Genomic DNA, 120,255 nt, shown 5'->3' on the forward strand with positions numbered 1-120,255 from the left:
AACATGTTCTCTTCTCTTTTTTCCTTCCTCTACGGAGATCAAATTAGTTCCCCCATCTTATGCTTTTCTTAAAGGATAAAGTCATTTATCAAACTCGTACCCTTAATTGAACAATGTTTATCATTGAGGCTTGAAATATAATAATGTGCACCATGGCTATTATAAGGTTTTACGGAATATATGGTTCTTCGTGCTTATACATGTTTTTTCACCCTGCAGGTATTTTCAAGTTATGCGGGATAAAGATCTTAATCAACCTGTGAAGGAAGGTGTTGATACACTCTTAATGTATCTATACAGAATCCTGAATTGCACCGAAGAGATGGAGAAGCTGGCATCATCTGAAAATAGCTGTGTTGTAGTAAGTGTTCTTTTCATTTGAAACCCATTGCATATTACTTCTTGGTGATTATCATAGGAAGTTAGGATATGAAGGAGAAACCAAGGGCTTGATTTTTAGAGTGGAAATTCAAATAGAATACTGTACAGGGTTTTTTGAGGAATAAAGGGATAATAAAACACTTCCCTTGATATCAAATCAATTGGTGAAATGTATGCAATTTTTTAACGACTTGATTGGGGTTATCTTCCTCTTTTAAGTAGGTATTTGTTCTTGTTTTTTCGAAGTTTTTATATAAGCAGTTGTTCTTTCATGCAATTTTTTTATCTGATGTTTAGTTAAATTCTTTTTAATTTTTATTTTTGATTTAAAATTTTTTTAATCTGTCTGTCATGTATACATGTGTGTGAACGGGTGTCGATGAGCAAAGGCAGCTTGCAAAACTACTTAACATTAGTCATAGCTCAACATGTACCCATCACAAACCAAGCCCAACAGTGGTGGGTTCAGCTTTTGAGCCTATGAACTATCTTACTGATCACCATCATGTTAATATTTTTTATTAGCCTTCAAGACATACTGAAAATGTTCAGCAAGTCTAATTATGAAACCAAATTCAAATAGTCAATTCCTAGCTAAACGACTAACCAAACAACTCCCAGCTTGAGAATAAATCTTTTGTCTAATAAAAATCTAATTTAACTCTCATCTTTTCATAGGACGTTGGCAACCACAAAAAAAGAAAGGAAACCACCATCCACATCTCATCCTCCCTTGTCGGTGCTCAACAATATTTGCTGCTGAAAACTTTTAAGAACTTATTTCAGGACGATACGTATGCTCTTTTGTTCATTGCATCCAACATCATGGTTAATTTTTAAGAGGGAGCTAGGACAGAACTTACCAGTCAAATCAATGACAACTGTGGACACTTTTGTGTTTTGCCCTATCAGTGTTCTTTTCACTTGGGGCAGAACACCAATCTGCCATATTGATTTCAGTTTAATTTAATTTCTTGGAATTTTAACACTTATTTATAAACCTTCATCTTAATATATGCTTTCTTTTGGGCTGAAACTTGAAACTTTTAACAAGATATGCATGTTTGTGGTTGTGTAGTCACACATTTGTGCAATCATGTATTCATGTAGATGTCATGTAGATGCATTTTCAGACATGTATTTTGGTAAACCAATGATATTTACATCTTGTTTGCTTAAACAAATTTATATGTTTTGAGTTGAATGATTTTGAATGTTTTTCTTTTCATGTAGATAAAGCACAACCAGTTTTTGCTTGTATCTCTCTTTTAACTATAATATATTGAGAAGGTTGTAATATTTACTTAATTGTGCTGCCCATGGAATAAAAATGAGACCGTTCCATCAAATAATGGATTTTGAGCGTACTGTTCTGCAAAACCCTGTTTGTGATTTGAAATGATTGAGCTACAATCATTATAAGTTGTTATTCCAACATATTAGCCATTATAAACTTTTTAAATATCTATTAGGTTTTAAAGGTCTATTATAAGCTTTAATTTGATTATATATTCTAGAAAACTTGAATTTACACTGCAGTGTCCATGAAACGAGTCATAATACCTCCCCGCGTCCGCGACATCGTGATCATTACTGCAATCGCATCGATATCCGCAATTGTTTTGTATTGTATTGGTGCTGGCATGGCACTATAGACAATTGTCCTTTGGTGTAAACTTTATGAAGATTGTGTTGAGTATTTGGAGATCGTTTTATTTTTCTCTTATTTTCTTTTAATTTTTTTGCTGGTTTTGAAACTCATTTATGCCAAGAAAGTTCACTTGGTGCGTTATTGGTTCTTCTCAGTTAACAATGCCGCTTTAAGAATGACTGTAAATGTTGCTTGTTCAGTGCAGGAGGAGTTGGAAACATTGCTAGAAGAATCTGGGCATTTAAGGACCCTTGCTTTTCTTTATGCGAATAAAGGGATAAATTCAAAGGCCTTAGCTATTTGGCGTGTTTTAGCTAGAAATTGTTTATCTGATGCACACGAAGACCCTGCCGAAACTGGTGACTTGACTGATTCAAATACAGCACTAGTTTCCGGCAGGGAAACGGCAGCCATTGAAGCTTCTAAAATCCTGGAGGAGTCCGCTGATGTGGATTCAATTCTGCAGCATCTTGGATGGGTATGCTATTGCTTGTTAAATTTGATTTGCTGTTGAAAATTCAGCATTGAACAATTTATTTTATTCCTGTTTAGATTTCAGAAGTTGATGAGGAACTTGCTATTCGAGTATTAACATCCCAAAAACGTATCAGTCCACTTCCTCCTGGTAAGTTTGATGTTTGATTGAGCTACTTGTATGAATATTTAGCCATGCTCATCTATAACTGTGTCCCCCCCATCCCCTACTATTCTGGTAATTGCATCTATCTATTGAAAAGTACTTCAAACTGATATGGAGTTATCTTTACGTAACAGTACATTTTGTGGATGCATGAATGATTAAAGTTACACTCCCAGTTCTCTGTAGTTTATTGCATCTTGTTATTAAATCATAAATCTTGTCCATGACTTTAGTGTGTATACCCTCTGGGGATCATCTTTGACATTTTGGAACTGGCTTAATAACTACCTTATGAAGGCCCAAAGTATGCCATATACTACGTAACTATATCCTGCATGCTTTAGTGAAACCCATCATCTGACTTCATATTAAACTACCTTTATTGGCTTGCTATTATGGGATGGCACTATTGTTAGCTAGCAATGCTTATTCACAACAAAAAACATGATAGTCACCTGTTCGCGAGTCCGTACCTGGCTTGCCAAATAAAATATTAAAGTTGTGAAGAGATATTGGCTTTAAGAAGCCTCTTATTGTTTAATTGGGGCTCATGTGGTTACCTTACTCATTTTTGTGGTCTGTTCATGTACATTTTTTCCATATTTTTTTTACTGTGTGTGACTTTTCGTATTGAATCAATATGGAGTTAACATATAAAGAATTTGCATCAAAGAGTGGTCTAAAAGTGACCGCATAAAAAACTAATCTTTTTTGTGACTTGAGATTTTTTGTTTTGGACACATTTGTCAACTAGAGTTTTTAAATTTTGATGCCTTCCACTATGAATTATGATCTTGATCCATCAAACTTAATCGCTTGATGATATTGATTTATCATAAAAAAATTCAAAAATTATACTACCAATGGCATATTGTGACTTTAGGTACCTAAATTTATCAAATTATTAATTTGTGTCAAAGTGGTTAATCTGCTCTATAATTTGAGAAACAGGGGCTAAAATTAAAGAGCATACTATATGTAATGGCATGGTGGGTTAAATGATTTAAGTTATCTCTTTGTAAGACTTCATAAAATATTAACTATGAATCTTCTTTGTTTGATTATAATTTGTCGACCATTTAATTAGGCTGTGAAATTTGGTTACTAATGTTTTTTGCATGTCTTTCTTACTGCAGATGATGTAGTAGGTGCTATCGATCCAAGAAAAATAGTGATCCTACAAAGGTAAGAGTACCTTGTTTTTTTTTTAACATATATCAACTATTCAACTCTTCTTTGTGCGTAAATTTTGGTGCTTCAAAATCTTTTTTTATATGGTAAAATAATTAATCAATTTTCTCCATTGCTTATTTTAGCTGTTAGACGACCCATTCTTTTGGGATTGTTTATATATAATTATAATATTATTGGAAGTTTTTTGTTAAACAATCTATATAGAATAAAACCGTTGGTTCATTTAACCGACCATGTCTTCTTGAATTAAGGATTTGGCATTGTTTTTATGGGATTTTTTATATATATTTATATTCATATTACCTCTGGATGATACAGATATTTACAGTGGTTGATTGAGGATCAAGACTCTACTGACACTCAGTTTCATACATTGTATGCTCTTTCTCTTGCCAAAACAGCTCTTGAAAGCCTGGAGACAGATGTTTCTCTGCATGCTGTCAACAAGAGCATTAAGGGGCAAAATAACTTTATTATTGGAAGGGATTCGTTATCTGAAAATCCTGTTCGAGAAAGATTACAGTTCTTTTTACATTCTTCTGATCTGTATGATGCTGAAGAGGTTCTTGAGCTGATTGAAGGGTCAGAATTATGGCTTGAAAAGGTGATGTGTTACTCGTACAATTCTACTTTTTTGCAAAGTACTTACTGGTGCCTAAGCTGTGGAATTATTTTGATTGAAATGAGTTCATATTTTGCTTTGTTTGGATAGGCTAGAGAGAGAGGGAGAGGGAGAGGAGGTGGTGTCATTTGACTTCAGACTAAATATTTCCTCCTTTTAAATTCATGTATGTGCTTTCTTGTTCATTTAGTTGGCTGAGTTCGATATCTATTTTATCCTTCTGGCAGGCTATTTTATACCGGAAGTTAGGTCAGGAAACGTTGGTGCTTCAGATATTGGCATTGTAAGTATCAGTATTTTTATATGCAATTATTTATCTTTTTCTTCTTAACGTCTTAAGTACTGATTTTTTGAACTATCGAGGCCTGTGAAATCCTCAGTCCTTGTTCTGTTTTTGGTTGGCAAGGTGTCTGATACCTTTTTGCACTTATATTATGATACCTTTTTTCTTATTAATTCTCAACTTGTAGGGATTTAGAATTTGCATTGCTGTCTCAACTTATATCATAGTTCTTCTGGTTTCTTTCTACTCCATTAACCTAACAGAATTATCTGTAACTTCCTTATTTGTACCTTGCAAGCAGCTTTGCTGAGTCGGCTTTTTCCTTTGCAATTCACTTTATAATTCACAATTTGAGGGAAAACTAACAGAATTATCTGTAACTTCATAATTCATAATTCATAACAGAAATTCGGTTATGCACATTATAAAGGTATTATGTGAATTATCTGTAAGTTGATAAATGTTGGCACGCTTTGCTTTTTCTGGTTTCTTTCTGTCAAACATGGTTCATTAGAAAAGTTGGCACGCTTATGTGCCCTCATATTTCTGTTAGTTTCTTCACAAGTGTATTACCAAATTTCTAATGAACCATGTTTGACACAAGCGTGCGAACTTTTCTTAGTTCTTTTCCAAGCCGTTGGAACATCTCACCTTTATATTTTTTAAACTGTAACAGCATCTGTCTTTGTTTGCCAAGCTATAAGGGAATCTTTTGTGGACCTTGGTTGAACCCGGTTGATCGCACACAATTTTGAATTTATTTATTTATTTTTTATTATAAGATTTGTCTCAGTGTATGGAGCTGTGCTATTGTGATTAAATTCTCTAATATATTTTAATTTTAGACATCAAGCCTATAGATCATTGTATTCACAAGCTTTTTTGATGACTTAGAAGGTGAGAAACATTGTACTTCTTTTTTTAATTTTTAAATAGAAGACTCTTTGTGTAACTTGGATAGTCAAGATGCAGAAGACGCAGGTCTTATTTAGTTAGATGATGTCGTGTGGGATTTTAAGCTGCTGAGTTATTATGATTATGTGCAGTTTTTTTGTTTTATTTACCCATTTTACCTTTTAAGTTAACTTCTCTAATTTTTATTTTGGTTGGATTCCATGTCTGGTCACTGATTAATTTTGTTAATAATTGCCAGGAAGCTAGAAGACAGTGAAGCTGCTGAACAGTATTGCGTTGAACTTGGTAGACCAGATGCCTATATGCAGTAAGCTCTCCATATTGAGTCTCCCATTCCTATTTTTCTTTAGATTGTTCCATATTCCGCCGCTAATTTTTACACTGTCATAACGTCAGGTTGCTTGATATGTATTTGGATCCTCAGAATGGCAAAGAGCCAATGTTTAATGCTGCTGTTCGCCTTCTTCACAATCATGGAGAATCACTTGATCCCCTGCAAGTCTTAAAGGTATTCAATCAGTACTGTCACTGCACCAACGAAAAAGCAAATGCTGAAAATATGAACTTGCATACAGCAAATTTATTTTAATATAAAAACTGTTATACTATAAAAATTAATAAAGCAAGAATTCTGTTGTTTGTTTTACCTTCTTTACTTTGGGGCTGGACCATAGTGCGAACACAAGGTTGTATTGTATCATATGTAAAGTTTTTCACATTTACCGAACCGATATTACTATTATCCTAAAGGTGTAAAAAAAACCGCGTTTTAGGCCGTTTTAAGCAATATTTCATGGTTTAGGCTTCAATGCTGTATTAACGTGTCCATAAGTCCATTATTGCAACCGCGACCGTTACCGTGTTTTTGCACCATGGGATGGACTACCAGTCTACCACTGGAGGGTAATATTTGCCCATTTCAGAACTTGTATCGTCCATGTATAAGTGGATAAAATTTACAGAAGTGTACATAAAGAATAGGGTGCATCCCAATTTTGAAGTTTGTTCAGCTTTGAATATATTGTTGCCTACACAGAGATTGTCACCTGATATGCCCCTCCAACTTGCATCAGAAACTATATTAAGAATGTTGAGAGCTCGACTTCATCATTATCATCAAGGAAAGGTATGTTTGTTTATGTTAATATGTTGTGAATTTTCACTTTCACAAAATGTCTTTGACAAAATGTTTAAATTATATTAATTTTCTCATTCACAAATTGTTTCTAACATTTTAGTATGTCACTTTTAATTCAATTGGAACTTTTTTCAGTGTTGTAATTGGACGGCATGACTATGAAAGTTTATTGTTTTGGGGAAGCGTATCATACCTCTTCAAAAAGTATATGTGATCCTTGATTATCTCACAGTTGTGTGAAATAATCAATTTGGTATTTGAGAATTATTTGGTCTGTACAAATACATATGCTTGGTACAAAAGGTGTCTAGCTGACTAGCTTAATTTTGTCTATTCATTTTGGTTTATTGAAAGCTGCATTGATAAATTGTAAGTTTTGAAGCGAGATTTCTTTTGGTTTTGGACTACACCAATTGATTTTAATAGTCGACATGGTTACAACCTCCATGTAATTATCGTGATAACCCTTAAACTTCACAATCATATAGCATTGTGCATTCAAGCAAATATTCTTGCACCGAAAATAGCCTGCTTATATTTTACGTAATTCTGGTTTCATATATCTTTCAGTTGCATAGAACTCATTTAAAAATATTCTGCAAGTATGAAATTCTTCGAGTTTGTTTCCAGATAGTGCATAGTCTTTCCCGAGCTGTAGACGCCGATGCTAGGCTTGCAAGACTTGAGGAGAGAGCACGGTATGTGCAAATCAATGATGAGAGCTTATGTGATTCGTGCCATGCTCGTCTTGGAACGAAGCTCTTTGCAATGTATCCAGATGATTCCATTGTCTGTTACAAGGTTGGTTTTTAGTAATTAGTATATATGATGAGAACTGCAGTAGCCAAATACTATTGATGTGTTATATTTCAACAATACCTGAAACCTTAATTCCAAGAGATTGGGATTGACTAAAGTTGTGTAATATTAGAATATGGTTTTTCTTTAGTGTCTACTCCTTATTGCTGTGATGGGTAATTCTTAAAGACTTTTCTGTTCTTCCATTCTGGTAGAAATAGAAATTTAATGACGTTGGGTAACGGGATATTGTTGTATGCTGAAATAAGGTTCCAACTCTGTTGAATATGTAGTGCAGTTGTAAGAGAAGAGGGGACAATTCAGTTCTAAACTTTTGCATGAAGAACTTTAATGAAGTTTCCTTTTTTATTCTACCTTATACTACTTTGGTATTCAATTGAATAATGGTTCTGGGAAATTGTCGGAATAGACTTGCTTACTGTAATGGGTTTTCTACTGTATTTGATAACGTGTGCCTTGTACAGTTGATAGCTTCTCGTGTTTGTTTGCTGTCTTGCTTTGCACATGTTCTTTGATTACGAAAACAGTTTCTTAGTCTGTTGCTCTTTCTTTCACAATCTCGCTTATTTCTCTTTATCTGTCATGCAGTGCTCTCGTCGCTTAGGGGAATCTACTTCAGTAACACGGCGTAATTTCAAGAAGGATATATTGATTAAACCTGGTTGGCTCGTCTCCAGATAGCATAACGAGAGATGCATTCTGCTTAGGTTGCTGTAATTTCGTTTGGGTCACTGCATTCGTCGTTAGTTGCCTTTCGATTTTGTATTATGGAGATATGATTTGCCTGTGTATTTTTAGAATGTAAAATAGTGTATAAGTTGAGCTTTTAGTTGAATAAATTCATCTCCCGATCTGGATTTATCGTCCCGTTACCTTGTAAACATTGACACCCCGTTGTTCAATTTATTAGTAACGGTAATAAAATTTTAGTGTAGTTTTGTTTCGAAAATTACATGCAAGGATTTATGCTCATATTCGTGGTACTTTAAAGATTTTTTTTTTTTACAAAATTTAATATTATCCATTATTGGTTTAAGGAGTGATATTTGGTGATAATGCAAATTTGTGATTATATGTTCGACCATGAATAGATGATGGAATTCATTCTGGGAATATCTTTTTATCAAAACTTTAAATATAAAACCAAAAAGCTACAATAATTATCTTTTTATAGCTTTTGAGGTTTTAACCCATTTTTTTACGTAATAAATAAACAATAATTGATTATCAAATATCTCTACAACAATTGATTTAAACAAATTAATTAATATTTTCACTATTTGATCAAATCGGATAACCTATATCAATCAAAAGTCTATAATAACCCAAGAATTAAGTCTTATTTTAATTATTGTATGCATTCCTTTCTTCATATAATATCTCGTGAGTTCGATTCTTGTCTACTACTCCCTCTGTCCATTAGGTTTGCCCCACTTACTTTTTTAGCTATCTTACTAAATTTATTTTGTCTCATTTATATTTTTAATTATGGATTTACAACTCACATTCTTTCTTTAATTCTCATTCGTATATTAGACTTATATTTTTTTCATCTTATTCATATATTTTGACTGTTCTCGACTTTTTCTTGCTTTTTTATAAGGCAAATTTGATGAAAAAGATGTTCTATATTTAAAAAAAGAAAAAATAAATCATAAATAACATCAATTTAGGGGTAATTTCCTAGAATAATACCAACTTTAGTTTATAAATTAATTTATCAATTTTTTGTCATATAATATCTTATAATTTAATTTATAATATATTAGGGATTTTATAGAAAAGCGCCCCTCTAAGCTGAAATTATTCACAGTTAAAATTTGAAATTTCCTAGAGAAATAAATAATAGATTATATTATTTCTGCTAATTTAAAAAAAAAAAACAGTCTATAGTAACCCAAAATTTAAACATGGAAATTGGAAAGGAGTGGGAGACAATTAATGAACAGTAATAAAAGGAGAAAGCAATCAAACATTTAAAAATAGAGTTCTTCCAAAAAAAAATATTTTTAATGGTGTTCAAAAATGTTGGTGTGGTAGGTAGATGAACAGGATTTATGAGTGGGAATGATGACAGACAGCACAACAATTAGCGCGAGATCACCTACTCTGCGATTTGAACAGTATATTGACTTTCTAATCATCTGCGATTTTCAACTATTTCATCTTCAATTGTTATGGATTCATCATCTCATACTCAGTCTCAGATTATTACCTGCAAAGGTAGGTACATTTGTGATGTGTATGTATTATTCCTCAATTTGGTTGATTTTGTATGATTTTTTCTAATTCAATTGAAATTTCGCTAAGAATTAAGTGAATTAGCTGCGTTTCTCTTTGTTCTTTGTTGAGCAGCTGCTGTGGCATGGGGACCTGGTCAAGATTTGGTAATGGAAGATGTTGAACTTAGTCCACCACAATCCATGGAAATTCGGATCAAAGTTGTTTGTACTTCTCTTTGTCGTAGTGATCTTTCCGCTTGGCAATCACAATCTCAGGTCTTTCCTTATTCTTCTTTTTTCTTCTTTTCACAAATCACACTATTCCGTCCTGCTTCTAAAAATGTGCTAGATGCTCGATCATATAGAATAGACCTCTATTATTTAGGGGTTATAAATAATGGAGTATTAACTGACATTGGTTTAAAATGCTTTGCTTTTAGTTTAGTTACTTATTTTTAGTCTCATAATATTAAAAAATTTAAAAATAACCGGGTGTTCAAATTTTTGAGTATTTTTGCTCACCCCTTGTCTTTCTCATTACCACACTGCAATTATTGACTCCCATGGCGGGTTTAATGTAGCAGCTTTAGTTGGTGAAGCTACACTATTAAGTATTAATGGATGTTTTACTTTTTATTTTATGTGTAAGAAAAAAAATACTCAAATAACGTCTTGTTTAATCTGTTTTAAATTTAGAAATATAAACTAAAAATCCCAATTTAGGGTAGGTGTTTCAAATTTATAAATCCCAATTTTGAAATATTATTTAAAAATTCTCACTTTTGGGACATCTTATAAGAGATATAAAAGAATATGTGACATCATTTATTGGTTCATCTATTTTTTTTTCTAAGTTTTTCTAAAAGGTTAGGAATTTTAACAATTTTTTAAAGTTGAAATTTTTAGAATAAAATGACCAAAAGTTGAATTTTAAATGATTTCTCAAAGTTGGGATTTTTAGATTTGACAACCTGATTTTTAATTTCAAATTTTCATAATGCATGTTTTCATAATATAACTTTTTATAAATTTTAATCATGCATAACAAGAAATGTAACAAGTAATTCCTACAAAATGAGTAATAGATGATAAAAGATTTTTTCCGACTGACCTTTATTAGAAAACACTTCAAATATATAAGAAGTGCACTCAAAAGAAAATTCATGATTTTTGGTCTTGTGGATTTCCATTTTAAACTACTACTTCTATATTGCATTGGAAAGGTTTGAAGTTGATGATACAAGCTGGTTGTGCAGGAACTCTTCCCTCGGATTTTTGGCCATGAAGCATCTGGGTATGTAATTCCATTTCCATTAACTTCAACTAATAGTCTAATACTACAATTCACAAACCACTAACCATGTACATAAACTGGTAAAATTGTTTCTGTATGCCTGAAAATGCAGAATATGGTAGTAAAGTGTGAAGCATATCTATTATAATTATAAAGACTGATTACTCTCTGATTCTAAGTGTTTTCTTTGAACTTTTTAGTACATATTGTACATTCATCCTCCAATCATGTGTCTGTTTACATTTCCACTACACCTGATTCCTTGAGTTTTCTGCATCTTTATGTAAAACTAAGCATGCTAACATTATAGATCAAATTACATTCCAAAAGACAAAAAACATGGTCTCACGACTCACTAAAGATCTTTTCTTCCCTAGTACTTGGAACTGAACTTACTAGAACTGAAGTGAACTTGAGAAAATTGAACTGAAAAATAATAGAGAGAACAAGTACACTAATTACACTCTTCATATTCCTAATTCTCTACTCCATCCTCTTCTGTACTCTATAAATTCTTGTAAAAGTTTTTTCCTTGTGTACTTCAAGCAGTATTTTCCTTGGGAATATCTGAATAGAGGAATTGGGGACTAACTTGAAATAGTATCTAATGGCAAATGTGTTAGTGTGGACTCCAAGTTTTGTTCACTTCTTTGAAACTTGTTCAAACCATGAACGACAATATTGAGTTGTTTCAAACTATTTATTCAGCCACATATAGCTTTTACTTCAAGTGGTAATTTTGACAAATTCAAGTATTAGCTAATGTTATCTTGTTAGTGATAATTAGTAAATTGGAAGGGTTTGGAATGGCCTGGACTCTGGAATCATTTTTAGATTGATCTGTACTTTCTATTAGATGATCTAACTGCATAAATGTTGGATATAGAACACTGCAAGAAGGATGTTTTCTAATTCATGTGCTTCATGTAATTCAGACGTTACCACCACTGCATATTATCTTTTATACTTCATTAACTAATGATATAACAATTAAAACTGGTAGAAAGATGTGCAAGTTCCTTGCTTCGTCCAGCTTAACTTGCATGATTGCACTTCTGAGTTCTGAGTCATGACTTGGAAGGTTATCAAACTTGCTAATCTACTTTTGAAATTATTATGCTTATTCTATCCAGATGCAGTGATGTTTGTAAAAATTGGTTGACTATCTAATTTAGAAACAGTTCATGATTGAACTTCCTGATGTTTTCACAATTGAATTAAAAGGCGGAGAAAAGATAGGAAAGAAATGTTTATTACTTGGGGTATTTTGGTGAAAATTATTGTAAAATCATCCATATTGGAGGAAGAGATTTTCAATTTTTCATTAGTGATATTTATCTTCTGAAGAATATTGTGTATGTTAATGTGTAAAATTTTATCATGGAAACTATTGTTTTGGTTTCTGGAAACTTAGGTGGACTTCAATTTAATTGTGAGACTAATTTCCCTCGTTTATAATATCAAGAACCAGTTCTGTAACTGCATGTATATTTCTGCAGAATTGTTGAGAGTGTGGGGGAAGGAGTGACAGAATTCCAAGAGGGTGATCATGTGCTGACATTATTTACGGGAGAGTGTATGACATGCAAACATTGCAAGTCTAGTGAAAGCAATATGTGTCAGGTTCTTGGTTTGGAAAGAAGAGGTGTAATGCACAGTGACCAGAAGACACGGTTTACAATCAAGGGAAAACCTGTTTATCATTATTGTGCCGTATCCAGTTTCAGTGAGTATACTGTCGTTCACTCTGGTTGCGCTGTGAAAGTGAGACCTGATGCTCCTTTGGAAAAATTGTGTCTTTTCAGTTGTGGAGTAGCTGCTGGTAAGTGTGCATAGTGGAAAAATTGTGTCGTTCACCTGCTCTTTTATTGCAATTTACTGCCTTGTTGATGGTTTCTGAAATCTGTATGTCATAGCTGTTAATTGGGATGCCAAATCTCATAGCTACTTATTTGACCCTTCCTGAATTTCACCCTGATGCTCTTAAATTAAAAGGAAGAAAACATACAAACATGGTCAGGTGTTTGGATCGATCTATTATTAACTAATAAAATAATTAATTCTCCACTAAAAGTACATATATAGTGCAATTATAATAGCTATGGACATATTTTTGCATATTGATAGTAGTTCAACAAAAATTCAATAATAAGCTCAAAAGTCCCCTAATGTGATTTTTAATTAAAAATTCACACCGTGTTCCGCTATAGCCGTTTTCCACGATACTGCGACTGTTTCCCCAAATGCATCTGCGACCATGCTTTCTTTTTTTCATGCTTTGTACTGTTTGGGGAGGACATAAGGGGGACCTTTATCCATCACATTCTTTTTATTGTTTGGTTGGGCTGACCTAGTTTATGTGCTAGTGTCTGCGGATCTGCGTGAAGTATAAGTAAGAAAATCAGGTGGAAGAACCAATCTCTACGGACTTTCATGATGAGGCAAACTAAAATGCTTTTGATTCCCAATGTACTGTTTATGTCGACTATGTCATAGTTGTGCAAAAATTTTCTTGAAGTTACTCTGACTAGAGTTCTCAAATGAACATGTGTCTAAGGTCTAGGTGCTGCTTGGAAAGTTGCAAATATATCAAAAGAGTCAACCGTAGTGATTTTTGGCCTTGGAACTGTCGGACTTTCTGTAAGTAATGCAATGTTTTTTTTTCCTGTTTTATGTTTCGCAAAGGACTGTTTTTAAGGGTCTTGAAACTCCTGATTCATCAGGTAGCTCTGGGTGCCAAAATAAGAGGAGCTTCTCAAATTATAGGCGTTGACACAAACTCCGACAAGTTTGAGAGAGGTATCAAAAAGTGCTAGTGTGTTGATTCATCCATTTTGCTTCTTTGTTTAGAATTATGATTGTTAAACTTCTATTGTGGTTTCTTGCAGCAAGATTATTTGGAATAACAGACTGTCTTAATCCAACAGACCATGATGAACCTATACATCAGGTATTTCACAATTTTATTCCACGTTAATTGGTTATCCGTTTGAGAGATCATACAAACATGAATAACATAAGACAGCTATAATTTCTCCTTTAATGTTGATCTGTAGGATGACATTAATCCCAACATATGGGTGTTTCATCTGTTACCACAAGTGTCGCAAGAATATAGTTTAATTCGTTTTTGAAACATAAAAATGAAATATAGCCTGGGATGTCAATGTGTTCCATGATATTTCTGCTAATTTCAAAATATGAAGTGAAAACCAACTTAAATTTTTACTCTTTTGCAAAACTAGCCTTCATCACAGAAAAGCTTATTGACTTGTCGCATTTTGATTTAAATCTAATAACAATCCTGACACCAAACCTAATCTTGAATATCCAAAAATGAAAACTGTCAGTTACATATTCATTGATCATACTTGCAAGTGGAAATCAAGCACATTGATTGCATGCTTAACAAATAGCAAAGTGCGGTAATGAAACTTCTTCGATTTACTATATCTTCATGGGGACACAAGTGTGATTACTTGAACTTAGAAAATTAAGAGCTGTTTCACTTTAATTGAAAACAATACCCTCAATGCCACTAAGCTATCGTTAAGGAAAACTTAAAATTCAAGTTTGAATGTATCCTCAAAAAAAATGTGTTTACTAAGCTTAAAATTTGATGCCATGCATGGACGATCACAAAGATGCATCACTTGCATACACATCATATAAAAACTGATTGACATTGTCTATAGCAACGACTTACTCACTTCATAAAGCACTTAAAAAGCCATTGAAAAGTTTTTCTATGGCCAAATTCATCTCCTTCTCATAATTAGTGCTGGTCTTTTGTGGGTTGTGGATGGGGGTGGTTACCCTCTTACAATTGTGTTGTGAAAAAGCACAAACAAAAACTAGTCATTTCTATTTTGCAGTTGAAAACTGCACTATTACTTCGTGTATGTGGTGTGGACTCTATTTAAACTGGACTTAGTTGCCATGTTGAATTCCTAATGCGATAGTTTTTTTTTTTGTATGAGCTCACAAATTCACTACCAGTATTTTGCTTCTTGTGCAGGTCATTAAACGCATGACTAACGGAGGAGCAGATTATGCATTTGAGTGTGTGGGTGACACCAGAACTGTAACAACAGCTTTGCTGTCATGTTGTGATGTAATTCTTTGATATCTTTTTTTTTTGTCTTTTGCAGACATATTGTGTGTATTGCACATCTAAAACTGTCTTTTTTGTGCTTCTTCAGGGATGGGGTTTGACTGTTACTCTTGGTGTGCCAAAGATGGATCCTGAAGTGAGAGCTCATTATGGATTGCTTCTTTCAGGGAGAACATTGAAGGGAACTCTTTTTGGAGGGTGGAAACCTAAGTCAGAACTTCCTAAATTGATGGACATGTACATAAGGAAGGTCAGAACAAAGTTACAGATTTTTGAGACTTATTTTTTCCCACAAAGTTACATATTTTTTCTCATTGATATTCCCTTTGTATTTTAAGGCTCATTCACAACCATTTACAAACTTTTTTGTGACAAAATATAATGCATAATAATGCAGTTACAATTTTATTCCTTTGAACATTTCTGCTGACACAATTGAACAGTATGATAGCATATTCTTGCAGCATCTATGCCAGGTGTAGGCATATTTTCGATTATTAGCATTTGCATTACGTCCATTGCTTGCTTGTTTTTTCATACGCATCCGGGTATATTTACATATCTTTCTGAAATTCCGACAGGAAATCCCATTAGATGAATTCATCACACATAATCTTCAATTTGTGGACATAAACAAAGCATTTGATCTTATGAACGGAGGGAAGTGCCTACGCTGTGTCATTCACATGCCTAATTAGTTGATTTGTTTCTCTGGATTCCACGGGCAATAATTCTTTTCCGGCAAGTTTAGTGACGCAGTTGTTACCAACTGTTATCATGTTCAGACGGGGTAGTAAGAACGACAGTTCGTAGCAGTAGTAGTACGACTGTACGAGGTTTCTAAGGTAATTAAGTAAAGCTTTGATGTGAGTAAATTGAAATCCTTGGTCACTACCAAAAGGCTAAATGTTGAGTACAACTGAAAATTTTTACTCAATTACATTCTGACATATTGAAGTGCAGCAATGTTTTGTAATTTTAATTTTATGATTCTTTACACTTTGTCCTCCTCTCTTACCCTATCACATTATCATCACCATCTCCAATGGACAATGAAAGATTCTCCATCAATGACCGAAAGGTAGGGAGGTTCTGAGCCAGTTTAAAGTGCCAAACCGCACTAGACCCCCTAAACAAAGGGGCCTCGTATTCTAAATTTCACAATTATATATAAGTATTACTCCCTTTGTTTTCACTTGTATTTTATTTCACTTTTTACTCAAATTTCAATGTAAATTTAAAAGTCAAATAATTTTAATTGAGAGTTTTTTAAAAATTCTAAAAAGTTAATATATAGAAAATATATATTAAAACGAATCTATTAAGATTTCACATAAATTATGTTTTTTTTTATATAGATCTATGAGAAATCATATTCAAAATTTGACACTAAAATTTATAAATTTTTATTTAAGAAGAAAATATGAAAATTAAGAAATTAAATTGTAAAGCATTTGGTAAATGTTTTGTATTTTAATTTAGAAGTTATGACACTTGTCTGCCTCTTTCCAAGATGATAAAGACTTGATGGTTTTAACTTTTAAGGCCTATCTGTAGAGACAGAACAATGGTGAATACCATTGCTAATAAACAGAATCGATTATGTTGAATTAGCAGAACAAATTAAAAAAGATAAAACTGAAGAATACCAAATTCCATAACACAGGACATAATCTTGAAAACAAAATCGATTAGATCTTCTAGATTAACACGTATTCCCTAAAATGACGATCCTAAATGTTATCACTCTTACTTCTCTCTGATAATGGGATGGCAGGAGAAAAGGAATATGTATAACCTAAGGACTATAACTGTTATATATATAAAACTTCTGACTGGTATTCGGCCCATTATAAAAACCAGTCATAAAACGAGTCTCTACACATTTAAGGCCCACAACCTATTGATACATAAACCCAAACCCTTTAACTTTAATTAGATCACTTTAAGTAGAGCATAAAGACAGTTTTAATTAATTATAATAATATATAAATATTTACATATAAGCACAACGTTGGAGTTTGGTCCAACAATCTCCCACTTAGGCTATATGTAAAAATTGTATAAACATGTATCATTATAAAACCAAATTTGAGTTCAACTATACTGTCAAAAATTGTAATGTATCAGAAACCAATCTCGTCCATCAATCATATTAGCATAGACCAAAGTGGCTTTTGTTACATTTGTCATAACTAGACCTCAATGATCATAATACCAAACAAATGAATGACATAGATCATGTAGTGGATGTGTAGCATGAAAACAACATGCAATGTGATCTTAACATGTTCGTATCCAACTGGTCTTCTTTCATAGTGAGATCAAATTATTACCAAAAACATAATCAGGATATAAAACCAAACTTTAGCATAATTTAATTTCTGCAGACAATTTTATAACTAAAATGTCAATATATGTTCAATAAATTAAACTTACAAACTCCTACTAGAAACTGAACATCTTTCGTAGCAGAAAGCCTGAAAATTGAACATGTAAATATTGAACTTTTAAGGCCCATAAGCCTGAAAGCTATAAGAAACCCTTGATTAATGAAAATGCTCTTGGAGATATGGTTGCATATTTTTTTGATGCTTTTCATATCTATACTAGATTGTGAGTTTGGGGTTGTTACAACGGTTGGTTGTTGGCTAATAATTTTTTTAATTGGTTTATTTGACCAACTGAAAATGTTGAATATTTTTGTTAATTTTTTAGCTAATTGGATAAATCAATTATTTAGAGAGATATTTAGTAAAAATAGCTATTAAATGTTAGTTGTTTATTAAATGAAAAGTTAATTAATAAGACGAAAGCTATATAAAAAGTTAATTTTTCCATTCTAGAAAGTACTCTTCGTCAAGATAGTCAACTCTAGTCTCTAAGCCACCAAAACTTGAAAGTATTAAGTGACCTCATTGTAGATTTGTCATAAACCAACCTAGCTTGATTGCCCTACATCAATCCCTACTTTGCTAGTGTGCTACAATTAATATTTAATATTGTACAACACTTATAAATAAATAAATATTATACAATAATTAATAAATATTCTAAATTAACCGTAAGATCAAGGGAACAAACATTAACCCCAATAGATATTATCATCATCATACTTAGTGTATTTCGCGCTTATAGAAAATTATGATCAGGGTCTGGTGAGGGAAGATGGCGGTAACTCATATCTATAAAGGAGAGCGCGGCCAAAGAGTCCCCAAACTCGAGAAAGAATAAGATTAAATTCTGCAGCTGATGGGACCGAGTGCGGCTAAAGCGAATACCACAACTCATTAATACCAATAGATATATTTTACTTACATAAAATTTATAAAATATTCTAAATTAATAATTTCTTAAATAAAAAATGAGTCTAAAAACACATTAGTTGTATGACTAAACAATAATAATATTGTATAACAATTGAGAATTAAATTTTATCTCAGTTAGACTAAATATTATTGTTCTCTCTTGTAATCAAAAATCAAACTCTCAACATTAAAAATTATGATTGAATTGTTACTAATAGCTATCCAAAAATAAAATAATATCAGTATAAATTCTGTCAAAGTCACAAATTTTAGCAGAATATGTGTACGAAAAGCTGGTCAATAAATAAAAAAATAGGGGCTAATGAATAATATGTTTTAATTAATGACAATTAAGGGATAAAAAATGGATTTTAAACTCGTGATTTCACGTTTGTTATAGAAAATAAATAAAAACTTTACCAACTATTCTATGATACTATTATATCAATGCATCACTTAAAATAATTAAAATAACATCAATCAATAAAATTTGATATTACAAAAATAAAATTAATTTTTTTCTTAAATGAGTGCCTACAAGGCTACAATTACAAAGAATATTAGATAGGAAGAATATTAATAATACTATTCTTATTTTTCTTTAAATAAATTCTTGGCTTAGTTGAAAAGGAAGAATATTGGGTGACCAACAACTTCAAAAATGAGTTCAACAATACAAAACCACCCACTCTCCACGCCACTTTTCACACCGTCACACGATTTATTGCAGTTAATTAATTAATCAGTTAATTGTTAATTATTAATATACTAATTATATTATATTTTTCAAAAGTTGATTATCGTTTTCTTTTTCTTGTCATTATTCCAAAATTAATATATAATTATAAAACAATTATCCTAAATTCCTAATTAATATTAATATTATTTATAATGCAAAAAGATACCCCACTTTGAACTCAAACCATTGTATAAACACAGTTGAGAATTCAAATCTACCCCCCAAAACCATGCAATTTTATTCATATTTTTTGTTCTGAATTTGGGTTTTTTTTTAAAAAAAAATTCATTGATGTTTGATACCAATTAACATTAACAATAATAATAATGGTGATGATCTCAATTTGGGTGTTTCTGGGTTTCATTCTTGGTTTACTAACAGTTATTCTTATTGAAGCTCTTGTAATTTTGTATGTGATTCGTCGATTAATTCAGCCTACTAAACCACCCGAATCTGTTCTTATCACCCCTTCTTCAAATCCTCTTGATCATCTTCAATCTGTTCCTTCTGTTTGCCAAAAGCAGGTATTTCTTTCTTGCTTTTTACCCTTTTCCTTTCGTTGATTTTTAGTTAGTTTTGTTGGTTGTGTATTAATGATGGATGTAAATTACAGTTGGATCTGCAATTTGTTATCAGAATGATGTGATTACTTCATTTTCTGTTGGAGTTTTTCTGGGTATGATTTTGTGGGTAGTTACATGCTTATATTCATTATTTGCTTCTGTATTTTAGATTTAGGTTATGGGTTTTTGTTTGGTTTTGAAGTGTGTTTGGGAACTAGTATTTTGATCAGAAAAACCCAGTAAATGGTGATGAAAAATAGGAATTTGAGAGTTAAACTGATTTTGATTGAACAAGAAAGGAAAACAAAGTTAAACATGAAAAGAACACATTTCTTATGTTTTAATGTTTGCTGGCCAATAAATGTATAAAATCATGTAAATCAGTTACTTTTCATGGTATTCTGAATTAGAAAGTTAGTAAATTCCCACTGATTAGTGAAGTATTTTGGTTTGTATTTGGGTACATTATTGTCATTCTTAAATAATGGAGTATTGCAATAGTATACGAAGTGTATTCCGTTTTGTTATTGAATAGTTTGGTCATGTGCAAAGAAGATTGGAAAATGCACTAGTTAAAGGAGAAAGGGGTGATAAACAACATAGAGAGTTGGGATTTTAATGACCATACAGCAAATGATAGAAATGAATGGTTAAGGAAAGTATATGTTGATGTTCAATGGAATCAAATTTTTAGTTTGCAAATTAGAATAAGATAATGAATGAATTATAATCAATGTCACTGAAGATCTCCCATGTTGATTTTTTAGGCAACTCCAAGTTTATGAAATACTATGGAAGCTTCTTCTTGAGTTGAAAGGTTTTCTTGTACTTTGTGGTTTGGATCTTTGTTGTTGAAAACGACTACAACAAAATGCAAAAGCCTTATTTCTAACAATATTGGGAAACAATTTAAAAGGACTAATTTGTTTATAATTAACAAATTGAGACTTTTTGATAGAAGATTTATACGGACTCTATAGTTTTGTTTTGGTTGAGCAACTATATTGTTTAAATTTTCTCAAGCAAACTTCAATCATGTCCTTTGGTGGGATGCAAAATGTCGGGTTTTTCTTTCACATAATAGCTTGCTTTGAGAATTTAGGTGGAGAAAATTTATTAACTCTGTTTGTTGTTCATCTTGATTTGAGAAAATTTCTTGGTTGATTGACAAAAGGGTCAATATCATGTCAGTTTTCTCATGGAAGGGAGTTGTGATTTTTGCTTCTTATGAGTGCTCTTGGCGTGTTATAAACTACTAGGTCAAGTATTAATTGTATCTATTGAAGAGTGATGTACAAGGTAAATTGATTTACAAATCATGACTATTTGATGAACTTAGCTGGGAATGAAGAAAGTGAGCCTTATATTAGTACGTGATTGGGATGTGTGAAGTGGCCATTGGCGGATTGCTATTGGGATTTGGAACCCTCCAACAGCTGAAAATTTTTGTATGGTAATCATCCTTTGGAAATCTACACGACTCAATTTCTAAAGTTTACGTAATAGGATGACCATAAGTGATGGTGTTTTTAGTTAGACGTCTATTTAAAATGATATCTATTGTAACACTTTAGGTTAGTATTAGTGTAACACGATTCACCATTTACTTTTCTTTTTGAATTCACAATTCGCTTAAAGTGGCCCCTAAATATTCCAAAACCGACTATATTTTGCTTTGTTCGGTTTGCGATTGAGAAGATTAGCGAATCATGTGACACTAGTTATATACTTATTTGTTATGTGTTTCTAATTTCCCTCAAATGTAAACAATAAACCATTTTTTTTGCTTTTAGTTCAATGGTTAGAATAAATAGTCATATATGACTGCGTCACTTACCTTGTTCTAAACTTAACTTTTAATAATATGGCCACTCCACAATGTTTTTTGTTTCAGGGAGTTATCTGGGTTTTGGATCCACAAAAACAACCTAAGATTCCTGGTCTTGCCGGCCAAAATAAAAAGAGGGAAATTGTGGAGGTTTCTCCTGTCCGCAAACTTGCTAAAGTCAAAGACCGTACACTTATTCTGACTGAAGCAGATGGTTCACTCTCAAAAATACTCTTGAAGGGCTGTAAAGTAGTTGCAGTATCTGCAACAAGCTTACCTGGAAGAAAATGGTAACAATACTATTCAAGTTCCATCAATGGATTAATAGGAAATGCATTGTGGGTCTGTTAGATTGATTTTCATTAGTATTTTATCTCTCCATTGTCATGTGTCGTCTTGAAGGGCAAATAAAAATGGCAACAAAATTAATATATGTAGAATAGAGACAGCATCACATTTTCCTAATGACACTTGGACCTTCTTCCACGCAGGTGGGACTTGGGGGTCAAAGAGAGAATAGAATCTAATAAAGCCTCATAATAGAAATGTGCTTATCTCTAAGGAGTCAAGTCATTCCATAAATGAAAAGAGAAAAGGTAAATAATAGATATACTGATATAAAGTGAAATCTAAAATCAAAAGAATGTTAAAAAAAAGGCTATACTGATATAAAGTGAAATCTAACATCACTCATTATAAGTTATAAAATAGAAAAAATTTAGAAAGGAATTTACTGAATCCATGGTAATGGTTCATTTTTTATGTGGTCTTTGATGTTTTCTTAGAGCGGGAAAGGGACACAAGAAAAAAGTTGAGGGAATGAGAGGGAGAGGGCGTGACTAGAGGTGTTTATTCAGGTCATTGGCTCGGAATCATTATACAAGGTCGGGTAAATGTTGGGCGATTCTGTTTTGAACACCTCTAGGCATGGCAAAAAGGGAGGAGGGATAGTGAGGAAAGAGTGGGGGTGGGGCAAGAGCGAGAAAGAGGGGGGAAATGATATATGCTTGATCAATTACAAGTACTGCATAAAATAAATAAGAAGGATGAAGAATGGGAATATACTGGATTCCTATGAAACCTGCGCTCGTGTCGCTGTAAAAATTTTGAAACCGACTAAACAAATGAGTTAAAAACAGCAGTTTGATCAATTTGAATGCTTAATGAAAGTGATCCTTAGTTTGTTTATCATGCACGTAAACTTGGTTGTGTGAATTCATAATGTTACTTCACGTTTTTCAAAGCAACAACTAGGAACAGGGTGTATTTGCAAGTCGCAAGCATACTATTTGTCGCCCCTGAAATAACTTACAAACATAAGTTGATAAGTTGGATTTTTTTATGAGATAAGCATTAAATACCAACCCTTTATTCTACAATATTAGTCTAGTTAACATGATTAAGTGGCTATATCTTAACTCTTCCTTTTAAAGAAGAAACTAGTGGTAAGAATTAGTATTTTATGCTTTCAAATTTACCTGTTTCAGGGCAAAACGATATCCAATCAAAGTAGAAAGCAAAAATGCAGTTTTGTACCAAGGGAGTAAGGTTTTTTATATTTATGCAGAAACCTCATGGGAGAAAGAATCTTGGTGCAAAGCTCTTCGTCTAGCTTCGTCAGATGATAAAGAAAGGCTACTCTGGTTTTCTAAATTGAATGAAGAATTTCGAGACTATTTGAAATCATTATGTGAAGGATATCCTTCTCTTATAAAGCCTTCTGGTGGCTGTTACTTGGGGACCCCGGATAAGGCTAACCAGCTTGATGAACCCCTGTCAAAAGTACGTCAATTTTGGAGAAAGCTTTCGAGGAAAACTTCTTTGCCAAGTCTTGATGAGAAAAGGATCTCTAATAAGTCTCACATTTTTCAAGATCATGTTTCTATACCAAGTACTTCAAAAACTTCTATCATGGGAAAGTTGCGAAATGAATGCGATGAAGACAGCTCTTCTGTTTCTTTCAAGGGATCGACTCGCTCAGGGAGTTCAACTCATGGATCTGAGATATCTGAGGCAGAGACTGCTGAGAAATCCGTTATCGATGAGGGCACACTCTGCTGGAATTTACTGCTTTCTAGGTTATTTTTTGATGCCAAAAGCAATGTGGATATTAAAGCTGCTTTGAAGGCTCGGATTCAGGTTCTTCTTCTTGCTTTTTATTTTGCATTATTGATTTATCCTCTTGAAATTAAGACTTTGGCATTGTTGTTTCGTCGTGCATTTGCGTGTTCTGATATCATATAGTAATACTCCCTCTTATTCACCCTAATAGTCCCATTTGACTTTTGACATTGTTCACCAATCACTCTTATATTGTATTTTATTCTTAATCTATAAGTTATAACATGGTCAAGTGGAATCTTTTTTTTTTTTTGATTCGTTTCAATGCAAATATCATTAATATCAACTTTTTACAATTTTTATAATGCACAATGAGAGATATTCATGATAGAATTATTGCATTGACAAATGTGCCCAGTCAAATGGGACTATTAGGATGAATAAAGGTGTGAAAGGAATTTGGAGTTTGGACACTTGTTTGGAGATTTTTTAGTTAGGGAATAGGGATTGTTACTGTTGTGTGGTATCGATGTAGCTGATTCATCTCTGTATATTGCATCAACAATAAACGTATTTTGTGTAGTTACATTCTATTAGCTTGATTTTTCTTTCGCTTTCCGAATACGTAGGATTGATTTTCCTTCTGGGTGAATTCTTTTCTGATCCTATTACCTTCGTGAATGATGTGCCAGAGATCGCTCTCAACTATCAGAATTCCCTCATATATTGGTGAAATAACCTGCACGGACGCATATCCTGGTAATCTTCCCCCTTATATCCATGGGATGAGGGCTGTTCCTATGGACATGAATGATGTTTGGGCCATCGAAATGGACATAGAATATTCTGGTGGAGTGGTTTTAAATATAGAAACCAGACTTGAAGTACGTGAACTAGATTCCCAAAATGACTTGCTGGACCACAATATTGAAACAAGTTCTCTTGGAGAGGAAACAGCTGATCTTCTGGAGGATTTTAAGCACTTGCAGGAGGATTTGAAGCTTTCTGTTGGTAATAATGATGCTTCGGAGCAAAAGGATTCAGAAGATTCTAAATTTGGTGATTTTTGATTTCTCACTTTATTACAACTTTCGAGCAAAGGATTATCTGTAAGGAGCTGCCTTTCATGTGCCATGTTTTGCTAACTAGCCTTGTCAATTTCATGTCTTCTTCAAATGAACTTTTTAAGTGTAACAAAGTTTTACACTTGTTTTCTTTGATAACCCACCCCCGTTACCGGGATTGGGACCCGCATGTGACAATTATTTGAAAAATCCTTAAGGCAAAGCATGGACAATGTGTTGAAGTTTACTCTTGTATGTTCAATGCTACATGATTCACTAATTCCCTTGCGAATCGCGAATTCAAAAGGCGAATAACCGGCGAATTATGTTACACTGGATGTGGTTCACTGAGAGATCATTCCTCTTCTTTTATCTGGGTTTGGGATCAACAATGAATAAATACTATATAATATAATGTTATTATTAACCGTGTTTGATTAACAATAAATACAGCCTTTAGGTTTTTGTGAACTTCAAATGTCAAGTATAGCCTTTAAAACAGTTGATCCAACCTCTTCTATGTATTTAACTTATCTCCGCTTCATGTTCATAATGATCAGATATGCTGAGGAGTTCCAGGACAGGTTCTTCGACTGCAAACCCTGGTTCTAGGTGGAAGTCTCTTTTGAATTCTGTTGCCAAGCATGTATCTCAGGTATTCAGATGATCAAAAATTTTTGTTGTATAATTTAGGTGGTTTTGTAGGTTGCGCCTTTGATCTGTTTTTAATTTTTATACTTACCTCAGTTTTTCTATTGCAATATTGTCTTACTTAAAAGCTCTCAAATAAAAAGACGACATGTTGCAATTAAAAGGAAAAAAAAGGGGGAGTATGTTGTAGAGTAATAAAGAAGATCAACCACTGAGATTGTATGTCTCGATCCAATGGGTGATGTCTAAAGAAAAAAGAAAATGAATACCATGGAGTATCTTCCAAAAAACAAGGTGTATTTTTTGTATGGAGGAGGGAGAGGATATTGATCGCCTTTTCTTTCACTACAATTTTGTGCGAGACTTGTGGCTAAATTTGGAGGTGAATTATGGATTGCTCCGGAAAAAATAGATGACTTTCTTAATACCTTCTATTGTGGTCTAGGGTATAATGGAGACCTTAAGTCTTAATGGAGGTGCGGAAACTTTTGCAATTTTATGGTCGATTTGGCTAGAACTTTTTGTGATTGATTTCCGCAGTTGGATGATAATTTGGAACAAGGCAAAATTCCAAGCCATATCATGGGTTAAGGCTAATGGCCTTTTTGAACATTATTCTTTTAATGATTTATGCATAAGTGGTTGGAGTGTCTTGTTGTAGTAATAGTACAAGGTTCTCTTTTCTTGATGCATGTGTCATAACCCGTTTGTCTTTTAAGCAACCTTAATAGAATGCTAAAATATTTCATATTGATAAAAGAATTTCTTTTGACTGCCATTTAATCGGCTTTTCCGAATTATGAAGGTACCTCTTACATTGGCTATACGGGTTGCAACATTGAGAGGAACAATCCAGTTGCATATGAAACCACCACCTTCTGATCAGATTTGGTTCGGCTTCACTTGCATGCCCGATATACAATTCGAATTGGAATCCTCTGTTAGAGATCACAAAGTCACCAATGGACGTGTAGCTTCGTTTTTGATAAATCGGTTTAAGGTGAGATACGAATTGCTAATCTTCCTTTTTTGAATCTTGTAATCATTCAGTCATGCAAGAAAGAGTGTGAATGGATGATAGTTTCCGTTCTCTATAAATTTAATTGATTTTGCAATTTCCTCTACTTTGTATCTTGATTGCGTAGGTCGGGTGTTGATATAAATAAGTATAAAAAAAGTTTTAACTTTGGGTTTGTTTCTGATCACTGGGTCAAATAGTGATCATTCGAGTCATGCTTGTATTTTTCTGATCCTATGTTTTGATGCAGGCATCGATTCGAGATACATTGGTACTTCCAAATTGTGAAAGTCTATGTGTTTCATGGATGCTAGCCGAGAAAGATGATTGGGTCCCGCGTAATGCTGCGCCACTGTTGTGGCTGAATCGAGAAGCGCCATCCGATACTCTTTCAAACGACGGGTCTAAAGGCAAAAGAACGGATGATAGGGATCTAGAGAGCAAGGAAGGGAAGCTAAAGAGAGTTGATTCCGGAAAACAATCTATAAACGAAGAAAGCGGAGTAATTATCCCTTCGGCCACAACTATCCAGAGAAGTTCTTCGGAAGGCAGTGTTCCGTCTCAAGACTTGAAAGTCCCATTGTTACAAAACGGAGAAGCACAAGATTTGACTGTGCCGAGAAAACTGGAGAATCCCGAATCTCATTTGCCTACAAGATATGTTAGCTTGAAAGAAGAACAAACCAATTGTGAAGACGATGATTCTAAACCTAAGAAGGTGGGAAGAAGAGCTCGGATGCTTGATTTGGGTAAGAAAATGGGAGAGAAACTCGAAGAGAAGAGGCGTCATATAGAAGAAAAAGGTAGGCATATTGTCGAAAAGATGCGAGGGCCATGAGGATTATTGTCTAGTAACGTATTCTTTCGATTATTCTTGCGGCTTGATCTCGAGTTCCAACTGTGTAGTCCATTATGTTGTGTAAATCTGTGAGCAAGGTTTGAAAGGGTAAAAGTTCAAGTGTATAGGAACTTATGTAGTATACACATTAATGCTAGGTTGGAGCCCCAGATATACTTGTGCTGTGAGGCAATATTGTTGTAGCCTGGCTTGCTATGAATCACTTTCCTTTTAAAAAGTGTTATATTGGGGTAACGTCGGAGAATTTCTTACAGATGATGAGAATTAAACTTCTGTTAGAATTTTTTTAAATACTTCTGCTTGGTAATAAACCATTACAGTTACTTCGCCGTTGGCATAAATCTTTTAGTTTATTGACTATGCATGAACCAAAAGATGTTAATGTTGAAATTCCATATGGTAACATTGAATTCGGCTTTTTTACGTGAGACAAAGATTTGTTTGTCAGACAAAGATTCGTTTTAATCCATGTGGTGACTTTGACCTTTTAACTTTTTCACGTGGTAGGCAAAAACGTTTTTTGTTAACTTTACGGTATTTTTACCCAGCGATGACATTTTTTTTAAAAAACAAACGGCGTGATCACCCTAATTGAACTCATATCTTAAAACTCAGTCGAAATAAATAATTAATTTAACCAAAACCTTAACATTTTAGTTACCACACAAAAAAGTTGAAAGCTTAAGGTCATCCCGCAGATTTAAAAACATTTTACTAATTCTTAAATGAGACGGTCTCACGGTGAGACCATCTCTATTGGGCTGGCCCAATATACATTTTTTTGTCTTAAAATGATCACTTATAACGTTAAAGTGATCACTTATAATTTTAGTGTAACTACTTTGTATAGTCTTAGAAAGATTATTTATAACCTTAAAACAATTACTTGTGGTCTTAAAATAATCAATTAAAGAAATGAGCTGTAATGCCCCGAATTTTTCTCTGTGGCATAATTTCCATTTTATTCATCTTTCTAGTTACTTTTCTTTAAGTCTAGTTTTTAATTTAAAATAATTTATTATGATATTATTTGTGGATTATTATAACTATCTCTTTTATGCTTTATAATGTGATTTAAAAGGAGCGTAAGTTATTATTATTATTATTATTATTATTATTATTATTATTATTATTATTATTATTATTATTGTTGTTGTTGTTGTTGTCGTCGTGTTAATATATTATTTTCATTAAATTTATGTACTACTATTATATGTCCTAGGTTATTTATTTTTGGACCAACTTGTGGTAACAAGTTTTAAATTAGGATGACTAAATATATTTTTTTTTAGTACACTATTATCATGATAAGCTTTTAAAATTAGTGTTTAATTAGGTTAATTGATTCTAATTTATGCTTAATTAATTGGTACATTCTAGAATGGAATGAATGCATGAACATCCTTCAAATCTTTTCATTTTCTTTTCTTCAAGTTGATTGAACTTCCTAATGCTCATAAATTCTCAACCATTATGAAGAGTCTTTTGGGATGGTTTTTCCCCTCCTATAAATACTAGCCTATTGTTATGGAAATTTTCATTCATTCATAAACTAGCTCATAAACTTTCTTTCTCTCATTCTTTTCTCTCAAAATAAAAAAAAAAGAATACTTGCTTTATTTTTCTTCAAGTGTCAAAATATTATCATATTTTTGGGTAACTTTTGAAGACTTATTTTGAATTATTCAAGCTTACTTCAAGGAATTTATTTTGCAAATTATTTGGGAGATTTTCTTGGAGTTTTCTTTAATCTTCTAAAGATTATTACTTTCCTCCATTATCCAGGTAACTAGATTTTTCTTCACTTAGTTTCTTAATTAAACATAGAAGTCTTGTTTAGAATTAATTAAAATTTAAATTGATTAATTCGGTTTTATATAGTAAATTTTGCTTTAATTATTTTCGTGCATATATTATTATTATTTTAATCTTCTATGATGTGTTATAACATAGATTAAATTAGGATTGGTTAAAATTTATTTTCGTGATTTGAATAATTTTATTTTAAATTATTATGAAAATCTGGAAAATCTACACTTTTTATTAATAGTAATTTGGATGTAATTTATTGATTTTAATTTATTTTCACATTATTTTAACACTAAAATATGTTACAATCAGTAGGTAATAGTGTAAATTGATTTTGATGAATTTGGATTTAATTTTACAAAATTATTATTTAATGATGGCTTAAACTACTTAATTTGAATTTTGTGAATTAATTAAGGTTAAGAGGAATTAAAACCTGATTTAATTTATTAATTTATTATTTTTGGTCATGTACCTAATTGCTTGGTTATGTGTTGATTTCATGTACTACTTATTTATTTAATTAGATAGTTTATGACCATTTGTTGTTAAAGTCATGTAAATAGAGAACTTGACTTTGGCATTGACTTTGACCATGACCATTGACTTTTATTGACTATTATAATGGTTATGTGATTTTATTTTGATGGTTTATAAAACTGTTTTGTTGCTTGTCGACAAGTTTATACTTAAGAATAAAATAACATTGTCTGTAGTATATTCTTGCCAAGAGTTGTAGTAAGGTGTATTCTTGATTAAGTTCGAATTATCCTTATTCCAAACTCAGACATTACAACTTAAACTGTATGATTTTGATCTTGATTGGTTTTGAACTACTCCTTTGGAGTTTTGGTATTTTGGAAACGGTCATTGTGGCCTTTGGGTTCTTAAGGGTAAATCCATAGTGGTTCCTTATGAACATTTGATTTAGTTTTGGAATTTGACTTTTGGGTTCTTAAGGGTAAATCCATAGTGGTTCCTTATGAACATTGGTTTTGTTGTTATTTGGAAATCGTTGGGTAAGTCCATAGTGGTTCCTTCGATTGGACAGCACATCTATAGTAGATTGGTTTTAGATTTAGTTGTCGTTCTCGTTATGCTGGATCTTCGGAAAACGAGAGAGATTGGCCATTCTTAGACAGGGTTATATCATTGTGGTTGACCCGAGGTTCGCCCTGACTTTATCTAGGCTTAGTGGGCCGCGAATTTGTTCACTGCGTCTGTTCCAAGTACGACTTGAAAATATTGTTAACTTGATTTTTTGTTAAATTGTTTTGGAAAAGTTATCCTTGGTTTTTAATTGATTTGGTTACCCTACTTTGGTATTAATTGAATTGATCAACATTATTTGACTCTATTGGTTTGTATGGTTGGATCGTTGTTAATTGGTTTGAATTTTAATTAAGTCTCGCATTAGTTCTTTGTTTAAATTTGAACCTTTGTGTTAAGGACAGTCTAGTTACTGGCCACTAAGTGGTAATTTGCGGTTTAGTTGTTGCAGGTGATGATTGAATTCACTCGGAGCGACTGAGGAATAAGACTGAGAGATGTAGGGTTACCTAGAACATTAAGTTGAAGTTTAGATGTTTTATTTATTTTTGTTTATGGGAGTGTTTTACTCCCTGGATTATTATGTAATGACTTTTTGATTTACTTTATTCGAAGTTATAAATTTATTTTGAAAATTTTAGTGACCCAACTTAGTGTATTGTTTCCGCCAATACACCCTATATTAAGACGGGTCATTACAGTTGGTATCAGAGCTGAACGATTCCGAGGCTTGCTTGAGTAAGTTACTTGGAATCGAAGCAATTGACTTGACCATAGAGAGAGGATTACTTGGGTAGTAAGAAATGGGAATTGCTTTTAGAAAAGCAAGGAAGTATGTAAGACTACATATAAATTTCTGTTTTTGTAGGATTCCTCCTAGAAGATGAACCTCTGCTTAATGATACTGGTGCTACTACTTCTTTCATCTCTTCTTTCTTTATTGAAAAAGCCAAGTTGAACTCTTCTATGTCTGTTAAATCTGTGATCTCCCTTCCTAATGGGGAGAAAATTTCTTGTCATCGCGCTTTTCGAAGCGTTCCTGTTATCATTAACGAGGTAGAATTGACTGCAAATCTTAAAGAGTTCCCCATGGACGAATTCGATGTGATATTCGGCATGGATTGGTTGAAGGAATACCGAGCTGTATTCCATTGTAGGGATGAGAAGGTGGTATTGAGAAACCATAAAGGGGAGAGAGTTTCTTATTCTAACACCAAAGCAAAGCCTGGTGTGAAGATCATCTCTGCTATAAAGATGATGAAAATACAAAGGAAAGGGAATGAAGTTTTCTTGTGCAAAGTGACTGAAGTCTCCGAAGGCGTTAAGCTTGAAGACATTCCCATTGTCAGAAACTATCCAGATGTATTTCCCGAAGAATTACCTGGAATCCCTCCCGAAAGAGATGTAGAATTTGGGATTGATTTGATTCCAGGTACCGCTCCTATTTCTAAACCCCCCTATAGAATGGCACCCTCAGAAATGCAAGAGTTAAAGACTCAGTTGCAAGAGCTTATCGATAAGGGTTTTATAAGGCCCAGTGCTTCTCCTTGGGGTGCTCCAGTTCTATTTGTGAAGAAGAAAGATGGTAGTATGCGGCTGTGTATTGACTACCGTGAACTGAACAAGGTAACTATCAAAAATAGATATCCCTTGCCAAGAATTGACGATCTTTTTGATCAATTAAAGGGCGCGGGTGTCTTTTCTAAAATTGACCTTAGGTCTGGTTACCATCAGATCCCTGTGAGGGAAGATGATATTCAAAAGACGGCTTTCCGGACTAGATATGGGCATTATGAATTTGTCGTCATGCCCTTCGGTCTTACGAATGCCCCTGCTGTGTTTATGGACCAGATGAATAGGTCCTTTCACGAGTTGTTGGATGAATGTGTAGTTGTCTTCATTGACGACATCTTGGTATTCTCGAAGGATGAAGAAGAGCATGTTAAACATCTAGAAATGGTGTTAAACATTCTCAGGAAGCAGAAATGGTTTGCCAAGTTCTCAAAATGTGAATTCTGGCTTAAGAAAGTGGCATTTCTAGGCCATGTTATTAGCAAGGAAGGTGTGAAGGTTGATCCAACGAAGATTAAAGCTATTATAGAATGGGCAAGTCCCTCTAGTGTAACTGAAGTTCGGAGTTTTCTAGGACTTGCAGGCTATTATCGAAGGTTTGTGCATAACTTCTCTATTATTGCTCAACCTTTGACAAAATTGATGAAGAAAGACTGCAAGTTTAGATGGTCCGAAGAGTGCGAAAAGGCTTTTCAGTTATTGAAAGAAAAGCTCACATCTGCTCCTGTCTTAGTCTTGCCGATAGAAGGAGAGGAGTATGAGGTGTTCAGTGATGCCTCGAAGAGTGGACTAGGGTGTGTGTTGATGCAACGGGGTAAGGTTATTGCCTATGCTTCAAGGCAATTAAAAGTTCATGAGAAGAATTACCCTACGCATGATCTTGAATTGGCTGCAGTGGTGTTTGCATTAAAGATTTGGCGACACTATTTATATGGTGTTTCGTGCAAGATTTACACTGATCATAAAAGCCTCAAGTATATTTTCACTCAGAAAGAATTGAATATGCGTCAGAGGCGCTGGCTCGAGCTTGTCAAGGATTATGATTTGACCTTGGAGTATAAGGAAGGAAAGCCTAATAGGGTTGCTGATGCCCTGAGTCGAAAGCCTGGACCCTTGCTGAATTTTATGAAGGTTCTCTCTAAGGACTTATGTGAGGAATTCCGCAAGATGGAAATTGAAGTGGTATCATTGGGTGGGGTTAAAGCTCGCTTAAGCGCTATGAGTTCTGAGCCTGCTCTTTATGCTGAGTTAAGAGAGAAGCAACAGAATGATCCTAAGCTTCGGAAGATTCGGGCTGCAAAGGCTCAAGGACGAGCTGGGAGTTTTGATATTGCAGAGGATGGGAGTATGAAGTTCAAAGGGCGATGGTGTGTGCCTAATGATCCGATTTTGAAGAACGAAATCATGAGTGAAGCTCATAACACTCCTTATTCAGTACATCCTGGAGGTTCGAAGATGTATAAGGACCTCAAGCTAAGCTTTTGGTGGCCTTGTATGAAAAAAGAGGTTGCTGAATTTGTTGCCAAGTGTTTGGTGTGTCAGAAGGTGAAGATTGAGCATCAAAGGCCAGGTGGTTTGTTACAACCCCTTCCTATTCCAGCATGGAAGTTTGACTCCGTTTCCATGGATTTTGTGATGGGGCTTCCTAATGCCGCTGGTGGCTTGAATGCAGTGTGGGTAATAGTTGATCGCTTGACCAAGGTTGCCAGATTTATTCCTATGAAGAAGACTTGGTCAATGGAACAAATGGCGGAGGCTTATTCAAATGAAATCATAAGGTTGCATGGTGTACCTAGGGAAATTGTGTCCGATCGTGATCCCAGGTTCTTATCTCATTTCTGGTCCTCGTTACAAAAGGCTTTTGGTACTAAGTTGAAGTTGAGTACCGCTTTCCATGCTGCAACTGATGGGCAAACGGAGAGAACAATCCAGACTTTGGAAGACATGCTCCGTGCTTGTGCCCTGGAATTCCAAGGCTCGTGGGTGAAGTCTTTAAGCTTGGTAGAGTTCTCTTACAACAACAGCTATCATGCGAGCATCCAAATGGCTCCCTACGAGGCTCTTTATGGTAGGAAATGTCGTAGTCCTACTTTCTGGAGCGACATAAGTGATTCGTTGGTGTTGGGACCCGATCTTATCCAATCTACTATAGATAAGGTCAAAGTTATTCAAGCAAAGATGAAGGCTGCCCAGGATCGACAAAAGTCTTATGCCGATTTGAGTAGGAGACCTATTACTTATGATGTTGGGGATAAGGTGCTTTTGAAGGTGTCCCCAATGAAGGGAGTAATGAGATTTGGTGTGAAGGGCAAGCTCAGCCCTAAGTATGTGGGTCCTTATGAGGTACTTGAGAGGATTGGTGAAGTGGCTTATAAGTTGGCTTTGCCAGTCGAGCTATCTAAGGTTCACAATGTGTTCCATGTCTCTCAGTTACGGCGTTATCGAAGTGACCCTTCGCATGTTATAGCCGTAGAGTCGGTAGAGGTCAACCCTAATTTGACTTTCGAGGAGAAGCCAGTCAAAATCCTTGATCGTCAGGTACGTTCTCTGAGGAGAAAGGAAGTGCCATTAGTGAAAGTTTTGTGGCGTAGTCAAAAGTATGAACAAGCCACCTGGGAAACTGAGGAGTCAATGCGACTTAAGTATCCCGAGTTGTTTGTAGCCGAACAAAGGTAATTATTTCGTCCTTGTTTCGTTATCTTTCTTTTTGTAAGTTTCGAGGACGAAACTTTTTATAAGTGGGTAGGATTGTAATGCCCCGAATTTTTCTCTGTGGCATAATTTCCATTTTATTCATCTTTCTAGTTACTTTTCTTTAAGTCTAGTTTTTAATTTAAAATAATTTATTATGATATTATTTGTGGATTATTATAACTATCTCTTTTATGCTTTATAATGTGATTTAAAAGGAGCGTAAGTTATTATTATTATTATTATTATTATTATTATTATTATTATTATTATTATTATTATTATTATTATTATTATTATTATTATTGTTGTTGTTGTTGTTGTCGTCGTGTTAATATATTATTTTCATTAAATTTATGTACTACTATTATATGTCCTAGGTTATTTATTTTTGGACCAACTTGTGGTAACAAGTTTTAAATTAGGATGACTAAATATATTTTTTTTTAGTACACTATTATCATGATAAGCTTTTAAAATTAGTGTTTAATTAGGTTAATTGATTCTAATTTATGCTTAATTAATTGGTACATTCTAGAATGGAATGAATGCATGAACATCCTTCAAATCTTTTCATTTTCTTTTCTTCAAGTTGATTGAACTTCCTAATGCTCATAAATTCTCAACCATTATGAAGAGTCTTTTGGGATGGTTTTTCCCCTCCTATAAATACTAGCCTATTGTTATGGAAATTTTCATTCATTCATAAACTAGCTCATAAACTTTCTTTCTCTCATTCTTTTCTCTCAAAATAAAAAAAAAAGAATACTTGCTTTATTTTTCTTCAAGTGTCAAAATATTATCATATTTTTGGGTAACTTTTGAAGACTTATTTTGAATTATTCAAGCTTACTTCAAGGAATTTATTTTGCAAATTATTTGGGAGATTTTCTTGGAGTTTTCTTTAATCTTCTAAAGATTATTACTTTCCTCCATTATCCAGGTAACTAGATTTTTCTTCACTTAGTTTCTTAATTAAACATAGAAGTCTTGTTTAGAATTAATTAAAATTTAAATTGATTAATTCGGTTTTATATAGTAAATTTTGCTTTAATTATTTTCGTGCATATATTATTATTATTTTAATCTTCTATGATGTGTTATAACATAGATTAAATTAGGATTGGTTAAAATTTATTTTCGTGATTTGAATAATTTTATTTTAAATTATTATGAAAATCTGGAAAATCTACACTTTTTATTAATAGTAATTTGGATGTAATTTATTGATTTTAATTTATTTTCACATTATTTTAACACTAAAATATGTTACAATCAGTAGGTAATAGTGTAAATTGATTTTGATGAATTTGGATTTAATTTTACAAAATTATTATTTAATGATGGCTTAAACTACTTAATTTGAATTTTGTGAATTAATTAAGGTTAAGAGGAATTAAAACCTGATTTAATTTATTAATTTATTATTTTTGGTCATGTACCTAATTGCTTGGTTATGTGTTGATTTCATGTACTACTTATTTATTTAATTAGATAGTTTATGACCATTTGTTGTTAAAGTCATGTAAATAGAGAACTTGACTTTGGCATTGACTTTGACCATGACCATTGACTTTTATTGACTATTATAATGGTTATGTGATTTTATTTTGATGGTTTATAAAACTGTTTTGTTGCTTGTCGACAAGTTTATACTTAAGAATAAAATAACATTGTCTGTAGTATATTCTTGCCAAGAGTTGTAGTAAGGTGTATTCTTGATTAAGTTCGAATTATCCTTATTCCAAACTCAGACATTACAACTTAAACTGTATGATTTTGATCTTGATTGGTTTTGAACTACTCCTTTGGAGTTTTGGTATTTTGGAAACGGTCATTGTGGCCTTTGGGTTCTTAAGGGTAAATCCATAGTGGTTCCTTATGAACATTTGATTTAGTTTTGGAATTTGACTTTTGGGTTCTTAAGGGTAAATCCATAGTGGTTCCTTATGAACATTGGTTTTGTTGTTATTTGGAAATCGTTGGGTAAGTCCATAGTGGTTCCTTCGATTGGACAGCACATCTATAGTAGATTGGTTTTAGATTTAGTTGTCGTTCTCGTTATGCTGGATCTTCGGAAAACGAGAGAGATTGGCCATTCTTAGACAGGGTTATATCATTGTGGTTGACCCGAGGTTCGCCCTGACTTTATCTAGGCTTAGTGGGCCGCGAATTTGTTCACTGCGTCTGTTCCAAGTACGACTTGAAAATATTGTTAACTTGATTTTTTGTTAAATTGTTTTGGAAAAGTTATCCTTGGTTTTTAATTGATTTGGTTACCCTACTTTGGTATTAATTGAATTGATCAACATTATTTGACTCTATTGGTTTGTATGGTTGGATCGTTGTTAATTGGTTTGAATTTTAATTAAGTCTCGCATTAGTTCTTTGTTTAAATTTGAACCTTTGTGTTAAGGACAGTCTAGTTACTGGCCACTAAGTGGTAATTTGCGGTTTAGTTGTTGCAGGTGATGATTGAATTCACTCGGAGCGACTGAGGAATAAGACTGAGAGATGTAGGGTTACCTAGAACATTAAGTTGAAGTTTAGATGTTTTATTTATTTTTGTTTATGGGAGTGTTTTACTCCCTGGATTATTATGTAATGACTTTTTGATTTACTTTATTCGAAGTTATAAATTTATTTTGAAAATTTTAGTGACCCAACTTAGTGTATTGTTTCCGCCAATACACCCTATATTAAGACGGGTCATTACATGAGCTATTATATAAACCCTTCTCATAATGAGACGATCTCATGCAAGACGAGCTAAAAACATTTGTCTACCAGATAAAAAAGCAAAAGCTTAAAATTATCACATAAAATTTCCCTAATGCTTTTGTATTCAAAGCTAAATTTGCTTTCACTCAGTTTTTCATGTTTTCTAAATTAAACCTAAATCAAATCTCATCAAGAGTTATGCAAGAAGATTTCTTGCTTCTCTTAAAAAAAATATATTAGTATAAGAATGTCTTATATATTTAAAATAACGCGTTAAATATTGAAAAATAAAATGAGTATTTAAAGGATAAGCAGGTGTTTTCATTAATTCATATGGGCTATTAATCCCAATTTAAGACTGTTTAAATGCCAAATCTCATCAAATAAGTTGTGAAAAAAAAAACTTTTTTTTTTAGAGTTATTATTGAAAGTATGTTTTTCGGTGAAACAATTATAAAACAAGAAATTTATATGCTAATAATTTGTATTATTAGGCTATTTAACTCATATATAAAGTGTGTCTTATTATAAAACCGTATTTAATACAAGAATTTGTGTTTTTTTCTCTACAGTATCATAGAGAGTTTTATTTGTGCTCCAAAACTTGGATATCAAATCATGAACGAAGACAAATGGGATGGATTATTGATTGAAACCTTGAAATTTTACAAAAAATTTAAATTAAACTCGTGTTTTTAGTTTTATTAATAACTTAAATAATTTAATCATGCTTTTTATCTGATATAAATTATACTCAACTCACCTGTAATCTGTTTACAATTCCATCTACTTCTAGTTATTATTCACTAATTATTTTTAATTTGTTTTAATCTTAATCTATAAGTTAAAATATAGTCAAAGGAAATCTTGTTTGATTCGTCTTAATACAATAATTATTAATATCAATTTTTTATAAATTTTAATTACGCACCATTAAAAATATTAAGGGTTATTATATTAGTGCAACAAAAAAAAATTAAAATATTAACTCGATAAATATGAAAAAAGTAAAAAAGACCAGTAAATTGAATAAGAGAAAATATATGAATTGTATAATTTGAAAGACAAATTGACACCATTAATCTCGCTTATTTTAATTGTATTGATTAATATATAAGTAGAAATGTTTTAGTTTTTAATAAAAAAAACTAAATTAAAAAAATTACAATTGGTATATAAAAATCACCAGTTTTACACTCTAATTTTCTTTTTTCCGTCATTGTTTATAGAATTATACAGTTTTTTTTTTGTTTTTTTTATTTTTCTTTCAGGAATTGCAATTACAAACAACCAAATCCTAAATCTAGAATTTTCTTAACTTGATAAATTTTTATTTAAAAAATTAAATCTATTTTTTGGAATTTGTTTTATCGAAAACCAACCTTTTAATTTATCTCAAATTGATATAATTGTTTATGGATCGGATGAAATTGATCTAATCAAATAAAATCCTTTTTTTATATTTTTTTCATAAATTTAGGGTGATTAAACAAAATCCACCCGTAAATTAGAAGTATTTTGTGAAACCCTTTCAAATTTCTATAATTTAAAAAATCCCTGATTAGGTAAGTGTTTTGAAAATTATCAATTTAGTAAAACTTGACCTATCAAATAAAATTATAAGTTCGTAGGTGGTGGGTTGAGGTCATACCCAACCCATACCCTCCTGCCCCATCCTCATACCCACCCCGCCCCGTCCAAATCTATTATAACAATTTTTTTCATTTAAATAAATATCACAATCACTCTTATGGGGAACGCTTTTTGAATATTTGTTCGGAATAAATGCTTAATTTAACAAACAATTTAACTTTTTGTCTACCAGTCATCATATAAATTAACAAAGATATTTGTTTACTACCAAGAAACTTTGAAAACTAAAGATTTGCATGTAAAATTTAATTATAATTTTTGAAAGGAAAAATTTGTTTATAATTGATGGAGAATCGTGTGGAGAAATATCGTTATATTGATTCTAAAAAATGTTACATAAGAAACTAATAAATGAGTTTTTATGGAAAAGAGAAGTAATTGTTAATGTTATTGAGATATGTGTAAGATAAAGGATAAAAGCATTTTACATCTTTAATTAATTATGTTTAATTTATTGTTTATTGACTATTGGATTTAAGCCAAATTTTATTGTTTTGGTTTGGTGTTGAGTAGCTTTAAATTGAGAGGTAGGGTAGGCTTACATTGTATTAATTTCAAATATGTTGAGATATTTGATTTAATGAATTTTGGCTAGGCTTAAATAAGTTTAGCTTCATCTTGTACTATATTGTTTTATTATTGGATAAATTTATATAATTAGCTTATTTTTTTAATTGATCACTTTAAGGTTAGAAATGATTACTTTATCAATATAGAAATTGACCATTTTAAAGTTATAATTAATCACTTTAGAATTATAAATGATTTTTATGATTATAAATGATCAATTTAAAATTAAAAAGATATATTAAGACAATTCAATAAATTGATCTCATCTTAACACCGTCTCATTTTAAAATTTCTAAAATTCATTAATCTTAGGATATTTTTTATATTAATTTTTGGCTCATAATATTAGGAAATTTTAGAAAGATACAAAATAGTCAAATTTCGGTGAAAAAATCGGTTTAGGGTAGTAAAATGGGACCCACAACCCGAAAATCAAACCGTAAGCAATGGGAAAGAAAAGAAAATACAAGTCCACTAGGCGGATCTTCGTTGTCGTCGGCCGTAGCCTTGGGCGGTGTTTACTATTTTACATATAATTTTAATTTTATTTATTTCAATTTATAGAGCAAAAACAATACCGCATCACATTGAGCTGAACGTGTTGTAATTAATTGTAATTAAAAATAAAGGGAGAGAAACAAAAATTGAATGTATATTTGTAAATGTTGTTTTTTTAAAATCATGTTTAGAGTCGATAAAATAGATATCTCATACTTTGATACATGACATTACGATAATCACATTATACCTGTTATTGCATTACTTGTAATGATATCGTGATTACAACTGTTACTTCATTTTTATACAATAGTACAACCATATAAATAATTTGTTGAAGTTAAAGTATAAATGTTGAAAGTAAGTATTAGTTAATAATTACATCGTTATTCATGTAATCTGCATTAAAAACATAATATAATTAGATTAAAACTAATTATAAATCGCATTATTATTTGTAAGATTTACATTGAATTCATAAGATAATTTTGTTTAAAGAATAAATTTAATACTTGTTTACAACCTAGTAACCGTACATATCATTTTTCATTTTATATTAAACTAATTTCAAATTTCTTATTCAAACAACAATAATTTGTATTTCTAACCTTAATTGGCGCTATTTATTTATAACAATTGAAGAATTGAATATAAATCCACAAATTAAATATTTTACATTACTTAATTTATTTCCACGTATTAAGAGTTGCCAGGCAAAGCCATTGAAAGTAGGTTACAATGTATTTGTAGTAGTAGTTATTAATTAATAAATATAGTCTAAATTTTTATTTTTATTTAAAATTTTTAAAGGGTTGGCATTTGGCAATGAATGAATATTGAGTATTCATTAAATTCATTATTTGCATTATTCCCTTTCCCTCCCATTTATTGCACTTCCACCTCTCTTAAGTCTTAAGTTCTCCCATCCCAACTACCACCTATTCTCATTTATTGTTTTCCCTTTTTTTAAACTACTTTTCCTTTTTTTTCTTTTTTAACTAATTGCCCTTTTTTTTACACTTAGAGTATTCACTTACTACACTCTACTTCAATTAATATAATAATAATATTAATAATTAATAATCTTTCCGTCAAAAAATTGAGTAATATGGTGTAAATTCAAAAGAACATTTAAAGTATTAATTAATTCTTTCAAAGTCGATATTTATTGTCTTCTTATGTATTGTCTATATATATATCCTAAAACAATTTTTTGGATATAAGAAAGACTGAGGAAAGAAACGATAATTAATTAGAGATATAACAGCGAGATCAAAACAAATAATAGATAATTCAACTTTAAAATAAGATTTAATTAATTTAAATGACTTATCAAAAATCTTATAAATATTAAATTAAGATTTGACGTTATTTGTTTTAAAAAATTTATAATTAAGTTAGAGTTGATATAGAAATGAATTAATAGATTCACCATTTAAAGACAAAAAGGTTAATGGTCCCAACAAAATTAGCCTTTTAAAAAAAGGTTAAATTATGATATGTTAGTTGCCACCTCTACTAGCCAAACAAGGGGACATTTCGCCATATACTACACTTGAATCCGATAGATAACAATTAACAACCTTTCTGCTAAACATTAAAACCACGCCATCATTACTCTTCATTTCCTTTCATTTTCGAGCTCTGTTTGGTAAATGACTTTTTTTAGCTCTTAAATTTTTTATTAATCATACTAAAAAAATAGAGCCTTTTGTATGAGATTTTTTTACTGTGAGATGAGTCTATTTAAAATGTCCATTATATTAAAAGTTTCTAGTATTAGACTATTTAACTCATTTATGGGACACGTCTCACGGTGAAACCGTCTCATATAAGAATTTACGAAAAAAATATTGGAAATTGACTTTAAAATTAAAACAAAAAACTATTCATAATCATTTTTTCTTAATGTTTGACTTTTATCTCACTTTTTTCTTTAATAAACAACTAATATTAAAATTTTTTTACCTAACAACTAGCTTTACCAATTAGAAAATAATTTTCATTCGATCAACAGCTCAAGCCAACAACTATTTAACACACAAGTCTTTTTATTTTTTATTCTCATTCTTGCATGCAAATACAATGCATACGTTGATATTTCATCTTGATGCTACTCATCACTCATTTTGTACGGTTGTCTCTACCTGATAGTTTTAGTTGATTGCACGCATTTTTCTGCCCTCTCTCTTAAGGGGGTACGAATATTATATGCCTGCTTATTCTCATCCGGACCTTGACTTTACTAAACTGATGACCATGACCATGACCATGATCATATTAGCCTTTTACATTCAAAAGGGGGTAAGGTTTTAGCTTATTGGTCGACTTTCTACCAACTTATTGCAAAAACTTTTTCATATATATATATATATATATATATATATATATATATATATATATATATATATATATATATATATATATATTATATTCTATAGTTTTATTATTAAAAAATTAATAATAGGTTAAAAACTAATAAGTTCCCAACTAAAAGTTCCTAGTCAAATTCATGAATATCTTCCCTCAACCCATACAATCTTCATTTCTTCATCCCATATTCATTTTCTCACTATCTCTCTCCCATTTCTCTTCCTATAAATTAAACACTACTAAAACTTATCTCTCCATGATATTTATACAAAAAACATAATTTTTTTATTTTTATTTTTATTTTTTGTTTTCATTTTAAAAAATGAAAACGAAATCTTCCCCTTCATCAACAAACAACCATGTAAGTAGAATGGAAATCGAAGAAAATAATAACAATAACAATAACGGAAGATTAACGGTGGGATTAAGTCCGTTAAGTGAAACACTATGGAAAGATCATACGATGGGAGATGTATCTGCAAGACTTACATGGAAAGATCTAACGGTTATGGTTACACTAAGTCATGGACAAACCCAAACGGTGTTAGAATCGTTAACCGGATATGCTGAACCCGGTTCATTTACTGCTTTAATGGGCCCATCCGGGTCGGGTAAATCTACCCTTCTTGATGCTCTTTCAAGTAGACTTGCTGCTAATGCTTTTCTTTCTGGTACTATTTTGCTTAATGGTCGCAAAACTAAGCTCTCCTTTGGTACTGCGGTTAGTTTTTTATTTTTTTATTTTCTTTGTTCTTTAATGTTTTTTTTTGAAATATTTAATTTAAAATTTTTTTTATACGAGATAGTGTCGCTGTGAGATATATTTTATATTTGAGTAAAATAGCCTAATAATAGACTATTTCTGGGTGAAAAGGTCTCATACAAAAAGGAAAAATAGAGAAATTTGAATTAGATTATGAGAGAAATATAGAACTTGAAATATATTTATATTATGTTTTAAGTTTTTTATAACGTGTATTTTGGACAATTTTTATTTAAGACGGTCTTACTCTGTAAAAATTTCCAATGACATGGTCTAATGGTTAGATTATTTTTATTAGTTTGATTTAGTGTATACTTATTATTTTAAATTAATTATTTAGTTTTAAAGTGTTCAGTTTATATAGTATTGGAGTATGTGATTAATTACGATTTTACTATGATTAGTCACTTTCTATAGTCCAACTAAATTATTAATATAAAGTATAATTTATTAATATCTAATTTCATACTCAAAATATTAATTTTCTGAATTTAGGGTCTTTATATAAATGGACCTGCTTTACCAAAAAGGATTTATTTGTAGAAATTTACTGTCGTTATTAGATTTGTTTTAAATGGTCGTTGTTAGATTTTTAGGGATTTACTAAGAAGATAATTTGATAGTACTATATATTTAACACCTCATTTTATATCTAACCGTTTCACGGTGAGACGGCCTCAGAATAATAAGCCCATAAGTTAAAAGTTTCGGATATTTAACCCAAATATTAAACATGTCTCATAGTGAGAGCGTCTCATACAAGAATTTGTGTATATTTAATTTTAATAATTATTCAGGGTAAATACGGTTATTAATTTTATGTGGAGTACAAGAAGTTATACATTTTATAAATTTAGATTTTGTTATGGTTTTAGATTATCTAGTTAAACATATAATACACCCTTCTATTTTTTCTATTAGTTTCATTTACTTTTGGGTCATTATTCACTTATCATTCTTAATATGTATTTTATTCTTAATCTATAGGTTAAAATATAGTTATGTGTGATTTTGTTTGATTCGTCTCAATATAAGAATTATTAATATCAAATTTTCATAATTATTAACTAAATATAATTATAGATATTAAGGATTAAAATATCGCCTCAACAAATATGAAAAAGTAAATAGAACTAATAGATTAAATAGGAGAAAGTATTAAGATTATTGATTTTCTAAAAATTTATAAGGTTGCACATCTAACTATATTAAAAGTAGTACTTAATTTCATGTTCAATATATTAGCTTATAGCAACTAATTAGAATCTGAATATGGATGAAACGATAAATTGAAGTACTTATAAAGGAGAATCTGGTGAAAGGTATTTCCACAAGTAACATAATAATATTTATTTTACAAATTAAGTAAAAAAAATTAGGGTGAAAAAATACATGTATGATGGAACTTCGAAGTACTCAAAATAGCTAGTGAGTTGGCATGATTTGATAGAAATATTAAAAAATAAAATACCAATAGTTATAAATAAATAAAATATGATTATTTTTTGTGAAAAATAATTGTGAAGTTATACTTCCTCCAATTCATTACTAATGTCCTATTAGCTTTATGCACTCTATGCCTATTTAATTTTAAATATTTTAAATTGTGCTTAATTAAAAATTATGAAAAATTATTATGAATAATCCTTGCATTGAGACGAATCAAATAAGATCTCACTTGACTATATTTTAACTTATACATTAATAATAAACTACAATTAACAGAAGAAAAGAATAGTATTCGAAAAGCAAAAAGCAAATGAGATGTTAATATTGAATTCGAGAGTATATATTCATAGAATTACATGATACATGAATGTTGAGTTTGGGAGATATTGAATGAAAATCGTTGGAGAGAAAGTGACTAAAAACAATGAAAATAACTCAAAAGTCATATTAATTTACTTACATATCATTGCTAAATTGTATTTGATCTTTTAGATTGATGATAACATAAATTAATGTACAAACATAAATTAACTCACTTTATAAAATATCGAGTATAGAATGAATCCGAACAATCATGTTAACGTATGGGTTAAACTAACCCAATGGTCATTTTTATAAATTAATATTAAAATGTTATTTTGAGTCAAATAACACAGACCATAATCTAATCAGGCTCGAACCCACCGTATTGCGACTATATCTAATTTGCTTGTATGATTGCTAAATTGTACTTGACCTCTTAGACCGGTAATAGCATAAATTGATGCACAAACATAAATCAACTCCCTTTATCGAGTATCGGCTATAGAATGAGCCGAACAATCATTTTAACATATAAATTAAACTAACCCAACTTTCATTTCTATAAATTAATATTATAAAGGGTTTTGAATTAAATAACACAAATCACACGTAGTTAGATTCAAACCTAGCGTATCACAACTAAAGATATTCATTCGGGTCATCATGTCAATTTTGAGTTAGATGTTTAGGTTCAGTGCAACATCATGTCTTGTCTTTATGTTTGTTTTTACATAATTATTAGTCCTTGTTGCTGTCGGGTCAATCCAATATCAGTTACAAAGTCATGTAATGTTGGATCATCGGGTTTGTTTCAAACACCTTTAGTCTCGACTATAGTTTGATATCGCAACTATAAATGTTCATTCAGGTCATCGTGTCGATTTTGGGTCGGATGCTTCAAGTCAGTTCAAAATCGGATTTTATCTCCATGTTTGTTTTTACATAACTATTAGTCAATTTTGATGTCGGGTCAAATTGATTCCGATTACAGACTCATGTAAATGTCAAGTCATCGAGTTTGTTTCAAACACCTCTAATCTCGACTATACTTTGATGTTGAAAATGTGACCACATCAGGCATATGTGACACAAGACGATAACTTGATCGGAACATTGACAGTAAGAGAAACAATATCATACTCAGCAAGACTACGTTTGCCGGACAAAATGGCATGGTCAGAGAAGCAAGCATTGATAGAAAGTACGATAATTGAAATGGGTCTTCAAGATTGTGCGGATACTGTCATTGGAAACTGGCATTTGAGAGGGATTAGTGGCGGTGAGAAGCGTAGAGTTAGTATTGCTCTCGAGATACTTATGAGACCTCGTTTGCTTTTCCTTGATGAACCTACTAGTGGTCTTGACAGGTACGTTTCTTATCGCTAAGGGTCTGTTTGGCGTAAAGTAAATGTTAGTTGTCTAGACTTGGTCTTAGCTGTGTTTAGCGGTAACTATACAATTGTTAGATATAAGACTTTTTTTTTACTCTTGATTATGCTACATGTACTATTTTAGTTTGTCTCACTTTGTTATACTGTTCTTGACTGGTACATTTCTTATTGTTATGGATTTGTTCGGCGCAAAGTAGATGTTTGTTGTCTAGGCTGGTCTTAGCTGTATGTAGCGGTAACTATATAATTGTTAGATAAAAGTACTTTTTCCGTACTCTTATTCTACTGCATGTACTATTTTAGTTTGTCTAACTTTGTTTGTTATATTGCTCTTGACTAGTACATTTCTTATTGTTATTAGTCTGTTTAGCGCAAAGTAGATGTTAAATGTTTAGGCAACTCTTAGCTTTAGATAGCGTTATACAATTGTTAGATAGGAGTATTTCTTCCGTCCCCTTGATTTTGCTGCATGTACTGTTTTAGTTTGTCACACTTTGTTTGTTATATTGCTCTTGACATGTACATTCTTATTGCTCTGGTACATTTCTTATTGCTATGGGTCTGTTCGGCGTAAAGGAGATGTTAGTTGTCTAGGCTTGGTCTTAGCTGTGGTTAGCGGTAACTATATAATTGTCAAATAAAAGTACTTTTTCTGTCTTGTTGATTTTGCCACATATACTATTTTAGATGGTCTCATTTTGTTTGTTATATTGCTCTTGACCGGTACAATTCTTATTGTTATGGGTCTGTTTGGCGCAAAGTGGATGTTAGTTGTCTAGGCTGGTCTTAGCTTTGGGTAGCGGTAACTATACGATTGTTAGATTGAAGTGCTCTTGATTTTGCTACATGTATTATTTTAGTTTGTCTCACGTTTGTTATATTGCTCTTGACTGGTACGTTTCTTATTGTTATGGATATGTTCGGCGCAAAGAAGATGCTAGTTTCTAAGCTGGTCTTAGCTTTGGGAAGCGGTAACTATACAGTTGTTAGATAGAAGTACTTTGTCCATACTTTTGATTTTGCTGTATGTACTATTTTAGTTTGTCTCACTAACATTGTTATATTGCTTTTGACATGTACGTTTCTTATTGCTAAGGGTGTGTTTTGTGCAAAGTAGATGTTAGTTGTTTAGGCAGCTATTAGCTTTATATAGCGTAACTATACGATTGTTGGATAGAAGTACTTCTTTCGCCCTCTTGATTTTGCTGCATATACTATTTGCGTTTGTTATATTGCTATGTGGTCAAGAACATGAGGTGTTTTTTCAAAAAATCAAATATATTATTAAAATATTGAAAAACACCAAAACTAATATTGCTCGAAAAATGAAACAAAACGAAGATCTCAAAAACGCTAATTTTGAGTTTGGAGTATCTTAAGTTGCACCGTTTTGAATACAGCTGCATGCACTACCAAAATTAAATCTACGTGAGCTTCTACCGCCATACCGAACAATGAAATTTTCTCTAAAATAGTATTTTAATCTGATTAAAACACTGACAACTATTTAAATTGTTACGCCCTATTGTTTAAACTTATATTGATTGTGAATTAAACAATATATACAGTGCATCAGCATTCTTCGTAATACAAACACTACGTGGATTATCAAGAGATGGAAGAACTGTGATAGCATCCATTCATCAACCAAGCAGTGAAGTTTTTGAGTTATTTGATCGTTTGTACTTGCTTTCTGGTGGTAAAACTGTCTATTTTGGCCTTGCTTCTGAAGCCTATGAGGTAGAAATTTAGTCCATTTTCTACATAAAATATTTTATATACAATATAAAAATAAAAATAAAAATTGTTGAAAACAATTTAACATTTCACTCATCTGTTCTAAAAGGTTGAAGGGTGTAACGGGCCGGGCTGGACTTAAACAAATATGGTCAGACTGGATAAGGGTCATTAAGATATTCTCCTATGAGACATGCAACTTGCCCAGGCCCAATAATTTTGTAAAAATATTTAGAGATACTAATTTAAGATTTAAAAGGATAATTTCAAGACTTAAAAATCCAATTTTAAGACTCGAAAGGTCAATTTTAAAGTTTTTAATTTCAACTTTAATGTTTGAGTCATCCTACTAACATTAAAGTTGAAATGAGAATTTTAAGTTTTGCAATTGGTCTTTTAAGTCTTAAAATTGGTTTTTTAAGTATTGAAATTGACCTTTTAAGTCTTAAAACTGTCAAATTTCATAATTTAAAATGTCAATTTCAAATCTTTAAAATTGGTCTTTTAAGTTTTCAAATTAGTCTTTTAACTTTTGAAATTGACATTTTAATTAGGTAAATAGGTAAAAAAGCATATACAATGGGCCGGCCCAATAAGATGTGTCTCACCCAAGTTTTTGTGAAATTGGTAAAAAAGTATATACCCTTTTCGATTCTTATTAAGCCCTTTTACAGTTATTTTATTTTAATTGTAAATTTGTAATGGAGCCTGTTTTTGATTCGGCCTGTTTTTGATTCGGCCTGTTAAACACCCCTAGCTGTGAATAACCTCATATTTAGATTATTATCTAATAATCCAACATTTTCCTGTGTTTTTACTCCCAGCAGTGAGCTGAACCACCACAATGCCACCCCTCTCCTAGTACATCGAATATGCTGGGAGTAAATACATAGCTAAGATTGGATTATTAGATAATAATTCAAAGATTAAATTTTTTTTTGAGAATTTTTCCAAATAAAAGTGTAAAAAAATGTTAATTAAGGATTCATTTTACAGTTCTTTGCACAAGCTGGATTTCCTTGTCCTGCTTTAAGGAATCCATCAGATCATTTCTTAAGGTGTATTAACTCTGATTTTGATAAAGTTAAGGCTACTCTTAAAGGATCCATGAAATTAAGGGTATGTTTCCAATCCCTTCTTCTATAAACTACTATCTCCGGTTGGATTTTATTTGATTCGTCTGAAACAACTTGCACGTGTGCTTGTCTATTTCTCGAACCCAGTTTGAGGCAAGTGATGATCCATTAGAAAAGATTACAACAGCAGAAGCAACCCGAACTCTGATTAGTCATTACGCGACATCTCAACAGTCTTACTCAACCCGACAAAGAGTGGAAGAAATCTCTAAAGTGGTATGAACCAACAAGGTTTATTGTCATTCTTGCTGATATAGTATATAACATATACTGGTGCCTATGGGTCCACGATATGTTGTACATGATACATGAATGTTATGTTATAGAGCAACTTCTAATGCCGGTTTTGTGACATTGTACAGAAAGGAACGGTTTTAGACTCTGGAGGAAGTCAGGCAAGCTTTCCGATGCAAACATTCACCTTAACAAAACGATCTTTCGTTAACATGTCGAGAGACTTCGGTTATTACTGGCTTAGGCTCGTGATATATGTCGTTGTGACTATATGCATAGGAACCATTTTCCTAAATGTTGGAACAAGTTTCAACTCCATTTTGGTATAACTCAATTCCCTTGTTAGATCACATTGTGTTCCCTTCTTTTTAAGTCCTTTCCCTTAAAACTTAAAGATCGTTTTTCTTGCTTGGTGTAGGCTAGAGGCTCTTGTGCATCCTTTGTTTTTGGGTTTGTCACATTCATGTCTATTGGTGGATTTCCTTCATTTGTCGAAGATATGAAGGTAAAAACGCTCAGCAAAAATTTTACGTTGTGTTTAATTTACAACGAATATGCATATTTTACTAATAGGATAAATTATCGTGAAATGTGAATAATACAAACCTTTTTTCAATTTCCCTACAATAATACCAACTTAAGGGGTTTTTTCCTACAATAATACCAAATTTAGTTTATTAACTAATTTACCAAATTTTTTTGTTATATAATCTCTTATAGTATTGATTTTTAACATGTTAGGTATATTCCAGGGAAATACCCTCAAAATTGGTATTATTCAACGTTAATTAAAAGTTAAGCAAAATGTTGTATTATTCCTGGTATTTTTCCTTACTAATAAGATATTGATAAACTTACTCGCCTTTTTTATCATCTAATCATAAATTGAGTTATATGTAGAGATGACAATGGATCCTGGACCAAGCCCAAATCCACGGATTCGAATTCGTTTTGATGGATGTGGGTCATCTATTTTTGGACCCGTTGGATCTGGATCCTAAGTGATTGTTCATTGTGCTCTCCTATTGAAACTCCGCAATTCGGTTTAATAATTTGATGATTACTTTTAGGTGTTTCAAAGGGAAAGGTTAAATGGGCACTATGGTGTATCAGCATTTGTGATAAGCAATACAATATCAGCAATGCCATTCCTGATGTTGATCACCTTTCTTTCTGGGACTGTATGCTATTTCATGGTGGGCTTGCATCCCGGGTTTGAACACTACGTCTTCTTCGTTCTGTGTCTTTACGCGAGTGTGACTGTCGTCGAGAGCTTAATGATGGCCATTGCAAGCATTGTTCCCAATTTCCTCATGGGCATCATCACTGGTGCTGGCATTCAGGTTCACCTACCTAAAATTTATGTCACACACTCTTTTCAATTTGTATTTGATTGTTGTCATAGAATGTGTAACATATTCTGAAGAAAGTCATGGATGAACTTAGTCCACATAAAAAAAATCCGCATCAAATTAAATTTAGGAAAAACTGATGTTAATAATCTAATCAAAACTCATTTGCTGTGAATAATCCCAACCTTTGTCCTTAGTTTGTTATTAGCATAACCTTTTACTTTATAATAATTCAACGTTTGCCCTTAGTTTGCTATCAGCATACCCTATTAGTATGTTGACAGCAAACTAAAGGCAAAGGTTGGTTTATTTAAAAACAATTGAAAGTTGGAATTATTCACAGCGGATTGGCGAAAAGTTGAATTACTAATGTTAATTTTTCCTTAAATTTAAGGAGTGAGTTGGGGAGTGACTAAATCGAATAGAGAATGAGGAGTTTGAGCTTGTGAATGGAAGATTAAAAAAGATGCACAATAAAATTAGTATATTAGACTTTTACCATATTCTAAGGCTTCACTATTAGTTTAAGCACTCAGTTGAATTGGTCCTTTTTTTTATAGTATCAGAAGTCTATATGATAAAACGGTCACATATTCAAATCTCATGTGTCCGCGCTCATTGCAAGTAGAATATTAAGCACCAGTATGAGTATGAGTACGTGGGGCATGTGTTGAATGTATATAGGACTAGCTCTTAGGTAAGTGGTATCATCTGCTTAAACTTTTACTGGTAGTTTAATTGATGCTTGATGTGATATTTGAAGTCAATAAACTTTAATTATCTGTTTAAACTTTTAGCTGAATTTAATTATCCGTTTAAACTTTTAGCTGAATTTCGTCATTTTGTTTTTCATGATCTAATGATTTGCTATGTTTTCAGGGTATTTTCATGTTAGTTTCAGGTTTCTTCAGACTCCCTAAGGACATACCAAAGCCAGTATGGCGTTATCCCATGTCTTATATCAGCTTCCATTTTTGGGCTCTTCAGGTACATGCTGCCCCACTTCTAAATTTTTCATTAAGCGGTCTGAAAGAGTTGTATTCACACAATCTTACCCTTGTTATTAGCAATAATAGACGGGTTATTTTCGATTGACTATTGATAGTAAACAACATAAAGGGTCATAGGTATCCTAATATGTTGGTTATGAATATGAACAGGGGCAATACCAAAATGATCTAAAGGGACTAGTGTTCGACAATCGAACACCAGATCTTCCGAAGATTCCAGGAGAATATGTACTCGAGAATGTGTTTCAAATTGATGTAAATCGTTCAAAATGGGTGGATTTGAGCGTAATCTTTAGTATGATTATCGTTTATCGCATCATTTTCTTCGTTATGATCAAGATTAATGAGGATGTTACTCCCTGGGTTGGAGGTTACATTGCAAGGAGAAGAATTCAATACAAGAATCGTAACCAAAATTACACCACGGTTGCACCTGATCGCCTATCTCAATCACCTTCCCTTCGAGCTTATGTTGCTCGTCGATCTGCTTATGCTGCTAATCGCTAATGATTCCAATAAAACACGAGGGCTTTGCTTAATTAACCATAAATTTTATGTCTATAATGTTTATCATGAATATTACTATAAATACTTATTTATATATCGGTTTAGATTCAGGTTGTGATTGTATGAAATTTCTATTAGTAGTTTTTTTATTTGTTTGTAATATGTAGCTTGGAGTTTAATCTACAACACAAATACAATTATTGCAATTTTTCATTCTCTATTGGTTCCTTTTTAATACTTGAATGATCACAAGAATTCATGAAAACTTAAGTAGTGAATTACGAGTTAGATGTTTTAAGTCTGTTTAAAATCGAATCTTATGTTCATTTTAGTTTATACATAATTATAAACCCATTTTAAAGTCGAGTCAAAACGAGTTTGATTATAAGATCGAGTAAATATCGAATCATCGATTTTGAACACGTCTACTTCTAGTAAATTGCTTCATGTTTTTACTTTTCAAAATTTTTTTAATTAAAATTACCTCACTTTTTTCAAAAGTAAAGCTCTCTATTTGAAGGGTGGCATTATCATCAATTAGATGTAAGATTGATGTCAACAACCTTTCCAATTTCCATCACAATCTTAACTCCCCACTAAAATAAATTGGAGATAACAAGTGGATAATTATTCTCTGTTATCCAAATTCATGTCCTAGGAATCCAAGTGGTTTATGCAATGAGAAACATAAAAATTAACCCAAAAATGTTATAATACCAATTTTAGTAGATTAAAACCAACTCCAAATAGGTTATAATACCAACTCCAAATACCAATTTTAATGGGTTATAACATCAATTTTAAATACCAACTTTAATAGAATATAATACCAACTCTAATAAGTTATAATACCAACTTCAATAAGTTTTAAGACCAACTCCAAATAGGGTTGCACATCACGCGATTTTTCGGTAGTTATTTTTTTAGTAATAATAGTCCGACCCATTTAAGACGCGTCTTTTATAAAGACGGTCTCAAGTAAAAATTTGTGTTAATTTAATAATAAGTTGTCTCATTTTATTTTGTACACACTTTAATACACTTATTAAATCTTATTATCTCTAATTTAACATAATTAAAATTGATAAAAAAAATTCAATATTAATAATATTTGCATTGTGAGAAATCAAACATATCTCATTTAACTGTTTGAACTTATAAATTAAAAAAAAGAGTGATTGATGATGATCATCATCATTATAACCAGTGTGTCCCGCTCATAGAAAACTATTGTCAAGGTCTGGAGAGGAAAGAAAGACGACAGCTTATACCCAAAGAGAAGAGTGCGGTCAAAAAGTCCCTTGGCTCGAGAAAGGTCTTCAAAGATAGAGAAACCTGCAACTTACAAATACAATAAATAGAATACGTATAAATAACTAAAAATAAAGATAAAAGTAAAGGAGGTAAAGAGCGATAATTAAAGGCAACGAATAACAACAAACGATGGGTAAAAGGGACGGGTGTAGTAATCTAAGACGTGGATAAGGCGCCGCTAACTGCCCCTATCCCTAGTCAGATCCTTGGAGAGGTGAAGTTCATGCAGGTCACTTTTAATCTGTTCCTCCCATGTTCTCCTAGGTCTTCCTCGACTTCTCTTATCCTCCACTATGATGCATTCGATCCTTCTTACTGGGGCGTTATGGGTCTTTCTCTGCACATGCCCAAACCATCTCAACCTATTCTCCCGCATCTTTGCAGAGAGAGGTGCAACCCCTAACTTTTCCCTGAACTCCTAATTTCTTATCTTATTTATCATAGTATTACCACACATCCACCTCATCATAAGCATTTCTGCTACTTCCATCCTCTGTTCGAAAACCTTCTTAACAGGTCGACATTGTGTCCCATACAACGACGTCGGCCTAATTGCAACGTGGTAAAATTCACCTTTTAATCTCCTCGGGAACTTTTTATCACAAAGCACCCCGATTGCTGCTCGCCACTTAAGCCAAACCTGCTTGTATACGATTAGTAACATCTCCATCAATCTCCCCATTACTCTGAATCACTGATCCCAAATATTTGAACTTGGACGTACATGCAACAACTTCTCCCCCTATGGTTACCCCTGACTCCCCTATCGATTCTGTCCCACTGAAATTGCATCGTAAGTATTTTATCTTCGTATGGCTTATACGCAACCCCTTATCCTCCAAGGCTTCCCTCCACTCTTCCAAATTACTATTGGCCTTCTCCTTGGTTTCTGCAACCAAAAATATATCATCAGCGAAAAGCATGCACCATGGTACGGTCTCTCAGATGGATTTAGAGATTTTCTCCGTAATGACCGTTGAAATGAAAGGATATAGTGTTGATCCCTGATGTAGTCCCACTTTAATTGGGAAAGACTCTGTCATACCCATCGGAGTATATATGTTATTCGACACTCTGTCATACATGTTCCGTATTATCTCAATGTACCTTCATGAAAAACCTTTATTATTGAGGCTATCCCAAACGATGCTTCGTGGTATGCTATCATACGCTTTCTCCAGGTCAATGAACACCAGATGCAAATCCTTCTTCCGCTCCCTATACTTTTCCAACAATCTCCTCAAAAGATGAATTGCCTCGGTGGTTGATCTTCCCGGCATGAATCCGAATTGGTTCTCTCTAATTACCGCCTCTCGTCTAATTTTTTTCTCAATAACTCTTTCCCACAGTTTCATAGTGTGGCTTAGAAGTTTGAGCCCTCTATAATTCCCACATACTTGTGCATCACCCTTGTTTTTAAACAGTGGGATAAGTGTGCTAACCCTCCATTCTTCTGGGATCTTACTAGACCTCAGGATGACATTATAGAGGTTAGTAAGCCAATGAATTCCCTCCTCTCCTAAACCCTTCCACACCTCAATCGGAATGTTATCAGGTCCAACTGCCTTTAATCCCCCCAATTTTTTGTGAGCTTCTCCTATTTCCAACGTGGTAATATTAATAATCGACCCATGATCCTGTGTTCTTTGGATGTCTAAAGTTTGTCGAATTTCCTCCTTTACACCCTTAGTCTCATTGAGCAGTTGGGAAAAACAACTGACTCCTTTACTAACGCAAACGCAAGCAAGATCTCTCCACTCTCGTTCCTTACACCATAACCAAAACTGCCAACGATGGTATCTATAAGGTCACCCAGGTTCTCCCAAAACACACATTTGACTTCCTTATCTAGCTTAACTTGCGGCCCATACGCACTAATGAATGATATGACCTCTTCTCCTACTACTATTCTAACTAGCATAATCATATCATTGCACCTCCTAACTTCCACCACTTGCTTTAGGATATCATTAGCTACAAGAATACCAACTCCACTTCGCTTCCCATCCAAACCTATATACCATAGCTTATAACCCTTTAAAACACTTTGCTTTTTGCCCCTTCCACCTAGTTTTATGAACGCAAGTCACTTGAATCTTGTATTTAGAAAGTTCAGTTGCGAACTCCAACGACTTGGCTTGTAGCGTGCCTATGTTCCAAGTCCCCACTCTTAGTTCAAATCCTGCTTATGATGCCCCCTTTACCCCCCCTTCTCTTCTTGGACCTAACCTTAGGTTATCATTAGTTTGTCTTAACTCTATACTCGACTACCCGTGGACGAGAGCAGATGTTAAAGGACGGTGACGCCGTTAACTCAAACACAATCAAGCCAAGATCCCACAAAGATTAGAATTGAGACACACACTAAAAAGATAAACTAACAATAAAGGGATGGATAGAAATACACAACAAACAAAAATCAAACAAAACCACAAAAATAAAACAATAAACAAAAATCACCCAAAACGACTTCAAACAAAGAGTGAAAAACTAAGTTCAAGGAAGAAGCCAGGGAAACTAGTAAAACAACCAGGGAAACAAGACAAGAACAATTATAAAAAGGGAACAACAAAGACAACTTGATCAAAACCGCAAAATGAAGTTGATACACCTGCTATGGTTACCCTCCGACGACTTGTTGCTGATCGTCTTTTAGTTGCTGGCTACCCTCAATCGTCAGCACTTCCACGATTAGACGGAGATCCACCGCCGAAAACATTGTATGCAGGAAGAGGGGGAAACAGATAGGCAAAATGGAGGGGGGTTAATGGCCCTTAGCTGTTTTTTTTACCTGGGTTTCGACGACCGATTAAAACCTCCTGTGGTGCTGCGGCGAGGTATCGGCGTCGTCGGTGACGTGGCGGGAGAGATGAGCCGTTAGAGGAGAAGATACAGTATCGTTGTTGCTTCCAAAAAGTAGCCGTTATTTTTTTAAAAGTAGCCCTTATGCTGAACCGAATCTGTGGTGAAGAAATGGGTTGATCTACTGCGATTTTTCCCCCAAAAAAACACCAAACTTGGCTGAAAATGAGGCTGCCGCCGGCTGTTGTTCTGGAGTAACCACCAAGAACAGGTGGTGGCCTTCAGGTGCACGAAAAATCAAAACAGAGGGAGGAAGAAAAGTGCTATTTGTTGAAGAATTTCAGCACAAATGACCGTTTTCAGAGAAGAGTACTTAGTATAAGTATTACAATATAGTCAACAATTTCAACCTGTGTAACATAACTCACATGCTTATTCGCTGTTCGAATTTGTTATTCGCCTCAAAATGACCCAAAAATAGCTCTAAAACTTTATAATTTGCTTTTTACTATTCACAATTTACGAGGATATTAGAAAATCATGCAAACGCTGTCAAAACGACAATATTTGATTCAAATTTTCATGTCCAATTCATGAAATTTGATATGCAAATCAAGCAAATATCTGAAGTACTTACTGAATAGAGTTGTGCAATTTTAAATATGATAACAATTTTGAAAAGGGCTTGGAGAGTTCAGCTTTCGACTTTCGACTTACAACTTTCAGGTGTCCCTCAATAATACAAAAAAAATCGATCTACCGGCGTACCGGCCTCACCTAATAGGCATTCTCCACCTAATCTACTTCTAAGTCCTTGACAGTTGAGTTCTTGAAATACGAACATTAAGTAGCTTTGCTCCAGGACAGAAACTTACAGTATTCTTCAACGGCAGAATGGTAGCCATATTCCACCAACCTGAATGAGATTCGGGTTGAAATGCTTGTTGGTTATTATAGGGACACTAGCTGAGATTTGTGATCGATGCCGTTGAAAATGAACGTTCCGTTCATGGGGACGAATTGTTTCGTAATAAGCTAAACACACAAAAACAAAGGTAAATGAATTAGACGTTAGCATACTCCAAAGGCATATTGAACCAAGAAACTAGTGAGTTTTCTTTATCTTATTTTAACTTCGTAGTAAACTGGAACTTGTTCCAACTAGTTTTTCATAGAATTGTGATAATACGGTGAAGCAAACACACCCTACATCAATCTTTTGTAATCTAAGTAATGACCAAAGAAACTATGATAGATTTCTCTATGTTATTTGGTTGGTGCGAGAGAATTAAGATGAGAAACAAATTTGAGACACCAGTGGCCAGATACCAAACTAGAGAAAAACACAGAACAGGTTCTACGATTGTCTGACTCTTAATGTCATGGAACTTGAAAAACGGAAAATAATTAACAAAACAAAAAAAATTGTAAATTCACAAATGTATATACCTTTATTACTTCCTGTGAAGCGATACCACCTATGAAAGCAGCAACCACATGGAGCTCTGCGGCCCCAAACCGACATATTTCATAAATAAGATCCTCGGCCAAGATTGAGCCATTGCAGCCCAGATCACTAAGCAAGCTTACTGCTGCAGTTTTCAATCGAGATACATCTTCATCTATCTCTCTGCGCAACAATATATTTTCAACAGTTAGATCCAATACCATACGATGGTATAAGCAAACAAGAAGTAAGTCCAGAAAGATTTAGGCCCTACCCATCAAATTGGCCTGGAAAACTGTTGTAGTTAGCAGCAAAGCGGTCAACAGCTCGCAACAAGATGTAAAACCCCACAGCTGTACTGAAACATGAAAAAAGGGTAAACCCAAAGACAGAAAAATTTTAGGACAATGACAAGCTTGAGGATGAACAATAGCTGTCTAAACTCCCAAAAATATTTTATGTTGCACCAGCAGCACACTATACAACAAAAAAAATATACATCGTAAAGCCCAGACCAATAATATTGCTATTTACAAAAAGTGCAGTAGTTTGACCAGAGAATATACCTAGTAGAAGTGAAACTAACAGAAAGCTTACTGCTTTCTCCCAAACTTAGATAATCAAACAAAAGATAACACAGCAATGCTGAGGTATGATAATAAATGTCATCTACCTGTACTCCTCGTCTGTCAAATACTTTTGCAACTCAGCAAGATTAGGAGAATTCAACTCTTCCTCAATCATTCGGTATCTACATACCTAGGAAATATACATGAATTATTAGAAAAAATTAGGAATACAAAAGAAGATAAAAGGATGAGCTAAAGCTGCAAGGGCACATCTCTCCAATTAGGAAAAATCACAAACATCATAAAAAAAATACCATAGCAACTTTTTTATAAAAATAAAGAGTTACATTAGTTAAATAAAGCTCTGATTTCTTAAAAGTGGAGTGAGAAGTAAAGTTTTTTCATGGAAAGTTGGAATGATCAGACAATGAGCCAGTGAGGAGTTAGGTTACATATTTTTACACAAGTAAAGACTCTAAATATATGAGACCACAATTATAAAGTTTCATTGGAAAAACATAAAAATGCATACACACCAAACCAAGCTTCCCATAAGAAATCACCATGCATTTGAGTGAAAAAACAAGAACTAAAAACTGGAGTCATGTTTTTACCCAAAAGACACTCAAACCAAAAAGTAATTTGCCCTCAAATTTTCTTCCCCAGAAAAGCCACTCAGTGCCTACAGTAATTTGCCCTCAAATCTATAACTTCGCAAGATTAAGAAAAAAAAAAGGCCTACAAGCTACATCATCAACAATATTCTATGCATATTCCAAAACGCTTTAACTTTAATGATCATTGGAAATCTACCAGACTGCCAATTTGTAACAAGGTAGCTATAAAGTGAAATGCAACGGTTGAGAGATGCCACTTACCCGATAATTGATACGCATTGACCCCAAATATCTTCAAATGAACAGTTTACATCTGATATCCTTAAATTTGTGGCATGTCCTCTCATAGTGATGGGCATTATGAATTTCTGATCATTGGATTGGGTTTTGGGCGAGGTCATTTTTAGGCTTTATGTGTGTCTCCATCAACATGTTTCAACATCAATTTTATCCACTGTTCGTATAAACTTGACTTATTTCCCCAGCTCTAAACCTACCTACTAGTTACAAAACACGATGAAGTGCCTAAACTGGAGACTTCCACCCATGATATCTTTCATTAGATCTCTCATTAGATGCAAGAAGTAGCAAAATATTACTTCTATATCACGGCACAATGAGTAGCCATCTAACCTTGCGGCTTTTTGCAGAAACAATCATGAATTGGTGTAGGAAACTAAGTAGGACCCAATGCCTTAGCAGAGGTGCTGGAGTAGGAATCTTTGACTGAATAATTTCTAACTTGAAAAGTGTGCTTATATCCTTTATACTCTCAAGATTTTTCTAAAATTTAAAGTTAATTGTAGGTAAAATCTATGAAATCCCCCCACCTACAGGGTTGTCATCTACCCTCTTGACATGGGATCTCCTAAACTCCATCATCCATCATTTTGCACTCCTCAATCCTATCACTATCTCCCCCCTGCCCAACCCTATTTTCATGCCATAGCCATAGAACATTGGCTTGATGTATATCTTCAATAGACGGATAATAAAGCGTAATTCGCAACAGACAACTTCACGGTTTCAAGGAAATACAGATTGTAAATGGAGATAATAGAGATAATTGAGATAAAAATTTGTTCACTCCATTAGAGAAAAAGGTAAGAAACATGCACAAAATCAAACAAAAGCATAATGCACCAAAACGTTCATAGAACGATAGTATGCAAACTAAAAAGTTAGATGATATCTGTGCCTTGATTAAATGGTTGCTTCTTACAGCTATGTTTTGCATAAGTGAAGTGAGTCACACTACTTTAAAAGCAAAACCTTAGTATACTTACAGTGAGCTTTCTTGCATTCTTGCAGAAACCTTTTATAGTCATTTTGGAAATACTCATTGGATTTCTTCCAATTTTCTTCAAAAGATTTTGCACATGCTGCTCCATAGCAAGGATGTCTGCTTCAGCCTTAGCTTGGTATACCTTTTGGAGATTCACGTAATGCCTAATAAAAAAAGTTAGCAACACAAATTTGTCATAGAAATTGAGAAAACATCTAATTCCAATAAATCTGGTACTAACTCTGTTGAAGATGTCATATCCGGAATTGATCCTTCAAGTGGAACTTCACCAGCTCCTTCATGGGCAACAAATTCCTGCAGCACTCAAGCAGACAAAGAGATCAAAAGACCATCTCACAACCACAAAAATAGGAGCAAGAGAAGAGAGTACAAAAATATAAGGAAGAACGTATAATATATACTCAAATCTCAAGAGAGCTCAAGAAGTTTGTAACATTAACACACTCAGCAGAGTTTTCCCAGGATCATCCTTTTTGTGGGCATGGATAGATAAATGAATCGTCCATAACATCAAATTTTAATAACTTCTTTCTGAAATTTATGACCCTCATTCGACAAGATAAGCATGACCTTTATTCTCTCTCACTCAGCATTACATTAATCTTAAACCACAAGAACGATAACAATAGAATAAAAACAATTGCAAACAGCGGATCCTACCCATACAACAATCTGAAACTCCACATACAAACTAACACACCTATCAGGTTACAGCAAACAAATTATATGTTAATAGATTTCAGGTAGTTTAGATTTGTTTTTACAAAAAATTGAAGTCACTAGACTCAAGAGAAATGGCAGTGGAAAGAGACTTTAGCAAGGTAACCTGCGAAAATATTGTAATATGTCAAATATACATGATAATAAAGTTGTCTGGGGCCAAAAGGCACTAAGAAATAAGACTGTTGATAAAAACAAAAACAACGAAGACAACAACATTACATTGACATCAAGTAAAAGATGACATGCAAAAGTATGACTGAAAGCTTCCCAAGCATTACACGCGAGATCAGGAATTATCATCAAGCTATAACAATTAAATTTCACTAACAAATATAAGCAGAACCTTAATCATAGCCATATCAAAGTTGCACATTAAATAATATCCCAGCTCAGACAAGAATAATCAAAAGCAATGAGATATTTATCTTAGAAGAAATTCTAAAAATGACAAACCTTCAAAGCTGCCACCATCACCCAAAAATCAGATGAATTGGAATCAATTTCAGCAGAACTGTCTTTCAATATTCGCAGAAGATTTGGACCTAGAAATCAAGATGGGAATTCATGGAAATTAGAAAAAAATTGAACCAGCAAAAGATACCAACTAAATCTCAAATTTTGGAACAAGAGATTTCTAACATGTGACTAGATTTCACCGGACTAAGGTGTATTCATCAGTCAAAACCATAAATAAAAATAACAGCAGAGTACTTTGCACTCATGTATATGATTTAAAATACTTTCAACATTTTCCATAACCAATAAACACAATAAGCATGAGATATACATTTCATGCACATTTTGGCCTTTTACTTAATGGAATCCATGACAATCCATTCCTTTTATCGACTTCTCTTTTCCCTTATACATATCTCATAACCAAGATATGGTAGAGTATCTTTGTCCATATCCAAACAAGATTAACTTTTTTGCTCAACTTTGTCTACATTATAGATCAAAAATATAAAAATTGTATCAAATATTGCAAAAGGACCCCAATCTTTTGGGATTAAGGCTCTGACATTTGTTGTTATTGTTGTTGATCAAATATTGCCTTGTAGCAGAAGGAGATAATAAAGGCAAAGCTCTTCATTACTCATTAGCAAATAAGTTAATACTTAATAAATGGATTTATCAACTGCTTTGTCTTGAACCAACTTACTCCCTCCTTTTTCTTGTCTTGCATGAGGAAGCACAAAATATAAGGAGATAAGGATAGAAAAAGGAGGGGGATCTACATTAGAAGAGAGATAGAAAGAATCTGCACGGAAAAAAACAGAGGATATCTCAGAGAGCATGGTCCCATTAGGCAGTAATACTTTTGTTCCCATTTGAAAAGAGCATACTTAGATCCTAGCAATTTGCACCAGAAATATACCAGCTAACAAGATCAGATGTGTGCTTTGTTGCTTAAGGAACATGGCATAGGTAGAATTTCGTAGTTTTCTATTGCTTGCTCAAGGAAGTCATCCAAGTACAAATGTCGAAGTTCAGCCTATTGTGACTTTCATTGAAGTTTGAATAAAAATTTAAACTTGCTGAATTAACTCAAGGAGAGTTGCTGGTTGACTACCCCTGAAATCTTCCTATCTTTCATCTCCTAGGGTAAGGTGTACTTACCTTTGTGTTGTATCTGGAAGTCATGATTTCGGAGGTGTGTCCTTAAATCATGCCTATTTGTTAGCTTTGCCTTGTAGTGTGGTGTGTGTTCTGTGTTTTACACCTTAAGCCTTAGATAGTTGTTAATGCCAATAAAATGTGACCTTCTTGTCCCTTGTTTTCTCTTACTACTTTACCCTCATCAGTTTTCCTCACCCTAGCCTCTACCGCAGTTCAATTTTTGTGTAGTCTTCTGTCCAAGACCAAATCTCAATGGACAAATGTTTTGCATTAATCTTGCACCTTGAACCATCCTCACCAATAAATTGAGCTTCCCTACAATTTAGAGATGTCAAAATATTCCTGTCGATTTTGGGTCGGGTAATTTTTGAATTGTATTATGTTTCAATTTGACCCGTTTTGGATTGAACGAGCACTCAAAAAAATTGTTTCTCATCGTCAAAATTTCCCAATAAAAGTACATATTAATTATCTTTATTTTACAAAATTAATTCTAATAAAAAAAGGACAATCTACAATTTCTAAGAATTCAACAAACAAAATATTGACTCAAAACCCAAATAAAAATATAGAGGGTCACGACTAAAAAATGATGATATGAAACTAAAAAAACAATTTGAAAAACAAGTCAATACGATTGCATTCATTTTACGACTGATTTTTGATTCACTTTTTGGTTTTTCCAAGTCGAGATTTTGCGACTAAATTATTAGGGTTGTGCCCAGTTAACTTTTTGTCGGTTTTCGAGTTTATTTCAGGTTGCATTATGGAAAACCTGATAGGTCTACCCTGCATGCATAACACCCTTTTAACTTGGCAATTTCTTTTCCCTCGGCCACATCAAATAGAGAGAAAATACATGTGCGATGTGCGAAAATAGTATTTGAGCAAGCGAAACTCTAGCCCCAAAGAGAGAAAAACCCTGTTCCACCAAGTCACTTGTCACAAGAGTCGTCACAAAATTCCAAATGGTAGCACAATGATAATTTTCTATAAAAGACACTTATTGCCAAATACCAATTCGGGATCTAATACAAAGCTAGAGTAGCAAACACTTCAAGGAATCAATTCAATACCAATGCTAGTTACTAAAAGATTCATCTACTCACCTACGACCCAGGCTCATCTAGATCGACAAAAAGATAATCGATTTTGTGATACATTGGATATAAGGGCATTATGTATATTTTAGTATTAGTTTTTTTTTTAATCTAGTATTAGTTAGTTATAGAGTATATTTGTAAAAATAAGGATGAGGGGAATGGAACGGAGATCAGATAAGATTTAGTGAATTTTTTAAACATGTCTTAGGAGAGTGCAAGCCTCTTGAAAGCTTGTGTATCTTTTTTACATAAATTACATCAATAAACTCTACAATTCTATTTTATCTCATTTATAATTTAGTATTCTTCCAATATTCACAACAATGGTTAAATCAGTCTATAACAATTGGTATCAAAGTCGTTCTTTCCAACGACCTCACGGAAACTCAAGAATGGATTTGGTAAAAAAAACAAGATACACAAACTTTTGAGAGGCTTGCACTCTCCCAAGACATGAGTATAAAACTCACAAATTTGTATACAAAATATCTGATCCCTTTTCCATTCCCTTCATCCTTATTTACACAAATATACTCTATAACTAACTAATATCATATTACCCTCATATCTAATGTATCACAAATCTCTTTATAAAAAAGGAAAAAAAAAAATCTCTTACTACCAATATTGCAAGGCAGAAGATTATAAGGGTGGTATAGGAGTAAGCACTTACTGATTCCGTGAGGAGCAAAAAGCTTAAAGGAGGCATCAATAGCTTCTTTATAGTTATCTTCATCAAGACCAATCATCCTCGATTTAAGAAGATTCTAAAACATATACAAATACTAACTCCATTAAAAAAAATCCATTATTAATATTACACTTAATAGCATTCACCAAAATAGGAATAAACTTGTCAAGAGTAAAGCCAAGAAAAAAGGTTGGCAAATATCAAACCTTAAACTCTAACTTCTCTTCTCTAGTTGATGGAAGGGCACCACCATGATTTTGAGCCCATTCATCAGCCATCTTTATAAGAATCACAACATAAGGTATGTGCTTGTGAGCAACAGGATCTGGTACATTGATATCAATGGATTCTACAAACCTATATCCACAATAACGATACACAAGTAATGTGTGAATTCATGAATTCATGATCATAACTTGACAAACAATTGATTCTTTCAAGGCCAAGAATAGAAATCAAATAATATTAATTCTCTCTTTTTATTGTCTGTGCCAAAGCCTGGTTCATTTAAGGTTAAGTAACAAGGGAATACATTTCCAAGATACCAAGGTAAAATCACAAAGGTGTAAAAAGAACGAGCAAAGTGCTAATACCAATAGTATCATGCCTTCAAGGACTAATGAAAAGTTATTTGTTCTAATCAAGAAAAGTAAACATGTCTCCTATAGAATAAAAAATCGATGTCTATAGAATAAAAAATCGATATGTCTTAGTTGAAGGCATACAACAACATTTTATTACCCCAATGCCATTATTGGCTCCCACTTAGGTGAGGCTTGGTGGTTAAATCTATGCAACGTTACCCTTGTTAGTGATAACAAAGAGGTTGAAGTCATAACATAAATAAAAGATCTAAGCACGTATTATAAAGAACTTAAAAATATCTAGCTCAGAAACCCACCTCTTGAGTTCTGGCCATGGATTATTTAACCGAAGATCATCCAAGAAATGGTCAGGCTTGGTATCAATCACAGTGTGCTCCTAATTAAAAAACATGCAATAAAATTGTAAGGTCAAAGTCACTGCAATAGAATAGAGAAGAGAAAATGTAGTTGTGTAAGGCAGTTTAGGTGATTGAATTTTGCATTCATATAATAAGGAGTTTCAAAAGTTCAAAACATGCCAAAGATAAATGTATAGGTCTTGAATAGAACAAGCTGCTACACTTTTGGCTTTTCTTTTTGTGTTCTCCCTTTTTAACAATGACTTTATTCCCATTGACACATGTTACATGAAGCTTTTACATAAGAACCATGCACATGATATTGGTACTTAACTATCAAAAAGAAATAAAAGTACTAAACAAATTCCCTTTATCCAAACCCATTTTTCAAGCCCTTTGATGTATGTGTACAATGGAAAAAAAAAATGCAACCACACTTAACAGTTGACATGTTCAAAAACAATGCATGTCTGAGATTTTGCTATTCAATCGAGCAACTTAGTAGAGAATTCCACGAGTAAGAATAAAATTGACAACCATTATAAAAGTTTAGTACGATATAGATGTATGAAATATCTATTGCCAAGATTATTATCAAAATTTCTAAGCCCTACCTTTACACTAACACGAACAATGCCAGTTAAGCCATATGACCGAGCAACTACTAACATCACATTCGCCTCCCTACAGATTTTATCAAGCTTTGCCATCTTTTCTTCCACCAACTGCATAGCAATATAACCTTTTTAGAGATATGTCTTAAATCAAAAATAAATAAGTAGAGATAAAAATCAATAATATCCGTGAAAGAGCATAAACATGTATGCATTAATGAAATCTTGAGCAAAGTTATAAAATCTAATGAATAAAGTGCTTTTGTTAAGGAGTTTAGACCTAGCCTGACTACTGGTTATAAAATCTTGAGCAAAATTTGGAAAGTTAAGGCTCCTCAACCTTTTCATAGTCCACCTCACTTTCCTCTAGCCAATAAAATTTGGAAAGTTAAGGCTCCCTTAAAGTTAGAGTTTTTTCTTGGCTCGTGGTCGTGGGGAAGCTCAACACTTTGGAGAACCTTCAAAAAGACACCTACAATCATCTCTTAACACTCAATGGTGCATAATGTATTATAATTGCATCGAAGATAATGAACATATCTTTCTTCACTGCATGACATGTGGATGAGATTATTTAGCATTAGGGAGAGTTTTGGATAAAGCCTCTAAAAATTAGAAATTTACTTTAAAAGAGATATTTTGGTTTTGAAACTAAGGGTCGCCTAAAATTTCATAGAATATTTGTTTCTTCACTATTCTTGGTCAATTTGGATGGAAATAAATAGTAGAATTTTAGGGATAGAGCTTTTCCCTCTAGATATTGTTTAGTAGAAAGCTAAGTTCCTCGTCATATTGTGGGCTAGATTCCAATGGCTCGTTCCTAGATTTTCCTCTTGATGATCTTTGTATAAATGAATGGAGAATTTTTACGTAATTTTCTTGTTCCCTATCCTTGTATGTTGCTCTTCATTTACTAATAAATTTATCCTTATCAAAAAATACATAAATAAAATGAAAAAAGCCTTGTGCATCGTGTTAAGTGAACATTTTCAAGATAGACGTGTGTAATTTCATACTTAAATCCAAGAAGGGAGCTTAGTTTAAAAAGTGTGCCTCACTTTGCGCCTTGTACGCCTCGAGCTCAGACTCGGCTGAAAACGCCTCGACTAGGTGAGGCAAAGCCCACTATAAGAGGCGTATGCCTTGGGCGCCTCGATGCGCTTCACAGTTCACGCTTAGTTTTAAAAAGTGCGAGGCATACCGAGGTGCTAAAGGCCTTTAGAGCCAAGGCGCAAAGCACAGGGTGAAGGCGAGAGCTTTTCGTATGCGAGACGCACTTTTTCGCTAAAGCTTAAAAATCAATTTTAAAACATATATAATACTTCAAACAACATGATATTCATATTTTAGTATCAATAAGCTTTAAAACATTTCTTATTCCTTGGTAAATACCACTTTAGCACAAAACTATTAAAATGAAAATACAAAGAATTGCCAGAGTTATTTTCTTCTTTGCATTCCTTTTGTAACGGTTTTTCAAACTTCATATTCAAGTATATTTGAGTTTCGAGTTTTACTTCTTTTTGGAACAAACAAAAATTAATTACCCAACCCCATAATAAGGCCCACAAGGCGTAAAGCGCGTCGAGGCGCCCAAGGCACACACCTCTTATAGTGGGTTTTGCCTCACCTAGCCGAGGCGTTTTCAGCCGAGCTTGAGCTCGAGGCGCACAAGGCGTAAAGCAAGACGCGCTTTTTTAAAACTAAGGCTTCACGCGAGGTGCACCTCCTTGTTGGACTAGGTAATTAACTTATACTTGTTTGTAAGAAAAAGAAATCAAACTCAAAATCCAAATTTACTTGAATATGAAGTTCGAAAAATTGTTGCTTCTTTAAGAAAAACAAAAGGCATACGAAGAAGAAAATAATTGTGAAAAAAATTCTACATATTCTCAATATAATAGTTTTGTGCTAAAGTGGTGTTTACCGCAAGGATAACGAATGTTTTCAAACTTATGGATACTGAAATATGAATATCATGTTATTTGAAGTATTACACATGTTTTAAAATTGAATTTTAAGCTTTAGCAAAAAAGCGCATCTCGCCTACAAAAAGCTCACGCCTTCACCTTGCGCTTTGCGCCTAGGCTCTAAGGACCATTTGCGCCTTGCGCTTTTTAAAACTAAGGAAGGGAGCGGTTGAAGTAATGGATTTATATGTGGGTAATCTTGCTTCAGTACTTGGCCAAATCTCCACTATGTTATCAACCAAAAATCTAGTCTTAGCTAATGGATGACAAACTGAAATCATTTTTTCAAAAATAATTGACTATGTGATACACCATGGCCCATGTACTTAAACCAATCAAAAGAATGTCTTGTAGCTTATTTGGCAATTGTATTAAGTATATATAAATAACAAAAATAGATACAACATAAGTAATATTTCCAAAGGGGTTGGGACTTGAGAACATCAAAAAGTACATCCAGCTCACCAGGGTTCTTATCACATGAATCATGCTCATAATAAATCAAATTAAAACTTCACAAACCCTCTAAACAAAGCATTTAACAACCGGGCCTCAAAAAACTTTTAGATAGCTCTGAGAAAAATAATAAACCTATAAAATCATGACGAGCATCCATACCTGAGTAGCTATCACTAAAGTAAATTGGGAAAAGAATAATGCATTTGACTCTATTAGCTTTTCCGGAAATTCTTCAATAAACTTTGCGTTCACAGCATCATTGAGCTCTTGCAAAAATGCACATACGCATTTTGCCTTTGATTCACCGAGACTTGTTTCATCCACTACATGACCCATACAATAGTTTAGAAAACCGAAGTAATGAGGTTAAAAAACAAAGTGGAAACATTTGGAAAATAGAACCAAACAATAAAATGATACAAGTGATAGAATATCGATGAACAGATGCAAATAGTATGAAGCAAATTTTACATTCATGGGCATTAGTTGCTCAAACATCCAACAAAATGTATGAAATGCAATGCACATAAAGCAAAAGGGGAACTAACATATACTCCACCTCTTGCAGAGTCACCCACGTGCCTATGTTGCATAGGTTGCAAAGCACACAAAGGAGATAAGGGTCCCATAGCCTAAGTTGTGCACGCCACAACGCATAAAATCTAAATAACGAATTCTAAAAGAAAACTGAAGTTTCAGAAAGCAATAGTCATGCCATTCTTGGTAGGCCATGTGCCACCCAAGAAGCACGCGTTTTTAAACATCCATACGATCTTCAAAATAAAACCTAAGTATTATTGTATGAAAATCTTCTCCATAATGTGTAGACAGCTAAGTATTAATAAAGGAAGCAGCAAATTAATTAAAGGTAAGGAAAAGTCTCAGATTGTGATCAATTAACAGTTTGGAGAAGTATGAGCTCAAATAAGTTCATATAAGTTTCCATGTTCAATGCAGAACTAAAATAAGCTCCAATAACTTCTAAAAAGTAGATAATTTCAAATTATTTCCAATAATATCTAGTAAGTTGTGTTACCTTAATTTTATGTCCAGAGTATGCATACGATGAATAAATAAGTTGACAATAAAGTAGCTCAAACTATAGGAGAAAAGCTCACATGATGGAGCTAAAAGACACTAGTTTAGATTGTTGGTTGATTTCACAGCTTCCACATTTTCAATTTCCATAGAGCAGCGAATACATAGTATAGCTATCAAAATTAGTATCGTTGTTTAAGAAGGTACATCTAATTCTAGGTGTTCAAGTTCAAGGCACGTCAGCCCCTTTATGTGCCTATGAAACACATTTTTGATGAGGTGCACAAAAGGCATAATTAGTGCTTATTTTTTACTTCTGCATATTTCTCTAAAAATTCTTATATTCAATGTCTCAATTTAATGAGGTGTACACCTCACACGTGACAAGACCCCCGATTGCATTAGATTGCCTTGCTTCTTTATACATCGTGTATCAAATAGTTGTGTTGAATCAGCATAAATGTCACAACTTACAATACCTGAATTGAAAAGCGGGTGGCTAAGAAAAACAATTAAAAAGGAAAAGAACAATACCCATAAAGTTATTTCCAAGATCACCAACTTCGACCTTCGATCCATCAACAATAGTGATGCTTCCAATCCCACCAAGAACCAAATTTTTCAAACTTTCCGAGCCAGTAGGTCCACAATTCAGCAAGCAAACACTTGCCTTCTCTAATGCTGCTTGCCCTTGCTCACCCCAAATCCTATTGCCAACAATTTCAGCTAACTCTTACAGAAAACTCATAAGAATACACAATGCATATCATTTTCAACAAATTAATTGTAAAAATGCACTATACAGAAGAACCTTTACATGAAAGGTAAATTTTGTAAAGTTAATCTAACCAACACCTTTATCTCAACAAAAGCACACTGCAAAAGGGAGCTAATAAAATATATAACATAATTCTATATACTCCAGTCTCTAACAGGAGCAATTAATGAGAGCCAGCTCTCACACTTTATGACAAGTATCTTTCATGACAGTACCACGAAAACAATGCAAAAGACAAGCAAAAATGCTAATATATCAAAGAAATGTACCCCAAACATCACTGAAATTAGCAGGCTTTTAACTCAATCTACTTCAAAATTCAAGAAACATATAAACAAATAGAAATAAGTAACAATCAAAGAAATAAACAGCATTTCAATCTAAATTTATCATTAGCAAGTAGAAAAAATAGTGAATCAACTCAATCAAAAGCTTTAATTGACTGTATACGATGCAACACAGGATCTCCAAAAGAAATAGTGATAAGGAAAGGAAGAAATAAGAGAATTAAGAAGAAACAGTACCTAAGCTGTCGATCGTATTTGATTTTAGGTTCCGCCATTTTTGCTTGCTTGCTACGCAACCACTGGCGAATTTTTGAACTCGGCAGGACGCTTTTATGCGTCGGAAATGGAATGCCGAAGTAGAAACACTGCGGGCAGAAGACGGAAAGCAGACCAGCGAGTAGGCAACCCAATACACCGTATCATTTTCTTTTATTTTATTTATTATTTATTTTATTTTTTTGCTATTTTTTTTAAAAAAAAAAGGAAAAAGCTGGAGAAATTGTAAAAAAATTAACTAATTTTTGTTTGATCTGTTGAAAATAAATTCAACTATTATTTATTTTGATTAGACTTACATATTCAGTATAATTGTAGAAAATAAACTTAAGTATTATTTGTTCATAATTTTTGACTTGCAAAAAAGTTTTGAAGATATTATAAACATGTAGGTTTATTTTTAGCAAATATATATCTTACACAATTTTCGTAAAAGACAGTTTCTTTGAGAGATCATCTTTAATTGAGTCGACCTATTATATATATTTTTTAAATATTATAAGTGGAGATTAAGAATGATGTAAGTTTACATTTCATAAAAACATTCTAGGCTTGTAGGTGGTAGAATCAAACTTTTGTCATGAAAATATTCTTGTTAGTATTTTTACAAATAAGAAGGGTAAATTAATTTTTCATAGTGTGAGAATTAAAATCATGTTATAATAATAATAAATAAATAAAGTGTTTTCAATTACTGGATCCACTCAAGATTCTCAAGAAGCTCGTATGCTTCAATTGGAATTGATTATATGGAGATGATGTCTTAATTATAACTTGTTTAACAAACCATATTATGAGTTTATGACCACACATGTATAACAATCCTAAATTCAAGTGCTAATTGATAATTTTATGATTATATATTAATTAATTAATGATAAAATATGATACCAATTGATCAACTAGTGCTTTTTTCTTAAACCTTTCGAAATTAGAGTGTAAAAATACGATTTTAGTTACGGTATTTCTTCGTAAATGCGGATGCTTTTAATTAAATAAGTCATTATAGTAATTTTAAAAAGTCAAATGTAATTTGTATGATAGATTTCAAGCCATTAGGCTGTTTTATTGTAAATATGAGTAAAATGTTAAATCTTTATAGAATCGGCTTCTCTTTTGAGAGACCGTCTTTTCTAAAGACGGTTTTCAAAATCCCAACCCATTATGTTAATTTAAAAAAAAACTGACGCGCACGTGTAATTATAATGTGAAAAGTCACATAATATATTTGGAGTTATAACAACATTTATTTGGGGTTATAACATAATATATTTGGTGTTATACCAGCATATATTTGAGGATTATAACATATTTTATTTGGGGTTATAACATAATATATTTGAAGTTATAACAATATATATATATATATATATATATATATATATATATATATATATATATATATATATATATTTGAGGTTATAACATAATATATATGAGGTTATAATAACATATATTTGTAGTTATAACATATTATATTTGAGGTTATAACATAATATATAGTTCGGTATATAATGGTTTGTATTTGAGGGTATACTATTTTTATAACACCAAATATATTATGTTATAACCCCAAATGTATGTTGTTATAACTTCATATATATTATATTATTACTTCAAATATATATTGTTACAACTCTAAATATATTGTGTTATAACTCCAAATATATTATGTTATAACCACAAATATATGTTGTTATAACCGCATATATATTATGTTATAACCTCAAATATATATATATATTGTTATAATTTCAAATATATTATGTTATAATCCAAAATAAAGTATGTTATAAATCTCAAATATATGCTGGTATAACACAAAATATATTATGTGACTTTTCACATTACACTTATACGCGCGCGTCAATTTTTTTTTCAAATTAACATAATGGGCTGAGCTTTTGAGAACCGTAAGATAAGAATTGTTGTTATAGAATATAGAATAAACATGTTAATTTTTATGTGTAGGCTCAACATTCGCGAACTAAATAATTTTTCCTTTTAATTGCACCATATTTGAAACTCAAATCATTCAAAAGAATAAAGATTAGGGTCTTGACTTTGATTGTCATTCAAGAAAGATATCTCACTTCCATTTGTGATCGTCTACTGGTCTTCACCTTTTTCTGTTGCTACGAAAACATCTTTCTGCCATGGCGGATAAGGCGGAATCTTCTGAGTAAGTTTTCTATCTATTTTTGATCTGCTAATCGTTATTTTACCAATTTTTGGTAATTATTAACCAGAATTGTTCCGTTTATAACAGCAAAGGCGGCGCAAAACGAGATTACAGTACTGCGATTTTGGAACGGAAGAAGGCTCCCAATCGATTGGTTGTCGATGAAGCTGTCAATGATGACAATTCAGTTGTTTCTATGCACCCTGACACCATGGAAAAACTCCAGCTTTTCCGTGGTGATACTGTTCTAATTAAGGTATGGGTGTTTAATTTGTTATTTTCAGTTTGTTAGGGTTGTTAGAATTACTGATATTGTTTGTCATATGAGATGATTGATGACGATGCTTGGTTTTTCAGTGAGTTTGGGAATTTATGAGTGTGTTATGCGATCTTGTTGAAATATATGGGATCTTTTTGTCTTTTATTCAAGGGATTTTTTATCAATCGTTAATGGGTGGTAACCTGTCTCTCTTGATCTACTAACTACTAGTGTAAGGATCCTTTGTAGTGTTTAATGGATTGTTTTAGGGAAGCCAAGCACCAATCAATATGAAGGGCCTTGATCGGTTATGATGATATTAGACCTTCAATTTATATGGCGTATTGAATTTACATATACTATCATATATTAGGCATAAGGAAAAAAAGCAAAAATATAAAACTAAATTTAAATAAATGTTGTAATGCATGAACCATAAACCGTTTTTCTCTGTTGAGGAGTAATTGTTGATAAATTGAAGAAACAAAACATTTAAATTTATATAATGCAATATAGTTATTAGAGACGAATTTAGAGTCTTTTCATATTTCAACGAGGATATGAATAATATAATAACCAGAGCTTATAAAAATTGTTTTACGTAGTAATAAGTAATAACTATTAACTAAACTCATTGATAGTGTTAGATTCATGTAGAAATCTTGTACGTATAGCAGAAATCTTGGATAACAGGAACTCTAGTGCTTTCTTATACTTTCATAAAGAAGAGTAAAAGAGACGTGAAAAGGAGGCTGGAGGATTTGAACTATAGTTGCAAAGTTGTAAACAACATGCACCAATCAATAGCTAAACTCTAACTCAAATGCATTTCATTCTGGTTCATAGTTTCATACTTCTTCTGTTGCTACGTGCTATTCTTGTTTTCACGATATCCAATGTAGTTGCACATAACAAAATTTATAAAAGCTGATATTATGAAAATATCCATTGAGACAAATCAAACAAAAATCTTAAGTGAGTATCTTTTTATGAATTAAGAACAAGAAGTGAGAATATTGCTTGATGAAAGTAGTTACTATGTTTTTTTTACATAATTCTAATTTGATTTGTTGTATACAAATGACTTACTGCCTTGGGACTGACAGTTTTTTTAACTTCATGGGATATCTTCAGGGAAAGAAAAGGAAAGACACCATCTGTATTGCCCTTGCCGAAGAGACATGTGAAGAACCTAAGATTAGGATGAACAAAGTGGTCAGGTCTAATTTGAGGGTGCGACTTGGTGATGTGGTTTCCGTTCACCAATGTCCTGATGTCAAATATGGGAAGCGTGTTCATATTCTTCCTATTGATGATACTATTGAAGGTGTCACCGGAAATTTGTTTGATGCTTACCTCAAACGTGAGTTTCTAAAATTTCTGTTTGATTGATCATGTTATATAAAATATTATCATAAAAGCTGTCAAGAATTCCATCCTTTTTTCTGGATTTTAGCTGTGACTCCTTACCTTTTGACAACTTTCTTAAGTCCTGTGCTCTTCAAATATTTCTTCTTTTCCCTGAATTTGCTACATTGTTGTTTTTAGGTTGTTAATTTTGGTTGGTTGTTAGTGGAATAATAAGATAAAAAACTAGTAGATGAAATAAATGGGTGGACGAGAACAATGAAGAGAGAGATTGACTTTGTGAATAAGATTAGGAGAAAGAATGTAAGTTTATGTATAGCATAACAAATGGGACAACTGTGTATAGAAAATGAAGCAAGTTAAGAGGGACAGTTGGAGTAACCTATTATTTTTTCTAAGTGTGTAGTGTGCTAGATTATCACGTAGTTGCAAGTTGTTTGCTGTAGTTTTTAGACTGGGTTGACCTTTTGTCTTTATGATAAACTTGATTTGGCTCTTTCTCTTTGAAGTATTATTGAAGATTATAGTTCTGAATTAAATTGGAAATAACAAAAATATCTAGTGAAAGAAATCATTGAACATTGGGTCCTTGGGATTTCATATTATCAATTCACTTAATTGCTTCACATTGGAATGTGATAATGCACTAAGCATGATTGTCTGTGATTAGATATTTTTTAATTTTTGTGAAGGTTTTAATCTTTTTTCATCGACTTTTACAGCTTATTTTCTTGAAGCCTATCGGCCTGTGAAAAAAGGCGACTTTTTTCTTGTGAGAGGAGGAATGAGAAGTGTTGAATTTAAGGTTATTGAGACCGATCCAGCTGAATATTGTGTGGTTGCCCCTGATACTGAGATTTATTGTGAGGGTGAACCTGTTAAACGAGAGGATGAGAATAGATTAGATGAGGTTGGCTATGATGACGTTGGTGGCGTTAGGAAACAGATGGCTCAGATTAGGGAGCTGGTTGAATTGCCCTTGAGACACCCTCAGTTGTTCAAATCTATTGGTGTCAAGCCACCCAAGGGAATTTTGCTCTATGGACCTCCTGGGTCAGGTAAGACATTGATAGCCCGAGCTGTAGCAAATGAAACTGGTGCATTCTTCTTTTGTATCAATGGGCCAGAAATCATGTCAAAATTGGCTGGGGAAAGTGAAAGCAATCTCAGGAAGGCTTTTGAAGAAGCTGAGAAGAATGCTCCATCTATCATATTTATTGATGAAATAGATTCGATAGCTCCAAAGAGAGAAAAAACCAATGGAGAGGTTGAAAGGCGTATTGTTTCACAGCTCTTGACTCTTATGGATGGGCTTAAATCTCGGGCCCATGTTATTGTTATGGGCGCTACTAACCGTCCCAACAGCATTGACCCTGCATTGAGAAGGTTTGGTCGATTTGACAGAGAAATCGATATTGGTGTTCCAGATGAAATCGGGAGACTTGAAATTATCCGCATTCACACAAAAAATATGAAGCTTTCTGATGATGTATGGAACAACCTTTTATCCCTTGGATATTGATCTTGAGATATTCGCTGATTCAATATATGTTTAATTAGGGGTCCTTCTATTGAACAGGTGGATTTGGAGAGAATTTCCAAGGAGACCCATGGCTATGTTGGTGCTGACCTTGCTGCCTTATGTACAGAAGCTGCACTTCAGTGTATTAGAGAGAAGATGGATGTAATTGATCTTGAAGATGAGACTATTGATGCGGAGATCCTTAATTCTATGGCTGTTACAAATGAACACTTCCAGACTGCTCTTGGGCAGAGCAACCCATCTGCTTTACGTGAAACGGTTGGTTTTGCTATTATTTGATTAGTATTAAGTTCCTGATCTGTTCATTGCTGTTGTCATTGTTTATGAGTGACTTTGGTGTGTCAGGTTGTGGAAGTTCCCAACGTCTCTTGGGATGACATTGGTGGCCTTGAAAATGTCAAAAGGGAGCTTCAAGAGGTACTTCCATTTGCCTCTAATTATTTCATATGTGTTATTGTTTATGGTTGTGTAAATACTTATCTTACTCTTTTGTAGACTGTTCAATATCCTGTTGAGCATCCGGAAAAATTCGAAAAATTTGGGATGTCTCCTTCCAAGGGAGTTCTTTTCTATGGGCCTCCTGGATGTGGAAAGACGCTGTTGGCAAAGGCTATTGCTAATGAGTGTCAGGCTAACTTCATCAGCGTGAAAGGACCAGAGTTGCTAACAATGTGGTTTGGAGAGAGTGAGGCTAATGTTCGAGAGATTTTTGACAAGGCCCGTCAATCAGCACCTTGTGTTCTATTCTTTGACGAGCTTGATTCAATTGCAACTCAGGTGTGCACATATACCCATTTTCTGAACTTGCATTAGTCTTTCTATGCTATTCATTGATGAATTTTGGGCATTTCTAATGTGCCTAGGCTAACAATGACGTACCTTTTGACTTTTGAAGTGTAAGTGGCTTTAGCTTTTTGTATGTATTGTCGCCTTGGAATAAAATAAGGCCGTTACGTACTTACGTTACATAACTCTTTATAACGGATTTCGGAGCTTACTGAACCGCAAAACCCCGTTACGTAACTTGTGATGTGAAATCATGGAGTAACAACCATTATAAGCTATCATTTCAACATATTAGCCATTGTTATCTATTTTTTTAAGGTGTATTAGGTTCTAAAGGTCTTTTATAAGCTTTAATTGAAATATATGCTCTTGAAAATTTAAAATTACTATGTTAAAATCAATTTTTTAAAGTTAACAATTGACATCGTTATATTCGCGAAACAAGTGATAAATTCGCATTTTTTTCAATGATCGTCACTAATTGATTCACTTTTCCCGTTGATCATTACCATATAATTTTCGAAGCTCTAGTCCACAAATAGAGAGGATTAACTGAAAAAATAGAGAATGCCTTTGAGAGAGGGAAACTTTGAAGCACACCGTAACCTTTCTTGAAGACAATTTCTCACTACAAAACATTTAGTGACTTACAGTTGAACGTTGAATGAAGTCTACTTCCATTTGTCCATATATGCTCATCTATGTTCATTTGTGCTACTACTTAAATCCGTTTTTGCATCACTGTATTTGGGGTTTAGGCTTGCAGAGTGTTTGGCTGTCAGTGTTTGAATTGCAACATGCGTGTTGTGTCTGTTAATTCTGAAACTACTTCCTCTGTTTTTGTTTAGTGTGAACCATATTCCCCTCTTTGGACAATTCAAATGAGTGCACTCTTGCTTCTTAAATGGACACTTTTTGGGTGCAATGCACAAGTTTACCTATCTTCACTTAGGGACCTTTCTCTCACATTATCACAGGGGTATTTTAGTATCGGGGTCATAAATGGGTGCACTTAACAAAGGGAAAAAAGGAGATGAAATATATGTAATTATTCTGCGTTTTGAATATAAGTCAGTTTGTTCTTTGGTGTATCTCTCAGACATACCTTTTTTTATATTACCAATGGAAACTGTCATTTATGACCATGAGTTTCGAATCAAGTTTTGTTTCACTCTCAAGCTGATTGTAATTGTGATCTTTGTCTGTGTCTTACGCAGAGGGGAAGTAGTGTAGGTGATGCAGGTGGTGCCGCTGACAGAGTTTTGAACCAGCTTTTGACTGAAATGGACGGCATGTCTGCCAAGAAGACTGTTTTTATCATTGGAGCCACTAATAGACCGGATATTATTGACCCTGCTCTTCTAAGACCAGGTCGCCTTGATCAACTTATTTACATTCCTCTTCCAGATGAGGAGTCCCGGTATTCCATATTTAAGGCTGCCTTGAGGAAGTCACCTATTGCCAAAGATGTTGATCTTAGAGCACTTGCCAAGTATACCCAGGGATTTAGTGGCGCAGATATCACTGAAATATGTCAGCGTGCCTGCAAATATGCCATTAGAGAAAACATTGAGAAGGCAAGTATCTCTCTTTAAGATAAAATGTATTTTAATATTACGTCTGCTGTGTTCTTGCTGATTAAGCAGCAAAATATCTTTTGTTCTAAACCCTTTTGCTTTTGATGTCTGAACAGAAAGTATCTTTGCTGATCCAGATTTATACTTACTGTTAAAAATGATTTTTATTGATTGAAACTGATTTTCACCATCGAATTGGATCCACTGGAAGGTTTTCTTAGTTTAAGAGAACAGGGTCTTAAGACTCTAATTGGATCCACTGGAAGGGTTTCTTAGTTTAAGAGAACAGGGTCTTAAGACTCTGTGCTTTTGATTGTGTTAGTACTTCTAACTTTTATGCCGAGCAAGTACTCTCTCATTGTCTGCGCCATCTCCCAACGACAGTTGCTGCTCTAAGATTACTATGCTTGGGGTGGACCTTTTGCATGTTTCTTTCAGCTATAGCAAATTAAGTATAGGGTGAGTGGGTCTTTCTTGTCCCTCCCCCCATTTCTCCACAGTCTAAATCCACTGCTTTTGTCACCCAATAAAATAACTGCTGCATAACGACAGCTACCATCACCTCTACTCAAATGCCACCGTCAACAAAACCCACACACCATTACACGAACCACAACCTTCCTCAGCCCCACCACCTTTACCATTGAACATGTCCACCTCATTGTGTTCAACCTTCCTTGTTCTGACACTACCACCGTGACCTGCAGGCTTCCTAGACCCTACCACCTTTACTAGCACCATCTTCATACTTCCACAATCACCACAGTTGACATTATGAAAATCTCAAATTGGCTAACATAACATAAGTAAGAAGAAGGAAGTCTTGTGCTCGGAATTAAGTGAATAAATGAAAGTCAAAGTTTGGTTGAGAAAGTTCAGTTATTCTTTGTAGAATGAAGGAAAGAGAGATAAGGGTTTGATCAATGTTATGTGGAAAGAGAATGAACTAGATAGAAATCGGAAATGATGGGAGCGATTAATAGTTGAGGACCAATATTTTATTTCCTTGCGTGTTGTTTCTAATTGGTGAAAACCTTGTCCTAATGTTTGCACAATACAAAATAGATCGGGGGCGGAGGGATTATACAAGAGGAGACGGTTTTTCGTATTAGCAACTTTTTGATTATTTCAAATTGATTAACCAAGTATTTGGTTTTACTATTGTCTATTTGAATAATGAAAAAAAAAATTAACTTTTGAGTCTTCTCTAATTTACAGGATATTGAAAAAGAGAAGAGAAGAAGTGAAAACCCAGAGGCCATGGAGGAGGATGTCGAGGATGATGTTGCTGAAATCAAGGCAGCACATTTCGAAGAATCAATGAAGTTTGCCCGAAGAAGTGTGAGTGATGCTGATATTCGTAAGTATCAGGCATTTGCTCAGACCTTGCAGCAGTCTAGAGGGTTTGGTACCGAGTTTCGTTTCAATACCTCTTCCGGGACTACGGGTACTGATGCTTTTGCTGCTTCTGCTGGTGAAGCCGATGAAGATGACCTCTATAACTAGGTTTTATATGGTTCACGTTTTGTCTGCTTTACCGATGTACTTTTGAGGACTTGTATGATGATGTTTTATCTTTTGCAAGGAGAGTTTTACTTCGTATTTCCGCCCTTGACCCTTAAAAGATTTGATCTTGCTACTAATCTGATGCATCATAGACTTGTTGATATTTAGATGACATATTGCTATTCACTTGTTTTTATTGAGATGACATTGCTTTTCAATTCCTTATTTGATTGGTCTCGTACCCAATGATCGAGTATCTTAGGATAACTGAACAGAACGAATGATGTACCTATCCAATACGAATCTTAACCTGAATCTTAACCTAAATCTAACTATTTTAACGGTTTTTCAGCTTTTTGGTTACACATCATCATTAAAGGTTGGGACTTGCTATATTTCTGGTCAGTTTTTATTAGTTTGAGTGAATGCTTCTTTGTTGATGCGTTAAGAATGATATATTAGCCCATTTTTATAAGAAAATGTTCAATAAAAATGATGAATTCGAAATTTTTAATTTCGTGTTAAAATTATTTTTAAAACCTGTGATCTGTTGGATCGATTTACCTATTAGATTCAAAAGCACTATCCAACAAGCTAAAATAACTCCATCGAAAATGCTTTAACCTAGAACCTGTCAACTCGATCGTTTACCGGTCTAGTTAATGAACACTTGAATTTATGATACCATTAACAGCCTAAAATGAAAAATACACCTCACGATTGCATCATAAACATTTTACAAGCTTGAACACTTTCAAAATACATGATGCCCAATGAACAAGCAATGGACATTTGGGTTTGGGAATACTATGTTGAAAACTTCTAGCATCAGTCACCAAGATACAAATAGCTATCATCAAGAGCGCACACCGACATTTAAACATATTGTACTTTATTGTAGATGTAACGCCGTTTATCGAGTAGAAACAACTCAGTTTCGATTCCCAACTCGCAACATATTAATCTCTAGCAAACTCCGCTTGTTTTATTCCGATCAACGACCCTTTTATACTTGATTATTTCTCTTTGAATTTCCACCATATCTTTCTTGACTACAACCTTGTTTTCTGGTATGTTATCACTATCTAGAGTAACATGTGCGGACTTGGTTGACACTTGGATCGGATGACTATCCATCTCATGTAAAACTTTGTGTATGTCGAAGACTAGTCTCTCTGCTAGGCTCCGACTAAAATCCTCTCTTACCACCACACGCAGCACCGAAATGTGCTCCGCATTGGGTGGCATTGTGTATGCTGGCACAATCCAACCGAAACGCCTTAGACTCTCGGATATGCCAAAAACAGTGTACTTGCTGCTATCTTTTAGAGCGAATGCTACCAGCGGCACCCCAACATCCTTGGAGATCACCTCGAACATCCCCGTCTTCTCTATCCCTTCTTTCAATACCTGGGCATTGTCCCTGCAATTCTCCATGATGTTTTTGTAGCCCTGAAAGTTGAGTACAATTTTCATTAGATTTAACAACTTTGATCTTGAATTTCGAGTAGAAGTAGGGGGAATCTAAGCTCGAGCTTGAGTCGGCCATGGTACAGGTCATTTGAATAAAAACATACTAATTTTGAATTTTGTAACGTACAATAACGACCAATGAATAAAAATGAGGTTGTTTTGTTACACAATGACCTCTGATTTCAAGCATACTGAATCGCAACATCCCATTACGTAACCTGTGATTAAATTATGAAGTAACAACCATTATAAGTTGTCATTGCAACATATTACTCATTATTATCTTTTTTTAAAGTGTATTGTGTTATAAATAAAAGGCCTATTATAAACTTTAATATAAATAGATAGTTCTAGAAAACTTGAATTACTATGATAAGAAAATTTTCAAGATAGCAATTCACGCAGCGATTTCAGTGAAACAACTCGTAACACAACTAGGTGCCGCATCCGCAACAACGCGACCATTACCATAATCGCGATGATACCCAAGATTTTTTTTGTTTTAAAGAGTATTAGCCAAGTTGGTTTTCGACACACATGTATAAGTGACTGTTCGACCCATTCTATACTCGTATCTTGGATTCGCCCCGGATAGAAGCCGAAAAAGTCTTTAGAATCACATCATCTCCACAATGCAATCTTTCACAAGCCACTTATCTAGCCATTCATATTGCAATTTTGGTGAAACAAGTCGTAACACAATTACGTTCACACTCAACGTTAGAAGAAACCGAGTCTCTACAACTCTACGGAGATAACTTTGGTTCTTTAACATTCGAAAACATAAAGTATCTAGCCATTCTTTTCGGTATGGCAATGGGTCACAGCAGCTCGAAAACAAGTACTACAGCATCCTAGACTATAATTTATATGGCTTTCTCATTACTTCTAATAATCATGCTAGTTAGACAGCTTAAATGAACCAGAGGAGAAGATGAAACAGTAGGAATTTTTACCTCGAAACCAAGCCTGATCAACTGATAGTATTGCGCAATGATCTGACTCGAACCTACACGAAAGGAATGCATAAGGCAGATTGAAGTAAAGTCGTTATGCAAGCTACAGGAACTGCAGTATAACATCAAGTGTGGGCGACAGGACGAGAGTCACCGTCACAAATATAAGCCCACATCACATTGTCGAAAATAATTTCGAGGATCTATACTTTACACCTAATGGAGCATATGGGGCTAACCATTTTAAGTTCAGATACATCTTTGTACGGGATACTGGGTTGATGACCATGACCTATACATCTTCGTTGTATAGTATGAGGTTTAGGGCACTTACATTATGTGAAAGTGTTCGTAGTAAAAGCGATAACAAGCGAACTTTCATCACATCATAGAGCAAAGACATGCAAGGAAAAATATCGATCATCAACGATATGTTACATTCACACATTTTTCGATCGAGACACCTCAAGAAGGTGAAATTTGCAGGCCTAAGGCACAAACAGGCTAACATACTTATCCAAGAACACTAGTGCTTCACTCTACATTACGTTACATTACTCCAATGTCATCAGTGGCTCCCATTTGGTTGGGTTTGAGGTCAGATATACGCCACTCTACCCTAGTTAATCAATAATGATAACAAGCTGATAGAGGTGTTCAAAATAGATCTGATGACTCGATATTCATCTAACCTAGTAACCGAATTCGATTTGACCCGACATAAAAATGGATTTACAATTACGTAAAAAACAATATGGACACAAAACCCGATTTTGAACCTACTCAAAACACTTACATCGAAATCAACCCGATGACCCGAATGAACACCTCCCTAACTCTAAACACGCAACTTCAGATAAATAAGAAATGCACATGATTTAATGAGTCACTGCACGAGTGCTTCACAACAAAAAGCAATAGTTTCACATGTTACCTTTAGAGAAGTTGAGTGTGAACGTAGGCTGATCAGAACCGAGATAGTTGATGTGGAAAACAAGATCCTCCGGCAAATCATCTTTGCTCCTCCATATAACCCACCCTATTCCAGCATAAACAAGGCCGTATTTGTGACCGCTCACATTAATACTCTTCACTAAAGGCAACCGAAAATCCCATTCAAGATCAGGGTATATAAAGGGCGCGATAAACCCCCCGCTAGCAGCATCGACATGAATGGGAGTATCCCATCCGGTCTCCTCATTCTTTTTTGTTAGAAGTTGGTTAAGAAGCTTTACATCTTCAAACTCTCCTGTTAAGGTAGACCCAAGAATAGCTGCCACACATATCGTATTCTCATCAACCATATCCACAGCTTTCTCCGGATCCATCACATAGTATCCTTCTTTCAAGTGTACCTCTTTTAGTTCCACCTCAAAGTAGCGAGCAAACTTCTCCCAGCAAACCTACATTAGTTTTCACTTTCTTTAATCATAAATATAGTGCAAAAACAAGGCCGCATTGTTGTATTGCGACAGTACTGTAAAGGTTTTTGAGTTTTTTTAGGGACTGAAATATAGGTTGTATTGATTGCAGAACTGGCCGTGAAATCCGTTTTGCGACCGTTACTATGATCGTGACCGAAACTGTATTTTTGCTTTATGATTATAAAGTTGGCATTAATTTTCACTTTGTTTGATCATAAAGGTGAAGATTTAGGTATGTTTGTCGCGCAAGTAGGCCTCAAGTTGGGTCGGGTTCGGGTAAACGTCATGAATAAGCAAGTCAGAAACTCTTTGACTCAAACCTAACCCGTTTAATCAATTGAGTCGAAAATCCCAACCTTGACCTAATCTACAACAGATTAGATCTACATGAATTCGACCCACTTAACCCATTTATAGATTCTTGTTTTTTGTTGTATGATTTTTAACACTGACTACATCTTATTTTTTAGACATTAATTTAACTTTTCGTTTATGAGTAGTGTAAACAAACAATTCATAGTCGCGGTTATAAGGTTATATCAGCAGCTATTATCAGTTTATAAACATAAAATAATTGCTGATATATGATTTATTGAGTATATTCAGAAAATCTTAAACCGCTACTTTTAAAATCTTAAAACAATTACCTACACTACTAAACACTACTTAAACTGCAACTTTACCGAAAAATTCGAAGAGTGTTTTATCCTCATTAAACTACTAACAAGTACTTGGATTGTTACGCAAAACACACCCTTAGACGAAAGCGCCAATAAAAAAGCTTTAAAAACCGACCTGTACATTTGCTCCCGTGACTATATTAGGTTTGTCACAAGGTTTTCCTTGTGCACGACGCTTTTGCTGCCATTTTCTTTTGAATGCTAAACCAGCCAACATGATTGCCTCCGATGACCCTACAGTGCCTACACCGATTGCAGTTTCTTCTTCTTCAATCGGAGCATTAAAAAGGTGTGCGATTATATTAACACAACGATTCTGCACAGTAAGGAAATCGATCATCAACAACATTCTTATAAACTCGACAAACGAGAATAAGTGGAGAAACAGATAACCTGAAGTTCGGTAGTGACAGGGTACTCGTCCATGTCGACATAATTTTTGTTTATCGAAGCCATTATGAGCTGATCACACTCGGGTTCCATCCAAGTAGTTACAAAAGATGCCAGATTCAGCCTCGGGTTCCCATCTAACATAAGCTCGTCGTTTATAATCTGGTAAGCTGCATCCTTCGGTATTGATTTCTCTGGCATCTTAAACCTTTACAAATTCAAGAGAAACTAACATTTGACATTGATAAATTCGGGATTGTAGTTTGTACATTAGACTCATACAAAAGGAGAGTTGGCTGCACACAAACCCGATGAGGTTCCATCCTAAAACCAATTATTTTTATAAGTAGCCGATCAAGTATATATAATAGTCGATCTTTCTCTTCTTTGTGGGATCACATACGAGTTATTTTCCAACAGACAATACTTACAAGAATCAAAACTAATCCTTTCTATTGTTAGTTCACTCCACACCATTATGTTAAAATCATCAGTACTGCACTACAATACGCTGAAGTAATAACTTCATTGTGGATGTTACATAATTTTAATGACCAATTATAACCTTAAATGGGTTTTACAAGTAATTACTTATAAATTGTAACATTAAAATGATCACTTATTATCTTAAAACTAAACAATTAATGAAATAAGATGTGTAAATGAAACAATTCAACCAAATACTTAAATTGATAGTTGAGGCTCCCAGTACTAAGATATATTCTAGCACGCCTTCTTATACAAAAGTGTTTGGGCTAAAAGCGTGGATGCGATACAGATCCTCCTCGTAGTTAACGAGGAATATTCCACTTTAAATCTGAGGTGATTTGAGATTTAAACACGAGATCTCTTATCATACCGACTTCTAATAATATGTCGAGGAACCAACTCAACCAAAAACTTAAATTCGCAATTGAACCAAAATATATTATATACTCTAACAACATGATTATATCACTCCGTCTCATAGTAATATGATTGCATACAAAACTTTTATAAATATATGATTTTGTTTGACGGTCTAGAACTTGCTGTAAATATTTACAACACAACCAATCTCATTTCCAAATGGACCGTAAAAATAATAATAAAAAATAATAAAAGAAAAAGAAAAAGAAAGAGGAAGCATGCCTGGGAAGAGAAGTACGAACATAACGAGAAGCAAAGGTGGAAGACAAGCTCTTGGTGGTGGCATCTGTGGCGGTACTTGTGCTGCTGATCACCATTTTCACTCTAATTCTTCTATTTTAATCTCTTACTACCTCAAGCCTCAAGGGGTTTCTTTATTTAGAGTGATTCATTCTCTTGCTATACATTATTTCCACCGTTATTAAGAAATAAGTAAAAAATGTTATGATTATTTAAAATTAAATGTATGAATTGTATTTTTTATTTTAAATTACTTGTAATATTAAAATTATTATATTATTTATTTATTATATCTAATTTGTGATTAATTTTTAATCTATAAGTTAAAACATAGTTAATTGAAATCTTATTTGATTCATCTTGATGTAAAGATTATTAAGAATTAAACTAGTGTAATGAATTGTGTGAAAAAGCAAATATTACAAGTAATTAGTACAATGAATTGGGTAAAAAAAATAGTAATTAGTGTCTTGAATTGCGTGAAAAGCAAACATTATAACTAATTTGAAATGAAAAAAATAAAGAGTTGAAATAGACAAATAAGAATAAAAGAAAGCGGAGAAAATTATAATAAAGTAAAAATGAAAAACTAAAAAGAAAGATATAACAATAGACAAAATAGTAATTTTACTATGTGGAACAAAATAATATCACAATTCACACAATTTGATTAATTTGATTGATGATGGATGTTGACACAAAACCAAAATTAGAGAGGATGATCATCCCAAGTCCATTGATTAATAAAAGAAGAGTAACAACTAACAATGACTTCACTACACTACTTAAGTGACACGTGTCCCAACTACTCCTTCTTTTAGGGAACACCTATTCATTTTCATGTCTTCTTTGTCTGTTTCTTTGGCTTCCACAGCTTTTTTTTTTTTTTTTTTTTTTTCTAAAACAATGTGAGCATTGTCTTCTCAAGACAGATAAAATTATAGGTATTTTACTTTATAGTTGTTTCAATCGGGATGAATATATGTGTTAATTTACCAAATAAATGTATGAAAAGTTTTAAAAATTATAGATAATGAGCAGGTAGTGACTACTATATAATCACATGTCTCATCTCATACACATCTGACCCCTAACCACACCATATGAGTTAAAGAATATTATAAGATTATTTATTATATCGAATATATCGAGTAAATGCGAGGTGAGTAAAAAATGAGTACAATCAAGTCCGAACCTACGCGGACCATTTTGTGCCGCCCAACACCAACATCAAGTCCGGACAGTTGAGATTATAAATTTATAGGTGAATGCATTAATTATTGCAATAATCTTATATGATGAGACAACCATAAATAGTCTCAACGGTTTCATATAAATATATAAGAGCTAACAATATCAATGATTCTATATTAAATTTTGTTAATAAAAACGCTAACATTCTATATTACTAATGTTTTCAACAATTTTTTCTTCCTTTTAGAATTTAACGTGATATTTTTATGTTGTGCATTTTGTTGGTGCCTAAGCCCGGATAAGTCCCTTGAAGAACTAGCTGCCTAGAGAGGTGAATATTGATAACAACAAATTTGATGGCACATGGCGTGAGATATAAGTATGCTGGGATGGAGGAGGGGGATATGGGATTTTTTTTATTTTTCAATTATTTTGTACTCTAATATATTTTTAAGATAACTTATTTAATTGATTTTATGTCACTTTGCACATTGGTAGAAAACATTTATTATTTTTGATAATTTTTTCTATTTTTCTCCAAAGCTACATTGGTATTGTGCAACCGCAAAACAACCTTTTGCAAAGTGTTTGTGGTGTATAGGTAATGATTATTAATAGTATTTATGTAAACTTATTTGACCAGCTAAAACTATCTTTTTATCGGCTTTTAAACTAATAAAATAAGTTAACTAATTAAGATATTTCCACATATTATACATCGGAGGCTTAAGAAGAACGTAGGGAAGCCAATGAAAAGTTATATACCAAACACATTTGGCTTTTTGACCAACCGTCAACCGAAACGACATTTTATCAAATACCCTTTTTCTTGGTCAAAAACTCGATAGCAATCCAACAGTGCCAATTAACAACAATACAAAGGTATCTCATAAAAGTACATGAAAATAAGGGCAAATAATACAACCATATTCATTTTACAACACCGAATACTCCCGCAATAAATAGTTCAACCAAGTTAATACTAAATAAATAAAAAAGTGGCACACTTAAGCAACAAGCAGAATACAGAACACACAAATGCTTAACATCACACCAGTGCCAAATACAAGCAACATTCATAACATAATCGAGTCCTTACAGCACAAACCACACACGGAAGACTTGTCAATATCAGCAGTAGAACATGACTTTCTTCACGTTCTCTTTCAGAACCGGCAGAGGACGCACAGCAGCATTAGTAGTAGGTAGCCTTGTACTTCGACCTCCAGCAGCAGCCATCCCTCCACGACCAGCAGCAGCACCACTTGTCATTGAGCCACTATCCGATGTCTCTGGCTCCATATAGAAACGAGCACGAAATGCAGCTAGATGGGCATAATATGCCGGCGGAACTATAAACACATTACAATTAACTTTGACTCTAATGAAAATAAGCAGCAACACACAGAATATGAATTACTATGATACTAAAAACTTACCAACTGAAACAGATCGAGTACACCTTGCATACCTGTCAAATAGAAAACATTAGACCAAATACGGGAAGAAAATCTCTACTGTGGATATAGAGCTGTAGCTTAAAAATATGCAGTAGCAGGCTATGATATGCTCAAGCATCGGCACTGGGAGACCCACAGTACAACCAGTTCTGGGAGAAAAGACTAGCATAGGAAAAAATATTAATTCTCAACGACAATAATAACTACACAATCAGAAAGTAACAACACCAGCACCGTCAATGTGTAACGTCATGTATAATTATTGTGAATCTTGATGTTTCTGTGTTCTAACGAATAATGATATTACCAGTAACCTATTTCCTTCAAATCATTCATAGTCTTCTAAAGACAACCATTGTCTAAATTGAACATACATGACTACCTCAAAATTCTTTTTCTTAAAAACTGGCTAAAAATACTAACGACGATGACGTAATTCATAACAAAAAAGCCAATAAAGGACCAAGAATCATTCTAAAATCAATCATCAACCACCCTATACAGAAAACAATAGTTAATCTGAAAAAGAGAATGTATCCTTCCCTTTTCCTTGACCAACAACTAGGTTTACTTTCTAATTCTCTTAAAGATAATATCCTTGGCCAACTAGGTTTACCTTCTAATTATATCAAAAATAACCATGCTTATGTGATAGATTCTCTTCTCAACCTTTTGAGCAAACACTACTACCTAAGTCCCAACATTAAAAACAGCTTCCTTTCTGATCTTTCCGGCTAAAAGAGGTCCACTAGCAAGGATTGAGAAGAATAATGAAGCAAGCCAAAGAATTAAAAGAAAAGCAATTCAAGTAAAGAAACAGAAGATTAGGGAAACAAAAAGGCCTTCCATAAAGAATCAGGAGGAGCAGAGGGTAAAAAAAAAAAAAAGCAGGAACACAAACTAAAGAGAAAAGAGATAATCTAACTAGCAGCTTTGAAATCTGCTTCTGAGAAAGAGATTACTGATAATCCAAAACTTTCAAATCCAAACATCAACCTCACTTTGCAATACTTCGATAGGTTATTTTTAAAATCCACCTTATGATGGTTTGAAGCACAATATCACACCTGACTGAGATACCTCAACAAAGCCAGGGGCATCCTTGCACCTGGTGACATAATGACACTAAGGACTAGGGAGTCTGCTACACAAATACCTCAAGGAACCAAGCAAGAAGCAATGGGTACGGACAACATGAAATGTACGATAGAAAGTTTTGGATTTGTCCACAAACCAGCTAGTGGAAAGATAAACTACAACTGATCCGGAAAATAAAAACAAAATTGGTGACGAGACAAAGCAAGACAACTATATACAGGTGTAGAAAGCTGAAAAACTTACGTATAACACAGATTATTTGTTAAAGACTGTAACTCATCAGCTGTGAAGTTATTTTCATCCCATAAAACATGGTAATGAGCAGGCCTACTAGTACCCTGTTGTTACAGTGAATCAAAAAACAATCAGATTGGAGATAAAATAAAGGTCAAGAGATAAAATAATGCATACGCAAAAAGAGCATACAAAATACCTGAATGCCAGCATGGCTACACAAGTAAAAGTCAAATTCAGTTGGGTGACAAATCTTAGAATCAACAACTGTACCTGCAAAATTAAAAAAATAAAGTTAATAAAAAAAATTATGAATGAAGAATAAAATTAATTCCAGGGCATAAACAAAATAGTAGATACTAACCGGGTAATATGTTGCCACTCCTATCAACTGAATTTCTGTCATGATGATTATTGGCAAACAATCTTGTATGATGACGCTTTTGAACCACAACAAACGTCACAGGAGGTTGATAATTCGGCTCCAAGGAAGCACATGCCTAAGAAAAGTTAACATGAATCAGGTAAAATGAAAAAAAAATATAATTCACAAACATCAAACGCAACATAAGGGTCAAGGCAATTAAACCTTTCTAATAGCATCAAGTTCATACAGCAACACTTGATAAAATTGACCTTCACTGACACCATCCCTTCGCATAAAAAAGGCTTAGGTAAGAAAGAAAAAAAAATAAAAAACAGAACCAGCAAGGGCGACACCAATAGAAACAGTAGTTGTACACAAGAGAGCACCTGTAGAATATGATACGCAGTGGCTTATGGCCTGTTGACTTACGGAAAGAAATAAGGAGTTCCCTTCATAACAAAGAGTACAAAATAAGTTAACTTCTTGTGAAGAAATCTTGGAACAAGCGTAATTTCAGGAGAGCAAGGCAACAATGATTACTTTATCATTCCACCAGTAACAGGGCCCCTACTGGGATCATTCCAGGTTTTGTACAGATCTTGGATCAACTCCTGGCGATGAGCTTGTGCAGAAACAAGACCAGCATACTTTGTGACCTCAGGCCAATCTTGAGAGGCAACAACCTGAAAGCCACCACACAATCAAAAGAAGAAAAAGAAAAAAAAACTATATAAGTAAAAGTGAAGGTAACAAAAAATTTGTAATCTACTACTAGAATCCAGATCGTACAATTAAAATTAAGGTTTATAGATAAAGAATATACTAAAAATACTAAACATCATCCATCAACATAAAATATATGCCACATAACTTAACATTAAATGCATCATATTTCTTTCATTTTTCATAAACCCCTATGCTAGTAAATGGCTCCTACTTATTATGGAGGGTCTTAGTGATAGCAACAAGGTTGTTTCCAATTGACCCTTGATAGCAATCACATGATGCCTTTAAAGAACATCAAATATATTAATAAGATATTTTGGAATCATTTTCGCTGCAATAACCTTAAAACAGGACTACTTGGTAATGTGGAAAACGTCAGACTACTTTGAGAGATCTTTAGTTAAAGGGGGAAAAATATCATGGGGATTAGACCAATATACATAATGCAAACAAATAATGAAGTCCTTCAAAAGTGATCAAACGATGCTACCTTTCAAAGCTTAAACAAAGTAAAATTTGAATATGAATGTAATTGCATTTGCAGTTGAAGAAAACGGAGGAAGTAGTAATATAGAGAGAAACAGTTACTAACAGCGGCAATGGATGGACTTGAGTCTTCTCCCGGGTGAGGGTGAGTGACATCCGCACCAAATATAATGGTTGGCCTATCACTAACAAGAGGTATGCGCCTTGACAATGCATCGACAAGTACTGTATTCCTTCCACCAACCTTCACATTAATTTTTAAAGCAACATTTGCCAAATATTGCTTACTCATCTTAAACACATGTTTTGTCAAACAGCACTGTGACACAATACCAAGCTCGGTTTCACAAATCCGTTTCAGATCACCTGAAGCAAAAGAATTCTATCAATAATACTGTTAAAAGAAAATGTTAGAATGCACTCCAAAATGAATATCAAGTACCATAGAGAGAGCCATTATTATCGGGGAGAATGACAATAAGCAGGTCTAGCTCTTTGTTCTGTGGCTGCAATTTTGTCATGGCATCATGGTATCGAGTCTTCAAAGCCTTCTCAACTTGATCTGGACGAGCAGTGAGAACTTGTAGCACTGGTTCTGGATTGTAGACCTTGAAAATTCCATATCCATTGTGTTAGTACCAGAAGTACATAAAGCAAAACAAGCTATGAAAAATAAAGTAGAAAAAGAGGATATGGAGAGAAGCCAGGTCAAGAGAATATGACATCAAGTGTATGATATCATGCAAAAATTATAACACTGGCAGAATCATACCACAAAATAAAGGAAATCCAAAACAGAACCGTACCATGCCAGAAATATGACACATTTGGGCAAGCTCAGAGCAAAAACTGCGAGCAACTCCATCTTGCACGTTGCGAGAAAAATTGATGCATATCCAGTTGTTCACCTTTCCACCATTAACCATTTTCTGCAAGGAAAAAAATCATGACACCAAGACATAGGGGCCAGTAGTGCTCTAGCCTCTAATTTACATGTTCTTATAAAATTATCTAGTACATTCAATAGGCTAAATGTGCCAGTTTCACATGGCATTGTTGCTACCTGACTTTGACTCGTACATATATAATTGCCAAAGGCACAAATCTATTCCAAACAAAGAAGACGGAAATCTTCCAAAGAAATAAGACGGGAAAAAATATTTCATAAGATACAACAGTCTATTGCTGATGTAAAAAGAATACAACCCTTGCAAACATTCACAGCTAATTCATGACTTAAGAAGAAAAAAGGGTAACTAAGGGTAACTAAAATTTTCTACACCAACAGAACACATGGCTCAGGGCACAGCTAGATTTCATTTGAATTTCAAGACACAAGTAAGCATTTGTTCAAGCAAGACTGACACAATAGAATTTCCGCACCAACAAATATTAGAATGCTCCTACAGACTCCACAAATAACAAACTTTTCAAATATTTCAACAAAAAATTACTTTCATCTTACAGCAAAAAATTGTGGCATGGCCAAAGCATTACCTTATTCATCATATTCCATTGGCCAACTTGTGGCAGACAGTTCTTCTCCCTACCGCTGTCATGGTATTTGAGCTGCAAGAAGAAATATGCATCAATATGAAGTGATAATCAGATAAAAACTTGTAATAACCAGGCAATAATAACGGTCCCCCACTTAAAAGTATACTAATTTGAAAAATAAATGGCCAAACTAATACATATAAGTATGATGCATCTGTAGGGCTATTTAAGAAGATAAACCGCATCTCAGTTTACATTAGGTTCCATATTACAAATACCAATCTTATATGGCTATTTTTCATCAACTCCAACATTTGCAGCAAAAATAGCTGTATTTACACAAGAAAGCAGATAAATAAAATTATATAGTCCTATTGACCTCCATTAACTTTAACCATTTCATATAAAAAAACAAGTAAAAATCAGTATCAAGCGCAATCAGATCAGCTTATTTCAATCAACACCTTTGAAACTTATTAAAAACATTTTATTAACTTTCGAAAAGCATAAAATGGTCCAACGAGGAGATTGAAAATTATAAAGACCAATGTTGCACACTTGCACCTCTTTCAAGAATAGTATTAACAATTTCTATCCTAATACTCAAAAATCGTTGATCTCTCCAGATTCAACTCAAGAACGGAATTATCACAAATTATCATCCTCCACAAATCAACATTCTTGACAATGTCTATTTGTACTCTTGCATGTTATGTGATTGAGATGTGCCCAAGTTAAAAGAGCAAGTTTATATGGATAAGAATGAGGATCTTAGTAGAAGAATGGGAGAAACGGAAATGCAAATGCTTTTATGAAAGAGTGAGCATACATTGAAGGATAGATTCGAAACAAATTTATGTGCAAAGACGGGGTATTAGCGAACTGACAAGGAAAATAGAAAGTTAAAGCTCGAAAAACTAAGAGAGTGATGAAGGCCAAAGATGACTTGAAAGACACGAGTGAAAAAGGATATGAAGGATCTACTTACAAATTGAGATGATAAGAAATCAGAAAAAAATGGAGAAGCATCCATGTGAACGACAATTGAATCTAATATATTGGCTCATATATCCAACACCAATCTTTGAGGTTTAGGGCTATGCCATTGTTGTGAAACATCAATGATCACTAATTATATATGCAAAATGCATGCACAGGCTACAGAAATAGAATCTTAAAAAATAAAGATATATACATACCCAAGGAGCAGGAAGAACACGTGCTTCAACACTAGCAAGCCTCTCATCAATTCTAATGCCAAACTCTTGAGCATAAGGATCAGCATGGTATGCATTGTGATGGACAGTCTACAAATGTAGCAGAAAGAATCAGTGACAGCACAAAAATAAATGCACAATCTTTGGTAAGTAAAAATGTCGCTTAGAAAACATGATAAAAAAATTTTAAGAGTAAATGAAAATTGTCTAGTACTTGGTTACTTGGAAAAATATAGAAAATAGTTGACATGCAAGAGTATCGGTTTAAAGTCAACTAAAGCAAACTAGCCAAAAAATGTACCTCAATATCACAAATAAACAACTCACAGTACGTGGCAAAGCCACAAAACGAAATAAAAGGTAAGCCATAGGCAAGATTTAAATAAGAAGTGTGAATAAAGCAGACATGAGCCTGCCATACAAACCTGGACAATATCGCGCTCTCTTTCCTGAGGACGCTGACAAGTCACCTTCAACAAAGCCGTGATTTGCCTTTCATTCAACCTTTTGGAATATCGTTGTCCCTCAACAATCTTACAAACCTTTAATTCAAAAACAAAAAAATTATTAAAAAAATCAAGCATTAAAAATCGAGCTAAATGTTATTTTTGAAACAGAAACTAAGTTCACAAGTAATAACCTCCATGGGCAAATAATTTGGCCTCTGCTGATTTCCAACCTGTAGGCATGGCCATTGTGTGTGTTGAATCACAAAACCATAGGTCTCATAGAAGTATTCCACTACCGACTTCATTGTCCCCCTTTCATCAACAGGGAAACTGGAAACAAAATGGGGGAGATCGAAATTCAAATTTGAAGAGAAAGAGAAACTAAGACAGCTTTGAAAATTTATCTTCATAAAACCACAAGCAACTAAAACATTCGTCCAAAACTTACGTGAGCTCCCTAGTTGCTTGAGATGTTAGTCCAGATATTCTGTATTTTCTACGCATATTTCCTCGATGTGTAACTTCAACCTTCACCCCTCTCAGAGCCTTCTTGATCTGAGGGGACAAGATAAGATAAATAAGGAAACTAAAGGAGATACATATAAAGAAAGAAAAGGAGAAACTTAATGTCCATGTTGCAAACATCTGTTAGACAAGTACATATCCAGGAAGGAGAAACTTAATGTAAAGACATCCCAAAAATGGTTAAACACAGAATCTAAAAGAACAAAATAAAATCTGAATGTGGATGCAGGCCAGGGATGTGGCGAGAGACAAGAAAAGGGTTGCGTGACAGAGAAAGTGATTTCAATAGCAAAAGTTAAAAGTAAAAGATTTAATATTAGGCAACCTAGAACAAAATGTGGGAAGAAATGTACGGGAAAATGTAAATGCGTCATAGGTAAGAATATAAATACTAGTCATCTACCGCTAAGCTTCAAAGGGAACGAATTAAAAAAAATGATTGCCTTGACTCGGTCGGAATCGGACAATGGCCTAGATGTGACATCCCGGTTCAGCAGCTGGGTCACAAAGTCAATGACAGGCAACGGCTCAATGAAGGCAGTAGAAGACATATCTGCATGTATGATTGCAATATACATTCAGATTGAAAGGAGAAAAAATAAGATTAGATATAATACATTATACCTGTGGACTTGATCAAAGAAAGGAGAATCAACGATTACCTATATTCAAGGATAGACCCATCTGAGTAGGACGGATACTTTGATAGAATCCACGCCAGCTTTCCAAACCATCCCCAAGGGGTTGCCTCCTTCCAAGATCAGGTGAATAAAATGAACGGCCTACCGGCGAGTACCTACAAATTTAAATTGTTAACCAAGTAACTCATAAGTGCAAAATTGAAATAAAAAAAGCCAAAACAAAGAAGAAAAATAGAATAAAAAGCTCACCGAGAAGTTGGCAGTTCACGCAGTACAATGTCAAGAACCTGAAGAGCTTCTTGAGGTGCATCTGCCTGCCTGCCTTGCAAAAACATGCCTAAATGATGCAAATCCACTCGTGCAGCCAGCTTGATTACAACTTTAAATTCCCTTTCTCTCCTGTAAACCGGAATATCATATGTAACAAAACCTACAGAAAAATGAATCATATATCATATATAATAAGAGACATCTTTGCAGTTTGGACCTTGGTGCCCCAGTCCCATCATCCTCATTAACAAGCGTAATCTTAAAATCTTTAATAGTAAATGGAAGAGGCCCTGCAGTGTAGAGACTTTTTCTTCCATCATAAGCAGGAAGCCGCCTTCCAAGATGAGATTCTCTGTACAACCTCACCAATTGCTCCATAACAGCTCGATTCACACCCCGTGATGCAACCTCTGGGGTAATAGAGACCTAAAAAATATTGCCATGAGAAATTGATCATAAAATCATGTCCAAAAATACAGCGGGATACAAAACAAATAGGAGTTTAAGGGTAAATTACATCATATTGGTGCAAATCCTTATCAGGTAATTCAGCAAAGAAGTGATTTGCTTTCACAATACACCTCGTACCGGTACTCCCCTTGCCAGGTCGGAGAGGAAACCTCACTGACTTGCTACTAGCAGGCAGAGGCTGTATAGCCTGAGAAGATGACTCCTGAACAGACAGTTGCTCAAACTGTTGCTGAACCTGCGATGGCCCAGTCTGCACAGGGGACACAGCAGAACTGGCCTCAGCCTGTTCCACTGGCTTACCAGAAGTCATTGCTTGAGGAGGCAGAGCCCCAGGTTGGTATGAACCCTGGGTAGCTTGGTGCAGCTCGGAAACTGATGTGTGGAAGGGTCCGCCAGCGGGTCCGCCACGGCCACCACGGCCACCACCACCACGGCGCTGAGGTGGAGCCCCACCACGTGGATGCTGCTGAGCACCTCTGCCCTGGTACTCAACAGGTCCACCAGATTGTTGTGAGCTCATCCCACCTTGCTGGCTACCACCACGACCTCCATATCCTCCACGACCTCCTTGTCCCTGAGGTACCCAACCTCTTCCACCACCAGCTTGTGGAGGCCCTGTTTGCCCACCACCTCTTCCACCACCTGGGTTTCCACCCGCAGGCCCTGTTTGGCCACCTCCACCTCTTCCACCTTGCTGAGAGTAGGAGCTCTCTCCTCCAGCAGATTGTTCGCTTCTCTTTTTCCTCACCATTTTTCCAACTGCTCCATCAACACAAATAAGGAAACATATAGCATGAAAAAATATAAGTAAACATACAACAATACCCAACAAAATTCATGCAAAATGTAACAAATTATGAATCCTTAACGATTGTATTACACGTTAGATTGATGAACCTCAATAAAAAATGAAAATAAACAAACTTTAAAATATGAAAGTTTCACTAGGACAGTAATACTAAAAGGAATTGTCTGGAATCTAATTGAGTCGGGCAATTTATTCAAACATTTGAGATAGTGTAATATAAGAATAAATAAGCCTATACAAACCCAATCAAACAAAAAAAAAGGTGAGCAAACAAATTCAATTCGTTTCATTATAGCCGACCAACAACACCATCAGCAAAGCAACAATATAGAAAAAGAAAAAAATCACCCGTCCATATGTAGTGACAGGACCGAAATGCCCAATAATTTCATCTAAACCAGAAAAATGAGAGCAATCAGTGGGTTGACCAAAAAAATGAACTTAAACAGTTACATATGACAACATACTACAACAAAAAACTTACTTGCATGACTTTCAAAACATAAAAGCACACTGAGTGAAGCATGAAAACAAAAAATAACACAAACAAAAAAACCATACCAAACCACAACATTCAAACAAACAACAACAAATGAACAAAAAAAGTTCAGTAAAACAAAATAATTCCAGAATCAAACAGAAAAATACCAAAGACCTAAAAAAATAAAACCGGAAACCCTAGAAATGAAACTCAAGACGAAAAGTAGTAATCCAAAAATCAAACAGAACTAAAAAAAAAATTCCTCAAACAAAATTAAAAATGAAAAATGAAGAAAAAAAACAAGGATCTAAGAAAAACAAAGCAAATGCAAAAAAAGTAATAGTTAAAACTGAAAATGTAGACAAAAATGGAAAAAAAAAATAAAAACCTTAGATCCGGCATAAAACTACAAAAATGGAGTAAAAAAAGAGGAGAAATACCAGAATGAAAGATGAAACCCTAATCGGAGAAGAGTAGAATTGCTGTACTCGCCGAAAAATAGAGAGAGAGAGAGAGAGAGAAAAAAAAAAAGGGAATGAAGATGAAAATGAAAGGGAATGGAAAAGGAGAAATGGCAGTCAAAATAATTCCTTACAATGAAAAAATTAAAGAAAGTGGAGATAGTGGATTGTCCATATAAAGCCGAAGTGGGAAGGCCAAAGGGTATCTTTTAACTTTTAACTCTTTCTATGTTTTTACAATTTTATCCTTTGCTTCTTTTTTTTTAATATAAGTTATTTATGAAACTACATCGTCATGAAACGCATTTATATAAACATCTCATTTCTTTAAAACATCATTTCATAAGTGTATGATTATAAATGATTATTTTAAGACTATCAAAGTAATTATTAAATTAATCATTTTAAAATTATAATTGGTAATTTTAAGATTATAAAAAATCACTTTAAAATTACATAGGTGAACACTTTAAGATTTTAAGTGATTACTTAATAATCACTTTAATTAAAACTTTAAAATGATTATTTAACAATCACTTTAATTAAAACTTTAAAAAATTATAAGTGTTTATTTTAAGACTATAAGTGTATATTGGATTGGTATAGTGATTGTCTCAACGTTGAGAGTTGAGAATTTGAGATCATTTTGTTTGAAAATTTGTGAAATTGTGGTTGTAGTTGGGATATTTTGGGAATATCAAACAATATTTCTATTTTTTACGGAGAATATTTCCATTTTTATGCATTTTGAAATTGGACATTGATATTTATTGCCACCTTTTTTATTTTATTGCCATATTTTTTTTAAATTAAAAAATAGCGTTTAACTCTTTTATCTTTTATTATCTCTAATATTTCTCTGGAATTAAATCTATGAATTCAATTTCAACACTGATATTAAAAATATCAAGATAACTGATTCTTTGTAAAAGTTCTAAATATTCTTATAATTTAACATTATCTTAAAATGGGTTATATCTTCAAGTGTCAACTTTGAAGATTTTTTTATTTACATCATGGATTTTTACAATTATCGAATTCATAATTTATATATTATACCATTGCAAAAAAAATTATATGATTCTTAATTAATATCATAAATTCATCGATTTATTAATTTTTAAAATACAAAAAAATGTTTGTAAAAAATGGTCTTTCGAAAAAATTATAAAATTATATATTTTTTTAAAAAGAAATGTATCAAACATTATTCGATAAAAATTCAAATTTGCATCTATATTATGTACAAAAAATCATATGGATTGCATTTACGTGGAACAAACGTTGAGTTTAATGATTTGAGTAAAATTAAATTTTTTTAAGGGGCCAAAATTTAGTCGTTATATATAAAAGTGACGTTAAATAAGAAATAAATAAGAAGTTTCATAAATGAAGATGATAGTAATAATAGTAACTATTTAATGTCCATTCCATTCAATTTTAAAGAAACTTAAAATTAATAATCCAATAATTTATCTATCCTGAAAATAAATTTAAATTTTTTATATTTCTAATAACTTTTAAATACGAAATGGATAAGGGGTTTCATAAATGAAAATGATAGGAGTAATAGTAACTGTTTATTGTTCATTCCATTCAATTTTAAAGAAACTTAAATTTATTTAATAAATTAATATTTTATTTATTCACTGAATATAAATTATAATTTTTTATATTTCTAATAATTTTACATTTGCTATATTTTTGCCAACAACATATCCTACGACATGTTTTAGTTATCACATCTTGTCTTAGATATTTTTTTATTCCCAAAGGAAGTAAACCCATAACACCCTCCCCACGCCTTGTACTACCAGTACTGCACTAGCCCCCCTGGTCCAACCCCCGGGCCCCAACCTTTGTGGCCCACCTTACATACACCCCACCCGTTTTCCCTTCCCCTCACGGCCTCACCACCAAATCAACTGTAAGTTATATATAAAATTCGAAATTAATTTTATATACTACATATGTTCTATAATATACAGCACGCGCATTATTTTGACCTACACACGTAATAAGAAAATGTTTGGTTGATAAAAAATATTATTCATCATCATTAATATATTCAATATATCCCACTCATAGGAAAACTACGATCAGGATCCAGAGAGGGAAGGAAGACGACAACTTATACCCATAAGGGAGAATGCGGCTAGAGAGTCTCTCGACTCTAGAAAGATCTTCAAATGGCGTGAGAACGAGCAACTACTCACAAAGCCTGCAAATTACACACACTATAATCAATACTAATAATTAAAGGAAATAAAAGGTAAAAATACAATACAAATAAATAAATAAAAATAGAAAGGTATAAAAATAAAATAAAGAAAAAAGAGCGATATGTAAAAGGCTAGGAACAAAGGAAACGAATGTAACTGGTACAAACTCATAAATCTAAAACGTGAATTTTGATTGTTGAATTTACTAATACGTGGAGTACTACTTTCAACTAAACGTAAATTGGAATGTTGCATAATTAATGTATAATTAATTTATTTAGAATTTTGAAAATCCAACCCAAACTGATTTGCATTTAAGGTTTTAAAGATAAGTTCAATTAAATAAATTAAAGAAAGCGAATTTAACTTAAATATTTATATGTAAAAGACGTAAATATTTTCTAAAACTCCCAGAAAAATATAAGATTTCAATCGAATTTAGTCTATTTGCTTCGTCGTTATGATAGAGATTTAATTTTTTTCCTTGTAAAAATTTTCTAGTCTACTAGTATTTTCTAACCTCAACAAGAATCAAAATGCATCAAATTCAAACACACTATTACATTGCCCTGAGTCGTGCCTGTGCCGTGCTAGGCTACCCATACAAAAAATCCGATCCGGATCATCCAGTATTGTGTTTACCGGATAATCAAATCGGGTACCCGATGCCGAATCCGAATCCAGGTCACGTATTTTTGGAAACTAGATATCTTGTATTTGGCTTTATTTATTTAATTTTTTTATTTTTTTTCGTAAATAAAATGATGATGGTATCTCTTAAGCTAATCTTGGGTTGAATATTTGTAGAGAGTTAGTATTTGAATTTTATGATTGTTCTTACTTAAGCCAATGAATAATAATATTATTATTTAATTTTCTTAATTAATCTTTTATGACTAAATAAGTTAAATATTTTTAGAGAATTTGTATTTGAATTTTATATAAAAAAGTATTTTAAGTAAAAATAGAGATAAACAAAAGTATGGTTGAACAAAAAAAAAAAAAATTAAAGAAACATTCTAATAAAATCGGGTATCCGGATTTGACCCGGATTAAACCGGGTATCCGAATTCCGAATACCCGAATTAACCTGAATCGGAACCGGGTCGCATTTTTATGGATTTTCGAATTCGAGTCGACCCAGTATTCGGTTTTGAACATCCCTACCATACACGTCCCAGGCATACCCCCGGCTGAACTATAGTGCGATCATATAAATATAATCCTTCGTTACTTAAAGTTGTTTTCATTTGCTATTTTAATGAGGAGGTTTTAGTAAATAACGGTGATTTGTTAAATTAACAAATTACTCTTATGTGATAGGATTTGATTGTATGAAAGTTTTGTGATTTCAATTTACCTTTTTTATTTTATTTATTATTTTTATTATTAATTTTGTTTTTTTTGTGGTGATTTACGGTGATTTGTGAAATTAACAAACCACTCTTATGTGGTAGGATTTGATTGTATGAAAGTTTTGTGATTTCAATTTACCTTTTTAATTTTATTTATTATTTTTATTATTAATTTTGTTTTTTTTGTGGTGATTTGTAAATTACGGTTATTGTTTAAAAATTATTGTTATTTTAATATGTATTTGTTGCTTTTGTAAAAAAATTTTATGTTTATATCACAAATTTTGGATATAACAACCTTGTTCATCCATATTTTAATATTTTATTAATGTTTATGGTCCTGACAAATTTTTACTAACATCATTTTAACATTTTTATATTGTCTGTGGTCATTACAAAACTTTATTTAAATTATTATGACCCCAATATACTTCCTACTAACTTTATTTTAATATATTTTTAATGTTTATGTTCCCGCATTTTCCTCCATTAAATTAATTTAACTATTAATAAAAATAATTCATGTATTATCTAAAAAATTTTATTTTTAAATTTTAGTGAACATTCCTTCTGTGGAATAATGAAATTGCAATTCTAAGGTGATAACCGAGTAGACTGAAGAACAACACTGTCTGAAGACGCGCATTCCTTAATCCTATGAGCCATTGACTCTCTTTCCTGGTTCTCCCCCATTCCAAAGTGAGAGGTAGGTTTTCAATTTCTCATTTCTGCGATTTCTTCAACATTGCAACGTTGATTTATTGTTTAACTGTTTAATTCTCAGTTGAAAGTCGATTAACATGGCGTTTCAAGCAAAGAAACTCATCAATGATCCCAATGGTTTGGTTACTATTTCTCTTCATTTATCAATTTTACTGGAAATCGTCGAGTTTACTAATAATGTTATAAAATAAATTCAGAATTGGATGATATACTCTACTTATGTATGGTAGTTAGCATCGCTGAATCGCTGAGTGTTTTTGTTAATTCATGCATTTTTTAGTTTTCAAAAGCGGTTCGTGATTGTTGATTCATGCATTTTCTTGGATTTCGATTGGAGTTTAAAGATTTATGCATTTTCTTGGATTTCAAAAGCAGTTCATGATTATTGATTCATGCATTTTCCTGGTTTTCAGAAGGATTTTTATTCATAATTGTGATTTTGTGTTGACAAACTAAGAATTGACTTTGTATATGTGTAATTACCGGTTTTGACATGCGTTTTCTCACACTTGCAGATGTGGTTACTGAGTTCATCGAGGGTTTGGTGGAGACTTATCCTGGATTGCAGTATTTGGATGGTTTTCCTGAGGTTAGTGCTACGACTGCTATTTTTTAACACCTTATCGCATTACTTTCAGTATCTTTTTGCCTTTTAATGCTGAATTGTTTTTTTTTTCTTATGTCTAATAGGTAAAGGTTGTTTTGCGTGCTGATGTATCAGGCTCTACTTATGATAAAGTGTCGGTCATATCAGGTGTGTATACCTTTCATTGCTAGATAGTAGATCCCATTGGAATTTGGAAGCGAACATTTGTCTACGCTGATATGCAGATTATTGTTATAAATTACATAAGATGAGAGAAAAAATTAGCTACCTTATATGGAGCTATTTGGTGGTTGTGCTTTATAGCAAGACCATGGAAATGAATGATGGAAGTTTACTAGGTGATGTTATAAATGGGAACCTTTAAGATACTTTCAAACGAACAAAATAGATTTTGAAACCCTTTATTTTTACAATTATTGTTCTTCTGTATTACCTATTGTTAAATTACAAAACATGGAAAAATTAAGAAATTTGATAGAAATTTATTGCATTATACGTCTTATGAATTTCTTTATGGGCACAAATTTACGAGAGAGGAAGTGAAGGAGTATAAGAAAGAAGTTTGTACGTAAAGATGCTTGAAGAAGGATTTTCGACTTAAGGTGAAGCCCAAGTGAAGTTGTATGTTGAAATCAAGGAAAATGACAGTGTTCTAAATAGGATAAAGTGGAGTGTAAGTCTTTTGAAACTAGAAACATAAAGTGGAGTGTAAGTCTTTTGAAACTAGAAACATAAAAGAAAAATTCTTGAATGTTAAATCATGGATAATATGCAAAAACAATAAACTATAATGGTTTCAACTTTCAATTGGTCATCTCAAGTTGAATGTTGATGCTTATTTCCCAGCTAAACCTTATAATTTTGAATTTCAAGTTTCTGTTCCAAACATAAAAAATGAGTGAAAAAAATGTGATTTCGATCATGATTGTGATAGCTCTCACAAATATATTAATAAAGGTAATGTTGCCAGATATTGGCCAAAAACCATGAATTATGTCTTGCATTAACTTAAAGGTGTTTTTTACACTTTCACGACAAGTTTTGTTTTGACAACTTTGAAAACCATTATAATTTGGCCAAATATGTTACAATGTGACATTGTGTTTGTGTTATTGATTAATGACTTTGTATTGTTTTATTGACACACCAACTCTTAGTTAAGATTACAACTGATAGTCATAAGCAGCAAACAAGCTATATTTACGCCAACACCTTGACCTTATTGGGGTTGAGGCCATGGGGATTGTAGACTTGTGTGCACTTTGATAACTTCCTAGACAATCACCCATTCCCAAGACTACTCTACACTAATTACATAATTGTGGAGTAATATGTACATTAAGTTTCTTTGAGAAGAAGATGCACCTTGATGATATGATTGTTAGGACTATCAATCATTTTGAAGCTCTTTTTTTTGGTCTACTACATCCTTCTTTCTCGTTTTTTCTTCAATCTCTCGTATTATGTGGAACTTGAGTTAAACATTAGTAGGAATGACCTTTTGTAGTATTACATTTGAAGATCCTATGCAAAACACTTTTTGAATGGAGGGCATCTTTAATGCCATGCTAGCCCATTGTCATTTTTGTAACTTGAGATTATTCTCAAAACTCCTTGTAAATTTCTCAAATGTATCCACGTCATGTGTAGACATTGAGCTTTATTTTGTTACTTTGAGGATCTGGGATTTTTGTTAAGTATGTCAAACATACTTCGTAAAAGCTTTCTCATTAGGGCCTTTTTTAACTCAAGTTTGAAAATATGATGAACGTGGCCATGCTGGATTATATCATTCACTCTTTTGGTTGGACTCTTGCAATTTTTTTTCCACTTAATTTGGTGTGTCATCATGTAATAATTCTTTTTTCTTTTTTAAATCGTGTTTTCTTTACGAGCTCCTAAAGGTTAGGTGTTTGGAGAGGTTACATATCTCATCTTGAGTCTTTGTTATGCTAGATATTGTCCGTCTTTTATTTTTTATTTTATTGATTGAACCAATTTTGAATTTTTTGGTAAAAGTCTAAATTATGTTATATATATTTTGTGGTCTAGTTGGAGTGTAATGAAGACTTAAATGATGGATTGAACCTAAAATAAAGACATAAGAAAGAGTTTTGCACTAGTAAGAAAAGTGGAAAAGAGAAATATCGAAACTTTAAGAAGAGGAAGAGTTGGTCCTAATATGAAGGTATGAGATCTGTAAGAGCATATGACAATAGAAAAAAAAATGATTGAGGAGAATCTATGTAGATAATGATTAATATAATCAATGAATTTATTTGATTATAGATTAATATATTTGATAAGCGTCGAATAAAGTATTATCTTTGTTACGACGATCTCACACTTGATTTGCTTTGTTTCATTTAGTCGATAACATATTATTGAAGTTAAAGCTTTGGCAGTGTTTATGTATGGCATTGTTGTAGGAGTTGGAGAGTAGTGTTGTATTATATGAAAATTTTTTGGTTTTCGGTCCTACGTTTTTGGCTATATTCCACATAATGTTTTGACTTCCATGAGGTTATCTTAGTTCCTAATTGTAGGTGCTAATAGGGGCTGCTTTAGTTGCCCCATTTTTATTTCCTTGAATGCTTCTTGTGTTTTATCCTTTGGTAACTTTAGTAGTCTAACCAATTCAAAGTATAGAATCGAGCTTGTCATCCAAGCTTTTGTAATCTAAGGGGCTGTTTTGGGTATGTACTTTTTTATGTCTTAAATATACATATCTATGCACCACACACTTTCTCTTCTGTTCGAAATTAGTATTCGTAGTATACTAGTATTGTGACTATTGTCAAGAGAAGATGATGAGTGATCATACTCCTATTTTATATTGACTTTATTCTTGACCATTTAAAAGGTTATTGGCTAATCAAAATCTATTTAAAGTAGGTATTGATTGTAAAAACTCGTGCTATAAAGAGCAAATTTTCTTTTCCTTCTTTAATCCTTGAAACTATGTGTGAATCACACATGCCATTATATTGATATATTCTCATGTTTTGGGTGTGTTCTTATTTTGAAGTTCCATAATATGTTTCTTTTAGGAGGTGGCAGTGGTCATGAGCCTGCCCATGCTGGATTTGTCGGTCAAGGAATGCTTACTGCTGCAATATGTGGAGATATATTTGCTTCTCCACCCGTTGACTCAATTCTAGCTGTATAACCTTTTCTCTCATACTCATAATAGCACTTCTGAAAAATTTCGCATTTTTATTAACAAACACTTTGTTATTCCAATGCCATTAAGTGGAAACAAAGATGTTATTTATTATTGACTCTTGATAACAAATATTACTTGCATCTTTACATAAATAAACAGTACACATAATTTAACGAGCCATTTTACTATAGTCCATTAACTAAAGAACTATAAATATCCAGCTCCATTGAGAGTTGACACACTTATATAGAGGAATATATTTAGATGTTTTGAAGCATTTTCTCATTATTAATCACATTGAATGAATCTCTATTCGTATTCGTATAGGGTATTCGAGCTGTAACCGGGCCAAAGGGATGCCTCTTAATTGTCAAGGTATTCACAACATCTTGTTTGTAAGGTTTGCTTAATTTTGGTTGAGCTTATAGGCACTTCATAGTTATTCTTATGAGATTGAGATCTCTTCCATTCACTTGCTTCCCATGAATGAAATGCAGATCGGTAGAAGTACTAATGATTGTTTATTATCTTATGGAGTTGCCTTTTATTTATATACATTGATTCTACTTGGATAAATAATGAGTAGCAAATAGAGAAATTGAAAGAATTTTTTGGTTTTTGTTTTTCCTTAAGAAAAGGTTGGCAAGAATGATCCTAACAATTTGCTACTCATTGTTTAGAATGATCCCAACTTTATAGGTATCTTCCCAACTTGATCGCGGGCTGTGAAAGCTTGCTCATACAATCTATTTTTTTTTTATTTTTTTTATTTTATTATTATTTTTATCTCATGTGAATTACTTTTTATTTCCTTTCCTTTGACTATAATTTGCTATATAACATCTAAGTGTCCATAATTTTACTATAAAAATGTTCGTTGGTATTATTCTCAAAAGACACTTATATAAAGTAATCTATAATTGAGATCATTCTAAGAAGACTAACCATAGTTGGGATTATTCTTGTCAAAATTCCCTTTCTTATTATTTGAAACTATTGCTTCTGTCACTTGAGTTCCTTTCTTTTTCTTTTTTGAATGTAGATGGGGTGTTTGGGGGTGGGGGAGACAAAAATAATGATGCTTTGCATTGTAGAGTCCCTCACGCAATAAAGCATACGACATAACACTTGACAAACTTTTAGGTTGGTAAAAACCTTAATCGGCTCTTTCAACATGTGAGAATCAAGTTCTATAAAAACCTTAAGTTTTGTGTTATAGGTCAAACTTTTCAGGTTATATACCACTGATATTTTTGTCAAGTTTCAGATCAATGTTGAGTCAGTCAAAAATTTCACCGTCTACTTTTGAGAAGTATGAACACCATGTTGGTTCTTTTTAGATGGATAATTTGTTATAGTTCAATTTAATTGTGGTCTTTTTAGATGGATAATTTGTTAACCACTTGTCTGAATTAGACTAAGTGGAACCGTAACAATCTTGTTAACAGAATTACACTGGGGATCGCCTAAATTTTGGTCTGGCTGCTGAACAAGCAAAATCTGAGGGCTACAAAGTTGAGGTATATACCTAAGATTTTGTGTATATAGTTTTTTTTTCAGAGTTCTCTGATGGATCGTGTTTCTGATTTGTAGATGGTCATAGTTGGTGATGATTGTGCTTTAGCACCTAGAGGTGTGGCTGGACGCCGAGGCTTGGCAGGAACTATTCTTGTCCACAAGGTTTATTCTCAGTTCTTACTCATTGTTCTGTGCCTAGAAATCACATCCAGAAGGGTTTTGATGCACTTGATTGGTCACCTTTTCTTGCATGGATCATGTAACTATCTTTGGCCTCTTCATCAGGTTCTTAAGTGACGATGTGTATTATGTCTGTATATGGTAACTGTACAGACCATGGTCATGTATCTTGGTTTACGTAGTTCAGAGGCAGTGCGCTTAGGCGTGCCTTGCTTAAGGTGCAGAACATGTCCAGGCACTTCAAAAAACTTTTTGGAATTAACAGGCATTGAGAGCTCATTTGATATATAAACCCATCATTATTTGCCCACACGAGCAATGTGGAACAAGTCACGTGAATTGCATTGTATTCAAATCCATTACATTCGACCCCACATTGAGCAAAACCTTTGGGTATTTTGGCTAAAGTTTATTCTTGAAGTCAGTCTAGGTATAGTTCAATTTAAAATTAAATGACTTTTAAAGATTTAAACTCTCTTTTTATTCACAATTCTAATCGAAGTGTTCAAGAAGTGGGAATGTTGCCTACTAAAACACATAGAAGCACGTGGAGATAGATGCTCACCGTTGATCCATATATAGTATTTGAGCCCGTTGCTACTTATGAGACTCGCCCCACATTGGTTGTGTGGGAAACTAATGAGGGGTTTAAGGATCAAATGTAGTTTTTCTTCTAACTAGGTAGGTTTTTTAATCTAAAACATTTTTTTTCAAAAAATAAATATTAATATAATTTTTAGTGATAAACATAAAGTTTTAATCGATTAATGTTCGCCGTATCCTCGTACTAGTATCAAAACTCTCGATTTATTCCTACTATCTTCAAAATTTAATACTTCCCTATTTGATACTTGAACCCACACCCATACACGATACCTGTACCTAAGAACACGGTTAACACATAAACTGTATCAACACCTTTTTCAGATTAGTGCTTCCCTCTAAGTACATTGTCTTGTTTCGCTATTCCATTGGAACAAGTATAAAACTTGAATAGCAATACTATACAGTATTTTATTGGGATTGGCGTTTTAAGACTTGGATGCCAACCAACATGAACCTTGACTGTAATGATGTTGCTTAATATTACGATGTGATAGAAATAAGAAATTGCAGTCTAGTCAATGTGAAAATGACTAGATGGCAGAGAGGCGCTTGTAATCAAACTGCATATTAAAAGCTCAAGGATAAAGATGGAGGGTTTGTTGGGTTGATTTGTCTGTATTCTCTTGCATTTGTATAGCCACCTACAGAAAGGTCATATTATCCATTTTTGTTTGGAAGACTAAGGTTCAGAAGAGGGGCAAAGTTTTTGTTTGGGTAGCTTGTAACAACGACTCAACACATGTGAGTGTTTTCAGGTTTTTAAATTGAAGATGACATTATATCCGCATGTGTGTATGCCGTTGCTTCTGGACGGTTGTAAAACAATTTATTTGAACTTAGAGCTTGCTCTCTCCAACTTATGTGGACTCAACTTTACTTATTTTAATTGGATTGCACTTATTGACTGGACTGAATACTTATTCTTTTCTAATGAGAAAAAATGATGTATTCCCATGCACCATTGACTTTTTTGTTCAATATTAGGTTGCTGGAGCAGCAGCAGCTGCCGATTGCTCCCTTGCAGAAGTTACAGCTGAAGCTAGAAGAGCATCTGAAATGGTTGGTACTATGGGTGTTGCATTATCTGTATGCACCCTTCCTGGGCAAGTCACATCAGATCGCTTGGGTCCTGGAAAGATGGAACTTGGTCTTGGAATTGTAAGGGCATTTATTGAATTAGATTCCGTTTCCTTCAATTATGTGCAAATGGGTCTCAATATGCTTTTGCTTCTTATTTCTCAATGTTCAGTATGATGCTGCATTCAGCATCTTGCTTGACATTCTTATTGCAGAAGAGATTTTACTCCTGACGTTAGCTAACCTGGTATCTATCAATGCTATCTATTCCATTAGCTGACTGCAACATTTCAAAATGTACACTTTGAATCCTACGGGTGATTCATTGTTTCATTACATATTGGTTTGCCCATCTAACTGACATAATTTGCTGCGGACTTTGTATTTTAGTTCATAATTATAGTTGTCTCAAACTTTTTTAATTTAGAAGGAAGAAAATATGGGAACCTATTTTTGACTTGTATTCACTACGTTAGATTTATATTTCAGCATGGAGAACCTGGTGCTGCTGTGGCTGATTTGCAACCTGCTGATGTGGTTATTGCTCATTTTCTTATGCAAATATTATCACCGGTATGTCTCTTTTGATGGAATAGAGATCTTTGTTAATTATGGGTATTTGCCTCAATTCTCTTTGATTCAACATGATGTTTTTTTTGTTTTTGAACCTAATTTTCTAACAATTTTCTGCCATTTCCTTATCAAGTTTTTTACTTCAATTAGTGTTATGTATCTTTGTTACTTAATTATCCTCTTCCTTTAATCTTTAGTCTCCTTCTACCTAAAAATTCTGCAATTTGGTTGAATGTCTTTTTCGTGATTTTGTGGATGAATTTTGGATGATGAGACATAGGCATACTTGCATCTAACCCTTCTTCATATGGATAACTCATTAGAAACCTATGGTGTTTTTTTGTCACTTTTCTTCATAATGTTGTGCTAACATCACACTCTTGCTGCCATTCTTGAGATAAACCGGAGAGGAACATGCTTCAGATGCCATAAGTGGAAATTGACATGGTAGAAATGAAAAGAGGAAAGAAGATACTCCATTTCTAAGTTTTACCTTAGTTATTGATCAACTCAACAATTGAAAGTGGGATAAAGATGATTATAGAGGTGGAAAGATGAGGGAGTGGGTTTTTCTGAGTTGGTGGCTATGATGGTGGCTTGGTGTAATGGGCCTGAAGTTTCAATAGTAAAGGCTTATGGGAAACTTTTAATTTTAATTTTTTTCAACCTTAAAGGTTCCATATCCAAGGTATTTTGAAAATTGCATACTATATTCGGGTGTACATATGGAGATCTTTGATATGGTTGGTTCAAATTCCCTAAAATAAAGTTTGGCCAAGTTGATCCAAGTCTAAATTTACAAGCCATCTAATTTAGTGCAGAAGTCAGTTTCCTCTGTTTTCTAATCTGAATTGAATAATGTTTGATTTAACTTAGCAAACTGTACACATCTTATCATTGTAAAGTCAAGTCAATATAGCTGATAATCAAAGAGTGATAGAGCAGCAATATACACAATTTCTGTCAGTTAATAAGATTTCATTTTTTATGGAGACCATATTGTTATGTAATGATTTTTTCCAATAAAAGGAATAATATGAGGTGGTGACGATTTTGTGACATCATCCCCCCCCTCCAAAATAATGATTCCGGAAAGAGGTGAACCAAGTGGGCTCAAATGATGTTGTATATCTACAAGCTTTTGATGCTATGGAATTATAGGATACCTAGTCGGGGGGTAAAATTGACCGCATTCCTCTAGTCCTCCCTGTGAAGGGAGTATGGGTATGGAATGTTCGTCACCTTCCCTCACGCAGACTCTGCTTTCAAGCGAGATATTGGGTATGATGATGATGATGATGATGAACTATAGGATACCTGACTATTAGCTTTTGTTCTGATATTTTTTAACTTTTAAGTAGAGGCGTTTTTTCTGTTGAACCATCAATCTTAATGTGGCTCTTAATCTGATGGAGATTCAAGGGGTTGGGAAACGCGGGATCTATTTTTCTTCTCCTTTCCCTTGCTTATTGACCTCTAGACACCCTATACTCTGAAATTGGTCACTCTTACTTGCCAAAGTGGTGTTTATTATTTTCTGGAAAATGATATCCTTAAAGAAGCTAAAAGAAGAAATATTGAGCATTAATAGCATGGATTGACATGTGATTTTGTCATAAATTCCAAACTTAATACCATTTTGGATAATGAATTTAAGGGTTATGCATAGCCCTAAGGGCTATGTATGTCACGATCCTTATTATTTTACAGACGTATTATTTGGAGGAATTTGTGTAGACCTTTGTCATTGGTTTAAAAGTTGATTTTTTGTCTTGTGAATGCACTTAATGTACACCTTTAGGTTTCCAAAAAAGTCAAATTGGATTTAAACCTTCACGTGGTAGTTGTCCTAGAAATTGTATCAAATCTCTTTTTGAAGGTTTTTTTTGCACAAGCTATGTCCTTATCATTGACTTTGCATTGCAGGAAACAAATTATGTGCCTATTGAACGGGGGAATAATGTTGTCCTCATGGTCAATGGGTACGTTTATATGCTTTCTGTTTCTTGAATTTTAATCTGCTTCTACTGTAAAACTGCAATGTGTCGTCAACATTTTTTTGAAAGTGTAAGCTTGGTAGTTTTCTTCTATGTATCTTGGTAAGCGCCCCTGTTTCGGCTTCGCAATTCTATGTTACTGGAAATTGCTGATCAATGCTACTCTTTGTATGAAATGTCTCTGTTTTGTGTATGTTTTTCTTTCTTCGCTTTCTTGTACTGACTCTTGTCTTTGTAACTCGATGCATTTCCATGAATCACCTGTACATATTATAGATTTTAGTTGATCCATTGTGAGAAAATGCGGGATTTCAATTGTCTGTAGGAATACTTCTTCAGATACTTCGCACAAGTAAATTTAAGATTTTTTTTTGCTTTTGAATGTGCAAATGAAGGGGATCTGAACTTAGATTGAGCTTACTCCTGTGCTGTGGTGTAGCTTTCTCTTAACAATATTATATATTTTGGTTTTCCTATTATTTAAATGTTAAATGTCATGATCAAACACAAAGATTTTCTTTTTACATTGTTTCTATGAGGCTTTCCTTACCAACTGGTTAAGCTTAAAGATTAACCGACTTACTAGTACTATTTATGCTCCACTTTATAAATTGTCGAGTTGATTTTCTATTACATAGCTGCAATGAGTGTTCTTAAGTTAACTATAAATTAGCTAATACGTATTGATTCTGTTTTCATTTGCTTTATCGAAACTTGTTCTAGTAATTGTGTAATGACACAGTAAAATATTTTTGCCATTGCAAGGATAAAGCTTCGTACATTTTTCCCCACCTAATTCAGTCTAGATGGGTCATAGTATAGCTTTTCTAGTTACTACTAATTTGCTCATTTACTTAACCTATTTTATCTCTCTCACTCACATAGTTACATGCATGCATAAACCTGTGTTTATTTATGGCTAGGTATGTCTGCATGCATGTGTGTCAATCTGTGCTCTCTTGCGTGTGCATGTGTCTGTGCATAGCTTGTTTGTGTGTATAGCTATGTGCAGGTTTTCGCGATGTATTTCCAGAAGCCCAAGGGTTCCCCTGTGTAAGACAATTCCATTGGTATGTACTACAATAAGGGATATTTTATGATACAAGTCAAGAAAATCTGACAAATTTCCTGACTGACAACTTTGGTGGAACTCTGTTACTTTGATAAAATTTTAATTTCTTTTTAAATAAAATGTAGTGTCAGAATTTTTCATTAGGGGCTTCTGGGACTAAGATATAGGAATCCCATCATGCCTTTATCTTCTTTTGGAGTTCGGATGTTTTATTCGATGTTGTGAAACCTTTGATGAATTTTCATGTGATTTTCTATTTTTATTGTGTGAATATGTTCTCTATGTCACAGGTTGGGCGCCACTCCTGTGATGGAACTGATGATTGCTGCTGGCAAAGCTATTCCTAGATTGCAGTTGGAGCATGGTCTGGCTGTTGATCGAGTGTATACAGGCTCTTTTATGACTTCTCTGGACATGGCAGGTATTATCTAATAGAAAGAAGTCTATTATATGATAGTTTCTTTGCGATTGAGTTTTCGATGAATATCTCGGTGTCAGGATTATCAATTACTGTCATGAAGGTAGATGAAGCAATTCTGCAACTATTAGATGCTCCAACAAAGGCACCAGCCTGGCCTGTAGGTGTTGATGGTATGTTTTACTACTATGTCTTAAAATGTTATTTGCTATTCTTAACTATCGAGAAGGAGATAGAAGCAGAAATATTGTGAACTTTGTCAGCTGATTAGTTATCATTGTCAAGACTTCTCTGTAGGCTAGCTGCAAAAAGACAATTAGTATATCTGTCTTTTCCATGTTAGTCATGACTCATGACTTGTCCTTACTCTTCCAGGTAATCGCCCACCCGCAAAGATTCCTGTCCCTGTTCCTCTATCTTCAATTGCAAGGAGCAATGAGGTATTCCCAAGCATCTTTCTTTGGAAACCATGAGGATATAGATTAGTGCTTGCATATTTGTGTTAGAAATAATCTGTTGTTCAATTGCAAATACATATGAAAGTTGATGAATATCATGTTCTAGGATTATCTTCTCACAGCTAAGGATACATCTACTCTCTTTACAACGGATATAGTTCCTTTATGATTTGTTGTTGTCTGATTTGTGACTAGATATGTTTGAACAACTAACAAGGTTAAATTTGGATTGTATTGTTCACTTCAGCTTAATCAAATTGATTTTAATTTTTTTACTAAAAGGTCTCGTTTAGTTTTTCCGTCTGGGATTCATGATGTACTGTTATTCCAATGCCCTACAGCTTAGTGCCTTAGACTATAGGTTCCTGTATTCCTATCTTATGTAAGCAGGGGTTCATATATTTGCAGCTTTCTCCCAGATTTTCCGGAAAGCTGTTTTAGCTGCATAACTGACCAGACAGTACAAACGACAGATCTGAAAGTGAAACAGTTTAATGAACTTGAGTTTTATGTTCTTGTGATTTGTGTTCATGGCTCATGCAGAGTCCTTAAGAGAGAATTTTCCAGTGACTTCTCCATCATGATACCCTGTATCTAGTTCATTATCTGCTAATGAAGTTTGGTATTTGTTTTTGGTTCATTAGCTATCAACTCGGCCACAAGAACTAAGTGAACAAGGTCGTGTTCTTGAGGTGGCTATTGAAGCGGCAACTAGTGAATTGATTAATTTGAGGGACCAACTCAATGAATGGGACAGTAAAGTTGGTGATGGTGATTGTGGATCTACGGTAAGTGATGTCCTTTCCCTTTTTATTTATAGCACAACCTTACAATAGAGGTATACACCTATAGTTTATTGACTTTTAGTGTTTCAGATGTATCGTGGTGCTTCTGCTATTCTAGAAGACATGAAGAAATAGTAAGTTCCTATTGACCTGTTTGAACAAATTTACTTATTATGAAGCTCTAGCTTGCTATAATTGGTTGCTTGTTGCTGCTTTCTTTTTTAATTTAGTATTTGCGTTTTAGGTTGTAACCATTATAAATTTAATAGTTCACTTGATGTATCTCTTTTTGCTGGATATTATCTGCAGTAAAGTGACAGTTGGTCCTAGTAATTCTAATTGCATGCTCTTCTGCTATAGTTTGGTGGAGAGCGTCAGCTTATCCCATAGAGGTTGGGCATATAGTGACTTAGTAAGAGGGGATATATTGTTCAAAGGAATAATAGGAGTAGGCGTGCTAGGAACAGGTTTTTGATTGGTGACTATAATAGTGCATCAGAGGAAGCGACTGAGCGTATCTTATTGAAATGTTATTTAAGGGTCATTGTTGACACACTACTTGGATTTTATTTTCTCTTGTACATTATCTGTATCAGCTTTTTATTGGCCTTGTAGGCTTGTAGCTACTTAATCTCAGTTGTGTAATATTCCCCTTTGTCACTTCGGCATATCAGGTCTGTAACTTGAAGAACTAATGTCTAAGTTTGTTTTTTATGTCTGCCATGCTTGAAGACTATGATCGTCGATTATGTTATTCCACATGGCCTTTTTAATGCTGTACTGGTGTTCAGATGTGGGACAAGGATAATGGTATGGATCCATACCCGACACCTAAGCTTAGAATTGGATACTTCATGCCGCTTTGAACCGCAAGTAATTTGAGAGGGGCAGTTAGGAAGCGAGTCTTACGGGAATGAAACTATCTACATGGAATAAAGCTTTTATGGAGGATGCAATGTGGGTGTTCTCAAATTGAGTGCTATCTTGAATCTTAAAGGCATCAGATAATTGTTGACAATTTGACTTTGAATTGAGTAATTTATCGATTTAATATGGCTCATTTATTTTTAAAGAATTAGTTTCGTGTTTAGTATTTAGGATATTCTAAATGAAAATGTGTATTGAAGAACTTAGAGTGCCATGTCCATCAACCCTTCGAATTTTTAGGATAGTGTCTCTTGCACTTGTGTCTTGAATTATAAGCCTTGGCAAGTTACACTTGCTTTATGCCCGGTTTAAGTGTCAAACCATGGAAGTTTATATCACAAAAACTCTTTTTGCCACTTAATCTAGTATAGGGTAAGTTGTAGATTCAAATTGTTGCTATATGATTAGAATCTAACACGGTGCAGCATCATCATTTGTTCTTGTTATCCCTGCGTTCAATTTTCCTCTGTTTCATCCACCTACTTTCACAATTTTGGGTCTGTGACATGTACTCCCTCTGTCCCTTAAAACATTATTACACTTTCCATTTTAGTCCGTCTCTTGAACTTTGCAACAATTCTATCTTAAATATTGTTCCCACCACTTTTTAAATTCTTATCCACCAATCTTCACTCATATTCGGTCACTTTTAATCCTAACCACACAACTTAGTGGTCCCTACCAATTTCTTAATACTTGAATTGGGTGGTGCAATCTCTTAGGGACGGAGACAATATTATATTAGCCACCAGGGATTTTTGGGGGGCTTGGTGAAATGTTGTATTTTTGGGGAAAGGTTTTCTTTTTAGTTGCTTTGAAAGAGAAGACATTAATTGCTCTTTGGTCTCATGCTTGGACGTGAATTGATGTGTTTTTAATTCTACTTTACTTCTGGTATTGTCCTACCTTTTTTTTTATAAAACAATAACATTCCATTACCCCATTGCCATTAAGTGGCTCCCATCTAGGGTGGGGTTTAGAGGTTGGTTGTACCAACCTTACCCTTGATAGTGATAATATTGAGGTTGTTTCCGCCTGACCTTTGATAGCAAACAGCATGTGCAACTTCATATAAATAAGAAGTGCACATAATTTGGTTAGCTATTTTACTATAGTTCATTGTAATTAAAACCAAAGAACCATAAATCTTTGACCCTATCAAAATAAGGGACAACTCCCTCTGTCATACATGTAAAAATATTTTATCTGTAAATTATTTAAAACAAGCGTCAAACTCTAATTTATAGTTTGAATTTTTGTAGTTATCCTCTGAATGATGCAACAGAGACCATAAATGAGATTGGATCTTCTATCAGAAGGGTCATGGGAGGGACAAGCGGGATAATGTATGAAAACTTTCCCTTTATCTACTTGAGCTTACATTGTCCCATGTTCAAGCACTGAGATTCAAGCTTTATTCTTGAAACAGATATGACATACTATTCAAAGCCGCATATGCTGAATTGAAGTCAACTGGCCAGTGCACAATTACACCTAAAGAATGTAAGATGGCAATCTTATTGAAACATGTGAGTCCTAAATACGTGTTCCTTGACCAGTATTTTTCTGTAGGGGCTTCTGCACTTCAGGCTGCTATTGCTGCTGTAAGCAAGTATGGAGGGGCCAGTGCTGGTTACCGGACATTATTAGATGCTCTAATTCCAGCTGCAGAAATTCTTCAAGAGGTTGACTGTGTATTTAACTTATGCACATTGAAAATTAAAGTGAGCTTTGTGTTACTGCTAAACTTATATTCTATCCCTTCACACAGAGACTAAATGCTGGGGATGATCCAGTCAATGCTTTTGTTCTCTCATCTGAAGCCGCATTTGCTGGTGCAGAGTCTACCAAGAATATGCTTGCACAGGTTGATTTTCTTATGGTTCTGAATTTTACTTAAAATCTGACTTTATATCCATGTTTCCGTATTTTAAATTCTAGCAAATTATCATAAGTTTTTTTCTGTTGCAAAATATGGACCTTTTTAGAACAATTTCACCATTTGTACAAGAATAGTTGACTTCTGGTAAATTAGCATGGGTTAACAAGGAAAGCTAGTTGATCTGGCCAATTGCCCTATCTAAATCTTTGTTTAAGTGGGATTAAATTTGTTAAGACACATTGCTCATGAGAACGGCTCGAAGCATGGTTTATGGCTGCCTTGTAACCATCAGTAGGTACCAGATAATATAATACAAGTTAAAGAAAGAAAACGTCAAGGTATTATACCTTCAATGTTTGTTTGCACTTTGCAGACAGAAAATTTGCGCTTTTAAAAATTTCTTTTAATTGTTAAAGTAATCAGAAGAATGGACATGTCTTGATGAACTAAAAATGTACAAAAAATCCTTTTGGATTTAAAGGTAATTTTACAATAATAGTAACGGACTCGATGATGAGGATTGTTGTTGATGATGTTGATCTCTTTGGAAATTTATTAGTAGTTTTTGGTGTATTAGTGCAAGTATTTTTGATGTAATTACTCTTATTATTTATTTGTTATAAGAACGTATACCTAACAATGCTATGGAACTTACTAACTGCAGGCTGGGCGCTCAACTTATGTATCCAGTAATAATTTGGCTTCAGTTCCAGATCCTGGTGCTATGGCTGCTGCCTCATGGTATAAAGCTGCAGCTTTGGCTTTAAAGAAGTTTTACCAGACATGATAGTTTCGGAGTATTATCCATTCACCACCATGTTTTTCTGGCACACAACTTCAACTTCCTGTGGTGTTACTTCTGCTCAGTAGCAGCGTTGGCTGTCGAGACTTGACTAATCTTCTCCTGTGTGCCGCTTTTTTTGGGCCGCAGAGTATTTTCTCTGTAATTTTGTGCTTAGGACCAATTAACATGTGGTCGTCTGCTTACGAATCTAAGCTCATCAATTTTAACATGTTCATAAATTTCATCAAGTTTTCCAAAAACACCCAATTATGAAGTTAATCCTTAGTGCCTAACTAGCTATCTCTATAAATTTCAAGTTTGTATCTAATCTTTGGAACTCTAACACAGAAAGAAATAAATCAGCGTTGGAGACTTGGGAACATTAACACAATAGAAGACTTAGTGATTAAACCTGGGTAAAAATAAAAGTATGAAAATAGACTAAACTATGCATAGCTACATTATTTACAACATTAAAGGAGATTTTGCTGAAAGTCTCAAACTAACCTATGAAGAATCAAACTAAGTAAGAACTACACTAAGAAAAAATGAGAGACCTTATACAGACATTTCCACCCATCTTTACACCCAAAAAATCCTAGAAAAGGGATTAATGAGAGTCAATCCACTCTCCCAATGTCACACTTAATCATCTCCATATTATACTAGAGGAAAGGGCATTGGGACTAAGGAAGAAAGGATAGAAAAAGGGGAAAACGACATTTCGGGCACGTAGGCTACATATAGTGGCTTGTAAATGCGCTACGTTGAGCGAGAGAAGGCTAGGTTGACGCAATGTTGTTTAATCGGTTCATTTGGCTCGGTGGACTGGAAAACACACCTTTATTTTCAATTTTGATAATCACTTGATCGAGCTATTTGACCCACGACTCCACAAGCTTAGGCAAGATGCGCGAAAATTTGAAATACTTAAGCAAAAAAATAATAATAATTAATTAAATAAACTAAGTTTTAAACTTATTCCAAAAGTAAGCGTGAAATTCTCAAACCTGAGGTTTGGGGTTGTTTGCAGTTACTAACTGCGAACAGCTATTTGACCTGTTTTGATCTGTTTGCAGTTAGTAACTGCGAACAACAACAGGACAAAATAGTTGTTCTCAGTTACTAAGTGTGAACAACTATTTTTGTCTTTTTTGACCTGCGAACAAACCCAAACCTCAGGTTTGAGAATTTCACGCTTACTTTTGGAATAAGTTTAGAACTTAGTTTATTTAATTAATTTTTTTTTTGCTTAAGTATTTCAAAAATTCAAGATGCGCTTAAGCTTATTTTTTATCTTTTGGTTCTTTCTTACTTAGAATTTTGGTTATTGAAGTAAAAATTTCTCACTTCTTTTTTTGCCATTAATTTGCAAGAGGTTTAAATATTAATCTGTAATTGGTATATTAAATGGGGGTCAAAAATGAGTGTGAGATTGAAAGAGTAGATGAATTTGTAGGTGAGATTAAAAAAGAGTAGTAAATACC

At 33.5% G+C, this 120,255-nt stretch overlaps 9 protein-coding genes across 12 annotated transcripts in view; 6 read left to right on the forward strand and 3 right to left on the reverse strand.

The window, feature by feature from the left end:
• Positions 1-8,592, forward strand: part of LOC130824380 (vacuolar sorting protein 3) — a 13,082-nt gene extending 4,490 nt beyond the window's left edge. For both annotated transcript variants that reach the window (XM_057689361.1, XM_057689362.1), the window contains 11 exons: positions 220-361; positions 2,238-2,510; positions 2,585-2,657; positions 3,809-3,857; positions 4,185-4,470; positions 4,716-4,771; positions 5,925-5,993; positions 6,083-6,194; positions 6,723-6,812; positions 7,455-7,625; positions 8,232-8,592. In XM_057689361.1, coding sequence (XP_057545344.1) covers positions 220-361; positions 2,238-2,510; positions 2,585-2,657; positions 3,809-3,857; positions 4,185-4,470; positions 4,716-4,771; positions 5,925-5,993; positions 6,083-6,194; positions 6,723-6,812; positions 7,455-7,625; positions 8,232-8,324 — 1,414 coding nt within the window. In that variant the 3' untranslated portion in view covers positions 8,325-8,592. The remainder of the gene's footprint in view (positions 1-219; positions 362-2,237; positions 2,511-2,584; positions 2,658-3,808; positions 3,858-4,184; positions 4,471-4,715; positions 4,772-5,924; positions 5,994-6,082; positions 6,195-6,722; positions 6,813-7,454; positions 7,626-8,231) is intronic.
• A 986-nt stretch (positions 8,593-9,578) lies between these two features.
• Positions 9,579-16,249, forward strand: LOC130824381 (alcohol dehydrogenase-like 6). 2 transcript variants are annotated; one of them, XM_057689363.1, is made up of 10 exons: positions 9,579-9,866; positions 9,999-10,141; positions 11,122-11,159; positions 12,659-12,981; positions 13,717-13,799; positions 13,883-13,958; positions 14,048-14,109; positions 15,178-15,273; positions 15,362-15,523; positions 15,855-16,249. In XM_057689363.1, exons 1-10 carry the CDS (start codon positions 9,821-9,823, stop codon positions 15,969-15,971), a joined length of 1,146 nt encoding a protein of 381 aa, XP_057545346.1. In that variant the 5' UTR covers positions 9,579-9,820; the 3' UTR covers positions 15,972-16,249. The 2 variants fall into 2 exon arrangements, with proteins under 2 accessions (XP_057545346.1, XP_057545347.1); XM_057689364.1 differs by lacking the exon at positions 15,178-15,273 and having other exon boundaries at positions 9,590-9,866.
• A 2,987-nt stretch (positions 16,250-19,236) lies between these two features.
• Positions 19,237-27,687, forward strand: LOC130824383 (uncharacterized). Of its 2 annotated transcripts, none has more exons than XM_057689365.1 (7): positions 19,237-19,844; positions 21,778-22,001; positions 23,199-23,850; positions 24,465-24,831; positions 25,397-25,491; positions 26,293-26,487; positions 26,756-27,687. In XM_057689365.1, the coding sequence occupies exons 1-7, from the start codon at positions 19,647-19,649 to the stop codon at positions 27,341-27,343; spliced, it is 2,319 nt and encodes a 772-aa protein (XP_057545348.1). In that variant the 5' UTR covers positions 19,237-19,646; the 3' UTR covers positions 27,344-27,687. The 2 variants fall into 2 exon arrangements, with proteins under 2 accessions (XP_057545348.1, XP_057545349.1); XM_057689366.1 differs by lacking the exon at positions 19,237-19,844 and adding an exon at positions 19,906-21,336.
• A 14,715-nt stretch (positions 27,688-42,402) lies between these two features.
• Positions 42,403-52,389, forward strand: LOC130824384 (ABC transporter G family member 11). Its single transcript, XM_057689367.1, has 10 exons — positions 42,403-43,022; positions 45,894-46,183; positions 47,776-47,947; positions 48,941-49,063; positions 49,168-49,296; positions 49,443-49,637; positions 49,733-49,819; positions 50,385-50,657; positions 51,546-51,653; positions 51,827-52,389. The coding sequence occupies exons 1-10, from the start codon at positions 42,624-42,626 to the stop codon at positions 52,181-52,183; spliced, it is 2,133 nt and encodes a 710-aa protein (XP_057545350.1). The 5' UTR covers positions 42,403-42,623; the 3' UTR covers positions 52,184-52,389.
• A 4,476-nt stretch (positions 52,390-56,865) lies between these two features.
• LOC130824385 (NEDD8-activating enzyme E1 regulatory subunit AXR1-like) lies at positions 56,866-70,871 on the reverse strand. The gene is made up of 14 exons (XM_057689368.1): positions 70,702-70,871; positions 69,934-70,106; positions 68,521-68,684; positions 65,933-66,043; positions 65,277-65,356; positions 64,582-64,732; positions 64,358-64,451; positions 61,415-61,503; positions 60,459-60,532; positions 60,219-60,381; positions 58,420-58,505; positions 58,021-58,104; positions 57,749-57,929; positions 56,866-57,334 (listed from the first exon to the last, which is right to left on the reverse strand). The coding sequence occupies exons 1-14, from the start codon at positions 70,737-70,739 to the stop codon at positions 57,251-57,253; spliced, it is 1,572 nt and encodes a 523-aa protein (XP_057545351.1). The 5' UTR covers positions 70,740-70,871; the 3' UTR covers positions 56,866-57,250.
• Positions 70,872-72,735: 1,864 nt separating this feature from the next.
• Positions 72,736-80,184, forward strand: LOC130824386 (cell division cycle protein 48 homolog). The gene is made up of 9 exons (XM_057689370.1): positions 72,736-72,922; positions 73,010-73,178; positions 74,316-74,544; positions 75,272-76,038; positions 76,129-76,350; positions 76,438-76,509; positions 76,588-76,869; positions 78,096-78,455; positions 79,674-80,184. The coding sequence occupies exons 1-9, from the start codon at positions 72,897-72,899 to the stop codon at positions 79,959-79,961; spliced, it is 2,415 nt and encodes an 804-aa protein (XP_057545353.1). The 5' UTR covers positions 72,736-72,896; the 3' UTR covers positions 79,962-80,184.
• Positions 80,185-80,648: 464 nt separating this feature from the next.
• On the reverse strand, positions 80,649-86,219 carry LOC130824387 (glutamate decarboxylase-like). Its single transcript, XM_057689371.1, has 6 exons — positions 86,016-86,219; positions 84,888-85,092; positions 84,610-84,810; positions 83,325-83,793; positions 82,391-82,443; positions 80,649-81,413 (listed from the first exon to the last, which is right to left on the reverse strand). The coding sequence occupies exons 1-6, from the start codon at positions 86,108-86,110 to the stop codon at positions 80,928-80,930; spliced, it is 1,509 nt and encodes a 502-aa protein (XP_057545354.1). The 5' UTR covers positions 86,111-86,219; the 3' UTR covers positions 80,649-80,927.
• A 1,873-nt stretch (positions 86,220-88,092) lies between these two features.
• Positions 88,093-98,562, reverse strand: LOC130824388 (protein argonaute 1). The gene is made up of 22 exons (XM_057689372.1): positions 98,398-98,562; positions 96,715-97,427; positions 96,415-96,623; positions 96,177-96,326; positions 95,949-96,082; positions 95,730-95,839; positions 95,210-95,316; positions 94,953-95,091; positions 94,738-94,854; positions 94,295-94,402; positions 93,096-93,167; positions 92,405-92,527; positions 92,041-92,206; positions 91,705-91,964; positions 90,927-91,069; positions 90,773-90,835; positions 90,609-90,672; positions 90,384-90,519; positions 90,219-90,292; positions 90,029-90,123; positions 88,667-88,698; positions 88,093-88,579 (listed from the first exon to the last, which is right to left on the reverse strand). The coding sequence occupies exons 2-22, from the start codon at positions 97,417-97,419 to the stop codon at positions 88,359-88,361; spliced, it is 3,228 nt and encodes a 1,075-aa protein (XP_057545355.1). The 5' UTR covers positions 97,420-97,427; positions 98,398-98,562; the 3' UTR covers positions 88,093-88,358.
• A 3,995-nt stretch (positions 98,563-102,557) lies between these two features.
• Positions 102,558-119,078, forward strand: LOC130824392 (putative 3,4-dihydroxy-2-butanone kinase). The gene is made up of 21 exons (XM_057689378.1): positions 102,558-102,701; positions 102,780-102,835; positions 103,234-103,307; positions 103,409-103,472; positions 106,376-106,488; positions 106,819-106,866; positions 107,940-108,011; positions 108,085-108,171; positions 109,780-109,953; positions 110,362-110,445; positions 112,372-112,427; positions 113,805-113,935; positions 114,013-114,105; positions 114,308-114,372; positions 115,035-115,178; positions 115,266-115,309; positions 117,365-117,448; positions 117,532-117,605; positions 117,675-117,787; positions 117,874-117,969; positions 118,649-119,078. Exons 2-21 carry the CDS (start codon positions 102,796-102,798, stop codon positions 118,769-118,771), a joined length of 1,779 nt encoding a protein of 592 aa, XP_057545361.1. The 5' UTR covers positions 102,558-102,701; positions 102,780-102,795; the 3' UTR covers positions 118,772-119,078.
• The last annotated feature ends 1,177 nt before the right edge of the window (positions 119,079-120,255 follow it).

Source organism: Amaranthus tricolor, chromosome 9, assembly GCF_026212465.1.
Source record: "Amaranthus tricolor cultivar Red isolate AtriRed21 chromosome 9, ASM2621246v1, whole genome shotgun sequence".
NCBI lineage: Eukaryota > Viridiplantae > Streptophyta > Magnoliopsida > Caryophyllales > Amaranthaceae > Amaranthus > Amaranthus tricolor.

What these genes read in the sequence shown, in the direction of transcription:
- LOC130824381 (XM_057689363.1), top strand. Translation starts at nt 9,821, where the DNA reads ATGGATTCATCATCTCATACTCAGTCTCAGATTATTACCTGCAAAG. An exon ending in TTGGAACTGTCGGACTTTCT is followed by an intron (nt 13,800 to 13,882) that starts GTAAGTAATGCA and finishes CTGATTCATCAG; the next exon opens with GTAGCTCTGGGTGCCAAAAT. An exon ending in CTTTGCTGTCATGTTGTGAT is followed by an intron (nt 15,274 to 15,361) that starts GTAATTCTTTGA and finishes GTGCTTCTTCAG; the next exon opens with GGATGGGGTTTGACTGTTAC.
- LOC130824383 (XM_057689365.1), top strand. Translation starts at nt 19,647, where the DNA reads ATGGTGATGATCTCAATTTGGGTGTTTCTGGGTTTCATTCTTGGTTTA. An exon ending in CTTCTGTTTGCCAAAAGCAG is followed by an intron (nt 19,845 to 21,777) that starts GTATTTCTTTCT and finishes TTTTTGTTTCAG; the next exon opens with GGAGTTATCTGGGTTTTGGA. An exon ending in TTCAGAAGATTCTAAATTTG is followed by an intron (nt 24,832 to 25,396) that starts GTGATTTTTGAT and finishes CATAATGATCAG; the next exon opens with ATATGCTGAGGAGTTCCAGG.
- LOC130824384 (XM_057689367.1), top strand. Translation starts at nt 42,624, where the DNA reads ATGAAAACGAAATCTTCCCCTTCATCAACAAACAACCATGTAAGTAGA. An exon ending in AAGGATCCATGAAATTAAGG is followed by an intron (nt 49,064 to 49,167) that starts GTATGTTTCCAA and finishes TCTCGAACCCAG; the next exon opens with TTTGAGGCAAGTGATGATCC. An exon ending in CATTTGTCGAAGATATGAAG is followed by an intron (nt 49,820 to 50,384) that starts GTAAAAACGCTC and finishes GATTACTTTTAG; the next exon opens with GTGTTTCAAAGGGAAAGGTT.
- LOC130824385 (XM_057689368.1), bottom strand. Translation starts at nt 70,739, where the DNA reads ATGGCGGAACCTAAAATCAAATACGATCGACAGCTTAG. An exon ending in TCTTGGAAATAACTTTATGG is followed by an intron (nt 68,685 to 69,933) that starts GTATTGTTCTTT and finishes TGGGTCATGTAG; the next exon opens with TGGATGAAACAAGTCTCGGT. An exon ending in CTTTAGTGATAGCTACTCAG is followed by an intron (nt 66,044 to 68,520) that starts GTATGGATGCTC and finishes ATTGCTATGCAG; the next exon opens with TTGGTGGAAGAAAAGATGGC.
- LOC130824386 (XM_057689370.1), top strand. Translation starts at nt 72,897, where the DNA reads ATGGCGGATAAGGCGGAATCTTCTGA. An exon ending in GTTTGATGCTTACCTCAAAC is followed by an intron (nt 74,545 to 75,271) that starts GTGAGTTTCTAA and finishes CGACTTTTACAG; the next exon opens with CTTATTTTCTTGAAGCCTAT. An exon ending in TTGATTCAATTGCAACTCAG is followed by an intron (nt 76,870 to 78,095) that starts GTGTGCACATAT and finishes TGTCTTACGCAG; the next exon opens with AGGGGAAGTAGTGTAGGTGA.
- LOC130824387 (XM_057689371.1), bottom strand. Translation starts at nt 86,110, where the DNA reads ATGGTGATCAGCAGCACAAGTACCGCCACAGATGCCACCACCAAGAGC. An exon ending in CTGTCACTACCGAACTTCAG is followed by an intron (nt 84,811 to 84,887) that starts GTTATCTGTTTC and finishes CTTACTGTGCAG; the next exon opens with AATCGTTGTGTTAATATAAT. An exon ending in CACACTCAACTTCTCTAAAG is followed by an intron (nt 82,444 to 83,324) that starts GTAACATGTGAA and finishes CCTTTCGTGTAG; the next exon opens with GTTCGAGTCAGATCATTGCG.
- LOC130824388 (XM_057689372.1), bottom strand. Translation starts at nt 97,419, where the DNA reads ATGGTGAGGAAAAAGAGAAGCGAACAATCTGCTGGAGGAGAGAGCTCC. An exon ending in CGTGAACTGCCAACTTCTCG is followed by an intron (nt 96,083 to 96,176) that starts GTGAGCTTTTTA and finishes TTAAATTTGTAG; the next exon opens with GTACTCGCCGGTAGGCCGTT. An exon ending in GTAGCCATGCTGGCATTCAG is followed by an intron (nt 90,124 to 90,218) that starts GTATTTTGTATG and finishes CTGTAACAACAG; the next exon opens with GGTACTAGTAGGCCTGCTCA.
- LOC130824392 (XM_057689378.1), top strand. Translation starts at nt 102,796, where the DNA reads ATGGCGTTTCAAGCAAAGAAACTCATCAATGATCCCAATG. An exon ending in TTATGCAAATATTATCACCG is followed by an intron (nt 110,446 to 112,371) that starts GTATGTCTCTTT and finishes TTTGCATTGCAG; the next exon opens with GAAACAAATTATGTGCCTAT. An exon ending in CTGCAGAAATTCTTCAAGAG is followed by an intron (nt 117,788 to 117,873) that starts GTTGACTGTGTA and finishes CCCTTCACACAG; the next exon opens with AGACTAAATGCTGGGGATGA.